Source organism: Somniosus microcephalus, chromosome 6 (genome assembly GCF_052327205.1).
Source record: "Somniosus microcephalus isolate GS21.2 chromosome 6, FLI_Smic_1.0, whole genome shotgun sequence".
Classification (NCBI taxonomy): domain Eukaryota; kingdom Metazoa; phylum Chordata; class Chondrichthyes; order Squaliformes; family Somniosidae; genus Somniosus; species Somniosus microcephalus.
In genome coordinates this window covers 208,600,475-208,744,653 of record NC_140992.1, presented here as the reverse complement: position 1 = coordinate 208,744,653, position 144,179 = coordinate 208,600,475, and the positions used below count along the sequence as shown (strand labels likewise).

The following is a 144,179-nucleotide window of genomic DNA, read 5'->3' as shown; positions in this document are numbered from 1 at the left end:
CACTGCGCGCCGGCAGTTGGAGGAGGCCCAGGATCACAATTCCACGGGGGCCCACAGCTCAACGGCCGGCGTGCAAAGTAAGTGCAGGTTAGAGGCTTGCACCCGCGGGAAGCCTCCAACCCGAATTTCTGGGCCATTATATGTGCTGTTCGTGTTCTGGGCAGAGCGAGAGTTTTTATTTAAAGATTTGAACTCCATCTATTTTCCCCTTTTTCTCCCTGTCCGGCTGTCACTATGAATCTCCTGCATTCAACTGGCTGGTGGATCTATCAATACCAAACCATGCAACAGCAGCCTGCTAATCAGTTTGCCTCAATTTTCTCTTCCAACTTGCGGGGGGAGATGGTGGGGGTGAGGGAACTAAATGAGTCGTGGTCAAGCACCTCCCCATGATGCAGAGACTCAGAGGGCTGGATTTTAATTCAGGGGCGGGTTGGGGTCGTGTAATCCGCATTTCGTGTTATCCACACGAATGTAAATCGATGTGGGAGAATGATGCGAATTTAACTTAATTGTCCAATTGAGTTCCAGCGTGTGGGAACCCATGGCAAATGAGTTTATCCAGTCTGAAAGTCGCCTCCGATAACATCATCATTGCTGCCGCATTTAAGGTCTACAGCAAGCCTTGCATCTTCTGCAGACTGCCAACCTTTTGGCCTTTGGTGTGGGAGGGACCTGGAGGCACCATGAGCAGCGGGAGAGCTAACTCTGCTCCCAGATTCGATGATGTGGCCCTGCAGGCATTAGTTAATGGAGCTAGAGCACATAAGGAGGTGCTCTTCCCTTCTACAGGGAGGAAGAAGCCTCCCCAGCAGACCAAGGCCGTGTGGATACAGGTGGCAGAGGAGGTCAACTCCTTAGCAATGACCCGCAGAACCTGGATACAGTGTAGGAAGAGATTTCATGACCTTCAGCGCACTGGAAAAGTGAGTATGACTTTGCCATCACCCTTAATCTGATCCCCATTGCCTCTCCTCACCAGCACTCAGCTTTAGCAATCTCTTCCTCCATATCCCACTTGACACTGACATCCATGCACCCTTACCCATTCCCTTTCTCTCTATGGTCACATTCACCCAACTATTCGACTATGCAGCCCTCACATTCCCTATCACTGTGATGCTATGCAGACAGCTGACAACACACAGGGAGGGCCCTTGGTCTTGCCACCTCACTCCATCTTTGTCTCCTTCTAAGTATCTATGCTATGGAATCTCTACACTCACTCTTTCATTCTCACTCAGCCTCCACTTGTCTCCCTCATTGCAGGAAAAGAGAGCTCACAATAAAAGAGAAAGAGTGAGGACAGGAGGAGGGACACCCTCACTAGTCCACCTCACCCCCTGGGAGGAGGCAGTCCTGGAAATCATTGGAGTTGAGGAAGATGCGCAAGTGGGGGACGGACAGAGGGGTGCAACACAGCAAGCTGGTGACAGAATAGTTTACCATCTCTCTCATTGACATTGCATGAGTCGCTGATAATGATTCTGAAGCTCTAACAGATGGACTTATGAGCATCTGCAATATGCAATGTGCATGTAACCTTGGCATCACATCTCTGACTCTTTCCTTTACTCGCCCACAGGACCATCGCAAGCAGCCGTCCCCACTAGCCAGGAGGAACAGCCTGAGCAGCCAGGCTCCTAAGAGGAAGCTGCAACCTCTGAGGGCGCAGCGTCAGCAGAATTCAGCGCACCCAGCACCAGCGCAGACACTCACACCTCAGTGGGACCTTCGGGACATAGAGTAGTGTTGTCACCTGGTGTATCACAGCTCACAAGTGAGCATCAGCAGATTGTGGAGACAGGGACAGCAGTGGAGAGTCCTAGTCAAGGGTGCAGGACTCTGCCAGCTCGGCTCAGCTGCATGTCGACCCTCTGCCTCTGGGTCCATCCATAAGATCAGCGGTGCTGGAACTCCAGGAACAGGTGCAGGAGTCTCTGGCAGGTTTTGTCTCCAGGGTCGCTGCGAGTGTGGAGCGAATGGAGGAGTCCATAGCGAACATGAGTAGAGCCTTTGCAGAGTCATTGGTGCATGAACGCATCACCACGGAAAGGATGGCAACCTCCATGCAATTGATGGCAACCTCCGTCGAAAGGATGGCTATAGTAGATGAGAGGATGGCTGCGGCCATGGAGGAGATAAGTCGCCAGAGTGCAGAAAACATGGTGAGTGTTCAGAATAGAATGACATCTCTGGAGGAGCGATGGTCATCTATTGAACAGAGAAACCAGACCTACATGGAAGTCCTTCTGTGTAGGACTGCCAGTGCAGATACGGGTCCCCATGGCCCCCCTGATGTGCAGCAAGGTGCTCTCAAGCCACTTGCAGGCGCTGAGGGGGGCCTGACCCATGAGAGGGACGTTGGTGGCAGACATCAAGGAAGTGGGGGCTCCTCTCCAAGTGCTCACACTTCCATGCCACTGCAGAGCCCTCGGTCAGAGCCCCACCAGAGTCCACACCCAACTGAGATTGGCGTCTCAACCCCTGCACAGCTGCAGGAGCAGCAGACTATTGACGTGCACTCACAGGCTCGCAACCCCAGAGGACGCCCGCCAAAGGTGTCGAGACAGGTGCAGCAGGAAAGTGAGCAAGGGGCCTCCACATCTGCTGAAGCCACAGGGGAAGCACCACGTAGGAGCACGCATAAGAGAAAGATACTGCACAAATAGTCACAAGGGTGGTCACTTGGGTGAAATTTGATGTTTTCTGTGAAAAAGCCATCAGATGAATAATGTAAATAAAAAATCTGATGGCTACTGCTGTAGTTGTGGCGTGTGTCATTTCGCGAATGGGACTTTCACATTGAGGGCTTAGGATTATTTGCAATTGTCAGTATGCTGGTCAAATAGCTAGGAATCCGCAGGGTCTTGGCCATTGTCGATGCTCAGGTAAGAAGCTGCGAGGCAAAAGTGCTTGATCGGCTAGGCTAAGCAAATCTGGCCAAGATAAATGCGTTCCTTGCATCCCGGGCATCAATGTTCTCGCGTTATGCTGCCGCTGGTTGATGGGCCTCTGCAGGATGTTCATTTTTGCTTTCCTCCTCCTCCTCTTCCTCCTCCTCCTCCTCCTCCTCCACCTCCTCCTCCACCTCCTCATCATCTGAGGAGGATATGTGAGGAGCCACTTGGTCCTCAGGAATCTGCAAGCCACGACGCTGTGCCATGTTGTGAAGTGCACAGCAAACCACGACAATTCTGGAGACCCCGGCTGCTGAGTACTGTAGGGCTCCACCGGATCTACCCAGGCATCTGAAGCGCATCTTCAGCAATGGACATGTGGCTGGAGTTGTAGCTCTCCTCTGCTTTGTTGGTTGGGCTCCTCAAAGGTATCATCAACCACGTCCTCAGGGGATAGCCCTTGTCTCCAAGTAGCCATCCGTTAAGTTGGTCTGGTGGACTGAATAGCGGAGGCACACTAGACTGGCGCAGTATGAAGGAGTCATGGCAATTGCCAGGGTACTTGGCACAAACATGCAAAATTTCCTTCTTGTGGTCACACACCAGCTGAACGTTAAGGGAGTGGAAGCCCTTGCGGTTGACAAAAATACCTGGATTGCGATGGGGTGCCTTAAGGGCCACATGTGTGCAGTCAACGACGCCCTGCACCCTTGGAAAGCCTGCCAGATTAGCTAATCCAACCGCACGTGCCGTGACACTTGCTTGATCCTTGGTGAAATGGATGTGATCGTGCGCGATGGCAAAGAGGGCATCGGTTACCTGCATGATGCAAGTGTGTACGGCCACCTGGGAGATGCTGCTGATGTCTGCTGCTGATCCCTGGAATGAGCCTGAGGCAAAAAAGTTGAGTGCAGTGGTGACTTTGACGGCCACTGATAAGGCTTGTCCACTTGGTCCTCTGGGCTGCAGGTATTGTTGCAGCATTGCGCAGATGTCACTCACTACCTCTCGTGAAAGTCGGAGCTGCCTTTGGCACTGCTGCTCACTCATGTTGAGATAGCTGACCCTGTGTCTGTAGACCCTGTTTGGGGGGTATCTCCTGCGCCGTCGGGCTTCCATGCGCTGGCCCCTTCTGGCCTGTGCAGCTTCAGGTGGGTGAGCAGCAGCCTGGCGCTCCTCTTGCTGCTGCTGCTGCTGCTGTTGGTGCTGCTGTTGTTCCTGGTTCTGCTGGTGCCGTGGCTGGTGCTCGAGCTCATCTAATGCCCAGAAAGGAAGGAAATAAATGGCTCCCATGCTTCTGGTATATGCCTCAGTTGAGGAAGCGCTCAGTGAAGGCGGTGAGAGGGTTTTCCCAGGAGGTCACACTGGAGATGGGTGTCAGGCTCCAAATTTCCACAGCTGTGTTTAGCCTTCTAAAAGTTCCCCCAGACCTGAGACAACAAAGTCCTGCCACCTGCAAATGATGGCTGATCAAATCTCCTCTTTAATGGTTGACCTGCAGCTGATAGTCAGCAATCCAATTGTGCTCCCACCAGGTTTCACCGGCGTGTTTCACACCAGCCGTGTTTCATGTGGGAAAAGGGTTAAAATTGCAAAGGCCTTTCAAAATGGCATTATAGAGGCAATTTAGTGCTTGTTAAGGGCCTTAAAGGCCTATCCTGCCTCTTGGAGGCGGGACCATTAGACACGAATGAATTAAAATTGCTCAGAGGCGGGATGGAGGCGGGGATGGTCCCGCCTGCCAGTTTTCGTGATTTTAACCCCCTACACGCCTCCAATCCCGCCTCCACGGCTCAATGAAAATCCTGCCCAGAGTGTCCACACCACCTGGTCTGCACTCAAGGCCCCCATAATCAGCACCTGTGAAGAGACACTCGGTCACTCGACCAGGAAGCACCAAGATGGTTCGACGAGAGCGACCAGGAGATCCAGGAGCTAATAAGCTGCAAGCGCAAGGCATTGCTGATCTGGAAACAGCAACACAACTCGAGAGCAAGAAAGCAGCTCTACAGACGCCTGAAGGCCGAGGTCCAACAAAAAACTCACGACCTAAAGAACAGATGGTGGGTGGAGAAAGCGCAGGAGATCCAGCAGCTAGCCGACAACCACGACATGCGTGGATTCTTTAGCGCAGTCAAGACCATCTACGGCCCAAGCACCCAAGGTCCTACCCCATATGCGGGCCAAGAATGGAGAGGTACTCATCAAGGACAGAGAGGCAGCCAGTGCCCGCTGGAAGGAGCACTTCGAAGATCTCCTTATAGAAACATAGAAGATAGCAGTAGTAGGCCATTTAGCCCCTCGAGCCTGCTCCGCCATTCAGTGCGATCATGGCTGATCATCCAAGTTCAGTACCCGGTTCCTTAACCGAGACTCTGTCTTCGACGCGAGTGTCCTCAACTCCATCCTGCAGCATGCTACCCGCCACCATCTCAGCACAACCCCAGCCCAGTATGAGGTTGAAAAGGCCATCCGACAACTGAAGAACAACAAGGCCTCAGGAGCAGATGGAACCTCTGCCGAGGCACTAATGCATGGCAGAGAAGCACTACTGGCGTGAATTCATGAACTAATTTCTCTTATCTGGAAGGAGGAGAGCATGCCAGGGGATCTCAGAGATACCGTAATTGTGACCATCTTCCAGAAAGGTGACAAGTCCGATTGCGGTAATTACAGAGGAGTTTCTCTGCTGTCTGCCACAGGGAAAGTCATCACAAGAATCCTCCTCAATCACTTTCTCCCAGTGGCCGAAGAGCTCCTCCCAGATTCGCAATGCGGATTCCACCCACTAGGGGGCACAATGGACATGATCTTCACTGCGCGTCAATTACAAGGGAAATGCAGGGAACAGCACCAACTGCTGTATACGGCCTTCTTTGATCACACAAAGGCCTTCGACACTGTCAACCGTGAGGGATCATGGAGTGTCCTCCTCAAATTCGGCTGCCCTCAAAAAGTTTGTCACCATCCTCCGCCTGCTTCACAATGACATACAAGCCATGATCCTGACCAACGGTTCCACCACAGACCCAACACACGTGCGGACCGGGGTCATCGCACCAACGCTCTTCTCGATCTCCCTTGCTGTAATGCTCCATCTCACCTTCAATAAACTCCCCGCTGGAGTGGAGCTAATTTACAGAACAAACGGGAAACTGTTCAACCTTCGTCGCCTCCAGCCCAGATCCAAGGTCGTTCCATCCTCTGTCATCGACTTACAGTGTGCAGATGCGCTCACTCGGAAGTTGAACTCCAAACCATCGTCAACACCTTCACCGAAGCGTACGAGAGCATGGGCCTTTCACTAAAGATCCGTAAGAGAAGGATCCTCTACCAACCTGCACCTGCCACACAATACCGCCCCCAATTACCAAAATCCACGACAAGGCCTTGGACAACGTGGACCACTTTCCATACCTTGGGAGCCTACTGTCAACAAGGGCAGACGTCGATGACGAAGGCCAACACTGCCTTCAGTGTGCCAGTGCAGCCTTCGGTTGCCTGAGGAAGAGAGTGTTTGAAGACCAGGACCTCAAACCCGGCACTAAGCCCATGGTCTACAGAGCAGCAGTGATACCCGCCCTGCTGTATGCCTCAGAGACATGGACCATGTACAGCAGGCACCTCAAAGCACTGGAGAGGTACCACCAACGCTGCCTCCACAGGATCCTGCAAATCCATTGGTAGGATAGGCGCACCAAGGTCAGTGTTCTTGCTCAGGCCAGCATCCCCAGCATCGAAGCTTTGACCACTCTTGATCAGCTCCAATGGACAGGTCACATCGTCCGCATGCCCAATACAAGACTCCCAAAACAAGCACACTACTCGGAGCTCCGACACGGCAAGATAGTCCCAGGTGGGCAGAGGAAACACTTCAAGGACACTCTCAAAGCCTCCTTGAAAAAGTACAACATCCCCACTGACACCTGGGAATCCCTGGCCCAAGACCGTACAAAGTGGAGGAGAAGCATCCGGGAAGGCGCCGAACACCCCGAGTCTCTTCGCCGGGAGCAAGCGGAAGCCAAGCGCAAGCAGCGTAAAGAGCGCACGTCAACCCAAGCACCCCACCCACCCGCCCCTTCAACCACCATCTGCCCCACCTGTGACAGAGACTGTAGGTCCCGCATTGGACTCATCAGTCACCTGAGAACTCATTTTTAGTGTGGAAGCAAGTCATCCTCGGTTCCGAGGGACTGCCTAAGAAGAAGATGCAATGTGAATGAGACCAAAAGCTCAGTGGAATTCAAGGTTCAGTCCTACACTTCCCTATTTTGTGGTAATGTGTGCTGATGCTCCAATGCATTGAGGTACATGTTCCGATATGGGCCTCTCATCAGATATTAGTTGGGTGGTGTGTTATTAGCACCTGCCTGACCATTAGTGTGCTGACCCTTCGTGCGATCAGGTTCATTTACATAATGTGGATGAGCTTCCAGTCCACATTGGGGAGTGCGGCGGGGGTTGGGGGGGTGGGGGGAGGAGTGGGAGCTTTCCAGAGGCGACACGGAATTTTGTGTATGAGCAGTTCTCTTGTGATTTCTTGTCTTTTCAGTTCTCAGTCAGGTGAAGGTGAATGTGCTCTATTTTTAAAGAAAGAATTTGCATTTATATCCCACCTTTCATGACCTCAGGACGTCCCAAAATGTTTTACAGCCAATTAAGTACTTTTGAGGGGTAGTCACTGTTGTACTGTAGGAAACGCGGCAGCTAATTTGTGCACAGCAAGGTCCCACAAACAGCAATAAGATAATGACCAGATAATCTCTTTTCGTGATATTGGCTGAGGGATAAGTATTGGCCAAGACACCAGGGAGAACTCCCGTGATTTTCTTTGAATAGTGCCATGGAATCTTTTACGTCCACCTGAGTGGGCAGCCAGGGTCTCGGTTTAAGATCTCATCTGAAAGGCGGTACCTCCGACTGTGCAGCACTCCCTCAGCACTGCACTGAAGCATCAACTGAAATGATGTGCTGACGTCTCTGGACGTGAACCCACAACCTTCTGATTTGGAGGTGAGCGTGCCACCAACTGAGGCAAGGCTGACACTATTTTTGGAAGGAAGGAAAGATAAATATCACTCAGCTTGTCCCACAGCTCCTGTCAACCAATTCACAGAATCAAATAACAAAATGATTGAACTGTTTGCAGAGAAGTCTGTAGCTCAGATCGTTCAACCTCCAAGTGGAAAATCATAGGGTCAGCAGTCCCTGTAAAGATTTTCCATGCATTGGCTATGTGATCTTCCCTCATTACATCAGGAGGACTGTCCCCTTCTGAGCTGCTCTTCAGTTCTCATTTTACCAGCATCAGCATCAAATGCATTGTGATCTGTTCTACCACATCAACAGATAAACAGTGGAAATACTGCAGCATGATTTGGTTTCAGAAATGATGGTGATTTTACTTTATTTTTAGGGCTGTTTTATACAAGATACTGCATTCAATTTCAACACAAAATATATAAAGCCATATTGCTGAGCAGACACTCAGGCAGAGTGCATCCCTTTTTGCTGCATTTTTAGTCAAAGCATCAACCATGTGACCTACAGTCAATGTATTGACCATATTAAATTTGACATTGGTTTAATCCTCAAACAAAGAAACATTGGCTTTCCAGGCTAACCATATTAATCCATGCAGGAATGACTGCAGGATCAGAAAAAAGCCTCAATATACAAGGTTACACAACATGGCCCAAAGTTAGGTGTGGAGATAGTCCTGGATTACAACACTCTGAAGGGCATTGCTGAGGCCGCAATTACCAAATAATAAAAATAATACTTCTATAACAAGACACTTTGAGGAATGTGCCACCTGACTGAAACTGCATTTGAATTAGTGTATTGGATAAAGCAACGTAAATGTAGTGTGCTATCGCCAAAAATTGCAGGTTTTTTTGTTTCTGACAATGGTTGAGTTGCAGGCTGAGAAATGGGTACAAGTGAGGTAGATGTTTGAATCAGATGGGCATTAAGGTAGAGACTAACTTGGTGTTGATTCCTTTACAAGTCTTGTTTTAATGAGATATAAATACCAGTAGAGTGGCCAGTTATTCAAAATGCTCATCTCAGAAGCAGATTATCACAATACAACATTCCCACCAAGATTATAAAATAGATAAAGAATGTTACTTTCATGAAGTGGAAATTATACAACTGCCTAGTAATGAGATCAACAGGACCTCAAGCACCATGCTGGCAGCACAACTATTTCTGTGCCATGGACCTTGTCCATTCAGTTATGAGAAACTGAGAGAGCAGCGCTGATAGCTCCCTGCCAGCTTAACCCACAACATAAAACCACAATAATCAAGACTCCTGTGTCTCTGTTGCCTTTTTCCTCTCCTAATACTGTTCAGCCACAAAACCTCTTCATTGGCTGTGAAGCACTTTGGGACGTCCTAAAGTCATGAAAAGTGCTAAATACATGCACGTTCGTTCTTTTTCTTTTATGGTACTGGCTTTGGTTTTATTAATGGTAATATGGATACTTGGTAACTCCTTTCTACACTGAAGCTAATCACCACTACTGCTCTGTGACTTTCTGGCAGGAATTACTGATGTCTGACTCGCGTATCATTTGTTGATTTTCAATCTCACCAACTAGCCGCCTCACCTCTATTTGGTACCGTGCAGATGACCTGACAGAAGTTAGCCACCTGTGAAAGAGGCTCAATATGAATGCCAGATGATGTTGTAATTTGAGCCTGAGTCTGCCAGTGCATGGATGGCAGAGAGATAACAGGCTTCCCTACTGGGCCATCAAATGTATTTATTTTTATTGGCATCTTTCCTCAGTATTATCCCTTTTCTACTGCAGGGGCTGACTCTCGATGGGGTTTGGTCCCATGGGTTTCAACAGCCCTCTCTGGTACCTCACTCAGGAAATTATTCATGTTTAAGCCTAGACAGTATTAACTGGCTATTTAACCATGGAGAGCAATACATGCAAGCCCAATCCTATCCTCACTTGATCTCCACATAGGCGCATTTTCTAACAGAGGTCATTGGATAGTGATCAGAAGTAGGAATTCTCTTTCATTGTTCCCCTGTCTGGCCCAAGGGGACTGAGGTCAGTTGCAGGATCCCAACTGCTTTTTGAGGTATATATCAATGATTTGGACTTGAATGTAGGAAGTATGTGTTAGGTCCGTGTATTTTTGATGTTGTGTGTCCTTCAATAACTAGACACGAGACTGCAGGGAACAATCAACAGGTGTTTACTGGATGAGGGTTACTCTAAAACTAAACGTACAGATCCCTACTCAGGGTTTATATACAGGTGTGGTCACTGCCGGTACTACAGTATACAGGAGCTGTAAAAAGTAGTTCTCCCCTTAAAGGTACATACACTACAATTCCTCCCCTTTTAGATTGACAGTACCATAACATTCATTTAACAATTAACACTTTTAACATACACATTAACTGAAAATAGTCCATTTATAAATTCAGTCTTTGGGGCGGCTTCCTGATCCTTTCTGGATAGCGCCTTTCCTGAGTGTCTTGTTCTTGGTGCGGAGGCCCCTTGTCGTCAGTTGGTTCATCAGCTTCCGAAGCTACTGTTTCTGGGGTAGATGCTACCTGTATGTCGGGTTCATCACCAGGTGCGCGAGACATGGGGTTGACTCGTTCCTGTGACTCTAGGATCTGGTCGACATGGCATCTCACAACGTTCTCCCCAACATCCACTGTGTACATTAGTGGCCCCTGCCATGTGCATATCGTTCCTGGTTGCCATTTCTCTGTTCGGTAGTCGCGGGCCAAGACTGGTTGCCCTACATTGAAGCTCCTTGTTGGCTTCTCATTGATGTGCTGGAATTGCTTATACTCAACATCTCTTCGTACATTTGGTCTGAGCAAATCCAGACGAGATCTCAACCTTCGGTTAAAGAACATCATGGCCGGGGTCTGGTTGGTGACTGCATGTGTCGCATTTCTGTAGGCTAACAGGAAATTGTCCACCTTATGCTGCAGTGGAATGTCGTCATCGCACATGGCCCTTACTGCTTTCTTAAAGGTTTGTATGAACCTCTCAGCCAATCCATTTGTGGCTGGATGATACGGGGCGGATGTGTAATGCCTTACCCCATTCCTTTTCATGAATCTTCGAAACTCTTCAGACACAAACTGTGGTCCGTTATCAGAGCAAATCTGCTCTGGCAAGCCGTTCCTGGCAAATATGGTCCGTAGGACTGCAATAGTTTTCTCCGTGGTGGTGGACGACATTTTGATCACCTCAGGCCATTTCGAGCGCATATCCACGGCTATTAGAAACATTGAGTCCATGAATGGACCAGCAAAATCAATATGCACCCGTTGCCATGGAGATGAGGGCCACTCCCATGGGTGTAGAGGGGCATGTGGTGGTGCATTTTGGACCTTCTGGCATCCTGAGCAGCTCTTTGTCAGGTCCTCAATTTGCTGATCGATCCCCGGCCACCACACATAAGCCCTAGCAAGGCTTTTCATTTTCACCCCTCCCAGATGGCCTTCGTGAAGCTCATTTAGCACTCTCTCCCTTGACTTGGGTGGAATTACCACTCGGGATCCACACATCAAGGTCCCCTGGCATACTGACAGCTGTTCTCTTCTGGATGAGAATGCTGGCAACAGTGAGCCGCCATGTGTTGGCCATCCCTTCACTGTCAAGTCATATACCCGAGACAGTGTCGGGTCATTTCGGGTCTCCTTCTCTAAATCAGCGTTAGTTACTGGCAAGCGTTCAATTATAGTCGAATAAAATATTTCGACAGGGTCCACTGCTGGTGCTTCCTCTGCAGTAGGCAGTGGCAGGCGTGATAGCCCATCAGCGTTTCCATGCTGTTTCGTGCCCTTATACTCGATTTCATATTGGTTCGCCCTTAGAAAAAGGGACCATCTTTGTAGCCGTTGCGCAGTCATCACCGGCACGCCCTTCTTTGGATTAAAGATGGAGACAAGTGGTTGGTGGTCAGTCAGCAAGGTGAACTTCTGCCCGTGCAGATAGTGGTTGAACTTTTTCACTCCCCACACTAGGCTGAGGGCCTCCCTGTCAATCTGGGCGTAGTTACGCTCGGCTGAGGTTAGTGGGTTCACTGTCACCTTAAAGTCCCCACAGATGCAAACCTTCTTTGGTTCCCCAGGCGTATTACTCAACGATCTCTTCATTACAGGAACGATGGGTGTAGCCCACTCGCTCCAGTCCACTTTGGACAGTACTCCTGAACGTTCCAAACCTTCCAGCTCTGCTTCGACGGCTGGGCGGATCGCATAAGGCCTTAAAAAACTTTGGGCTTGCATTTTCCTCTATTTTGATCATCGCTGTTATGCCTTTTAGTGTTCCAAGTCCCTCCTGGAACACTTCTTGTGCGTCAGTTAGCATTTTTGACAGTCGTCCAGGTGTGACGTCGTCATCCTTTTTGGCATCTACAGTCAGTGCTTGTATGGAATGCCAATCTAGCTGTATCTTCCGGATCCATTCACATCCTAGTAGTGGTGGTCCTCCATCTGGCAATACATATAGGTCAATTTTTGGTGTTTCCTTGCCGTTATATATAACGTTCACCCTTATTTTTCCTTTGGGGTAGACTTTTTGCCCTGTGTACGTCTTCAAGACAATCTCTGTATCTCTCAAGGGTATATGTGAGAATAGCCACTTGTAGTCCCTTCGGTTTATGACTGTTAGGGCTGATCCTGTGTCCAATTCCATTTTCACTTGGACTCCAGCTATCTTGAGCGTGACCCAGATAGTTTGGTGATCCTCCGTTTGGATCACCTTATGTAGTTTCAGACAACCCAGCTCCTTGCTTCCGGAGTCTGTATCATTTTTCTGTTCGTCTGAACTACTCTCCGTCACCTTATGTACCTTCTTGTACTTCTCCTGTGGAGATTTCTTGCTGCTGGTTTTCTTTCCCGACCTGCAGACTCTTGCTATGTGTCCTATTTTTCCACACTGTCTGCACACTTTGTCCTTGAACCAGCAATCATTATGGTCGTGTGTTGTTCTGCCGCAGCGATAGCACTTCACTGTTCCATATGACATTTCATTTGTGCCATATTCTTGCGGTCTCCGTTGTATCTCTGCAGCGCCCCGTGCAGCTGCTTCATGTGATACTGCCATGCTGAAAGTCTTGTCCAGCGTAAGATCCTTTTCTGGTAGAAGCCGTTTCTGGGTTCCTTCACTTTGAAGCCCACACACAAACTTGTCCCTTAAAGTATCTGCTAGTCCCGTTCCAAACTGGCAGTGTTTCGATAGCTTGCGCAGTTCCGTTAAATACTCAGCATTACTTTCATCTTTATGCTGGTTCCTTTTGTGAAACTTAAATCTTTCTGCTATCAGCAGCAGTGTGGGGTTTAAGTGGTTCTGTAGAATTGACACGATGTTTCCAAAATCCTTTTCCACTGGCTTCTCTGGGGTTACTAGGTTTCACAGTAAGCCATACGTTTTTGCACCCATTGAATTCAACAATACCAGCGCTTTCCTCTCATCTTGCACTTCATTCGCCTTGCAGTACACTTCTATGCGTTCGACAGATGTCGTCCAATCTTCAACTTCATTGTCGAACGCTGTGATACTGCCACTCTTCGTCATCCCTGGGTATGGTTAGACTGGCTCAAAATGGCATTTTCCCGCTCTCTCCCTTCTTCTCGCGGCTCAAAATGGCGTTTTCCCGTGCTCGCCCTTCTTCTCCGCTGCGGCTCAAAATGGCGTTTTCCTGCGCTCTCCCTTCTTTTCTGTTGTGGCTCAAAATGGTGTTTCCTGCGCTCTCCCTTCTTCTCCGCTGCGGCTGCTCGGCCCTTGAACACCGGCTGCGCTCTGCGCGTTTCCCTTTCTTCCCCGCTGATGCTGCTTGTCCCTTGAACACCGGCTGCGCTCTGCGCATTTTCCTTCGCGCCTCTCTCTCTTCTCCCGTCAACGCCGTTCGGTCCTGAACACCGGCTGCGCCCTGTGCGCTCTGCCCTCTCTCTTCTCCCGTCGACGGTGCTCGGCCTTTTCTGTGCCGTCGGTCGGCTCTAGCCGCCACTGTCCAGGAAGGGTCTGCGCCGTACCTGTTGCCAGCCCGTTTCGCTGGACCACCATGACTGGAGAACCAAGCCCAGCTCTCAACAGCCTCCCCTGCGATGCTCAAATCTCCGCTGGATGACTGGGCGGTTGCTCATGGTCGACGCCCGTGCTTCTGAACTCGACCTTCTTGCACTGTTCTCCAGGAGCGAATCCCTGGGAGGTGATGCAGAGTTGCAGGTAGGTTCGAATCTGCCTCGTCGCCAATGTTAGATCCGTGTATTTTTGATGTTGTGTGTCCTTCAATAACTAGACACGAGACTGCAGGGAACAATCAACAGGTATTTACTGGATGAGGGTTACTCTAAAACTAAAGGTACAGATCCCTACTCAGGGTTTATATACAGGTGTGGTCACTGCTGATACTACAGTATACAGGAGCTGTAAAAAGTAGTTCTCCCCTTAAAGGTACGTACACTACAGTATGATTAAGAAGTTTGCAGATGATACAAACATTGGCCATGTGGTTGATAATGAAGAAGAAGGCTGCAGACTGCAGGAAGATATCAATGGACTAGGCAGGTGGGCAGAACAGTGGCAAATGGAATTCAATCTGGAGAAGTGTGAGGTAATGCATTTGGGGAGGGCTAACAAGGCAAGGGAATACACAATAAATGGTAGGACACTGAGAAGTACAGAAGATCAGAGGGCCCTTGGAGTGCATGTCCACAGATCCCTGAAGGTAGCAGGACAGGTAGATAAGGTGGTTAAGAAAGCATACAGGATACTTGCCTTTATTAGCTGAGGCATAGAATATAAGAGCAGGGAGGTTATGCTTGAACTGTATAAAACTCTAGTTAGGCCGCAGCTAGAATATTGCGTGCAGTTCCAGTCACCACATTACAGGAAGGACGTGATTGCACTAGAGAGGGTCCAGAGGAGATTTACGAGGATGTTGCCTGGGCTGGGGAATTTTAGCTATGAGGAAAGATTGGATAGGCTGTGGTTGTTTTCTTTGGAACAGAGGAGGCTGAGGGGAGACCTAATTGAGGTGTATAAAATTATGAGGGGCCTAGATAGAGTGGATAGGAAGGACCTATTTCCCTTAGCAGAAGGGTCAATAACCAGGGGGCATAGATTTAAAGTAATTGGTCGGAGATTGAGAGGGAAGTTGAGGAGAACTTTTTTCACCCAGAGGGTGGTGGGGGTTTGGAACTCCCTGCCTGAAAGGGTGGTCAAGGCAGAGACCCTCATCACATTTAAAAAGTACTTGGATATTCACTTGAAGTGCCATAACCTTCAAGGCTACGGACCAAGCGCTGGAAAGTGGGATTAGGGTGGATAACTCTTTGTCGGCCGACGTGGACAAGATGGACCGAATGGCCTCCTTCTGTGCTGTAAATTTCTATGATTCTATGATCTGCTGCCCTGGCTAACATCAGCGAACTCAGCACAGAGCAGGAATCAAACCTTCTAATCTGTACACCTCAGCATCACATGGTGCATTTATGCTCCAGGCCATCAGGGCGCCGTATATTTCTGTTTTTATTAGTTTTGTTACTTGTTTCCAATGGTTTCTTCAGCATTGCCAAAGAGCACATGTAATAATGTATTGTCACTGCCCAGGAGAGGTGGTGATACCGTATTTGCTGGGGATAAGCCAACTTTAGAGAATCGTTTAATTTGTACAACTTGTTTAATTTGTCCAGTCAGCAACAATATTGAGTCTTTACATAAGATGTCTTTTACACAATTTTATTAAAAATAATATCCATTGATTCCCTGATGACTTAGTGTGTAAATACACTGCCTGATGTAGTACAGAGCCATATAGACCAGGAAGGTCTAAGGTCTAATCCATAGTCTGTGCTGAGTTAGCTATTTTTTAAAATTTGTTTATGGGATGTGGGCGTCATTGGTAAGGCCAGCAATTATTGCCCATCCTTAAATGCCCTTGAGAAGGTGGTGGTGAGCCGCCTTCTTGAACCGCTGCAGTCCGTGTGGTGAAGATACTCCCACAGTGCTGTTAGGTAGAGTGTTCCAGGATTTTGACCCAGTGACGATGAAGGATCGGCGATATACTTCTAAGTCAGGATAGTGTGTGACTTGGAGGGGAACTTGAAGGTGGTGGTGTTCCCATGCACCTGCTGCCCTTGTCCTTCTGGATGGTGTCGAGCTTCTTGAGTGTTGTTGGAGCTGCACTCATCCAGGCAAGTGGAGAATATTCCATCACACTCCTTACTTGAGCCTTGTAGATGGCGGAAAGGCTTTGGGGAGTCAGGAGGTGAGACACTCGTCGCAGAATACCTAGCCTCTGACCTATTCTTGTTGCCACAGTATTTATGTGCCTGGTCTAGTTAAGTTTCTGGTCAATGGTGACCCCCAGGATGTTGATGTTGGGGGATTCAGTGATGGTAATGGCATTGAATGTCAAGTGGCGGTGGTTAGATGCTCACTTGTTGGAGATAGTCATTGCCTGGCACTTCTGTGGCGCAAATGTTACCTGCCACTTATCAGCCCAAGCCTGAACATTGTCCAGGTCTTGTTGCATGCGGGCATGGACTGCTTCATTATCTGAGGAGTTGTGAATGGCACTGAACACTGTGCAGTCATCAGCGAACATCCCTATTTCTGACCTTATGTTGGAGGGAAGGTCATTGATGAAGCAGCTGAAGATGGTTGGGCCTAGGACACTGTCCTGAGGAACTCCTGTTGCTTGTCCTGGGGCTGTGATGATTGACCACCAACCACCACAACCATCTTCCTTTGTGCTAGGTATGACTCCAGCCAGCGGAGAGTTTTCCCCCCGATTCCCACTGACTTCAGTTATACTTGGGCTCCTTGATGCCACATTCGGTCAAATGCTGCCTTGATGTCAAGGGCAGTCACTCTCACCTCACCTCTGGAATTCAGCTCCTTTGTCCATGTTTGGGCCAAGGCTGTAATGAGGTCGGGAACCGAGTGGTCTTGGCAGAACCCAAACTGGGAATCAGTGAGCAGGTTATTGGTGAATAAGTGCTGCTTGATAGCACTGTCGATGGCACCTTCCATCACTTTGCTGATGATTAAGAGTAGACTGATGGGGCGGTAATTGACCAGATTGAATTTGTCCTGCTTTTTGTGGACAGGACATACCTGGACAGTTTTCCACATTGCCAGATAGATGTCAGTGTTGTAGCTGTACTAGAACAGCTTGGCTAGAGGCTCGGCTAGTTCTGAAGCACAAGTCTTCTATACGACAGCCGGGATGTTGTCGGGGCTCATTACCTTTGCTCTATCCAGTGCGCTCAACTGTTTCTTGATATCATGTGGAGTGAATTGAATTGAAGGAAGACTGGCTTCTGTGATGGTGGGGAACTCAGGAGGAGGCTGATATGGATCATCCACTTGACACTTCTGGCTGAAGATGGTTACAAACACTTCACCCTTGACTTTTGCACTCACGTGCTGGGCTCCACCATCATTGAGGATGGGGATATTCATGGAACCTCCTCCTCCTGTTAGTTGTTTAATGGTTCACCACCATTCACGACTGGATGTGACAGGACTGCAGAGCTTTGATCTGATCCGTTGATTGTGGGATCGCTTAGCCCTGTCTATAGCATGCTGTTTCCACTTTTTAGCATGCATGTAGTCCTGTGTTGCAGCTTCCCCAGGTTGACACCTCATTTTTAGGTACGCCTGGTGCTGCTCCTGGCATGATCTTTTACACTCCTTATTGAACCAGGATTGGTCCGCTGACTTGATGTTAATGGTAGAGTGAAGGATATGCCGGGCCATGAGGTTACAGATGTGGTGGAATACAATTCTGCTGCTGCTGAATGGCCCACAGCGCCTCATGGATGCCCAGTTTTGAGCTGCTAGATCTGTTCTGAATCTATCCCATTTAGCACGGTGGTAGTGCCACACAGCATGATGGAGGGTGTCCTCAGTGTGAAGACGGGTCTTTGTCTCCACAATGACTGTGCGGTGGTCACTGCTACCAATACTGTCATGGACAGATGCATCTGCGACAGGTAGATTGGTGAGGACGAGGTCAAGTAGGTTTTTCCTTTTGTGCTGGTTCTCTCACCATCTGTCGCAGGCCCAGACTGGCAGCTATGTCCTTCAGGGCTCGGCCAGCTCGGTCAGTAGTGGTGCTACCGAGCCACGCTTGGTGATGAAGTCCCCCACCCAGTGTACATAAATGCTGGGAACTATGTCTGTATGGGCTATATGCATGGTAGTTGTAGGAGAATTGACCTCTGAATAAAAATAGCACTGAAAAAAAAATCAACTTATGCACAATGATGTTTATTTAATAATGTAATTGTATATAATATGTATACAAACAAAAGAGAGTATATCTTGGAAGACTTTCTTGCATAATGGGCCTGTCTTTTTGCTGTTGACTAACAATAACAATATGAAATGACTGCAATTGGACAAGAAGATGCCTGTGAAACTATGGGGGTGAATTTCCTCACCATTTTCTGAGCATCAACAATGTAGACATGTCACAGGCATTAAGTCACCTCCAACATGTTATCCTATCATTCCCACATGGTCACCTATGTTGTACCACATGGCTTCATTTTGCCTTCAACCCTTTTCATCATTTATACGCTATCCCAAAATGACATCATTTTGAAGTATGGGGTCAGCTTCTAAAGGTACGCCAACAATACTCAGTTCTACCTCACTGTCTCCTTCATTGAACCCAGACATGTAGCCACCTTCTCCAATGGCCTATCCAACAGTAAAACCTGGATGAGCCAAAACTTCCTCCAGCTAAATGTCAACAAAACTGAAGTCATCCTCTTTGGCTCCTGCAAACATCTACACACTACTTGTTTCAGCTCCAACTTCCCCAATTGCTACTGTTGATAAGCCCACAACTGTGGAACCTTGGCATATCATTCAACCTGAGTTCAGCATCCAACCCAACATTTGATCCTCACCAAAATTGCTTTTTTTCACCTCACTAACTGTATCCATCTTTGCCCCTGTCTCTTCCCTCTGCTGCTTCAGCCCTTGTCCTGATCTTTAGCTCAATTTTTCCTTAGTTCTCCTTGCCAGTCTCCCAAACTACAACTAAAATATGGTAGATCACACCCCTGCCACACCTGTCCTCACTAGACTTTACTGGCTTCCCGTGCCCTGTAAATTTACTTTTAGATCCTGTCCTTGCCTTCAAATCCCTCCATGGCCTCACCCCACCCTAATGTATGCCCGCTTCCATTCTGCACTTATTCCCCATTCCCTCTGCTTCACCATGGGTGACCCTCTCCTCTGGAATTCTCTCACCTTACACTTCCCTTTTGTCATTTCCTTCCCTACATTCAAAGGCCTCCTTAAAGTTTTCCTCATCAACCGTACCTTTCCCCCTCCCAACCCATCTTTTTCTGTTTACCCCTCCTACTCAGTGTCTACTTTTTGTCCACCTCCTGTAAAAGATGTTGAGACATCCTTCTGCACATGATGAGTGCTATAGAAATGCAAATTATTATTGTTTACAGTCAGATAGAGACTGAGCCTTTGAAAAAACATTGGGAAGAAGTGTGACTCAGTTGGTAGCACCTCATGCCTCTGAGTCAGAAAAATGTGTTTAAGCATTACTCAAGACTTAAGCATTTAAAGTTGCCGAGCACTCAAATAGTGTACTGAGGGAATCCTGAATTTCTGGAGGTCCTGTCCTATGACTAAGACATTAAAATTAATTTCTGTTTGCTCATTTAGGTAGACATTAAAGATCCCATTGTGCTAATCAAGGAAGTCCTGAGAATTCTCCTGATATCCTGGTCATGCTTTCTCTTTCAACCAACATCATAGAATTACATAAAATCTACAGTACAGAAATAGGCCGTTCGGCCCAACTGGTGTATACCAGCGTATATACGGCACACGAGCCTCCTTCCACTCGAATTGCCTCTTCCCACTCTGTCCCCGTTACCCTCTATTCCCTTTGCCCTCATGTATGCATTAAGCCTTCCCTTAAATGCATTAATGCTAATTACTTCACTAACTCCATGTGGCAGCGAGTTGCACAATCTCACCACTCACTGTGTAAAGAAACTCCTCCTAAATTCTTTATTTTATCTGTTAGTGGCATCTTATAATTCTGCAGCTACCAAACTACTCAATCACACACTCACCTCCACCTTTGATGCCCTGGTCCCCATTAAAACTATTACTCTCGTTCACCCTAGTCATCCCCCCAGTATGGCTTTCATCTCCGCTCCCTTAAGTCCAAGGGATGTAGACTTGAATGTTTATGGTGGACAATTAGTTTAGCCACTCATCGCCAGATTTGGTTGGACAACGTAAAGCACCACTGGGCCCTGCTCTCTTCTGCCAAAACTGCTCACTATTCCAGGATCATCCTGGAATGCAAAGGTAGCCCCCGGCTTCTCTTCCCACTCCTGCACCTGCACCGTTACCTTTGGATTTTCCCCTCGGTGAAATAATCCGAAAACACAATGTCCACATATACGCTGATGACACCAAGCTTTACCTCACCACCATCTCCCTCGACCTCTCCACTGGCTCTAAATAGTCAGACTGCTTGTCTGACATCCAGTACTGGATCAACAGAAATATCCTCCAACTAAATATTGGGAAGACCGAAGCCATTGTCTTCAGTCCCCGCCACAAACTCTATTCCACTCCCTGGCAACTGCCTGAGGCAGAATCAGACTGTTTGCAATTTTGCTGTCATATTTGACCCAAAGGTGAGCTTCCGACCACATTTCCGCGCCATCACCAAGACCGCCTATTTCCACCTCTGTAACATCACCCGACTCTGCCCTGCTTCAGCTCATCCGCTGCTAAAACCCTCATCCATGCCTTTGTTACCTCCAAACTTGACTATTCCAACGCTCCCCTGGCCGGCCTCCCGTCTTCCACATTGCATAAACTTGAGCTCATCTAAATCTCTGCTGCCCACATCCTAACTCGCACCAAGTCCCATTCACCCATCACCACTGTGCTCACTGCCCCCGTATCCTAACTCGCACCAAGTCCCGTTCACCCATCACCACTGTGCTAGCTGACCTACATTGGCTCCCAGTTGAGCAATGCCTCAATTTTTAAATTCTTATCCTTGTTTTCAAATCCCTCCATGGCCTCGCCCCTTCCTATCTCTGTAACTTCCTCCAGCCCTACAATCTCCCAAGACATCTGTGCTCCTCCAATTCTGGCCTCTTGACCATCCCTGATTTTAATCACTCCACCATTGGCGGCCGTGCCTTCAGCTGCCTCGGCTGTAAACACTGGAATTCCTTCCCTCAACCTCGCCACCTCTCTACCTTTAAGACACTCCTTACAACCTATCTCTTTGACCAAGCTTATTGGTCATCTGCTCTAATATCACCTTATGTGGCTTGGTGTCAAATTTTGTTTCATAACACTCCTGTGCTATGTTAAAGGCACTGTATAAATGCAAGTTGTTGTTGTTATTGTTTTACTTTCTTAACTTCCAAGAAATAAGTGGCCTCAATGTTCCTCCTACCAAAATTAACCACCTTTGCTATTTATCCATCCACTCTGCAAGCCTGTTCATGTCTTCCTGTATTTTGGTGCAGTCCACCTCATTATTAGCCTTACCCCTAATTTGGTATCTTCTGCAAATTTCAACACCATACCTCCAATTTTTGGGTCCAAATCATTTATGTATATGGTGAATAACAGTGGTCCCAACACAGATCCCTGTGGGTCACCTTTTCCCACTTTCTGCCAGTCCGATAAACTTCCTTTAACCCCTAACCTTTGTTTTCTGTTTTGTAACCATCTTTCAATCCATTCTTCTACCTAACACTGACTCCACACACCCTGACCTTTGTTGTGTCTCTTATGTGGCACCTTATCAAAGGCCCTCGGAAAGTCTATGTATAGCACATCTACCGCATTGCCCTTGTCTACTCTTTCTGTTACTTCATTAAAGAATTCACTGAGGTAGATTAAACATGGCCTTCCTTTTAGAAATGCATACTGAAGACTTTTTATTATATTCTCAGTCTCAGTCTTATGTTATCTGATCTTTTAGCAACAATTTAGTATCTTTCCTACCATTTATGTTAAGCTAACTGATCTATAGTTCCCTGGATTAGTTATATCTCCCTTTTTGAAGATAGGAATTACATTTGCTGTTTGCCAGTCCTCTGGCGCTCTCTTTTTCTAGTGATTTTTTTAGGTATGAATACTAGTGCCTCTGCTTTCTCCCTCCTAATTTCCTTGAGCATCCATGTGTGCAATCCATCTGGACCCGGAACTTTGTTCTCCTTAGGTTTGGCTAGTATCTCCTTTCTTTCTATCTTAACTGTTATATCTCTCTTGACTTCTTCTACTGTTGTCATTTCCTCTTTGCTGCCTCTTCAGTGAAAACGGAGGCAAAATATCTATTCGGTATCACCATTATTAGATTGTGCGCATTCATTACATTGCTATTTGTGGGATCTTGCTTTGTACAAACATGGCAGGTCACATTTGCCTTCACAATCTCTGCACTTCATGTATAAATCGTTATATGTGAAACGTTGCAAAAAGTCGTGACGAAGTGACATATAAATGCAGGTTCTCTTCTGATGTTTATTTGCATCGTTTCTAAAATGATTTGAACGTGGCAAGCACATCGCTTCATTCTTCACACATACCTACAACTGCGTGGTCTGAAAATCATTCTTTTGAACTGATCGCATCAATTACAATCGCGCGTTCTACTGTTGCCATCGTAACTTGACAGCAACATTCCAGATGGCGTCATAATGATACCTGTCCAGGCCCCGCCCCTGCCACCACAAGCAGCCATTCATGAATTTGAGGAGGCGGGAGCCGTCATCGCGCAGTGACGCTAGAGCCGGGCAGCGGGCAAGTGGTGCTCTTGCAGAAGTCAGTTCTATACGGTAACAGTGCAGCTACCTGCAGCGGAGGCTCAGCAGTGCATGGTTTACAGCTACCGCGGGAAACGCAGTGAGACCATGTCCAAACACCACAGGACACCCGCCAGAACTGTGGACAATATTGTCGAAGTGAAAAGCAAGGTAGAATTTGCTTATTAATTGGTTTCTTATGTAAGTTCAGCATTTCCCTCCATGCGAAACTGGCTTCCTATAGCCAACCCTATATATATCACCGTGAGATTTTTTGTTGTTGCAGTGATGTAAGGTGGTTCCGATTATGTAACAATGCAACAAAACGGGTCTCGGTTCTACCGATCGCTGTCCTCTGGATGTTTACCAGGGACTCTGTGTGTGTGTGTGTGTGTGTGTGTGTGTGATGTTCGCAACTGCGCACGGACCACGGTTGCTTGGGACGTGCTGCTCCCTGGGAGCGAATTGATCCGCTATTCATGTAAACAAACCACCTTCCTGAAAAAAAATCCAAGGCGTCTGCAATGGTTTGAGTCTGCCGGATTATATTGCTGCGGCTCTTTGGTTTTTCTGTCAATTCTCTTGCTTCCTCGGCCGACACTCTTTGAGCGACGGTGCCAGTTTCTCGCCATCATAATTCACACTATTGGATGTTAATATTGGAGCCATGTTTAATGATATTACGTATTGCAAAGAGTTTGACAGGCAGGGGTTCGCTCATAGGAATGGTATTACCCTTTACAAAATACATTATCAGGATTTTTTTAAACCGTATTTTGGAGCATTTGGGTTAGTGTAATTTATATTTTGATGAATTAGAAAGCTGGCTACTAACGTGTGTTGAAACGGGCAGGTGCTGCAAACTCTTCATTTTCCCAATTATTTATTTTCACAGTTCGATGCTGAATTCAGAAGATTTGCTCTAAAACGTTCAAATGTTGGAGGTTTTCAGGAATTTTACCAGCTGATTCAAGCTGTCCATCAGATCCCGTACGTGGACGTGTTGTTGGGATATACCGACATCCACGGGGATCTGCTGCCCATCAACAACGATGACAATTATCACAAAGCAGTGTCCTCTGCCAACCCTCTACTGCGAGTCATCATTCAGAGACGGGGTAAGTCCAAAACCTGGCAAACGGCAACCTTTCATTGCAACGCTGGTCGCCGGAGGTGTTTCGCTTAAAAATAATTTGCTCTTTCAAGATTTTAGGTGAGAGTAACGCGGAATCCGACAGTGGGCTAAATGTTCTAGGTAACGACGTGAAACTGCATTTACAGCGGCGGCTGGTGAGAGTCCGCTATTAATGTAATGTAATGTACCCTAATCACTTCTCACCCCAAATACACAGGGAACCTTGTAACCCAGGTCCGTCCGGGCTCTCAAAGGTCTTAGCTATGCAAGGAATCCGGTTAATCCTGACTGTTTGAAAGAACCAGAAGAACGAATGGCATTAGTGTGCAGTGCTATTTTTAACCAAATATTTCTCCATTATTCACTTTGGCTGTATATCTCTATATTTAGCACAAACAAGACGCAGTGACTCAGTGCTACCGGTGCCAGACTTGGGGATAAAAATGGCTGTGAAGTACAGATTTTATGAGACATGAACTAAGCGCCCAGATCTCTGACACTTATTGATTCGGTTACATGGGTTAAAATTTGTTCTTATTTTGAGGCTGGGGGAGTGACTCCCTGCAGGGTTGCTGGTTCCTGGTAAGATTAAGGAGGGCACTTTAAATCCAAAATGCTCCTCTTTGGCCCATTCTAATCATGATATCTCAAAGGTACCCAAATGCAACTGATCGAATGTTCACCCCATATCGAAAGTTAAATACTAGCCTTCATGGAGGAAGGATTCTTGCCTTTGTAATGTGCTGATATACAACTGCAATTTTCACTCTTCCCTCCTGCTCCTTGTGGAGTCTGTTGAGAGTGGATGAGATGGCTGAGCATACACAAATCAATTTCAGTGTGGACTACAAACTTCAAAACAATAAAATTACCTTTAAAAGATCTCCACTTTTAAATATCAATATAGTTTGGGGGAGAACAGAATTGTGGGGGTCTGCTGCTTTCAAGTGGCTCAGTGGTTGGCAATGTGCTCCAACAGGTGGGGCAGGTTAATGGTGTGGCCAATTATGCCTTAACGATACAACACAAACAGTATCATTTGAGAAGTTATTGCATGCACAGGCATAGTTGGTTTTTGACTACCTACTGTAGTTTGTGTGCAACAATATGTTATGGTGGTTTCAGGGCCCAAGAGCATCCTCCTTGCAACCCATGCATTGAGAATGGCTTTAGATTCAAAGTTGTGTGTGTATTCAACGGGGTTATTTAATCACTTACTTGGATCTTTTGATTGCTTAAGGATAATTGAATGGCATCTTGTTCTGAGGTGTAGCTGCAATTCCATTAGAAACCATGATTTGTATTTTATATCTTTGCCCTCTTGCTGTTGTCACTAACAGATCTCTCAACTGAAGGTAAATTCAGTGAGCAAAATTGTTTTAAATGAAAGTTTGATGTGAGGGAAGTAGAAAATATCCTACTACATAATGATGCTTAATGGCTCGAGCATTAGCTGTTTGGATGGAGGAGATTTTGAATATTTCTCTTGGAGACATTTAATGCTTTATATAACATGAACAAGTAAAATGTGATCCTTTTTTCAGGACCACTGAACCATGTTCTAATGGTATTTAAAGATGCTGCTCTGACTGAATAATAATTTTGTAGTGTTATCAGACTTGGCTTAGTCACTGACGAGTTAAACTGAAGACTCTTAACTTCATATTGGTAATATTTTGATTATAGCTTTATCGATTTAACCTAACACATTACAAGTAGTTTTTCTGTGTTTTTAATGAGACTGTTTATTGTTGCAGTGCTTTTCTGGTAGGTAAGCAAATGGCATGCTGCCAAGATTCAAGAATGCAATGGCAGATATTCAAGAAGCTTAAATGCTTGGATATAGTTGAGCAATGTTGATAAAGATATCAAATCCAGTACAGTATCCACGTATTCAGTGTTGAGTGAGCTAATTTTTGCAGACTGGTTTCTACTATCTGAAGTGGATATATTGCAAGGATTTTCTGGGAAAATGCAGAACAGGCTAGAAGGGGTTAACTTGAAGATCATTGCTTTCTCTGTACTAACATGGTTGTGCTGGCAAGGTGAATGATGAACTTTTCCCCTCTTTCCCCCCGAGATCATGCAATTAGAAAAGTCATAGAGAACAAATGTTTACTTGAACCAGTAAGCCTGAGTTTGATGAGCCTCCACAGCAAATGGTTTTTAAAAAGGTATTATATTAACTTATAAACCAAAAGAAAATGGCAAAAAATAGTGCTCTTACCAGCCCCATCCTGCAGACTGTGTTTACAGTTTAAAATGTGGAGTGTACAGGGCCTCTCGATTCTAACATATTGCCCCTTAAACCTGGGCTTGCAAGTTTATGCCAGGAATACAGAACTGCTGCAGCTGCACCCCAGTATTTTTCATCATTCCAAAACCTCCACATGGAATACCAGTGGCGATGCCAAAATGCTACTTCTGCCTGTGAAAGATTCCGTACCAGGCAGTTATCAACTGGAACCTTCTGTGCCACAATAAATCACCACAGTCAAGTTCATACACCACCCATCTGTGTGAGTTTCCCTCCTCCATGTTCACCTCCTTATGAAACCCTCAGACATTCTCTTTAAATGAATAGTTTTATGTCAATGTTCTAGTTGGCTTCAGCGGTACCTAATTTTACCATCTAATACTGTTTGTGCTATGATGACTAAATCTTGGACCATGTTTAATGACTGTTCCATTAAAATTATTACTTTTACTTTTTAGGAAAGTATATTTATACATTATTGGGCAAATTTAGCAAGAGCTAAAGTGTAACATTTACAAGATGCTTGGCACAATTTGGTAAATCATAGCAAATTGGAAAACTCAGGAATAACTAAAAAAAAATTATGGATCTAGGTTCATTCGTGTAGCTTGCTGATTGTGTGTCGTGCTTTGGGATGGTTTTTCTATTTTAATGTGTTAAAAGATGCTATATAAATGCAAGATGTTCTAGTTCTGGGATCAGGAAGTAATTGCATAAAGTGTAGCAGTGAGCCACAGTCATGAAGCAATTGTCTTTTAGCTTTTAGGAAATGTAGGTGATCCAAATTGAATGCTTGCTGATGCAAAGTGCCACAAGCTTGGTAACCTCTGACCTTTTAAAAGTGGATAGGACTCTGTCTTACAGTACGTCAGTTAGCTAGCTGGTAGCAATTCTGTATACATAAAATTCTGGTCAGCAAAAATGCTTTAATGTGTGCAGCTGACTTTGTTGATGTCTGCAGGATTAAATGTAGCTGTGTTCTCCTCCTCCTTCCCCCTCACTGCCCCATCACCCCATGCCAATTTACAATCTAGATGAATTACTGACTTGGAACAGTCCAATGTATGGACAGGTCCACAGACCTGGTCAATGTCGCCCCTTTGTTCTTGCAACAAGAGACCATGTCCACTAGTTTGTCTCACCCTTTTGTACAATTGTTTGGCCAAGAATGACACTTTTCCTTCAGGAGAAAATAGAGTATGAATGTAAATCATGACTTGCATTCTGAGTCTGGTCTTTGAGTCATGGTGTTATAGGAATGAAGCTGCTGGTCTACTAATTAATCAGTAATCTTTTTTAAATTAGCAGATTTGGTGGTTATCAATGAAAGCATTTAGTTAACCCTTCTATTTGTGAGGTACATTTGGAAGTGGGAAGGAAAAAATCTGCTTACATGGAGGTTTTAATGGAGTACAGTGTGAATTTTGACATTCGAATATGGGAAATTGCTGTGCAAGTAGTGAGTCTCTTGCTGGATTTAGAGGTTTATTTGGATTTGTTGACCTGTCAATGAGGGTTAGTGTTCCAAAATGTGATTCCTTTGTGTCCACGGGCAGATTTCTCAACCCTTCCTGACAATGCTTTGTACATAAAACTGTGACTGTGTGGAGTATGTTTTAAATATACTGCCATTGTTGTAAAACTGTCCATGTCGATGCTACCCAATATATACTACATATACAGAAAGATGCCCAGACTTCAAGGGTTAAGGTACGAGGTGAGATTACACAAATTAGGGTTGTATTCCCTAGAATTTAGAAGGTAAAGTGGGGATCTGATCGAAGTTTTCAGGATATTAAGGGGAACAGATAGGGTAGATAGAGAGAAACTATTTCCGCTGGTTGTGGATTCTAGGACTAGGGAGCATAGTCTATAAATTAGAGCCAGACCTTTCAGGAGTGAAATTAGGAAACACTTCTACTCACGAGTGGTAGAAGTTTGGAACTCTCTTCTGCAAATGGCAATTGATGCTAGATCAATTGTTAATTTTAAATCGGAGATTGATAGCTTTTTGTTAATCAAAGGTATTAAAGCCATGGTGTGGAGATGCAGGTGTTGGACTGGGGTGGACAAATGCAAGAAATCACAACACCAGGTTGTAGTCCAACAGCTTTATTTGAAATCACAAGCTTTCGGAGCGCTGCTCCTTCGTCAGGTGAAGTGGAGAGATGCATAAAAACACAGCTTATATAGTCAGAGAATAATGTCAGATGTTTACAGGTAATCTTTCTAACTGCCATTTATCACACCTCGGCAGAGAGATAATCACAGCAATCAAAGGTGTAAATGGTGTCCATTTACACCTTTGATTGCTGTGATTATCTCTCTGCCGAGGTGTGATAAATGGCAGTTAGAAAGATTACCTGTAAACATCTGACATTATTCTCTGACTATATAAGCTGTGTTTCTATGCATCTCTCCACTTCACCTGACGAAGGAGCAGCGCTCCGAAAGCTTGTGATTTCAAATAAAGCTGTTGGACTATAACCTGGTGTTGTGTGATTTCTTGCAAAGGTATTAAAGGATATGGGCCAAAGGCAGGTATATGGAGTTGGATCACAGATCAGCCATGATCTCGTCAAATGGCGGAACAGGCTCGAGGGGCTGAATGGCCTACTCCTGTTCCTATGTTTCTATCATGAGAAGCTTGTAAATTTATATCACTTACCCACACTGAAGTGAAAGGACTTGTTTTAGTTGATCTAATGGGCAGGAAGTCCAGTGAAACTGGTGTATATTAGAGACTTGGGGCTGGATTTTTCCAACCTCAGTGGGTCTGGGGCGGGTGACGTCCATGGTGTGTGTGGGGACCTGGCATCTGTCTTGATCCCGGCCTCCAACAAGATGTTACGATGATGGGTGCTTGTTAAGCCCGCTCTGCGAGGTTCCCGGCCAATTAATAGGAAGTGGGTCTGATGACGTCTTCTGATGATGCATCAGCAGCTGGTTTCCTTAAAGGGGCACAGAGCGGATTAAAACAGTGTTCTTAAACGGAGTATTTGGAAATTTGGAAAAAGTGGGAATTTCTGGTAAGTAGTAGATGTAAAAAGTGAAATTTAGTTTAACATTTAGATTTTAACCTAGAACTTTAAAAACTGTAGTTAACTGAAGCTGCCTGCCAGTGGCAGTTAACTGTCAGTCAGCGGTAAGTGTTTATCTTGAATAGGTGCTAATCCCCACCAGCAGAAAGGCAGAGTCAACACTGGGTGAGGCTCCTAGAGTATAAGAGTAAGCAGCTATATCTATATCTGATGCTGATGGAATAGATGGCAGGTGAGGTTGAGATGACAGAAGTAATGTCAATGTGGAGAGGTTGTTCCAAGGAGCTGACAGTGGATAGAGATTGCTCCAAACACTTCAAAAGTGCATAAAGCTCAAAAGTGGGTACCAAATACTGAAAGCTGAAGGTTCTGACATTGGAAAGTGACCATCTGTAAAATGGTAGGTTTTATACCACTTTTACAGCTGTCACCTAATGAAAGAAGTGGAGAGTTGTTCAGAACCCGACATACTTACCTGGCATGATCCCCGAGTGCCGGGAGCCTTGTGGAAAACTTGGGGGAAAAATGCTTTGTACCTGGTTAAAATGGTGATTTAAATTGCTTTAAACACCCTCTTTACCAGCACAATTGCATGACCCGCCGCTTAGTGCCGTGTCTGCAAAGCGCAGGCAGAGCCGGCACTAGGGAAACTCACAAAGGAAGTGGGTTTAGAGCGGGATACTGCCCCGCTGTCACTCTTGGATTTTGACAGCGGACCCGCCACCAAACCTGACCTGAGTGCTGGCAAAATTCAGCCCAATATATGCAATAAGCTATTTGAATAATATTAATGCTATTGTAAAGCTCTTAACAGGGTTTTATTTTAGATTTCCAGCATCTGGTATTTTGCTTTTGGTTCAGTTGAACGTGGGACTTTCCTGGTTTCTATGGTTCAGTTACTGAATAAACACTTTGAGCCATCTATTGATATCTTAATGTAGCACCCCTACTTTGCATTTCCCACAATATGCTGGCATTTCTAGGGTAGATGTCAATTTGTGTGTCTTTACTTCTCTTGGAGAATAGATGGACAAATATTGACTTGTCTAACTTCAGCATGTCTGTTGCACTTAACTCTTCCTGTGGATTTATATCCTACTGTCTAAGTGAGACCTGGCGGGCAGGGGAAGGCCAGCTCAAGGAGCAAGGTGGTGGCTACACCTTCTTCTGGAAAGGCAAACCTGAAGAAGAACGCTGCCTCCATGGGGTAGGCTTCGCCATAAAAAATGAACTGGTTGGGCGTCTCACAGACTCTCCTAGCAGTATAAATGAGCGCCTCATGACTCTTCGACTCACCCTAGCCCGGAACCAGTGCGCTACAGTCATCAGTGTGTACACCCCAACACTGGAAGCCAAAGAGGAATTCTACTCCAGCCTCGAACAATCCCTGTCCCGAGTCCCAACGGGTGACAAGCTGATCCTCCTTGGCAATTTTAACACCAGTGTTGGAAAGGACATAGACCTCTGGGGAGGTGTGATTGGCAGAGAGAGGGTAGGGAAAGCCAACTCCAATGGTACCCACCTCCTGTCAAAATGCTCAGAACATGGCCTTGTCATAACCAACACCTTGTTCTGTCAGAGACAAGTACAAGGCTTCATGGCAGCACCCTCGCTCCAAGCACTGGCATCTGCTGGACTACATCATCCGAGCGAGGGACCGCAAGGATGTCCGCATCACCCGCGCCATGATAGGAGCTGATGACTGCTGGACAGACCGCCGCCTAATCCGCTCTGTCATCTCCATCAATGTAGCCCCAAAACAGCGGTGGCAACAGAAACAATGCTGCAGGAAAATTTATGCTGGAGCACTCAAAGACCCTGCCAAGAAAGCCCTATTCAGCCTGCGCCTCACAAACAACCTGACGACTCCCAGTGATGCAGAGACAGAGTGTCCACAGCGCCTGGTCTGCACTCAAGGCCTCCATAATCAGCACCTGTGAAGAGACACTCGGTCACTCGACCAGGAAACACCAAGACTGGTTCGATGAGAACGACCAGGAGATCCAGGAGCTAATAAGCCGCAAGCGCAAGGCATTCCTGATCTAGAAACAGCAACAGAACTCGAGAGCAAGAAAGCAGCTCTACAGACGCCTGAAGGCAGAGGTCCAACAAAAAACTCGCGACCTAAAGAACAGATGGTGGGTGGAGAAGGCGCAGGAGATCCAGCAGCTAGCCGACAATCATGGCGTGCGTGGATTCTTTAGCGCAGTCAAGACCATCTACGGCCCAAGGCCCTACCCCACTGCGTGCCAAGAACGGAGAGGTACTCATCAAGGACAGAGGCGGTCAGTGCCCGCTGGAAGGAGTACTTCGAAGATCTCCTTAACCGCGACTCTCTTCGACGCGAGTGTCCTCAATTCCATCCCACAGCATGCTACCCACCACCATCTCTGCACAACCCAATTCAATTCAATTCCATTTTATTTGCCATATGTAACCAGTACTAGTACAAGTACAATGGAATGCTTACTCCCTGTAGGGACACGCCAGCTATTCTTACAGCGCCGTGTTCAGAAAGTCAGTTCAATGGCTTCCAGTGGGAGCACGATGTCCCTCAGCCGCTCCGTCCTCCTCGTCACAGTGGCTGCCTCCTCACTGTTGCTGGCTCCACGTGTGGTGGCCTGCTTCTCCTGCTCATGATCTGACCTCTGGCCACCATGCCCGGCTCCACTCCTCCCAGTCGCACTGCGAGCTTCCTGCCATGGAGCTGCCGGCCGATGTGCTGCAGCGGGTCGTCGTGGCTGCTGCTCGTTGCGCTGCGCTGCTTCCACCCGACTCGCCGAACACCTCATCTGGATGTGACTGCTCCAGTCGCCGCGGCCGCCTCGTCGCCGGCTCCACGGTCCGATGGCCCGGGGCCTGCTTCTCCCGCTCACGGTCCGGCCTCTGGCCGCCATGCTCGGCTCCCCTCCTCCCAGTCGGAATGCCTTCCCGCCGAGGAGCTGCCGGCCGACGTGCTCCAGCGGGTCGTCGTGGCTGCTGCTGCTGCTCGCCACGCTGCGCTGCCTCCGCCCGACTCGCCGAACACTTCGCTCCGGTTGCGGGAGCGAGCGGCGAGAGTGGGCCACCCGAAGCAGGGAGAGCGCGCTAGCACCGGACCGTCTCGGCCGCCATCTTGACTCGCCACTACCCCCAGCCTGGCATGAGGTTGAAAAGGCCATCCGACAACTGAAGAACAACAAGGCCTCGAGTAGATGGAATCGCTGCCGAGGCACTAAAGTATGGCGGCGAAGCACTACTGGTGTGAATTCATGAACTCATTTCTCTTATCTGGAAGGAGGAGAGCATGCCAGGGGATCTGAGATGCCGTAATTGTGACCATCTTCAAGAAAGGTGACAAGTCTGATTGTGGTAATTAGAGGAGTTTCCCTGCTGTCTGCCACAGGGAAAGTCATTATAAGAATCCTCCTTAATCGCCTTCTCCCAGTGGTCGAAGAGCTCCTCCCAGTGTTGCAATGCTGATTCCACCCACTAAAGGGCACAATGGACATGATCTTCACCGCACGTCAATTACAAGAGAAATGCAGGGAACAGCACCAACCGCTGTACATGGCCTTCTTTGATCTCACAAAGGCCTTCGACACTCAACCGTGGGGGATTATGGAGTGCCCTCCTCAAATTCGGCTGCTCTCGAGTTTGACACCATCCCCCACCTGTTTCACGACGACATGCAAGCTGTGATCCTGACCAACGGTTCCACCACAGGCCCAATTCACGTATGAACCGGGGTCGAACAAGGCTATGTCATCGCACCAATGCTCTTCTCGATCTTCCTTGCTGCAATGCTCCATCTCGCCCTCAGTAAACTTCCCACTGGAGTGGAGCTAATTTACAGAACAAACAGGAAACTGTTCAACCTCTGTTGCCTCCAGCCCAGATCCAAGGTCGTCCCATCCTCTGTCGTCGAATTACAGTATGCAGACGCGCTTGCGTCTGCGCTCACTCGGAGATCGAACTCCAAACCATCGTCAACACCTTCACCGAAGCGTACAAGAGCATAGGCCTTACACTAAACATCCATAAGACAAAGGTCCTCTACCAACCTGCCCCTGCCACACAGTACTGCTCCTCCCCGATTATCAAAATCCACGACAAGGTCTTGGACAACGTGGACCACTTTCCATACCTCGGGAGCCTACTGTCAACAAGGACAGACGTCTGCGACAAAGTCCAACACCGCCTTCAGTGTGCCAGTGCAGCCTTCGGTCGCCTGTGGAAGAGAGTGTTTGAAGACCAGGACCTCAAACCCGGCACTAAGCTCATGGTCTACAGAGCAGCAGTGATACCCGCCCTGCTGCATGCCTCAGACATGGACCATGTACAGCAGGCACCTCAAAGCACTGGAGGGGTACCACCAGCGCTGCCTCTGCAAGATCCTGCAAATCCATTGGCAGGATAGGCGCACTAACGTCAGTGTTCTTGCTCAGGCCAACATCCCCAGCATCAAAGCTTTGACCACGCTCAATCAGCTCCGATGGACGGGTCACATTGTCCGCATGCCCGATACGAGATTCCCAAAACAAGCGCTCTACTCGGAGCTCTGACATGGCAAGAGAGCCCCAGGTGGGCAGAGGAAACGCTTCAAGAACACCCTCAAAGCCTCCTTGAAAAAGTGTAACATCCCCATCGACAGCTGGGAATCCCTGGCCCAAGACTCCACCAAGTGGAGGAGAAGCATCTGGGAAGGCGCCGAACACCTAGAGTCCTTTCGGGAGCAAGTGGAAGCCAAGTGCAAGGAGTGCACGTTAACCCAAGCACCCCACCCACCGTCTGCCCCACCTGTGACAGACAGTAGGTCCCGCATTCGACTCATCAGTCACCTGCAAACTCATTCATTCTTAATGTGGAAGCAAGCCATCCTCGGTTCCGAGGGAATGCCTAAGAGATATCCTACTGTCTTCAAATTAGAAGATTCAAATTATTTATTTTTACTCATTTGTGTGCTGTTGTTGGTATTGAGCACTGCAACATTATGTAAGATCAGTTTAGTGTAAACTACCTTCTGAGCTATTGTGTAAGGGTTGCATTGTTAAATTGTGACTTGAGAAGTGGTCTGAGGTAAAAACAGAAAATGCTGGAAATACTCAGCAGGCCAGGCAGCATCTGTGGACAGTGAAACACTTAACGTTTCAGGTCGATGACCTTTCTTCAGAACTGGAAAAAGTTAGAGATGTAACCGATTTATAAGCAAGTGTAGGTGGGGGGAGGAAAGAACAAAAGTGAAGGTCTGTGATTGGGTGGAAGTCAGGAGTGATTAAATGACAAAAGTTAGGATCATACAAAGCAAAAGGAGATGGTAATGGGACAAGTAAAGAAACAAAAGATGAGTCTAAAGAGGTTTAATGGGAATGGCAGACTCATCAACAGCTACCATGTGAAAAAATAGGGGCAGAGGTTATAGTCTGAAATTGTTGAACTGAGTCTAGAAGGCTGTAAAGTGCCGAATCGAAAGATGAGGTGCTGTTCCCTGAGCTTACGTTGAGCTTTGTTGGAACAGTGTACGAGACCGAAAGAGTGGGAGTGGAGCGGAGAATTAAAGTGACAGGCAACCGGAAGGTCGGGGTCATGCTTATGCACTGAATGGAGGTGTTCCGCAAAGCGGTCACCCAATCTACGTTTGGTCTCCCCAATGTAGAGGAGACAGCATTGTGAGCAGTGAATACAGTATACTAAATTGTAAGGTGTTGCATCTCCTGCGCTTGCACAGGAAGGTGCCGTGGGAAGGGGAGGGGGTGTTGGGGGTGATTGAGGAGTGGACCAGGGTGTCAGAGAGCAGTCCCTTTTGGAATGCTGAAAGGGGATGGGAAGATGTGTTTGGTGGTGGGAGCATGCTGGAGGGCGATCTGTTGAATGTGGACACCGGTGGGGTGAAAGGTGAGTACAAGGGGAACCCTATTGTGGATCTGGGAGGGAGGAGAAGGGGTGAGAGCAGAAGTGCGGGAAATTGAATGGACATGGTCGAGGGCCATATCAGCTACAGTAGAGGGGAAATCCTTGGTTGAGGGGGGGAAAAGGAAGACATAGCTAAAGGACTAGTATGGAAGGTGGCAGCATCAGAACAGATGCGACGGAGAAACTGGGAGAATGGATTATAGTCCTTGCAGGAAGTGGGCTGGGAGGGAGTGTAGTCCAAGTAGCTGTGGGAGTCAGTGGGCTTATAGTGGATGTTTGTCGATGGCCTATCCTCAGAAATGGAGACAGAAGTCGAGGAAGGGAAGAGTTGGAGACATGGGAAGGGTGGGAATTGGAAGCAAAATGAATGAAATTTTCTAATTCAGGGTGAGAGCAGGAAACCACACCGATAGTCATCAATGTACAAGGGAAAAGAAGTGTGAGGACACCTGAGTAGGACTGGAACAAAGAATGTTCCACATATCCCACAAAAAGGCAGACCTAACTAGGACCCATGTGGGGTCCCATAGCAACACCTAATTTGGAGGAAGTGAGTGGAGTCAAAGAAGTTGTTGTTCAATGTGCGAACAAGTTCAGCCAGGTGGAGGAGGGTGGTGGTGGATGGGGACTGTTTGGGCCTCTGTTCAAGGAAGAAGTGGAGCGCCCTCAGGCCATCCTGGTGGGGGATGGAGGTGTAGAGTGATTGGATGTCCATAGTGAAAAGGAGACAGTTGGGGCTAGGAAACTGGGATAACAACAGAAAATGCTGGAAAAACTCAGCAAGTCAGGCAACATCCGTGGAGAGAAATTTGAGTTGACGTTTCGGGCTTGACCCTTCTTCAAAACTGGAGAGAAAAGGAACTAGATCGAAGGCAGGGCTGCGATCGGACAAAAGAATAAAAGAACCAAGAGAAGTAAAAGAGATTAGAAGCTAGACGAGATGGTAATAGGCTGTGATTAGGTGTAAAGTGTGCTGGCAGGGCAAAAGATAGCTGCCAGGTGTGAGAGAGAAACAAAAGGAAAGGGGGGGGGGGGGGAAAGGAAAGGAGTGGAAAAATATAAGTGAAAATGAAATAGGGGCCGAGGTTATGATCTGAAATTGTTGAACTCGATATTGAGACCGGAAGGCTGCAGACTGCCTAATCGGAAGATGAGGTGCTGTTCCTCGAGTTTACGTTGAGCTTCCGTGGAACAGTACAAGAGGCCAAGGACGGTGAGGTCCGAGTGGGAATGGAGCGGTGAATTGAAATGACAGGCGACCGGAAGCTCGGGGTCACCCTTACGGACTGAACGGAGGTGTTCCGCAAAGGAAACTGGGAACTGTTAGTGGCGGAGGGTGTCTGAAGAGTCACGGATGTATGTGGGAAGAGATTGGACAAGGCGGGAAAAAATAGTTGAGCGAGGAAGAAATCAGTTCTGTGAGGGAAGAACAGGCTGAAACAATGGGTCTACCAGGGCAGTCCTGGTTGTGGATCTTGGGAAGGAGTTAAAAGTGGGCAGTGCGGGGTTGGGGAACTGAGGTTGGCGGCTGTGGAGGAAAGATCTCCAGAGGAGATGAGGTCAGTGACAGTCTTTGAAACGATGGCTTGATGTTTGGTAGTGGGTCATGGTCCGGGGATGGTAGGAGGAGGTGTCGGAGAGTTGGCGTTCAGCTTCTGCAAGGTAGAGGTTGGCTCGCCAAACAGTGCCACCCTTGTCAGCAGGTTTAATGGTGATGGGGTTGGATCTGAGATAACGGAGTGCTGCAAGTTCAGAGGGAGGTAGGTTGAAATGAGTGAGGGATGCAGAGAAATTGAGACTGCTGATGTCACGTCAGCAGTTCGCAATGAAAAGATCTAGAGGGTAAGAGGCCAGAAGGAGGGGTCCAGGTAGAATGAGAATTCTGAAAGCGGGAGAAAGGGTCCGCTGTGCGGGGGAAGACTCCTGGCCAAAGAAGTGGGCACGGAGACGAAGGCGACAGAAAAAGATCTCCACGTCGTGCCGCGCTCTCAATTCATTGAGGATGGGGCATAAGGGGATGAAGCTCAGGCCATTGCGGAGGACTGATCGTTTGGGGTTAGAGGAGATGGTGAAAACGTGACGGGGGTGAGATTGGAAGAAGGGATGGTGTCGGAGGAAAGTGAAGGGGAAGAAGGTTCTGGAGGGGCGTTGGTGTCCAAGAGTTGTTGAAGCTTGCGATCCTTGACACCTGAAAGAGAGAATTTTTTGTTAAAGCAAAGGATGAAATGGCACTGTGGACAAGGACCGTTTTGAGATAGTCAGTGCTGCTGAAGAAAGAGGTAGAGAGCGTGCATGTGGCGGCACATGGCGTTGAGCGTGGATCTCGGGATGCGGCAAGAGCAGTGGTTCAAGGAACACTGAATATCTTGGATATCTGTAATCCTGGATGGATCAAAACATGAAGGGTGGAATTTCAGTTGGAATCCACATGGAATAAGTCTGAGCTGGAGACAGTTGCTGAGGAAAGAGATGTGTCTGTGAAAGCGAGTTTTGTTAGATACCTGATCAAACACGAGAAGGGAAACGGAAAGCCATGAAGATGAACAAGGTAAAAGAGACCAACGGAAATCCCGTCTGAGAGAAGAGCAGAACTTCTCTTCTAGGAATACCCACCTTGAAGTGGCAGTGACCCAAACACTAATACAAACGCAAAATACTGCGGATGCTGGAAATCTGAAATAACAATAGAAAATGCTGGAAATACAGCAGGTCAAACAGCATCTGTGGAGGGAGAGAAACAGTTAATGTTTCAGATCGATGACCTTTCGTCCAAACTAGAAAAAGTGATCTGAGGTGTCCAATTCCTATTGTATGGGCAAATATTTCATCTGAGCTGTAAAACCGGTTCCATTTGGCTTATAAATAAACTGACATTTTAGCTAATTCAGTATGAGGGGGGAAAAACACCCGTATCAGTGATAATTGTCCAGTTAGTCTTGATGAGATCTTGTAAAGTTCCTTGCTAAGCGAAGGGATGTCTGTGCTGTACGCACAATTGCTTCAAAACCGCGTGCAAAAAATCTGTTTATGTTTGGGAGTGCAAGTCTCCTTGTAAAATTTCTCTACTTGATTGCTTGATGCTGATCAGCTGTAATCTCTTGGGGAGGGTTTCTTTTCATGGTTAGGAGTGGGGGTGGTTAGTGACAGACCAGAACTGCTTTTATACTGAGCTGTGTTGGTGCTACTGGGTCCAATGCAGACATTGGCAGACCCAAACATCAAAGTAAACTTGTCAACTTTGCTAAGACTGGCTGCTAGCAAGACTTTTAAAGAAAAAAGCTAGTCTTTCTAAGATGCTAGTCTTGGCAAACCTGACTAGATTGCTTTGGGGTTGCTGACTGCATTAGCATGGCACTTAACCCAATATAAAAGCAGCTTCTAGTTACACTACACCTTTAGTACACCTTGAGATTTGTGAAGGGTAGGTCATGTCTGACTAATTATAGTTGAATTTTTTCAGGCAGTCATTGATAGGGGAGTATCAATGGATGTTGTCTATATGGACTTTCCAGAAGACATTTGATGAGGTTCCACAGTAGGTTATGAGCAAACATTGGAAGTTGCCTTGTGACGTGGGTTGGGAGGCCAAAGTAGGGATAAAGATATTGTTTTCTGGCGGGATGTGACGCGTGGTGTTCCCCAGGGATCTGTACTGCGGCCTAGCTTTTCATCATATATATTAATGAGTTGTATATCCAGGTTTACAGATGACACCAAGTTGGAAGGCACAGTAAGTTGTGTGGATGGGAGCAGGAAGTTACAATGGGACATAAACAGACTAAGTAGGCAAAACTATGGTAGACTGAGGTCAATGTGCAGTCATCCACTTTGAATCTGACAAATCGGAATATTTCTTAATGGTGGTAGACTAGGAGCTGTAAAGGAGCAAAGGATACATCGACAAAGGGATGTCCATGTACATATCACTAAAAGCTGGAATACAGGTACAAAAAGTAATAAAAGTCTAATGGAGTTTGGCCGATATCAAGGGGGTTGGAATTCAAAAATGAGGATTAATGAGTTGGATGAAGCAATAGAGAGTTAGAAATCCAAGTTTGCAGATGACAGTAAGTTATGAGGTTGGAATACAAAAGTGAGGCATTATGCTTCAGTTGTACAGAGCCTTTGTCAGACCCCATCTAGAGTACTGCCTTCTGTTTTGGGCACCGCACCTCTGAGAAAGATGTATTGGAGAAGGTGCAGCGCATAATCACCAGGGCTGATTGAGGACAGATTGTGTAAAACTTGGTTTGTATTCCCTTGAGTTTAGAAGGTTGAAGAGTGATCTCATTGAAGTGTTTAAAATGATAAATAAATTTGAAAGGGTAGATAGATACAGAGAAACTGTTTCCTTTGATGGGGGAATCTCGGAACATGAGGGCATAATCTTAAAATTAGAGCTCGGTCATTTAGAAATGAAATCAGGAAGCACTTTTCCACTTGAATGGTAGTGGAAATTTGGAACTCGCTCCCCCAAAAGACTGTGGATGCTGGGTTAGTTGAAATTTTCGAGGGATATGAAGCAGTCGAGTAAATGAAATTGAGGTTTGAATCAGCCATGATCTGACTGGCCGAACAGGCGCAAAACTGGAGTATTTTAAACCCCAAGTGAATTTTGCTTTTGCATTCAAACCAATTACAATTAAACATAAAATAGCTCTCCTCAGTGAAGCATTGTTTTGAATAGTTGACCCATTTCTAAGCTAGATGAATCCTGTGTAAATACAGAAGGTAAATGAATGTGAATTTACTGTTAACATCAGGAACTTTTACTGTGGAGCTTGGGTTTCAGGAGATGAGTGACCTACATGCTATACTCTCCCCAATTTACTTTGTCATCTGCAACCACTCTTGCTGTAGGCCTAGTTGGAAGCTGGTTACTGACTCCGAGACCCACAAGATTGTTTTCTGGTTTCCACAACTGCATATGCATGAACTGGGGAGCTTAGCAAGAATCCCAGTCATCATATTTAACATCAACAGTAGTCTTTCATATCCTATTTTCTCACATCCTATTTTTTTAAGATAACATCCCCATGATAATATAGGGCAGGCCTGGGAATCAACAGTGTGGCATCCACAGCCCATTGACTTGTGGAGCCAATTCTGTACGATTTAGCAGGTAAATACAAATGGCATCAAATCTGATTTGGCTAGTGATAGCCACAAAAATATAAGTCTTTACCTAATGAGATGAGACTATTAGTCCTTTGTGGTACTATCATACCTTTGTTGTATAATTTGAGGATAAGTGCCACGCTGAAATCTTCTGTAAGTGTAGTTATATGGTTCCTATCACTGTCACACAAAATTCATGCTGGTATGAATGAGTGAGTCATCTCTGGTTTCTACATTCATATATTTTGTGTTCAGTTACTGTACAGTACAGTCAAAATGTCGAGTGGTTTCACTGGTAAAATTTGTATTATTTCTAACTAATTTACATAAATCAAATCAAAATGTTTCAACTAGAACCAATCTTGGCACAGATTTGACTGCATGCTTTTTAGACTGTAAGCACATACATTGTACCAGTAGTGTGAAATTGCCAAAGAATCAAACAGCTGGTATAATTGAACTGCCTTTGAGAGGTTTTTGTTATGGGCATTGGAGGCCAGTATTACTGTCATTGTGGTATATAATGTCATTCACTATGTCTTGGTGAGATGGTGAAACCTTTGGTAGTGGAACTGTAGGGTTTTGGTTGAGTGAAATAATAATGGAACATATCCCTCTTTTAAATGATGGTGATGGGTAAAATTCATTTGTCATCTCTGGATGATTCCTGATGAGATTCTGATTGTCTTTAATCAGAGTATATTAATTAACAAGATGATGTGGATTTATGTGGGATATCTATACTTTTCCCCCAACTGGTGGTGATGTTGAAATATATCAAAGGAAAGAGGGTGCCAGTTCTTGCCAGGATATAGGTTTTGGCGCATTTATGTGAAATGGATTTCAGCCGATGAACCTTCATTGTCAGCCTACCGAAAGCCTGGCTTGTACTGACACACATAGTATGAATTGAATCCAGGAATCAATATGGGCAGCTGGCAATCAACAAATCCTGACCTGCTGTTTCAAATTGCTAGCTGCAAAATTCAGATGGTTAATTTTTGCTGGTTACAGATATATCGGAGAAGCAGAAGGAACAATTATAGTGGAACAAGTTTGGATTTAATTGCTTTTTTTAAACCCATCACTGCTCAAGCGAGGGGGAGGGGGATGGGGAAGTACCTGACTGGCAGGCTATATGAAAATTGGGAATAAAATTCAATTTTGCTTCCAGGAAAATAAGCCCCTCCCCCCAAATGAAAATGGATATTTAGATTGTCACATTGACCATGTAACTGCACAGGCCAGTTCGCCACTGCTGCAAAAACAGTATAGTCCAAAAAGTGGATAAATCCCCAGGCCCGGACGAGATGTATCCCAGGCTGCTGTGGGAGGCAAAGGAGGAGATTGCAGGGGCTCTGACACAAATTTTCAGAACCTCTCTGGCCACAGGGGATGTACCAGAGGACTGGAGAACAGCTAATGTAGTACCATTATACAAGAAGGGTAGCAGGGATAAACCAGGGAATTACAGGCCAGTGAGCCTAACATCTGTGGTAGGGAAATTATTGGAAAAAATTCTGAGGGACAAAATTAGTCTCCACTTGGAGAGGCAAGGATTAATCGGGGATAGTCAGCATGGTTTTGTCAAGGGTAAATCATGTCTGACAAATCTGATTGAATTTTTCGAGGGGGTGACTAGGGGGGGTGGATGAGGGAAATGCTGTGGATGTGGTTTACATGGACTTCAGTAAAGCTTTTGACAAAGTCCCGCATAGGAGACTGGTCAAGAAGGTAAGAGCCCATGGGATCCAGGGTGCCTTGGCGCGTTGGATCCTAAACTGGCTGAGTGGCAGGAGGCAGAGGGTGATGGTCGAAGGTTGCTTTTGTGACTGGAAGCCTGTGTCCAGTGGGGTGCCTCAGGGATCGGTGCTGGGTCCCTTGTTGTTTGTGATCTACATAGATGATTTGGATGAGAATGTAAAAGGTATGATCAGTAAGTTCGCAGATGACACAAAAATTGGTGGGGTGGTAAATTGCGAGGAGGAAAGCCTCGGGCTACAGGACGATATAAACGGGTTGGTCAGATGGGCGGAAAAGTGGCAAATGGAATTTAACCCTGAAAAGTGCGAGGTGATGCATTTTGGACGGACAAATAAGGCAAGGGAATACACTGAGTGGTAGGACCCTAGGAAGTACAGAGGGTCAGAGGGACCTTGGTGTACATGTACATAGATCCCTGAAGGCAGCGGAACAGGTAGATAAGGTGGCTAAAAAGGCATATGGGATACTTGCCTTCATTAGCCGAGGCATAGAATATAAGAGCAGGGAGGTTATGATGGAGCTGTACAAAACGCTGGTGAGGCCACAGCTGGAGTACTGTGCGCAGTTCTGGTCACCTCACTATAGGAAAGATGTGATTGCTTTGGAGAGGGTGCAGAGAAGATTCACCAGGATGTTACCTGGGATGGAGCGCCTCCGCTATGAAGAAAGACTAAACAGGCTGGGGTTGTTTTCCTTGGAGCAAAGAAGGCTGAGGGGGGACCTGATTGAGGTGTACAAAATGATGAGGGGCATAGATAGGGTAGACAAAGAGGAACTTTTCCCCTTAGTAGGGGGGTCAATAACAAGGGGGCATAGATTCAGGGTAAGGGGCAGGAGATTTAGAGGGGATTTGAGGAGGAACTTTTTCACCTAGAGGGTGGTTGGAATGTGGAACTCAATGCCTAAAAGGGTGGTCGAGGCAGGAACCCTCAACATTCAAGAAGCATTTGGATGAGCACTTGAAATGCCATTGCATACAAGGCTATGGACCAAATGCTGGAAAATGGGATTAGACTGGACAGGGATGGATGGGCGGCGCAGACACGATGGGCCGAAGGGCCTCTTTCTGTGCTGTAAAACTCTATGACTCTATGAGTATGCTACTCTTTGAAGTAACTTTAGCATTAAAACTGTTAAAAGCTGTTTTGATTTAGGACACTGTGGTCTAATACTTTTTCACTGTGTATACACTTTTTAAAAAAGTTTTATTTGAACTAAAATTGGTTACACCTCTACATCCTGTATATTGGTAATCTTGCATATTTCATATTTGTATATTGTGGGAAATATTAATACCTACTACTAAACCCCCTCCCCCCCCCCCCCCCCCCCCCCCACCAACCCTCTCCAAAAAAAAAACCAAAAAAAAAACCATGGCAGCATTCATGCTGGCAATAAGTCCTGTATGAAAGGTGTCTGGTATAGAGTGGTAGTCAGTTAGTAAAATTACTTGCTTCATGGGCCAGAGGTTGGAAATATGAGTCACAAGATTGTCCCCAGTGTCCATGTGATGAGATTTTCATGAATGGCTGATTGGCCAGCTCCTTAGTGGTTTATTTTTCAGTCAGATCTTGGTGGGAGGGGAAGGGGAGAGAAACTAACACTTAACAGACCTAAACCGAAAAATGCTGGAGATGCACAGCAGGTCAGTCAGCATGTGGAGAGAACAGAATATTTTTGCAACAAGAGTTGTACAATTTGTTTTAAGTTTGAGCAACGCTAGGTGGGAGATCTATTTATCTGTAGATGTATTTCCTTTCATTTAAACACCACTGCCTATTTACTGCTTGTATCACTCCCTAGTCATTAATTTAGATGTACTCCGACACTGCACTAGCTTGCAGTTCAACCCCAGCCTTTGCAAGCTAATATACTTTTGTGTATTTAGAATTCATACTGTGTTCTCCCCCAACCCCCTCAAATCTCATCCCATCCACTCTAATAGGGGAGGAAAGCAAACTAGTTTCTTTTTTAATTTGATCCAATTTCCCCTTGTGAATACAGCTATATAATTCCTGCCAGGTATCTGATCTTGACTTCCATCAGCATTAGTTTTTCCTTTTAATTGTTAAGCAATAAGGGCAGACGTCGATGACTAAGTCCAACACTGCCTTCAGTGTGCCAGTGCACCCTTCGGGTCGCCTGAGGAAGAGTGTTTGAAGACCAGGACATGTAGAGCAGGCACCTCAAAGCACTGGAGAGGTACCACCAACGCTGCCTCCGCAAGATCCTGCAAATCCATTGGCAGGATAGGCGCACCAACGTCTGTTTCTCGCTCAGGCCAGCATCGAAGCTTTGACCATGCTCGATCAGCTCTACTCTGAGCTCCGACACGGCAAAAGGGCTCCAGGTGGGGCTGAGGAAACGCTTCAAGGACACCCTCAAAGCCTCCTTGAAAAAAGTGTAAACACCCCCACGGGACACCTGGGAATCCCTGGCCCAAGACCGCACAAAGTGGAGGAGAAGCATCCGGGAAGGCACCGAACACCTCGAGTCTCTTCGCCGGGAGCCAACGGAAGCCAAGCGCAGGCAGTGCACATAAACCCAAGCACTCCACCCTTCCGCCCCTTCAACCACCGTCTGCCCCACCTGTGATAGACTGTAGGTCCCACATTGGACTAGTCAGCCACTGCGAACTCATTTTTAATGTGGAAGCAAGTCATCCACGGTTCCGAGGGGACCACCCGAAGAGAAGATTAGTTTTCCTTTTAATTGTTAAGCAGCTTACTGAGGCAATAGACTCATGATTGCCCTTGTGTAAAATTCTGTTGGGTTGGGAGTCACCTTGGTACAGAAAATGCAATTTTCCAGCAATGGCTCTCTTCAGTATGACTTCACAGTTTGGTAGTATCTATCACTATTTAGAATGTAAATACTTGCCCTTGTGTGTCACGCATATAATCCTTTTGCAGGAGAATTGTTGCCCTGTAGCCAGTGGCTAAACTACATTCCATTAAACCGGAAATGGAAAGATGTTAAAATAAGGTTGCATGCAAGGTGTGCACTTAGAAATGTCACTGATTTGCTGCACCTGTGCCAGTGTTTTCCAAAGTTATATGTGGGCCAAAGGTATGCTGTTGGCTAGTGGCGAATGTAGGAAATCTTAACTGGTATTTGTAAGAAGAGCTGCACCAAATATATGCATCATGATTTAATCCAATTTTTATAGACCGGATTGCTCCCTTGAGCAACATCCATTTCCATTCTCTTTTTTTAAAAAAACACTGGCTGGTATGCATTCAGCAACTTGCATTTATATAGTGCCTTTTTAAAATTAGAAAAGCATTAAAGATGCTATGCAAGTTGTTCACTCCTCATGTTAACCAACAAAGCTCTTGAGTTATAAATAAAACTTGTGTATGAAGCTTATGCAGAATTTGAAAGGGGCAAGACTTGTAAATACTTCATCTTAAAACAGCCAATCCATATCAAAAATGATTTTATTTCCAGTCATGAAGACTGTTTATTTAGCTAAAAATTTATATAAATTTAGCTAGCTTTTCTTGGGTTTGTTTAACAGCTGCCAAACCTAGTATTAATGTTACCAGTCTTTTCTAAATTTTAAAAAGAACTGACAAATTCTAGGAGCCACCAAACACTGAACGTATCCACTTCCACATCTAATGCAATCTCTGATCAGTGTTTGACTCTCCAAGCAGAGGGTGATCATTTCCTGTTAAGTAGCAATCCTGCCATCATGACAAGATTAATTATGCTTTCCAAAATGATATCCTAACTATTGAGCACTTAGTGCACATGATGGGTTAGTCCAGAGTTCTTGAACAATAATTTAACCCTGACTCTGCAGGGTGCACGCAGTTTCATTTATAATCATTATTAATGTTTATGCTTCACCTAATAGCAAATCCTCACAGCAAGTCAATATTTCCAAATGGATTTGGACTCATGCAATGTTACTCAGTCTCTAAGGGCAGGCAAGCTGTTTCAGGTGATTATTGTCCATTGCTAAATGAAGAGAAGGCACATGACTTCATCTCATCTACACTTGACCTGTCTAAGTATTTACATTTGATAGCTTCCTCAATGAGAACAATAGCTGATACATTATACCACCTCCAGGAAAGTGCACCAGAGACCCAGCAGCTCTGTGTAGAATTGAGGCTGCAGGTAGTGTTGGTGTACAGAGCTGGGGTTGACTATTAATCCCTGGGTGGGGGGAAACAAATCAAACACAAAATTGCTTTATTGACTGTTCTCTTGTCAAAGTTTACACTTTTACCTGATGCAATAAAATTAAATGTCGAGGAAATAATTTTAACCGAGATGTACAGTACCATCAGTTGCTGTGCATGCATAACTGCACTGACAGTTTTGCACATTCCATTTTCTTGTCCTGCACAAGATTTGCATTTAACTGAAATCACTCAAACCCCCTGAGTGCTGAACAATTGTCATTTTTAGTGATCTGCTAAACATGACCCTAGGATATAGATGCAGCCAACTCTCGAGTCACTCGCTCAACTGTCTGCACCCTTCTCTGATACTAACGTATGCTTCCGGTAGGGGATCGTGAACCAGGATGAGTATCTCCGCATTTTTCACCCTGTACCTCTTAGCCTGGTGATATTAAGGCCAACTGTAGTACTTTGCTGTCTTGTTTGCAGTCAGCTAACTTGGCACCTGGAACGAAATCTACTCAATTCAGAGTTGCTTAATGCAAGTGATTTTTTTGCACTATTATTTTCATTGCTTAGTTCAATGTATTAGCTCAGAAACTGACTGGATTATTAGGAGTACACCGTATGGCATTGCTGTACCACTTGGAGCTATAATTGTGTGTTTTTTATTTTCTTCAGCACAAAATGCTGTCCGATTTTTTTTTTTTTTTTTTTTTTTGAAGATACCGACCGGAATCACTGAATTGCTTAAACTATCCTAATTTGATTTCAAGTTTATCGAAGTTTTTGCCAGTCTGACTTGTGCTGCAATTATATTGCAGCATTATTGCCAACAGTCCCTAATCCAGCTACCTTGTATTCTAAATGTGCTGGCACAAGTCTTCGGTGGTATGGAGTGCCAAGAGGTGCTTTCTCCTCCAATGTAAACCGATCGCACCGGTTTTATTTGAAGAAAATGTTAAGATATTCCATTATATTTTTCTTTAGTCACATTTTCCAGCTTTAGCATAAGACACCGGCCATTTTCATATACACCAGTTAGCCACGAAACCACATTAATGTCTGACAAATAATAATGTAATGTAGATATAAAAACACTGGCTGTAATTTACAATAAAAACTATATGTAAACACTAACTAATGCTAATCCAATTTACAAAACAAAGGCAACTAATTCCTGTGAACTATAGAGATTTTCTTAAACTATGCTCGGGAAGGATAGTGTGCTTTTTTTTGAACATGGCAGCTAATCTTGGAGGGTTGTGGGGCTGGAGGTATAGTGAGGGGCAAGGCCATGGAGGGATTTGAATCGAGGTCAGGGAGCAGAGGTGATGGGTGAAAGGGACTTGTGTGAGTTAGGATGCGGGAAGCAGAGTCTTGGATGAGCTCAAGCTTACAGAGGGTGCAAGATGGGATGCTGGCCACGAGAGCATTGGAATTGGAGTCTTGAGGTAACGAAAGCACAACACTTGTATTGTAAATTCAGCCTGAACTAAATTGAGTTTGAGTACCTGGAGGCGAGCGTCTCTGTTTGCCTTTACATTCAATTTGGACCGTAACATCTTTTATATTATACAAGTTTAGTATTGGCGCTAAGCCGACCTGCTTTGCACCAGCACTGACCTTGTAGTGTAAGTGCACCCTTTATTAAGCGCAAGTGTGCTCTTGTTCTATTGCCAAATTTTGGTTAAGAATGCTAGTATTAAATAATAGATTTTGTTTCGAGTTACTTCACCTCGTGACAGCCAGCAACAGTCACCACAGAAAGAAAGCAATCCTTTTTATTTAAATTGCTTGTGACGTTTAGAGATTTGAAAACTTTTTGGATAGGGCCTAAAACTGTGACTCACATTGCCATCAACTCTGTTTAACTATTGTAACAAATGTCATCGAATGTGATGACCTACTCCCATTACTGACACTTCTCAGGAAGCCCATCTGTACATTGTGATCTTCTGCGTCACAAATTGTATAGCAGTCATGTTTCTGTAACAGGAGAGTCAATGACGGCGACACAAGAGGGTGTGGTGAGCTCCTTAAATCCAGTTGGCAAAGCAATGTTTATTTATATCTTTATTGTGCAAGGCCACGATTGTTACAGATGTTGCTAGTGCGTTTCATACTGTAGCTTTTTGATAAATTAAAATTAACAGGGAAGTTAATTCTGGGGTAAGTTCTTAAATCCAGCAAGTGGGCTGGGTGGATGTGCAGGGAGAAGAAGACTGGCAACTTCACTGCTGCAAAGGCAGTGTGCAAGCTAATGGCGAGAAAAGGGATTAAGTGGAGAAAATTACCTGAATCCAAAAAACATTGTGTGGTCTAAGCATTAGAGCGCTGTGATTTTACAGTCCATTGTAAAATGTTGTGTCTCAAAATCAGTCAAGTCATCATTCCGATATAAATGGTGGTAACATGAAAGGGGATTCCTTCATTATTGGCTGATGAAATTATGTTGACTTAAAGGGAAAAGTCTCTAATTATACATAACTGCAAATTACTCTCCAAACTACTTTGTTTCAGGTGACTGGAAGTGAGTTGTGGTTTTTATGGACAATGTGAATATTTAGTTTCTGATGGGCAATCTGATGATGGTCCTGATAATAACAGGTAGACTGGAAAGGTGGTGGTGGGTTTCTTGGAAGTCCTGCTGAATTTAACGGTGGGACCTGATTTTTCTTTTTAATTTTGGTTTCCTGGCTCCAGCCAGCCAGCCAGGTTTGGCTGGGTTTGTCTGGCTGTCAGGCAGGTAGACCTGTGGCTCCAGGCCCCATCCAGGGATCTGTCGGGTTGTCCAGGGGAGGGGGGCAGTCAGAAAATTACCCCATAAATGTTTAAACTCAATTGGGCTCATTTTATTAATGATCCTTCAAGTTGGTTAAAATCTATATTAATTTCTCACAAATGCCATTCATAGGATTCCTAATCTTCAGAAATATCTCAATTTAAGGTGTAGGAGAAGATTTGTTTGTTCCTTGTGGAGTTTAAGACTGATTTTATTCACTGGACTGCATTTTCTCGCTCTTTCCAAATGTTTTGGGTTGGCTGTATTTTGCTCTATATATGCTAAATCACTGTTCCCCACTCAAATTAAATAGCATGAAAGCACCATGCATTTTCAGTGCCTTTTCAGTGAAAAGTACAAAATGTTAAAGGAGCAGAACCAGAAGGAAAATGGTATTGACTTTTTGAAGTAAGATATTGGCAGTAAATAGGGGTACTTGTAATGCATCTCAGGAACCATTTATTTGGCCTTCAGCAGATCTGCTCTAATTAACAAAAGGGAAGAGCTACTGTTTTTCTTCAACTTTTTTAATTCAAAAGATCTATGAAGTTGCTTTGTGGCAGTCCTGTGATAGTCACCTCCCACTATGTAGCTTGAGCATCAGGTATCTACGTGTAGCCTGAAAACACATCTTTTCCAGTGAAAGTTAATGGAGGGAAAGTGCCCACTTCCTACATGCAGTAATATCTGTAGGGCGAGAGGAAGAGCTATGAACCTTTTCTGTAAACTGTGATAACTACCTCCCCCCCCCCCCCCCCCCTTGTAAATTTAAAAATTCCAGTCTGCCTGACCCTCGCCCCTCTGCTGCTGAGAGTGTGGTGTATGTAACCTGTTCCACCTTAAGAGAACTTAAGCCTGTTCCACCTTAAGAGATGTACTACTTTCTCTGGCTGCTGTATACGTAATACCGGTGGTGACCACCGGTATATAAGCACTGTGTAGTAAGATTGTATTTAGTATAGTCCTGACCTCCAACCAGTAAAGACCTGTTGAACTTTAATCTTGTAGCCTGTGTGTTATTAATTACAACTAGAACACACAGACTTTACAGAGAGGATAGACCTTTGACTTCCTGGGTGGTTCAGTGCTGCTGTAGCTGAGTGTTGAAAGCTGATTGGGTACAACCCAGATGTCACTCTTTGTTATGATACTTTGTTTTCCATTTCCCTCTCGCCCCCACCAGGTAGATGTAGTATTCTCCACTTGGATTCCCCCCCCCCCCCCCCCCCCCCTCAAAAACTGCTGTGGTTTCTAAATAATGCGGGGCATTGTTACTTTAAAAAAAAACAATATGCTGCTCTTCTAGGAAGTGTAGCTTTTTTTGGCAGGTTTAGTTCCTGGAATGGCAATGCTGTGGAAACTTAACAATGAAGTTCTGTCATTGAAAAAGTTCAGATGTAGCTGATAACGCAAACTATTGTGGCAGTTTCATGGGCTGTTTTATTTCCCCCTTTTTGGAGCAGGGTACGATTTGACATGATGCAATTTTGTATTCCTTTATAAATATCTAGTAAATTGATCATTTTACCAGAATGCAGGTTCCATATTTCCTTTTGCCATCTATTTCCCGTGTCTGTGCGTGCGCTCTCTCGCTCTCACTCTCTGCAGGAAGAGAAAACGAGCAAGTAACATAATATCGAGGCAGAAGTGCACATAATCTGTTACCATTGTGCATTTAAACTTTTTTTCTTCAGAAAGCAATTGTGCAACTCTTCAAAATGCTACCCAACCCTTGAATTGCAAAATAAAAATGAAAGATTTAATGCACAGATATCTCAGACCTGGCCAAATTTGAAATATATCTACAATAGATGGTGTACAGTACCTTTTTTGCTAAAAGATAAACTTTATGGACCAAAAAGGACTGCACATTCCTACAGTGCTTGTCTGAGGATTTCTGCTTCATTGATCCGCCTGCAATGGGATGAAAGAAATTCACTTGGGCAACCCAAAATGAACTACTAGCCACATTGGGTGGTGAGTTTTTCCTCAATTACTGCTTACTGTTTGGATAAAGCAAGGGAGTTCAATCCATCCATCAAAAAAAAGGAATTTCTTGCAGGCTGAAATATATTGGAAACCATTAGCACCATTTCCTCTAGGTTTTGGAGATGTGCTGAATCCTCCCATGGGTGCCGTTTATTGATTTGAAATGCACTTGCATTAGACTAATTTAATAGTCCAGGCTATACACAAAGCATGATTTCAACAGCCCATGTTGTCAAGGGCCTCCAAACAAATATAAGAGCAGTGGGTCTAGACAATAAATAGATGTTGTCTATTTCAACAAGGCCACAAATTTTGGGAAGTACTACTTTAAATTTGCCTTCCACTAAGTGCAGTATTTATGATTTAAAGAAATGCTTTGCTCTTTGTTGCTCACAAATTTAAATGTACACTATATCTTTAACAATACCGCAGCCTTCCCAAAAGGTTCAGTACTATTTCAAAATAATACTTTGTGATTGTATAACACCTTTTTTAAATGTAGAAAAATGGCCCAAGGAGCTTCAGTGCCACGAGGGGATTAAAAATGGACACTGAGCCAAAGAAGGGTGACCAAAAGCTTGGTCAAAGAGATGGGTTTTAAGGAGGAGGAGGGGGAAATGAAGGGGCATAGGAAAGGAAGGGAATTAGTGTTGCAGCTGAAGGCAAGGCTGCCAACGTTGGGGCAAAAAGAGAGATATACACGAGTCCTGAGTTGGTGGAACAGAGATTTGGGTTGTAGCACTGGAGAAGGCTGAAGATAGGGAGGTGTGAGGCCATGGAGAATTTTAAATTTGAGATGTAGGAGAATCGGGAACTTATTTGGATCCGCAAGAACAAGGGAGATGGGCAAGCGGGACAATGCAGGGAAGAACTTTATGGAACGTGAAGGATGGAAGGCCGGCCAATAAATCATTGGAATAAGTAGTTTGGATGTGACAAAAGGCATATAAGATGGTTTTACCAGCTGTTAGGTTGAGGCAGGCACGCAATCTTACATGGTCTTTGTGATGAAGAGAATATGGGATCAGAAACTTGGCTCTGGGTCGAATAGATTTCTCTTGGCCAGCCTCCCACCCGCCACAAACTTCAGTTCTAAAGTTCAGAAAGATAAGGGTGGATGATGCACCCCGGTCACATTTGCATAAAATATTTGTGGCTTTGGTTAGGTTTATTTTGGTGCTCTAAGAGGGGTGGATACCTGATCGGAGGGATTCAAACAGGGTATGTATGTGACTGGTGACAAAAGGTCACAGGAGTGCCTAATCTTTTTAACATTTTGTTTGTATGTGAACCAGAATGGCATTCACTTTGAGCCACATTAATGTTGCATTCCTTGATTTTAAATGATCATTTTTTCTTAATCAGATTGGATAAAAGACATTTGTACACAAGTTTTGATTCAAAAGCAGCCATTGGAAATTGATTGAAAGGACCTCTTCTGATCATGGTGACCTGATCTTTTCAACTTTATTTTCTTCCTCCCCCTGAAGACTGATTGATTCTTTCCTGGAGCTTGGTTGCTCCTTGATGGTGTATGGTGCACAGCTAAGCTAGATCCTGTCCTGTCCTCCCCCTTTGTACTTGTTCTCGTGATCCTTTAGTTTCTGGATAGTGATTAGGAACTGAAAATTTTGACCAATTTTCCTCTCCCTAAACTGGGAACATTAAAGCCAGTTGTAGCACCCTACTATTCTCACGGCTGAGTCCAGCTAACTCAGCATACTGTATGTTCAAACCTGGCACCTTGTTGGTCTATGTAGCTTAGCTACTCACTGGACAAGCTCTGATCTATGAAGGGAGCTCCTTATCATCTTTAACAACTTTTGGGATCATTGTGCATTTTCAGCACATCTGATAGTGGAAATAAACAGTTAGAATAATCGCTCCCATGTATGACAAATGATTAAGCTTTGAGTAAATGTATTTGATTGAATTATGGTCCCTTGTGAAAGTTGCAGATTTATAGGGCAATAATAAAATTGGCCATTTATAACACTTGAGTGTTAAATGTAAAGTCTAACTCTTTATGGGCAAACAGCCAAAATTGTATTCAAAGAACCGGACTTGGTATTTATTTTTTATTATTTCACACAACCAGCAATTTATCAAGTTGATCATTAAGTTCAATTATACAAGCCATTACAATTCAAGATTGTCATATGAATTATAATAAATTTTTAAATAGTAAGCTTGCCAAATTGGCATAGTATATTTTTGGTTCTTATTATGTAATAGTGATAGGATAAAGATTTGAGCCCATAATTCCTCCTCTTCCTACATTTTAATAATTGGGGAAATGACACGTTTGATTTTTGGTGTAATTGAAAAAACTTTTTAAGTGGAATGAAGAACAGCAGTGCCAAAGTGTTCCCCTAGAGTCTGGCAGACATTAAGGGAATGAAATGCTTTTTGATTTGGAAGGAAACTCAATTATTTTTTAGTTAAGTACAAATGCTGCCACCACTTCCATCTGGTAAACAAGTAAAAGAGGATTGTTTTGGAGGTGTAATGCTTTCGGCACTCTGTTAGGTGAAACTTTGTCATGACGCATGATGTAATCCACATTTATGAAACATCTTGTTTTCATACTGCTGACAAACTGCTCAGCACCTAAACAGTACAGCTGTATTATAAATGCAAACAGCATTATTCTTGGTGTCAATGCTTTTTAGATTGTCTATCCTTTCCAGGCATTAATAGCGTGCTGAAGCTTTTTCCTGAGTGCAGGCCTAGGTTACAAGGCAGCCTGACATGCCTCCCAAAAACCTGAGCATCTGACTTCATCTGGTGTACAGCTGTTGCTCATCACTGAACGATTGAAGTATTTGCCTGGTGTTTCTTCAGTGTTGGCTCCAGCTGTTGACTACTGAACAGTCCTGGTTAATGGGTGAAGTGAGGGAACACGGCTCTATGCCAGGGCCCTGGCAGCAGCAGCACTGTGTTTAACTTTGTAATCTGGGAAAAAGCTCTTGCACTCCTGCTGTTTGGGTACCTAACTTGGAAAACATGTACAGTATTTGGAATTCCTTCAAAAGAAAGTGGAAGGCTCCAGGTGGGAGGGGGTGAGAAACTATACTGTGTGTATTGCAGTACCATTTTAAAAGATGCCAAGGATCTAGGTTACATTTGGATGCTACGATGTACTAAAATTTAAAATCTTGCTGCTTCATTTTACACGTTTGAAGTATGTGTGTTGTAGGCATGACACAGAAAATGGGATAACAAAAGGAGACAAATGCTTAACAATTGGTTAAAAATGAATAAACTTACCCTGCAAAAAGTAATATATTATGATAAAGCATGATCCTTTTAAGACAACAGTGCGCTTTGGTGAGTAGCAGGACACTGGTTTTTAACATATAGCTGTTCAAGCTGCCATCAAGTAAGGGGAGCTGCTTCCACTGAGGGCAAGACGACTGTGGGCAAGTCAACTCCTCATTACTCTTGAGCACCTTGGGTAAAGGCCTTGTTCATCTAATCTGATTTTTTTGCAACAATGGGGGTCGAAGCTGTTGTGTATGTACCTTAAGGGAATAACTGGTCTCAGACTGCAGTACCGGCAGTGACCACCCCTGTATAAAAGGCCCAAGCAGGCTTCTGTAGTTTGTTTCCAGGTTGTCTCCATTCAGTAAAGACTTGTTATAGTCAATTCCTGCAGTCCGTGCCTCAATTACACACGGACATAATACTGGCGACGAGTAAGAAACTAACTTACCTGCAACTCGGCTGCACCTCAGACGACGTTATTGAAGGTCGAAGCCAGAAGAAAGAAAAAAATAATCCAAAGAAACTCGAGAAACGGGCGTCGACCGTGGGCAACCGCCCTCCAAATCATCGAATTGAAAAGTGCAGGAGAGACTGTCGAGAGCCAGGCTTGGTCTCCAGTCTGGTTTCCCAGCTAATCGGGCTGGTGGCAGGTAGTGCACTGATCCTTCCTGGGCTGCGGCGGGCTAGAGCTCGATCGGGTGGCGCTGCCCGGCCCCGCTGCAGAGAGTCGGGAAGCAGAGAGAGAGAGAGAGGGTGGAGCACACGGCGCAGCCGGTGCTTCGCAGCCGGGTAGCGTTCAGACCTAAGAAGGAGGGAAGTGTCCCAGAGGGGTCCGCTCCACGACGGACGGTTTTTCAATGAACAGAGCAAATATTGAAGCGCGATAGAAAAATAAAAATACCGCGGAGAGCGGCGTTGGCAGCAGCGATCGGGGAGGCACGAAGATCATAGGGCGTCGTCATTACAGGATAGTAAAATAAATATAATCGCCAGCAACAGCGTTGGCAGCGGCGGGAAAGCGCGGGAGGCGCCATCTTAACTCGCCGGGGAAGAAGGAAAAGCGCGGGAGGCGCCATTTTGATCCATCGGGGACGAAGGCAAAGCGCGGGAGGCGCCATCTTAGATTTTCAAGATGCCAAAGACTGGCGATATCACTGCCTTCGATAATGCAATAGAAGACTGGACCATGTATGTGGAAAGAGTCGAGGTATATTGCGAGGCAAACGAAATAGCCGATGAGAAAAAGGCATCGGTATTGCTAAATTTAATGGGTGTAAGAATGTACGGCCTATTGCGGGACCTGATTACTCCAGCCAAACCGAAGGTGAAGAGTTTTAACGAAATTGTTGCTATCCTACAGGAACACCTAAATCCTACACCGCTGCTGATAGCAGAAAGATTTAAATTCCACAGGAGAAATCAGCATAAAAATGAGAGCAATGCTGATTACGGAACTACGCAAGCTATCAAAGCACTGCCAGTTCGGAGCAGGACTGGCAGATACCCTACGGGACAAATTTGTCTGTGGACTCCTGAGTGAAGGAACCCAGAAGAGGTTACTCTCACAGAGAGCTGACGCTGGATAAGGCTTTCAGCGTGGCAGTATCGTACGAAGCAGCAGCAAGGGGAGCTGCGGAAATACAACAAAAGTCACAGGAATACGGCACCCACGAAATGACACGGGGATTTGCAAAATGTTATCACTGTGGTAGAACAAACCATGACCAGAAGGACTGCTGGTCCAAGGACAAAATATGCAGGCAATGCGGAAAGATGGGACACATTGCGCGAGTTTGCAGGTCTGGGAAGAAGACCAACGACAACAAAAAGGCTACTAAGGAACCGTACAGGAAAGTACAAAAGATGACGGACAGTTCCAAAGACCAGATGAGCAATAGTGAATCCGGGAACAAGAGACTAAGCTGTCTCAAACTTCACAACGTAATCGCAAAAGAGGATCACCGAACCATTTGGGTCACCCTCACGATAGCAGGGTCCCAAGTCAAAATGGAATTGGATACAGGATCGGCTCTAACCGTCATGAATCGACGAGACTACGAGTGGCTATTCTCACACATACCCTTGAGAGAGACATCCATCGTCTTGAGGACGTATACGGGCCAAAAAGTATACCCCAGAGGAAAAATAAGGGTGCCTGTCGAATACAACGGCAAGAAAATACGGAAATTGTATCTCTACATACTGCAAGATGGTGGACCACCGTTATTGGGACGTGAATGGATCAGAAAGATAAGCTTAGACTGGCACTCCATTCAGGCAATGACGGTGGCTGGTAAAAAGGATGACGACGTCACTCCTGGATGATTGTCAACAAGCTTAGCTAATGCCAAAGAGGTATTTCAACAAGAACTGGGCACTCTTAAATGCGTAACCGCCTCGATAAAAATAGAGGAGAATACAATTCCCGAGTTTTTCAAAGCAAGACCGGTACCATATGCAATTCGCCCAGCCGTCGAGGCCGAGCTGGAGAATGCAGGCGTGTTATAAGGTAGATTGGAGCGAGTGGGTGATACCCATCGTTCCTGTCATGAAGAAAACGTTAAACAATAAGTCTGAGGAGCCAAGGAAAGTTCGCATCTGTGGGGACTGCAAGATGACGGTGAACCCAGTCCTTCACACAGTACAATATCCTCTTCCAAGGATAGAAGATATCTTCGTCTCACTATCTGGAGGGAAGCGTTTTACAAAAATTGACCTAGCACAAGCATATTTGCAGATGGAGGTTGAAGAATCCTCTAGGAAGTATCTCATGATAAACACTCACAAAGGTCTTTACCAGTATAATCGACTGGTATTCGGAGTAGCATCAGCTCCGGCGATATGGCAAAGAGCGATGGAACAAGTCCTGCAAGGGATTCCGAGGACTCGGTGTTACTTGGACGACATCCTAGTGACCGGTGAAGATGACAGTGAACACCTTGACAACCTAGAACAGGTGCTCACTAGACTACGTGAACATGGGCTACGAGCCAATCGCCCCAAGTGCGAGTTTTTTAAGAAACAGATATCGTATTGTGGCCACGTGATTGATGAAGAGGGGTTACATAAGTCCCCTGACAAAATTGAAGCGGTAGTTAAGGCTCCAGCGCCTGAAAATGTGTCGCAACTGAGGTCCTTCCTCGGATTGGTGAATTACTACCATAAGTTTTTGCCGAATTTGTCCACAATTCTGCATCCACCGAACGCCCTACTACGAACGGGAGTAGCATGGAAATGGAGCAATGAATGTAAGCGGGCCTTTCAGAAGAGTAAGGACTTAATCACTTCAAGAGAAGTATTGGCTCACTACAACCCATCACTACCGATAAGACTGGCGTGTGATGCGTCTCCCTACGGCATTGGGGCGGTACTGTCACTTAAATTCCTTGATGGTTCAGAGAGGCCGATAGCTTTTGCATCACGCTCGTTAACTTCAGCCGAGCGTAACTACACCCAGATTGACAGAGAGGCCCTCAGCCTGGTGTGGGGGGTGAAGAAGTTCAATCACTACCTGCACGGTCAGAAATTTACTCTACTAACTGATCATCAACCTCTCGTCTCCATTTTCAACCCTCAGAAGGGCGTACCGATAATGACGGCACAACGGCTACAGAAGTGGTCCCTTTTCCTAGGGGCACACCAATATGACATCGAGTACAAAGGAACTAAACAGCATGGGAATGCTGATTGATTGTCACGCCTACTGTTGCCGACGGTGTAAGAAGAACTGGCAGTGGATCCAGTGGAGTTATTCCACTCGACTATCGTCGAATGTCTCCCTGTGACTAATGCAAACATAGAAAAGGAAACACGAAATGACCCGACACACTCCTGGGTCTATAATTTAACGGTGAAGGGATGGCCAGCACATGGCGAACCACTGCTGCCAGCATTCTCTCCGAGAAGAGAACAGCTGTCAGTGTGCAGAGGAACCTTGATGTGTGGATCCAGAGTAGTAATTCCACCCAAATTGAAGGATAGAGTGCTCAATGAGCTTCATGAGGGTCATCTGGGAGGGGTAAAAATGAAGAACTTAGCCAGAGCGTTTGTGTGGTGGCCAGGAATCGATAGAGAAATCGAAGAGATGGCCAAGAGCTGCACAGGATGCCAGAAGGTCCAAAACGCCCCACCACAAGCCCCTCTACATCCATGGGAGTGGCCCTCGTCTCCATGGCAAAGGGTGCACATTGATTTTGCTGGTCCCTTTATGGACTCGATGTTTTTAATTGCGGTGGATGCACATTCAAAGTGGCCAGAGGTAATAAAAATGTCCTCAACCACCACAGAAAAAACTATCACAGTCTTACAAACCATATTCGCCAGGAATGGGCTGCCTGAACAGATTTGCTCTGACAATGGACCACAGTTTGTGTCTGAAGAGTTCCGGAAGTTCTTAAAGAACAATGGTGTTAAGCATTACGCACCCACCCCATATCATCCAGCCGCTAATGGATTGGCCGAGAGGTTTGTTCAAACATTCAAGGCTATCAAGGCAATGTGTAATGAAGACATACCCCTACAACACAAGGTGGACAACTTCTTGTTTGCCTACCGGAATGCGACACATGCGGTTACCAACCAAACTCCAGCCATGATGTTCATTCAATCGAAGACTACGATGCCGCTTGGATTTGGTTAAGCCAAACATCAGAAGAGATGTGGAGAACAGGCAGTTTCGGAATATGAATGAAAGGCCGACCAGGAGTTTAAAGATAGGTCAACCAGTTTTGGCCCGGGACTACGCACAGAGAAATGGCAGCCAGGAACGATCTGTACACGGCAAGGACCTCGTGTATACCGTGGACGTTGGAGAGAGCATTGTAAGACACCATGCTGACCAGATTCTAGAGTCACTGGAAAACGTCAACTCCACACCACGATCTGATACACCTGGCGATGAAACCGAAGTACCAATTGCATCTACCGCAGAATCGGTGATATTGGAAGCAGACAAACCAAACAACGACATTGATCCCGACGCAACCTTGCCAGAAGCACCTGATATCCCAAAGAGGCGTTATCCAGACAGAATCAGGAAGCCTCCTCAAAGACTGAACTTATTGCTTAACTTCAACCAATGTATCTAGCAACCGTAATTGTAATTAGTTATTATTTAGTTGTTAAATGAATGTTATGTACTGTTTATCTAAAAGGGGAGGAATTGTTGTGTATGTCCCTTTAAGGGAATAACTGGTCTCAGACTGCAACACCAGCAGTGACCACCCCTGTATAAAAGGCCCTAGCAGGCTTCTGTAGTTTGTTTCCAGGTTGTCTCCGTTCAGTCAAGACTTGTTATCAACTCCTGCAGTCCGTGTCTCAATTATACACGGACATAATAGAAGCAACATAGAAAACAGAACGGAGGAAGAAAGAATAAAACTCAACTACTGTACTTTGCTGTATATTTTCTAAGTGAACCTAGCAAGGTTGACTTGGCTCTGGGTGTAACTCAAATGACCAAATGTTTTTTCTGACTGCATAGACTCCAGAGTTAACTGAGTTTGAGGCTGCTCAGTATATGTCCTCAGTACAAAGAAACATGAACTGCAAACATGTGCTCTCATTTTACAAATTCATAAATAATGCTGTTTTGATCTTCAATTGTTTGGCTGTACAGCCTATAATGATTTTAGAAGTAAGCTATCATGTTGCAGCTTAACTAATGGTTGCTTATCCGAGAAGTAATTGGGAAGAGATGATGGTTATTTGGTGTAAATTGGCACATTATGTACTTTTCAGCTTTTTGGACTTGTGTCCTACTAATCTAGAAATTTCAATAACACAATGTGATTTTTGTAACAATTTAGTATGATTTTGAGGGTTCTTGGGATTTGAAATTAATATTTAGAATTTTTGGTTCATTAGGTCCAGTAATTCCTAGGAACAAGAGCAAGCCAGTCAGCCCCTCTAACCTGTTTTGCCATTCAATTAGATCATGGCTGATCTGTAACTCAACTCCATTTACCCACCTTTGTTCCATATCCATTGATACTCTTACCTAACAAAAATCTATTGATCTCAGTTTTGAAATTTTCAATTGCCTTATGGAGGAGCCAGATCCAGATTTCCACCACCCTGCCCATTGGGGGAAAAATGCTTACCAATTTCACTGATAAATGGCCTCGCTCTAATTTTAAGGTTGTCTTGTTCTGGTTTCTCCCACCAGAGGAAATAGCTTTTCTACCAGCACTATTGGATCCTTTTATCATTTTAAATACCTCGATTTTAGATTATCCCATAACCGACTAAATTTAAGGGAATACAAGCAAGTTTTAGCAACCTGTCCTAATTTAACCCTTTAAGTTCTGGTATAATTCTAGTGATTCTGTGTAACACCTCTTCTAAGGCCAATACATCTTTCCTGAGGTTCGGTGTCCAAAACTGAATGCAGTACTCCAGATGGGGTCTGACCAAGGCACTGTACAACTGAAGCATTACTTCCTAATTTTTAAATTTGCACTCCCTTGAGATAAAGGCAAACATTCCATTAGCCGCCTTGATTACTTTGTATATGTATGCACTAGCTTTTAGTGATTTGTGTGCAGTGTCAGCCATGGCACAGTGGGTAATACTCTGAGTCACAAGATTGTGGGTTCAAGTCCCGCTCTAGAGACTTGAGCATAAAATTCTAGGCTGACACTCCAGTGTGGCACTGTCGGAGGCGCTGTCTTTTGGGTGAGATGTTTAAACCGAGGCCCCGTCTGCTCTCAGGTGGATGTAAAAGATCCCGTGACACACTTTCGAAGATTTCCCTGGTGTCCTGACCAATATTATCCCTCAATCAACATCACTAAAGCAGATTACTTGGTCATTATCACATTGCTGTTTGTGGGAGCTTGCTGTGTGCAAATTGGCTGCCATGCTTCCTATATTACAATAGTGACTACACTTCAGTACTTCACTGGATGTAAAGCACTTTGGGACGTCCTGATGTTGTGAAAATGTGACAATTTGCCACAAGGAGATATTGGGACAGATGACCAAAAGTTTGGTCAGTGAGGTAATTCCAGAGCTTGGAGCTGAGGCAGCAAAAGCCATGGCCACCAATGGTGGAGCGATTAAAATCGGGGAGGCTCAAGAATCCAGAATTGGAGGGAGGCTCAAGAATCCGGAATTGGAGGAATGCAGACATCTCCTGAGGGTTGTAGAGCTGGAGGAGGTTAGAGATTGGGAGAGGCGAAGCCATGGAGGGATTTGAAAACTAGGATGAGAATTTTAAAATTAAGGCGTTGCTAGACCGGGAGTCAATGTAGGTCAGCGAGCACAGGGATGATGGTGAACAGGACTTGGTGAGAGTTAGGATACGGGCAGCAGAGTTTTTGATGAGCTCAAGTTTATGGAGGGTGGAAGATGGGAACCAGCCAGGATAACACTGGAAGTATCCTGTCTAGAGGTAACTAAGGTAATGAATGTTTCAGCAGCAGATGAGCTGAGGCTGGGGCAGGGGCAGAGGTGAGATCTCCCATCTAGTGTACATGGATATCTAAATCCCTTTGCTCCTTCACCGCTCCTAGACACTTGCCATTAAGAAACTATTCTGATTTGTCTTTCTTGGATCTGAAGTGGATGACTTCACATTCTCTCGCATTGAACTCCATCTGCTATAGTTTTGGCCACTCACTTAGTCTGTCTATGTCCCTTTTGTCTCTTACTATACCTAACTTAGTGTCATCTACAAACATGGATATACAAACTCTGCAGTCCTTCATCCAAGTCATTAATATATTTGGTAAAAAGCTGAGGCCCCAGTACAAATCTCTGAGGAACACTGCTTGTTTTCTACCTCAACCAATTGCTGACCCATGTCACAAAGGTTACTTCCAATTTTGGATGCTCTTATTTTTGCTAATAATCTCTTATGGATCTTTATCAAATACCTTCTGGGTCCATATAGACCAAATGCATAGACACCTTCCTGTCCACCATGCTAGTGACCTCCTCAAAAAAAATTGAACCAGATTAGACATGACCGACGCTTCACAACTTCATGCTGACTCTTTCTGGTCAGCTGATGCTTCTCAAGTGCTCAGTCACTTTCTCTGGTAGATGCCAGTAACTTCCCCACAATTGATATTAAACTGACTGGTCTGGTTATCTGGATTTTCCCTCCCTCCCTTAAACAATGGAGTGGCATTTGCAATTTTCCAATCCAATGGCACAATTCCTGAATCTAGAGAAACTTTGAAAAATTATGACTACTGCATCTACAAATTCCTAACTTATTTCTTTAAGTACCTTGGTCCTGGAGATTTGTCTATCTTAAGTCCCATTGTTCTTTCCATTGATTTAAAAAAAAAACTTGTATTAAATCCACTAAGTACCTCCCCTTGACTTATTGTTGGGTTCCCTTCTGGTATTTGTCCTCTTCCTCCACTCGGGGTGGGGGGGGGGGCGGAAATGGGGGAAATGGATACAAACGAATCTACCATTTCCTTATTATCCATGACAGTCTTGCCCGCATCTGTCTTTAATGGCTCCACATTCCCTGTTGCCACTTTCTCAATATATTCATAAAAACTTTGCAGTTAGCCTTGATGTAAAAACTTTTGCTGTTAGCCTTAATAGCCCTTGCAAGTTTTTTTTCATGTTCCCTTTTTTTAATCTCATTACTTCCTTTGTATCTCTTTGTTGCTTTTTATAGCTCTCCCAGTTCGCTGCTTTTCTACTTGTATTTGTGTAAGCCTTCTTCTTTTCAGCATGATACGGTCTCTTGCCTCATTTGCTGCCCATGGTTGCTTAACTGCACGTTGTACCTTTTTGCCTTTTAGGGGCCTGTACTGGTTTTGTATTGTACCAAATACTTTGAATAACTCCTGTTGTTCGTTTGTAGGTTCACCCATTAACAGTTCAGCCCAGCTTTTTTTTTAAATTCATTTTTATGGGATGTGGGTGTCGCTGGCAAGGCCAGCATTTATTGCCCATCCCTAATTGCCCTTGAGAAGGTGGTGGTGAGCTGCCTTCTTGAACCGCTGCAGTCCATGTAGTGAAGGTATTCCCACAGTGCTGTTAGGTAGGGAGTTCCAGGAGTTTGACCCAGCGACGATGACAGATCGGCGATATACTTCTAAGTCAGGATGATGTGTGACTTGGAGGGGAACTTGAGGTGGTGGTGTTCCCATGCACCTGCTGCCCTTGTCCTTCTAGGTGGAAGAGGTCGCGGGTTTGGAAGGTGCTGCTGAAGAAGCCTTGGCGAGTTGCTGCAGTGCATTTTGTAGACGGTACACACTGCAGCCATGGTATGCCGGTGGTGGAGGGAGTGAATGTTTAAGGTGGTGGATGGGGTGCCAATCAAGCGGGCTGCTTTGTTCTGGATGGTGCTGAGCTTCTTGAGTGTTGTTGGAGCTGCACTCATCCAGGCAAGTGGAGAGTATTCCAGCGCACTCCTTACTTGTGCCTTGTAGATGGTGGAAAGGCTTTGGGGAGTCAGGAGGTGAGACACTCGCCGCAGAATACCTAGCATCTGACCTGCTCTTGTTGCCACAGTATTTGTGTGGCTGGTCCAGATAAGTTACTGGTCAATGGTGACCCTCAGGATGTTGATGGTGGGGGATTCGGCAATTGTAATGCCATTGAATGTTGGGCAGTGGTTAGACTCTCTCTTGTTGGAGATAGTCATTGCCTGGCACTTCTGTGGCGTGAATGTTACCTGCCAATTATCAGCCCAAGCCTGAATGTCGTCCAGGTCTTGTTGCATGGACTGCTTCATTATCTGAGGAGTTGTGAATGGCGCTGAACACTGTGCAGTCATCAGCTAACATCCCCATTTCTGGCCTTATGTTGGAGGGAAGGTCATTGATGAAGCAGCTGAAGATGGTTGGGCCTAGGACACTGCCCTGAGGAAATCCTGCAGCGATATTCTGGGGCTGTGATGATTGACCTTCAACCACCACAATCATCTTCCTTTGTGCCAGGTATGACTTCAGCCAGTGGAGCATTTTCCCTCGATTCCCATTGACTTCAGTTTTACTAGGCCTCCTTGATGCCACACTGTCAAATGCTGCCTTGATGTCCACTCCTTTGTCCATGTTTGGACCAAGGCTGTAATGAGGTCAGGAACCAAGTGGTCTTGGCGGAACCCAAACTGGGCATCAGTGAGCAGGTTATTTGTGAGTAAGTGCCACTTGATAGCACTGTCAATGACACCTTCCATCACTTTGCTGATGATTGAGAGTAGACTGATGGGGTGGTAATTGGCTGAGCTGGATTTGTCCTTTTTGTGGACCGGACATACCTGGGCCGTTTTCCACATTGTCAGATAACAGATGCCAGTGTTGTAGCTTGGCTAGAGGCGCAGCTAGTTCTGGAGCACAAGTCTTCAGCACAATAGCCGGGATGTTGTTGGGACCCATAGCCTTTGCTGTATCCAGTGCACTCAGCTGTTTCTTGATATCACATGGAGTGAATCAAATTGGCTGAAGACTGGCTTCTGTGATGGTGGGGACTTCAGGAGTAGGCCGATATGGATCATCCACTCGGCACTTCTGGCGGAAGATGGTTGTAAATGCTTCAGCCTTGTCTTTTGCACTCGTGCTGGGTTCCACCATCGTTGAGGATGGGGGTATTCATGGAGCCTCCTTCTTCTGTTAGTTGTTTAATGGTCCACCACCGTTCACGACTGGATGTGACAGGACTGCAGAGCTTTGATCTGATCCGTTGATTGTGGGATCGCCTAGCCCTGCTTCCACTTTTTAGCATGCATGTAGTCCTGTGCTGCAGCTTCCCCAGGTTGGCACCTCATTTTTAGGTACGCCTGGTGCTGCTCCTGGCATGCTCTTCTACACTCCTTATTGAACCAGGGTTGGTCCCCTGGCTTGATGGTAAAGGTAGAGTGAGGGATATGCTGGGCCATGAAGTTACAGATTGTGGTGGAATACAATGCTGCTGCTGATGGCCCACAGCGCCTCATGGATGCCCAGTTTTGAGCTGGTAGATCTGTTCTGAATCTATCCCATTTAGCATGGTGGTAGTGCCACACAACATGCTGGAGGGTGTCCTCTGAAGAAGGGACTTCGTCTCCACAATGACTGTGTGGTGGTCACTGCTACCAATACTGTCATGGACAGATGCATCTGAGACGGGTAGATTGGTGAGCATGAGGTCAAGTAGGTTTTTCCCCTCGTGTTGGTTCTCTAACCACCTGTCGCAGGCCCAGATTGGCAGTTATGTCCTTCAGGACTTGGTCAGTAGTGGTGCTACTGAGCCACTCTTGGTGATAGACAGGACATACCCAGGGATGGTGATGGAGTTTGGGATATTTGCTGAAAGGCATGATTCTGTGAGTATGACTGTGTCAGGCTGTTGCTTGACTAGCCTGTGGGACAGCTCTCCCAATTTTGGCACAAGTCCCCAGATGTTGGTGAGGAGGACTTTGCAGGGTTGACTGGGCTGGGTGTGCTATTGCCGTGTCTGTAACTGGTGCGGAGGTCGATGCCGCATGATCCGTCCGGTTTCATTCTCCTTATTTCGTAGCGGTTTGTTACAACTGAGTGGCCTGCTAGGCCATTTCAGAGAGCAGTTAAGTGTCAACTACATTGCTGTGGGTGTGGAGTCACATATAGGCCAGACTAGGTAAGGACGGCAGATTTCCTTCGCTAAAGGACATTAGTGAACCAGATGGGTTTTTATGACAATCTGATCGTTTCATGGTTACCATTACTGATAATTAGCTTTTTATTCCAGATTTATTTAATTAGCTGAATTTAAATTCCCCAGCTGCTACCTCTGGATCATTAGTCCAGGCCTCTGGATTACTAGCCCAGTGACATTACCACTACACTACTGTTCCCTAACGCTTACTTGGTTAATTCATTCTCATCCCTTCAAAGTTTGCCTCAATTAAATTTTAAAACTGTGATTTGTGACTCTCTCTCTTCTCCTTCTCAAACCTAATACCAAATTTGATCATTATGATTTGCAAGATGATCTCTTCAGATTGTTAACTAATTCGTGTCCCTATGGGGAGTAAGCATTCCATTGTACTTGTACTGGTTACATATGGCAAATAAAATTGAATTGAATTCTGGTTTGTTACACATCACTAAATCCAGTATGGCCTGTTCCATTGTCAGTATTACAAAACATATTGGCCTGGATTTTGGGGTGGTAATGATGGCAAAACTGTCGGCGTTCACTATTACCCCTCTGAAACTGACACAACTTCAGGATTTAGCACACGTGTCGATAAACATGGAAACCCAGTCATTCCCTGCTCTGCCACAGGCTGCACTGTAGAACTCCCCAGAGCTGGCAATCAATGAAATCAGTTGAACTGACAAACTTCCCCTTTTCTGCTGTAATACTGTTGTTAAGCACCTCATTAAAAAGTTATGCCGTGTTGGAATAGGTATTACTGGGGTTTTAATTGTGTGTTGACTACTGAATAACTGTTCTGGCCATCAAAAAAAAAAAAAAAAAAAACTTTTATATTTGTGAAATGTCAAATTTCTCCATTATTTTAAAGTTTTTGATATTTCAGCTTCTACCTTAACTCCACATGTATCCCCAATCTTTATTTCACTTTCAGTAAAAAAAAAAAAAAAAAAAAAAAAAATTAAAAAGTGAATTGGTAATCAATGCTTTCTATTTCATGGTTTGGGGGTCTTAAAAATTCTTCAATGTGATTGGTTGCTTCGATAGCTTGATGACATCACTGCTGCCCTATGCTGAAGATCCCCATTTGACAGCACTACAATCAAATTGAGGTTGAGAAAGCTAAAGTTTTTGCCACAGAGATCGTGAGATCTTTGTGGGTAGCTGTCTTCGAGATCAGCGGCGATTGCCGTTGCTTCGCTGCTGACTGCAAATTCCGGGCCAGTGTTCTAGAAAACTGTCCTGAATACATTCTAGAAATTCATTGCCTTTACTATTTGCACTGTTCTGCTTCTCTGTCTGAAAAGTAATATGTACCATTTTAACACATTGTTTTTGCTACATGCATTCCTGAACTCCATATTTATTCTTTCTTCACCTCCTCCTTCCCCCCAGCCCCCCAACTGCATCACTACTATCAGAAGTAAGAAGTCACACAACACCAGGTTATAGTCCAACAGCTTTATTTGAAATCACAAGCTTTCGGAGCGCTGCTCCTTCGTCAGGTGAAGTGGAGAAATGCATAAAGACACAGCTTATATAGTCAGAGAATCATGTCAGATGTTTACAGGTAATGTTTCTGTGGTGTATGTAACCTGTTCCACCTTAAGAGAACTACCTTAAGAGATGTACTACTTTCTCTTGGCTGCTGTATACTGTAATACCGGTGGTGACCACACCGGTATACAAGTGTGTAGGGATTTGCTGGACAGTTCAGCCCTGACCTCCGAATAGTAAAGACCTGTTAAAAGTTATTCTTGTCTGTGTCCAGTGATTGATCATAAGCATAACTGGGACACACAGACTCAACAGTTTCCAACTGCCATTTATCACACCTTGGCAGAGAGATAATCACAGCAATCAAAGGTGTGAATGGTGTCTAAACAGGTCAGTCAGGAAAACATTACATCAAAGAACAATGAGGTGGGGTCACAAGGGGTCAAATATTGCAGATGCTGGGGTCTGTATGAAAAACAAAAAGACAAAAAAACTTTTTTTTGCTGGAAATCACAGCAGGTCCGGCCGCATCTGTGTAGAGAGCAAGCCAATGTCGACTCGAGTCTGGATGACCCTGCGTCAGGTGGGGTTACATGTAGCGTGACATGAACCCAAGATCTCGGTTGAGGCCGTCCTCATGAGTGCGGAACTTGGCTATCAGTTTCTGCTCCACGATTTTGCGTTGTGTGTCTCGAAGGCCGCCTTGGAGAATGCTTACCCGAAGATCGGAGGCTGAATGTCCTTGACTGCTGAAGTGTTCCCCGACTGGGAGGGAACACTCCTGCCTGGTGATTGTTGCGCGGTGTCCGTTCATCCGTTGTCGCAGCCTCCGATCTTCGGGTAAGCATTCTCCAAGGCGGCCTTCGAGACACACGACAACGCAAAATCGTCAAGCAGAAACTGATAGCCAAGTTCCGCACCCATGAGGACGGCCTCAACCGAGATCTTGGGTTCATGTCACGCTACATGTAACCCCACCTGATGCAGGGTCATCCAGACTCGAGTCGACATTGGCTTGCTCTCTCTACACAGATGCGGCTGGACCTGCTGTGATTTCCAGCAAAAAGAAAAATGTTTTTTGTTTTTCATACAGACCCCAGCATCTGCAATATTTGACCCCTTGTGACCCACCTCATTGTTCTTTGATGTAATGTTTTCCTGACTGACCTGTTTGGACACCATTCACACCTTTGATTGCTGTGATTATCTCTCTGCTGAGGTGTGATAAATGGCAGTTGGAAACATTACCTGTAAACATCTGACATGATTCTCTGACTATATAAGCTGTGTCTTTATGCATTTCTCCACTTCACCTGACGAAGAAGCAGCGCTCCAAAAGCTTGTGATTTCAAATAAAACTGTTGGACTATAACCTGGTGTTGTGTGACTTCTTACATTTGTCCACCCCAGTCCAACTCCAGCATCTCCACACCATGGCTACTATCAGAAGGTCTGTAGACAACTCTTTCCAGAGTTTTGCATCCTTTGTTCTTTAATTCTACCCATAGTGTTTCCATTGCCTGGCCACGCTTGCTAAAAGATACAATTACAATAGAAAGGGATTTTAGTAATATTGCTACTGCTCCTCTCTCAATTTCCCTGTCCTTTCTAAAGATCCTACAGCCTGGAATATTTAGCTCCCAAACTTGCTTGGGTTGTAGCAAGGTTGCTGTAATGGCTATTACATTTTAAAAGCTGAATTTGTGCTTGTAACTCACTTGTGTTTCTTATTAATGTAGTTGCATCTTGGAATCTGAGAACCAAAAAAACTGCTAACTTTTTATGTAATGTGACCTTCCAATAAGTGTGAATTTAAAATATATTAAAATAACTTGTTATTGAGCAAGGTTTACAGGAAACAAAAAATATCTGATTCTTGGATTGCCTCAAGCACATTGGGTTAAGTGGTTTTTAAATCAGTAATCTGTCTCCCTTAAATGGCTTTTGCCCAGGATCTGCCTCTGCCAATCCAGGACAACGTTGCTGGATTTCTGTGCTGGCCAAATCCCTATTCATGTATTGCCACAAATACTTTGAATGTAATTTTTAAAAAGTCATCATATAAGCCTTGACCCTGCATACATGTTAATGCATCAAACTACTGTAGCAAACACTGACCAACAGCTCCAAGAAGCGAACACATTTCTCTCCCACCGCCCCCCCACCCCCAAAAAACTGCTTTCTCAAAAACTGCCCTGACTCTGAAAACCAATAGTTACATGAGCTTTGTGATTTAAACTTGTAGGTATACCCAATATTCCTTCAGCCATATTGGAGGAAAAAAATAAGTACAAGAAAGCCCGAAGGGACAAAATGCAAATATTGAAGGCACAATTTGGTGTATTTCTAGGGAATCTTTGGGTATGCTCCCTGGAAAAGTTTGAATTTTTACATCAAGAATGTTGAATTCTAGTTCACCTTTAAGCACTTTCATGCTTCACAGTTTGAATTTTAAACCCAGGAGGGGGGAAAAAAGAAAGACACTTGGCTTTTGGACAGAACAACCGGAGCATTAATTACCCAAGGTTTCTTTGTGCATACAAAAGATTTCACCCCACACACACTGTTCCTGCTAGCACTCTTTTCAAGATCACAAGATACTTGGAGATGAGGAAGGCCATTCGATCTGTCTTGATTCATCCATTGAGAACAAAACTACACATCCACTTCTCTGCACCCTCCACCCAATCACTGCATCTAGTTGAATGATTCCAGGGTTTTCATCTCCATGACTCTGCTCAGAGGTACATTCCAAGTGTTAAGCATTCTGGAAAAAGAACCTCCTGCTATCGGTTTCAAAGTTACCTTTTGCCTTTTTGTACATTACATGATTTTAAAAAGACACCCTCTCCAGATAAAAAATAAAGTGTGCTTGTATATCAACAAACTGTTAGTATTTTGACTTATTTGTAACTTTGTTTCTTACCCAACTAGTTTCTGGTAGCTGGCATAAACTGTAGTACAAACCACCTTTTTTTAGAATGTTTTGTGACACATAACTTTCTACTGCTTGTGCCTAACCTGGTTTGAAGATGCTTGGAAGAAATAAATCAATAAAATTTTGGGGTGCAAGATTTTTGTACAAAAGTGTGCTGTTGAGAGTAGTTCATTGGCACCAATCGCCTTGATCTTGGTGGCTGAGAAGTGGAAGTGAGGTACTCTTTCCTCTTCCCTCTCCCTCCCAAAAATCAGGAAAGGGAGGGAAAATCGGGAATAAGTTGCCTTGTGTTACTCTTGGAAACCTTTTGGTAGCACACTCAAGTGGTCCTTTGGCACAGGCGCATGAATGTGCCACCTCTTTTTTCCTCCCCCTGCCCCCCATTCAGCTACAAAATGGTTCATGATATTGGAGGAGAGGACAGCAGCAGGGGGTAATGAGGAACCAAAAAGGGAGAGAATATTTAGAACACTTTAGTTCCAGCTATTGGTGAAGGGATTTAAAAAAAAAACTTGTCTTGTGGTAATGTCACTCAAATGGTAATGTCACTCAAGTAATTGACACTTGATAGGATTGGACTTGCTGAAAGGAGGATTGTATCACAAGAGAATCAGTTTTCTATTTCTCCCTAATGATGTGAGTCCCAACTCTACTGAACATTGTCCCTAAGTTGCATCAGCAATACTATATATTTTGTTGCTCTGGCTTCCTCTGCAATTTGCCTAAGCAAAATGTGAGGAGGCTCATGGTGGAGTCAGCACATTTTGTCTGGAACATTACCTGTTGCCTGTGGCTCATCTGCCCACCCAAGGATTTTGTCTGAGTGATTAGTAAGTTGGTATAAATGGATGTATTTAAATACTTGTAAAAATATTACTTGAATTTATATAGCACTTTTTATTATGTCAACAATGTCTCCAAATGCATCCCATAACTATGATAACTTCCAAGTGTATGGACATGCCTGTATTCTAATGACGCATTAGATTATGGTGTATTGTGTGGATCACTGGTATGACACCATGTTGGGAAGGGCTCTATAAAGAGGTCTGTGGTAGTTTGGATTCTTCAGTGTGTTTGGAGTTTTAATTTACACCAATGCTACAACAATCTGGCTTGAAAATCCCAGTACTGTAACAAGGGCATGAATGTACAAGTGTGAGGGTGCCAGTCAGTTCCTTTTTGTAACCTCTAGATGGCACCTTCACTTGTTAGTCTCCTGTGTTAATTGTTCCTAGTCCTTAACGGCTTGTTAGCTGTTTATGGGTGGCACCTGGTTTTCTTGGTATATAAGTTCTGTTGTTGTTTCACTCAGTGCTCAGTCCTCACTAGGGTGAACCAGGGAGTTAGTCTTGACAATGTTCCTTGTCTTGACTAGGTGCTCTGTGTGACTAGCCTTTGCTCTATGACAGCTTGCCTTCACAAGCTGGCTGCCATAGTTTTCTCGAGCTATGTATTTAAGTCTGTTCGAGTTCTCTTGAGCTATGTATCTAAGTCTGTGTTCTAGTTCTCTCGAGTTATGTATCTAAGTCTGTGCCATAGTTCTCTCGAGTTATGTACCTAAGTCTGTGTTCTAGTTCTCTCGAGCTATGTACCTAAGTTTGTGTTCTAGTTCTCTCGAGCTATGTATCTAAGTCTGTGTTCTTGTCTCTGGATTTAAGATGTATTTGAGTCTTGTTCTGTTGAGCTGCTTGTCTTGGTAAGGTGCTGTTTGGACTAGCGTGTTGCTATGTGGGAGCTGTTGGGATCTTGTCTTGAGCTTTGCATTGATAAGCCGATTACCCTTGGGGTAGCTTGTCTGGAGCTAAGCCTCGGCAAGCCGGTTGCCCCTTGTGGTAGCTTGTCGCAAGCTCAGTATAGACAAGTGGGCTTCCTCATGGAAGCTGTCCTGAGTTCCTGTCTTGACTAGCTGTCTTGTAACTTGTCTCTAGTTCTTATGTTTCTGTCTCTAGTTCTCTTGTCTCTAGTTCTTATGTATATTGCGGTGTCCCTTGTGTTAATCTGGTTATGTGTAAATCTAGTAAAGTTCAAACAAAGTACTGTATATTTGTCTCTCTTGTCTGGTTTCTGCACTTGGGTCCAGATCCTACCTCGCCCGGAGAGCACGGCCTCATATTTAGACGGCCCCGTGGCTCCCCAACCCTGACAACAAGGTGTTGGTTTCATTCAAACTGATCGCTATATTTACAAATAGCACTGTGCTGGTAGTCAAAACTGATGCATTTAAATGGTTAAATTATCCTACTAATGGGATCCTATAAAACTAAGGATTTTTTGTGTTCAGTAAATGCAATATCATTAATTTTACATATCCAATTAAAATGTAAATGCTCCTATTGTACTGCAGTTATTGCAACCTGATCTTGTAGACTGGCAGTGCTATGCTGTGGCAGCTCTTTTTCTTTCTCTTAATTATCATCATTGACACGTGCCGCAAGGATAGCAGGAGAACAGCATTAATGAGGTACAGTACTTGGATAAGAGGCCTTCGTACAATGCTGTTTATAAGGTTATGCATTTAAATGGGCAAGATTTGAAAGTAAAAACTTCAGATATTTCAGTTATGTGATCTTCATGTCGTGGAACAAATGGAGTGATTCACGTCATTGTTTTGTAACCGTTTTCCACGTGAATATAGGACATCAAAATTTCCCTCTTCTTTCAAAAGTAGGATTTCCATACCAAATACAAACTTAAACAACAAATAGATATTTTCCCACCAGACAATTGTACTTAATTTAATTGACATCATTTAGCATTAAATCTGCCTTTGCCAATATTGGAATATGGCAAGTGAAAAGGAAAATTGGTGCATTAGTACACCATTTATATATTTTTTTAAATTCCTGTCTCAACAGCACGGTGGCATAGTGATTAGCACTGTTGCCTCACAGCGCCAGGGACCCGGGTTCGAATCCGGCCTCGGGTGACTGTCTGTGTGGAGTTTGCACATTCTCCCCGTGTTTACGTGGGTTTCCTCCGGTTGCTCCGGTTTCCTCTCAGTCCAAAGATGTGCGGGTTAGGTTGATTGGCTATGATAAAATTGACCCTTAGTGCTAGGGGGATTAAATACGTGGGGTTACGGGGATCGGGTGGGATATGTGTCGGTGCAGGCTCGATGGGCCGAAAATGGCCTCTATCTGCACTGTGGGGTTTCTGTGAATCTGTGAATACCAAGTTTCTAATCACCTCCTGGGATAGCTGCTAAACCAAGAAGAAAGGGAAAAAAAACTTGCATTTAAATAGTGCCTTTTCATGACCTTGATGTCCAAAAGCACTTTTACAGCTAATGTAGTACTTTTGAAGTGTATTCACAGTCATAATGTAGGGAAACGCAGTAGGCAATTTATGCACAGCAAGGTCCCACAAACAGCAGTGAGATAATGACCAGATAATCGGTGATGTTGGTTGAGGGATCAATATTGGCCAGGACACGGGGATCTACTCCGCTCTTCGAATAGTGCATTGTTTATACAATAGCAAAATACTGCGGATGCTGGAAATCTGAAACAACAGAAAATGCGGGAAACACTCAACAGGTCAGGCAGCATGTGGAGAGAGAAACAGAGTTGACGTTTCAGGTCGATGACCCTTCGTCAGTGCATTGTTTATGTCCACCTAAGGGGGCAGACAGGTTTAATGTCTCATCTAAAAGATGGTACCTCTGACCGTGCCGTACTCCACTGAAGTGTCCGCTTGGATTTTGTGCTCCAGTCTCTGGAGTGGAACTTTAGCCCACAATCTTCTGACTCCGAGGTGCGAGTGCTACCACTGAGCCAATGCTGACACACGATGTCCTTCAGCCTCTTCAAATTACTATTTCTGTTTCGTCCTTGGGACACACAAGTGTTTAACAGCTAATGTATTTCTTTTTGAAGTGAGGTCACTTGCTGTGCACAAATTAGCTGCCAGAACAAGGTGCCACAAATGGTAAACTAACAAATGACCGGACAATCTGTTTTTGGTGGTTTTGATTGAAGAAGGAATTGTGGCCAGGACACCAGGAGATTTCCCTGCTCCTCTTCAAATAGTGCCGTGGAATGTTTGTCTGCCTGAGCAGGACGATGTTAATGGAACGTTAAACTGAGGTCCCAAGATGGCACCTCTGACAATGCAACACTCCATACAGCACTGAAGTGGTAGCCTAGATTATATGTTCAAGTCCATAATAGGGCTTGAGCCCACAATCCTCTGACTTCGATGACCATAATTACCAACTGAGCCAAGCTGACATGGTATTTTCTGGGATAGACACACAAATTCAATACATGGGTGAGATATTAAGCAATCCAATACAGTAGAGGTTATCTGAAAACTATTCACATGGTTAATCAGGCAAATTGGTCAGACAAGGCCCTTTGATTTCTTCTTCTCAGAATTTATGAAGCACGTCTCTGAAGTGAGCAATCTTGCCCTTCAGCAAAAACAGAATAGTCTTTTGATAAATTGTCTAAGTGCCAGTTTACAGTTTTAATTCAACTCCATAAACTTTTTTAAAATTCCTCTGAAGGGCAGGCACTTGCTTTTGAAAGTCTATCTTGCAGATAAAGTTGATTTGTCTGAACAATGCTAACAGTCTGTACAATTTATAGCCACACAAGCATGAGGGTGATTGCGTGGGGTGGGGTGGGGTGTTGCTGAGGACTGCAAATATATACAGTTTGAATATACAAGTTTAACTCAATACATTTTAGTCACATTCCATTCATGTTGGGTTCAATCCACTTTTAACTGAATAGATTTTTTTCTAATTAGAAAAATCAGCCTTCGCACAGCTTGTCCTGATAAAATTGTAGGAAGTGCTGTTGTGATGCAGCAAAACAATAGCATACTTTTGTGTGTCTTTTTTTTGTGGCAGCAACTTGGACGTCTGGCAGTAGATTTTTGACTTTGCTGCCTGGATGTAAAAAAAAAAAATTACCTGGTCAGATTGCACCGAGGAAAATCAGGTGGAGAGCACTGTTTCATCTATTTTTTTTCCCTGCGAGGGCCCTTTAAATTTGCGGTGTGGTATCTCTTCCAGCCGCTGGTGAGTGGCCTGCGCAAAATCTCGCGATTGATACATGGCCGTGCCCCTTGGGGGGGAACATTGGTGGAACTGATTTATCCATCTATTGAGTGGAAGGAAAATTGAGTGAGCTCTGCTATGGGTGTTCTCGTGTCTGAGCAAAAATGTGGACTTTGTAAGCAAAACCAGAAAAATCATGGACAAAATTGCATTTTTGTCACAAAGTTGTCTGCCCATACTTTTAAACAGGTAGAAGAACAGAAGCGAGGGAAATAGAAGAAAAAACCCTGAAAATGAAAAGAACTAACACCTGAACATGTATGTTCATAAGCTGTGCAAACATTCCATACTTCTGGTTTTACTCCTGGTGGAGCTTTTGGAGCAGTGTGTTCTTTTTGTGTGCACTACTCTGATAATTTTATATACCCATAATCCTGTGCCTGTGAAAATGAATTAGTCATCCTTATGCTGTTTTTAATTTGGATCCTGGGAGAGCTGAGGTGGCTCCCTGCATTTATACAGCTAAACCTGTCTTCCCTTATCCTGGCAACAGAATTGTGGACCCATGAAAACCAGGTCCACTAGTTTGCTGCCAGGTATAGCAGCATAAATGGCAGGAGCCAGCAAACTGATGCTGGTCTCCTAGAGTCTGAATTAAAATAATGGCAAAATAAGAGAGAACTTGGCTTTATGTAGTGCTTTTTGCTACCTCGGGACATCCCAAAGTGCTTTACAGCAAATCAAGTACTTTTTGAAATGTCGTCACTCTACCAGTGCAGTTTATGGACTGAAGTCTCTGGAGTGGTGCATGAACCCAAATCCTTCTGGGGGATAGCTGACTTTCGCCAGTGAGCGGATCACGAATTGGCGCTAGGAAAAAACCCCATAGGAGGTCTGTAGTCAACTATCCAAGAGTCTGAAGACAAACATTTATTTGGGGGGTGGTGGTGGTTTGGGGAGAGAAGAGGGAAGGCGAGAGAGAATGAGGCATCTTGTAGAAAAACAAGTCCTAATAATTGTGCGGCTTAACTAGTAATTTAACAATTTTGCATGTAGACACACAACGTTTTGCTAAGTTACTTGAAATGCAAGTTCAGTTTATAATTCCTAGTTACTTTGGGATATTGGCATTGGTGGATAGACTAGAGATACTGCAATTGAGAACTTTTATTTAGTTCATTGATTACCTACTGAATAATGAGATGTAGCTTGGGTATTTAACATCAAGACTGACAAAGGGAATCATCTGTAGACCCAATGGCTACCCACGCCACTGTCTAGAATCCATACCAAAATGTATCTCATTGAACAGATGTGTAATTAACTAATTTTGTTGGTTCTTCTGGTCAATAGGATGGATGGTTACTCTTCTCATGGACCTCTGCCTTGACCAATCTTATTCTGCCGGTTAAGTTTCAGTGGGCAATGCTAACTCCCTTCCATTTCCTTTTTTTTGTGAAGTAATGTCTGACCTCCACATTATTTGTATTTGACAACATGACTGAGGTCAGACCCTTCCACTATGAATTGTAAGGGTGAACCAGTGTTGTACTGCCCTGTTGCTGCATTGGAGCACCAACACACCAATGTGTTGGCCTAATTAGAAATTATACTAAACTCTAAGGGGTTGATTTTCCCGAAGCTGTCGGGAAGAAGGCGGGACTACAACTTTCGGGTTTTAGACCCACCTACTTCGACGTCCGGCCAATCCGCACTATTTTCCCTTGATTGACCTTGTTGAGCCCGCCCAGCGGGCTCAGCAGGCCAATTAAGGGCCACCCGGCAACAGGTGACGTCACAGACTGACATTTCATCTGTCAAGAGCTTTTGACAGATGAAATATCAGTGTTTCACAGCTGTTTGAAGCTATGAAACACTGACAGTCCGAGTTCTAACATGAGTCCTTCTGCACAGACTCAGTTAGAACTCACACCGGCACTCAAAGCTGAAGGCTGTCACTTTTCACAGATCGCAGCCGTTCGTCTTTAAGTTCCGGCTGAGTGATGGGCTCCCGACGGCTACATGAAGAAAGGCTGTGAAGGTAAGTACAAGTAAGTAAAAGTTCTTTACACACTTTAGACACACCAAACACACTTGCCTTTGCACTCATGCACCCATCACTCACCTGAGCACCGACATCGCGACCCCTCCAACTCCTTCAACCCGACGGCCCGCCTGCTCTAACCTGGCGTGGTTTGGAGCAATCGGGAATCCCACACGAAACCCCTCAAAATAGGGATTAGGCTAAAAACTGCCTGTTAACTATCTGTTAACAAGCAGTTAATTGGCACTAATCCCTTCCCGCTTGGTTTCGGTGGGTCCCAGTGCGGGGTGGGTCCCCGCCGCCTCAAAGTTGCGTGGAGCGGGGTTTTGGGCGGGATGGTGTCGGGACCCCCGAATTCGTGATTTCCACACCCCCCCCCCCCCCCCCCCCACCACATGCCTGAAACCCCGCCTGACGGCTCCACGAAAATCGACCCCTAAGTCGATGAAATAATGTTGCTTTAAAGGGCTGGTGGCATGGTATGAGTGTCTGAAGTGTGTGACCTTGTTCTAAATTGGCAGACACAATGCTGGTTGTTGGCAATAATGGTTTTGCACCTTCTGCATCTATGGAACCAGGGGAAAAAAAAACTCCACGCTGCATACCCTTCCACAAGCTGATATATATATTGATTTGAAATTAGTGCATCAACAGTGCACCCAGGAAATATGCAGTCATTGCTGGATGTGGGCAGAATGTGATCTTGAGTGACCTTGTCTCTGCATTAAACTACCTGGAGCAGCTAGTGTGATCCTCATGTTTATACATTCCAAGGTTTGTTGATCAGATTAATATGGCTTTGTTCTGGTCAAACTTGAGTTTTATCAGCCTGGTATGTTTAGGCATTGCTATGTCTTTAATATGATGGGGTAATTGGCAACAATTCAGGTCATGTTTTGAGTTGTGCTTGACCTTTTTACGTGTGGGCTGAGGAGGGAAGTAGGGTGGGTTGATTACAGTGAGCCACATTCCACAAGTAAACTTAAACTTACTCAACTGGTCTGAATGGTTTAACTGGGTGTATTTCCAAAAATGCAGGCTGTTTTTAGACTGGTTTTAAGGGTGACTGGTTGTTTTACATTTCTCAAGCTTATCAGGTAGTTAATATTTCTCTGCCCAGTATTTTGAATACCAGTGATACTTATTCAATTAATACCAGTTCAGAGTTGGTGAGTGACTCACCAGTTCTCCTATAAATTATGAATGCCATGGAGAAGTGAACTATTGCGATCTTTCAATATCCCTGGTTGGGTTAAGTAGCTTTACAAATTTTAAATGCAACTGCCACTGTTATTTTGTGCGAATTATTGTAGATTTTCACATGTCTGAAAAATAGAAGCTGTGGGTAATATTGACCTAGCTGGAGAATAAATTGCATTACATTGTGCTGCACAACTTGGTTGACCCCAGGGGCTGGAATATAGTGTTCTGAGCATGGAGATCATTCTTTCATTTTTTAATCTAAAATATATGATTCATCAATAACCACTTTGGATTTTCTTTCATTATTTAATTCATTAAAGTATATCTAACCTTTTGGTAGGGCAACTGCCATCAGACTGAGATTAATTTGCTTTTTTTTTGAAAGATTGGATTCTCGTACCTTTTTCTTTTAATGGATTGTGGGAAAACAGTAGGTCAGTTATTCATAATGCTTGCTTGTTTTCAAATGGCTCATGAGCTGGGTGAAACTTGCAATATAATATGGCCTGTGCACAGTGGAGTATGTCAGGCATTATAGCATGACCTACAGAATAATGAGACCTCCTCCCAGATCCATTATAAAGAAAAACATTTGAAGAAACTGTCTTCAGCGAGCAGTTCAGTAGTCCTTAGTGCTAGAATGATGGATGTTTGTTGTCTGAAAATTTATTTTTGAAATCTCTCATCCATTATTTGTTTCCAGGGGTAAAAGGCCTTCTGATTTGTACTTGTACTGATAATTGATCACTAGTAGCAGGAGTTCAATACTCTGGTTCTGAGCATGAACTGGTTCTGAGATCCTAAGTTCATACAATCCTAGAATAGTACAGCACAGAAGGAGGCCAATCCACCCAACAAGTCTGCACGGGCTCTTTCGAAGAGCAATCCAGTTAGTCCCACTTCCCTGCTCTTTCCCCATATTCCTGCAATTTTCTCCTTCAAATATTTATCCAATTCCCTTTTTTATAAGGCTACAATTGAATTTGTATCCACCACCCGATCAGGCAGTGCATTCCAAATCCTAACCACTCGTTGTGTAAAGTTTTTCCTGATGTCACCTGGTTCTTTTACCAATCAACTTAAATCTGTGCCCTCTGGTTGAGATCCTTCAGCCTTTGGAAACTGTTTCTCTTTATTTACTTTATCTAAACCCTTCATGATTTTAAACACTTCTATCAAATCTCTTCTTGGCCTTCTCTGTTATAAGGAGAACAACCCCATCTTCTCCCTCATTCCTGAAACCATTCTAGTAAATCTCTTCTCTGCCCTCTCCAAAGCCTTCACCTTCTTCCTAAAATGTGGTGCCCAGCATTGGACACAGTACTCCAGCTGGGCCACACTAGTGCTTTATACAAGTTTAGTTATGGGGATGTTGATTTTGATATTGTTCCTAATTAACATTCTTCTTCAACTGTCATTTTGGCTGTAACTATATTGTGAATATTGCCCCATTGTGTATCTTGAAACTTGATCCTATTAAATACACTGACATTTACACATCAATGTCTCCAAGCACTTCGCACAAATTACTTGGCAGCAACACAAACATGGAGATAAATGACCTATTCTGTTTTATTTTGATATTTTTTTGAGGAATGAATGTTGTGCAGGACACTGGGGATAACTCCCTGTTCTTTGCTATGGGACCTTTTACATCCACCTGAAATACCAATAGAGAGACAGAACCTCAGTGTAATATCTTGCCTGAAGGACAGCGTCTCAACCAATGGAGTACTCTTTAGTTTCTGCCTATATTGAGCTCAAGCTGCAGGTGCTTAAACTGTGACCTGAGCTGTCAAGTGAGAGTATCACCAACTAAGTGAAGCTGCAATTCTCTATTGGTTCATTGTTTCACTATCATTGATCAAATGATTCTCCTAGTAATGCTCTTTACAATGCAAAGTTTTCAAATTTCAGGTAGTTAAAATATTTTTAAAGCAAGCAAACCTGAAAAGGTGGTGAAAACTGATTCCATAAATAATTTTAAAAAGATGGAGAGGTACTTGAGGATGAGGAACCTACAGGGTTATGGACAAAAAGCAAAGGTGTAGGACTAAGCATGACAGGCTGAATGGCCTCCTTCTGTGCTGTAGGTTTCTATGATTCTAAATTGATGCTTTGTATCTATACAATGTTTGGTATTGGTGATTTTTTTTCATTACCTTTTTGATTAAAGTAGCTTTTAAAGTTTTTTTTAAAAAAAAAACTTGGGACAAATACCCAAAGACCATTCTTGGGAGCTATATGCTAAAGAGGTTATAAGTGCTCTTTCAGAGGACTGTAATGGAGCTGTAAACTGTAGTTATATAGCACATGTAATACATTGGCTTTTGTGGTAAGGCAGCAATATACTTCAAAAACAGTATTGTGGGTCAGAGCAAATGATGCCTCTTCATATCTGACAAAGCGACTGCCAATAGCTGGCAGCATCTCTCAGAAAAGGTCCTCTGCTCTCCTAAGTCATCAAGCTCATACGGTGAAGGTATATCAATAATTAAAGTTGTGGTGGTAGCTGCCCAGTATACTGTCCTTCATGATTTGGTACTGAATGATAAAACTAGAAGGTTTCTAAATTGAATTCAGTCTACACCAAGTTAAGCCATTTTTATTGCGCTATAGTTGCTGGTTTCTATAGGGTGGACCTCCTGCAACTAGTGGCCCCAACAAAGTGAGCCAACCATATTTTCTTTTTTGGTCTGGTCTCGGTTGTTGCAAATTGCTACCCCATCTCTAACCTCCCTGTCCTCAAGCCCTTGAACTTGTTGTCACCTAAATCCATGCCTATCCTTCCCATAACTCTGTCTGAGCCCCTCCAATCAGGTTGCTGCCTCTGCCACAGCACTGAAACAGCCCTCGTCAAAGTCACAAATAACATCTGTGACTGGCTCACTATTCTTCCTCTACCTTCTCGACCTGTGCAGCTTTTGGTTAATAAGTGAACACTGAGTGGGAGAAAGAAGAGATTAGAAGCTTCTTTAGTATACGGGGAGGTGACTAGGTGGGGTTCTGAGTGTTCTAGAAAGGGGTCTGAAGGTTTGGTCATAGATGGTGGTGTGGGGAGCAAGGAGATCAGCGTTGAAGATTAGAGGGTACAGAAAGGGACATGGGGCTGGAGGAGATTGTGGTAGGAAATGGTGGTGATGTGGAGGGGTTTGAAAGCATTGATGAGGATCTTGAGTCAAAATCTGGATAAGGATGGGAATGCTGAGTGCAAGGTGATTAAGTTGAGGATGGAGCTACATATGTGATTGCAGGGGTCAAAACAAAAGGCTTTGATTTTGATGTTTAATTGGATGAAGTTTTGGTTTTTTTGATCTTTAATAGTGAGAATGGCAACAGATTCACAGAATTAATTACTTTTTTTGGAAGTGCAACGACTGGTATAGCAGCCTTTCTACACTAGTGAGCAACCATGAGATGCATGATCAGACATCAGATGATTTGGTTATGGAGTTGGTTAAAATGAAAGAGCACTATTGTAGGGCTTTCGAGCATTATAGTTTCTTGAGCAATTGAAATCTGTCTTGAAATCCATTATGCTTTCCCCTGCTTAAGACAGCACTTGTATCGATTCAATACTCGCACATTTCCCATCACATTGCTCATGATGAGTCTGAGAGTCTGTGCAGAGAGGTTAAGGGGTGTAGAGGTGGAGGTGGGAGTTTACAAGATGTTTACAAGCAGCAACTCTTGGTATATTCTGTGAATGACCTCTGTCTTGCTGTCAATCAAAGCTATTCTGGGAGTTGTAGACACCGGTGTATGCTCAAACTCTAATTTCTAGTCTCCCTAGCAGTAGCTCTCTGAGCCCCCTTTAACTCGAGCCTAGGCTTGTCACAAAGGCAAGACCAAAAGTGGAAAACCTTTCTTAGACATTTTAAACACATGCTGCTGTATAAGTAAAATCATGTGGCTTTTTTTGGGAAGAAATTTTGTAACTTTATAATTCTTTATTACATTAGTAATAAACTTAATATTGCATAGCAGAAGCGAGCGCCCTGGGGCTAAAAAAAACCTGCCAGTGGATGTGATACACAAAAGGGACACGAGGGCCCACAGAGTTCAAGACGAATACGCCTTACGAATGCAGATGGTGCGGTTATAAACACGTGGCCAGACGGTGTCCTGCTTATGGGAAGAACTGCGCAAAATGTAAAGGCAGGAATCACTTTGCCAAGATGTGTTTTTTAGAAGAGAAAACTGAAGGTAAAAAGACAGTGCATGCTATTGCGACTGAAGAGACAGGAGCAGAGACTTTGTTTGTAGGAATGGTGCAAAATGAGTCAAAACAGGGCAACAATGCTAATGAAGTGCACTCTGTAGGACCACAGACTGAAGTTTGGATAGCTCCCTTGCTAGTAAATGGCACCATTGTTCCCTTTTAAGCTAGATACAGGTGCTAAGGCAAACCTCATAAGTTGGAGTGATGCACGGAATCTCAAAGTGCGACCTAAAATACTGAACAAGACAGTGTCTTTGAAGGCATACAATGGACAAAGCATTGAAACAAAAGGAACGTGTAGGCTGAATGTTAAGGTAAAAAAATCACATTCACCCTTTGACCTTTGTTATAGTGCCTGAAGGACATGAGTCACTGTTGGGGGATAAGGCCTGTGTGGATTTGGGCTTGGTAAAACAAATCTATACTACCAATGAACTGAACTGTGCAGAGTGCCCCCCAAGATACTACAAATCTGACTCATGAGACTATAGCACACAAATATGCAGATATCTTTCAGGGTTTCGGAGCACTGCCCTTTACATACTCCATCAAACTGAGCGAGGATGCACAACCTGTGATTCATGCAACCAGGAGAGTTCCAGTGGCTCTCCGTGAAAAACTGAGGGAAGAGCTAGACCGCATCAAATCAAATCAAATCAACTTTTATTGTCATTGTTAGTGCACAAGTGCAGTACAACGAAATGTAGGCTTGCGGCTCCCGAGAGTGTACAATTTGGATTAGGACACTTAAACATTCAACATACATTTATACATTTGGCTTGCAGTATATTAGCATAAATATGACCATAATAAAGTGTATTGGCAGATGTGCAGGCTTTAGTGTTTATTTGTGGAGTTCAGTAGGATGACAGCCCTGGGAAAGAAGCTGTCATAAAGAAGATTGAGGAACCGACTGACTGGGTAAATTCCATGGTCTGCGTCAATTCAAAGAAAACTGATAAATTGCGTGTCTGCATGGATCCCAAGGACCTTAACGCCAACATCAAAAGAGAGCACTACTAAATTCCAGAGAGGAAATAGTCAGCGAAATGACAGAAGCGAAAGTGGACGCCTCACATGGTTTCTGGCAGTTGAAACTTGATGAAAGTGCTAAGCTGTGCACTTTTAACACCCCGTTTGGTCGATACTCCTACCAACGTCTGCCCTTTGGTATTAGCTCCGCCCCAGAAATCTTTCACAGAGCAATGGAGCAAATCATCGAGGGCCTGGAGGGAGTGCGGGTGTACGTGGATGATCTGGTAGTATGGGGCTCCACTCAAGGGGAGCACGACGCCAGACTGGAGAAAACACTTCAGAGAATACAGCAGTATGGACTCAAACTAAATAAAGACAAATGTCAGTTCGGTGTCAATGAAATCACATTCCTCGGAGACAAGATCTCTGCAGAGGGGATTCAGCCAAACAAGTCAAAGGTAAAAGCTATACATGACACGGAGAAACCAAAGGACAAGAAAGGGGTTCAGCGGGCCCTTGGCATGGTTAACTACCTAGGAAAATTCATTCCAAATCTAGCAGAGAAAACTGTTCATCTGAGAAAACTGCTGCACCAAGAGACAGAGTTCCAATGGGGACATGAACATGAGAGAGAATGGAAGGGGCTGCTACACATTCTAGCAAGTGAACCCTTACTGAAGTTCTTCTGCCCTAAAAAGAGGACAAAAGTGTCCACAGATGCCGCTAAGAATGGATTAGGGGCTGTCCTTCTACAGGAAGATGAAGGAGAATGGCGACCAGTGGCGTATGCGTCACGCTCCATGACTGCTCCATTATGGCTACAGAGTGCCGGTACACACAGATCAAGGAGTGCCTTGGCTTGGCATTTGGGTGTGAGAAATTTCATACCTACATCTATGGTCTTCCCAAGGTTATCCTAGAAACGGACCAGAAGCTACTGCTAGGGATCGCAAAGAAGAATCTGTGACATGTCACCACGGATACAACGCCTGATGATGAGACTTCAACGTTACGATTTCGAGCTAACGTACGTGCCAGGGACACACATGTTCATTGCAGACACACTATCCAGGGCTGCGCCGTATGCCACACAACGGTGAAACAGAAGAGGATGTGGCTCTTCATGTGGATATGGTCTACGCAGCATTGCCTGCCACACAGGAACAACTATCAGTGATAGTCACAGAGACATCAAAGGACCCAGTCCTGAATAAAGTAATGAGAAATCTTCAAGAGGGCTGGAAGAAAGGGTCATGTAAACAATATTATCACATTCAGTCTGAGCTCTCTGGTCAATGGATTACTGCTGAAGTGTGACAGGATAGTAGTGCCCACCTCTATGCGATGAGAAATGCTCAACAGGATACACGAAGGGCATCTGGGTGCAGAAAAGTTGAAAAGGAGAGCACGTGAGGCACTCTACTGGCCAAACATGAACTCTGATATTGACCAGTTGATCAGCGAGTGTGCTACATGTCAGGAGTATCACTACAAGCAAGCAAAAGAGCCCCTCATTACCACAGAGCTCCCATCACAACCTTGGGAAAAGGTCGGAACTGATATATTTCACTATGAAGGAAAAGACTATTTGTTATTGACTATATTCCAATTATCCGGAGATTGCTCTCTTGTCCAGTACTACATCAAGAGCTGTGATAACTCACCTGAAGTCAATCTTTGCCAGGCAGGGCATCCCTCCTAACCTTGGTCTCTGATAATGGCCCTCCCTATGCCAGTCATGAGTTTGTCATTTGCTTCAGAGTATGAGTTTAATCATGTAACCTCCAGCCCGCTCTATCCTTGGGCTAACGGAAAGGCGGAGAAGGGGGTACAGATTGTGAAAAGACTATTAAAGAAAGCAGCACACAGCAACACTGACCCATATCTGGCCCTGATGTCGTACAGGACGGGCCCGCTAGCAAGTGGCAAGTCTCCAGCTGAGCTCTTACTGGGTCGGAAAATCCGTACACGACTTCCCAGTTATGTCACACCTGACCACAGAGATGAAGTGTGGGCAGACGAGGCTCGTAAGCTACAACAGAAACAAAAAACACTTCATGACCGCACAGCCACTACACTAGTGCCACTACAGGAGAAGGATATAGTCCGCATTGAAGGGCCTGAGTCATGGCCTACAAGAGCCACAGTTCTACAACAGGTCGCCCCCAGGTCATACAGTGTCATGACCGAGAACGGCAATGTGCTTCGCAGAAACGGGAGGCACCTACTGAAAACCACAGAGACCTTTCAGCCTCAGGAGGACGGAGAGGATGACGAGATGAGGGAAATGCCACAGAGACGAAGGACACAATAGTAATGTGGATACAACTGGGGTGGTTCAGCAAACACCCATCCAGCCACGCAGGTCACAGCGCACCAGAAAGCCTGTAGTTAAACTTGACCTGTAGACAGGGATTGATAAGACTGTAAACAGGTTAATGGACTCATGGGTGTGGGTAAGGTTTATACCTACCTGCAATTAGTTACACTGACTGGTTCTATGTGTTATGTTATGTTGTTACTGTGTTATGTCTTCATTGATGGGGGAAGATGTAAGGATAACCGTAGCTGTTGTAAGGACAGCAGGGGTTTGATTGACGGCTGATGTCATATCCGGGAGCGGGATCAGACGCCATCTTGGCCATGCTTTCAGACTGTACTGGGAGACACAGAAGCAGGACTGAATAAAATGGTTCTCCTCAACAACTGCTTGTGAGACTCGTAATTACGTTACTAAGATAACATTACACTGAGATCAATACATTTTTGGGCATCAAGGGATATGGGGATAGGGTGGGAAAGTGGAGTTGATTTAGAAGTTCAGCCATGATTTTATTGAATGGCGGAGCAGGCTCGAAGGGTCCATTTGGCCGTATCCTGCTCCTATTTCTTTAAGTTCTAATGTTTCAGGTGTAGACCCTTTCTCAGAACTGAGGGGTTTCTTTTTGGATGGAGAGTCCTTTTCCCATTGCATAAAGCTACAACGTCTTGAGGAATTTAGCAGCAATATTTGGAAGTTGGGAAATTACATTAAAAAATAATTTCAAGGATTTGGTGTTGTCTTGATTTAATGATAATTGTCCAGTGAGTGGCGTTAAAATAGTCAGATTCAATCTGGACCATTGAAGTAAGAAGTCGGTTCAGTTTTCCTGTGTCAAGGGGTTATGCCTGCATACAATTAACTGCAATTGTAGTGCTCTTTGATTTGTGGCTGCCACTTTTGTCTGCTGCCAATTGGCTCTGGAAAATGTTGCATTCATTTTTGCCATTGTGCATAAAAGTAGCACCAACAAGATAGGAACTACTAACTTATCACCACTGGGGAAAATCATGGTTATGGTCATCCTTGAGTGGCTGGTGTGAGGATTTACAACTTTTTTGTCCAATCCCCTAAGACTTGAATAAAATCTCTTCAATTCAGGACATCTTGGCAGGCTAATTGCATTAAATTAGTTCTGTGCTACTAGAATACAAATTACATGCCTGTATAGTATTCCAACAGAGAGAACTGACCATAAATATTTACTCAAAGGGATTCAATTATAAGTAGCAAACACACAAATCTTGTGCTTTACACCCTTTAATAAAAGGGTCTTTGACTTGCATTAACAAGCATTTTGGAAAACAGTCTGTTTTCATAACTTTTATTTACTCAAGTGTTGTAATCTATTTTACTACATTATTCCCTCCAAGTCTCTCAGCTCCTGTCCTAAGGCACTGGTTTGAGCTGGGTATGCATCCCTCAGTGCTGACTCCTCATTTCACCCAAATCATCATTCGTTGTGTGATTTATAGGTGATAAACGTCAGCAGGTTATTTGATCGGGGGGAGCGGACACTATTAACAACTGAGCTGATTTTTGCCCTCATATATGCACTTTACCAGCAGCTAGATCGCTAATAGGAGCAAGACCTGTTTTTGCTCCCTCAGTAGAGACGGAAGGAAAGATGGGATTGAAAGTTTAAAAAAAAAAAAAAAAAAAAAATTATTTTAAATCTCCAACAATTAAATTCTGAAGGAATGAGACTCCACACTTGCAAAATTACATTTTCAGGGCCATAGAGGTTGTTTGGCAGTAGTGACTTGCCACACCATTTAAAAATTCACTTGCACCTGAATGCACCAGCCTAACCTTTTCTGGCATGTTTAGTGAGTAACTAGTGGGTAAGTACAGCAATTTCACATCCTTGCATAGATTTCAATGTCGAGTCTATCTGTGAGATACCAGTATAACGCAGCTTGTGTCGGAGCAGGACAACTCGGACTGCAAGTTCCAGATTTCCACATTTAACTGTGCATGTGCGGACTCCAGAAGTTGCTGTCTATTTACTCCATAATAACGGTGAGCACTGTTGGCCTCACTGTTACTCTTAATGTAAAATCTGGGTCAATATCTACCCCCCTGAATCTATTCCCTTTTCCCCCTTCCACCTTCCATTTTCTCCCTCCTATTGGAGTTGATGACTTGTCCTGATATACTTCTAAAAGCGTCTGCTCACATATCTTGCCCTTGATTCTGTTCATGCACAGTGTGATACTGTAGTAAATCACCAGCTTTGCAGCAAAAAGCAGGAGTTTTATAGATAGCTTAATTATATATTTTAACTGACTTTATGGTTTGAATTAAATAATGTAACTTTTATATTGGCACATTCTGAGAATCAATTACAAATGCAAAACTGTAAAGTAAATTGGGATTGAGACTTTCTTAATTGGACTATTGAATCAGCATTAAGGGGAACATTTCTCTAGCTAAATACCTGCAGTAGCAAAAAAAAATCTGGATTGTAATTGTTGAATTAAATATACTGGTCGCCCTGATACCACCTTTTCCTACCAGAAAATGTTGACTGTTGAAATGAAAGATAATGCCCTTATTTACATTTCATTCTATTAGTAATGCATAACCATAGATCTTTATAACCTTTAGTGACTGCAGTATTTGTATTGCTGCAATTACATTGTTGGTTTACCATGGACAACAGTTCTGCTGATTGATTGCAGTGAATAGACATTGTAGATGAGGTGGCCACTGAAGGTTATGTATGCACAAAATATAGTTTTCACAAGTAGCTCCCTCTCCCACTGACAACATAAGTAGAATATGGTCTTGCTGATTAGATGTTTTTGGTCTCGGTTGACTGATTGCCGATCAGGGAAAGCAAAGAAGTTCATATCTGCTACCCTATATGTAGCTTCACCAGTAAATTGGGGAAGGTACACCACCAACCATGTACCTGTAGTTGCAAACTGCAAGTTTTAAAACCAAGATTCTACAGATGCAAAGTTTTCAAGTGGAATTTCTGTTGCAGAAGCCATTCTGCAGTGTTGCCGATATACTGGGGTCATTTCTGCAGCATGCCTGAGTCAATATTCCAAACTACTTCCTGAAGCAATTCCATAAATGTAAGTGGGTGTTCTTGTGCACCAGTCGCTGAAGGTAAGCATGCCGGTGCAGCAGGCGGTTAAGAAGGCAAATGGTATGTTGGCCTTCGTAGCAAGAAGGTTCGAGTACAGGAACAAGGATGTCTTGCTGCAGTTGTACAGGGCCTTGGTGAGACCACATCTTGAGTATTGTGTGCAGTTTTGGCTGCCTTATCTGAGGAAGGACGTTCTTGCCATGGAAGGAGTGCAGCGAAGATTCACCAGGCTGATTCCTGGGATGGCAGGAATGACGTATGAGGAGAGACTGTGTCGATTTGGGCTTATACTCACTGGAGTTTAGAAGATTGAGAGGGGATCTCATCGAAACCTATAAAATTCTGTCAGGCCTGGGCAGACTAGATGCAGGAAGGATGTTTCTGATGGCCGGGCAGTCCAGAACCAGGGGTCATAGTCTAAGGATAAGGGGTAAGCCATTTAGGACTGAAATGAGGAGGAATTTCTTCACCCAGAGAGTGGTGAACCTGTGGAATTCTCTGCCACAGAGGGTGGTGGAGGCCAGTTCATTAAATATATTCAAGAAGGAGTTGGATATGTTTCTTAAGGCTAAAGGGATATGGGGAGAAGGCAGGGACAGGGTACTGAATTTGGATGCTCAGCCATGATCTCATTGCATGGCGGAGCAGGCTCGAGGGGCTGAATGGCCTACTCCTGCTCCGTTTCTACGTTTCTATGTAAGAAGCTTTCCCAAATTGTTCCAATTTTCTCCCTCTTCCTGAAGGTACTGGCCCTTGCTGGAGTATAGTTGCCAGCTACACACCTGTACCTCGCCCAGTTGGCATTCTTTGCATGTTGGCGAGCTGTAGTGCTGTGTGTAATAGACAAGCCCAGCCTTATCCTTATGACATTCACGCATGCATACTTTCTAACTGAGGTCATGAATAACAATCAGGAGGGTAGAATGGAATAGAATTACAATGTGATTCTGCTGCAGATGTTTAAATGCCACTTGATCCACCTGTTTTATCCAGCCTGAGAGGTAGGGCATGCACAGCCACAGCACAGGAATGAATAATAACTTGTGAATGTTTACTCACCTGCGTTACCATTGTTTGCAGTGAACACTGTTGTATACAGAATTACTGTTTAACTACTACCTTTTGCCTTGTTACTAACAATGCTGCCAGATACATGTTTCACTATCCTGGGCGCTATGACTGCTAATATTTTTTTAAATGAGCATATTTTTGACTAAACAGCTTCCTCTTTCCCCACCACCCCACATATTAACAAAATTGCAAGTTTTTGTGTTGTACTAGAACACTTTTTTGTGATTCTAGAACAGTCCCTGTGGATTAGAATGTAGCAAATGGTATTCATGTTCAAGAAAGGAGGAAGAGAGAAAACCACGAACTATAGTCCAGTTAGCCTGACATCAGTAGTAGGGAAAATGCTAGAATGCATTATTAAGAACATGGCTACAGGGCACTTGGAAAATCACTGATTAGGCAGAGTCAACGTGGTTTTATGAAAGGGAAATCTTGTTTGACAAGTCTTGGTTTTTTGAGGGTATAACTACCAGGGTCGATGAGGGGAACCAGTGGATGTAGTATAATTGGATTTTCAGAAGGCATTCGATAAGGTGCCATACAAGAGTTTGTTACAGATTTGAGCACATGGGATTGGGGGTAATCTATTAGCATGGATTGAGGCCCAAGCACTGATTCATGTGGCACTCCACTAGTTACACCTCGCCATCCTGAAACTGAGCCATTTATTCCTACTCTCTCTGGTTTTTCTGAGCATCCACAGCCCTCTGGAGAAGAGAATGCCAAAGGTTCACAACCCTCCGAGTTGTATAGGGCTTTCGTGAGACCACACCTGGAGTGCTGTATACAGTTTTAGTCTCCTTACCAAAGGAAGGATATACTTGCCTTGGGTTCACTTGCAATGCAGGTTCACTGGACTGATTCCTGGGTTGAGAGGATGTCCTAATGAGGAGAGATCGAGTAAAATGGGCCTATATTCTCTGGGGTTTAGAAGAGTGAGAGGTGATCTCATTGAAACGTGTAAAATTGAGGGTTTGACAGGGTTGGCGCTGAGAGGCTGTTTTCCCTGACTGGAGAGTCTAGAACTGGGGGCATAATCTCCGGATAAGGGGTCGGCCATTTACAACTGAGATGACGAGAAATCTTAATCTTTGGAACTCTCTACCCCAGTGAGCTGTAGCTACTCAGTTGTTGAGTATATTCAAGACTGAGATCAATAGATTTTTGGGCACTAAGGGAATCCAGGGATGTGGGGATAGGGCGGGAAAGTGGAGTTATGTAGAAGATCAGCCATGATCTTATTGAATAGCACAGCAGGCTCAAGGGGCCGTATGGCCACCTCCTTCTCCTATTTCTTAGGTTATGTTCTTCCAAATGTTCAGCAGTGTCTAAGTTGTAGTTGGATTTGAAATTTTGGAGCAAGTTTGAGCCAGGAACTGGGTCTAGTTTAAAATCTTGCATTTGAGTTAAAAAGCCCTTTTTAATTATATTGATGGTCTGTCACATTTGGCACGCCTTTTTATTCTTTTGTTCAAAAAACTCTGGATTTGTCTTGATCAGTATGAGTGCAATGATTATTTCTGGAGCCTACCTTACAGCATAGTAGATAATACAACGTGGTGCCAAACTGAGCTTTGAATAACTATTCCTGGGTTGGTCATTACATTTTAAAATTTTGTTAATTTGACTTGATTACATGATCATTCCTGACTTCTTTATCTGGGATGATTTGACCCTTAATGCCAAGTTAAGATTTTTTCTTGCTCTGTGCAAAACAAATATGTAAAGTATAAAGCTGTGTATATTTGGAGACCATAGGAAAGTGACAACAAATGATCGCATTGTGGCAATCTATTGCTATTTGAAACAATTGCTCAACTGAGCATTGCATAACTATTCCTGCCATGAATTTGATTGTCCATTACTAGTCAAAATATGTTAATTAACTTTTTTATGAGGTATGTGCAAATATATTTAAAGGATTTTAAGCTTGGCAAGGTGGGGGAAATGGAGCATTTCAAAGGTTAATCTAATTGAAACAAAATTAATGTATTGGTGAAGATGGGTTAGTGAAAAGTAAATGTCCATTTTCTGCTGAAACTATTCCAACACATGAAGTGGCTGATGCTAAGTGCACCTTCTATGGAAATCTTATGCATTATATTACAATTAAAACAAGCCTGTCCTCTGTCTAGACCATGTTGTTCTGCAATACAGTAGAGCATTTATTGTCTTGGACACGCTTGGAATAGAGGCAGTGCCATTCTCTTGCTAAATCGACCCAAGTGAATTACCCAGTTACTGTATATGGGCCAGATGTACTTGCACCTATTAATCCTAAATAGATGGTTTGAACCTGTGTACACACTTAAATCTATGGAATTTTAAATATGATTTTTTGTGAAATAAAGATTTGGCTTTGTTTAATTGAACATCAGTATATTAGTTACACAAATAAAATGCATTCTTCTGTGACCTACCATTATGCCATGTCTCTTTATGTAAGGAAAACATTGTACACCGCTTTCATTTTGTACTATTTGTTTTGGGTAGTGCAGAAATGTTACTGCAGTCACTGGGCTCAACCAATGACGAGCGGTCAGTTAGCTACACTGGAGTCTGCATGAAGTGGAATAAATCTTGGAGATGGCCTTATTTTATACTAGAACACATGTGATATCCAGTTAGTGCTGCACTCGTGGAACTGGATTTCTTAAAGCTGTAAAGTGCCAGTCTGAAAAGTTATAATATAATGAAGGATATTGCCTAACGTAACAATAATAAACTGGGAGGCACTGGACTAGAGGCACAGCGCCTGCTCTTAAAATCTAAAAATTGAGGTTTATGTCAAAGGTGGGATAAAGGGGTGCCACTGGGGACACATGCCTCCTACAAATCGACACAAACACTGGTAGTTTCTAAAAGTATAAAGCTCTGCAGAGTTCGTACTGGAGAGCAAACTGGCAAGTTCACATTTTTCCATGAACCCCACTGCTTGCTCCAAGCCTTTCTTTCAATGGTAATTAAGTCTGCATTATTTGTTTGCCCAAAACAAGTGCCTAAATATTCTGATCATGGTTTGTAAAAATCTCCTTTTATGTATTCATATTGAATTGCAAAACTTTGCTCTGCAAAACCAATAAATGCTTGTAAAATATGACACTTCTCCAAGTGTCTCTTTCTTTCTACTCCGCAAGAACTTGGGAATCTACTTGTTCTGAAGCATATTACTTTGATCTATCCTATTCCACTGGATCGGGTAACCTCTGTAGCGTTCGCTTCGATTTCACGCACATCTGAGGGGGAATAATGTTATTATTTAAGAATCCTAACATGATAGTGATGGACTTTAGCTGCTGTTTCTGCCATGACTTTTTACTGGTCCTCAAATACTATTTTTTTTTAAAAAGGCGGGGGGGGTAACTGAGGGAGGAGAAAGGTGTGAATTGATCTTGCACCAACTACAGCAGATCATATTGTACAGTCTCTTTTACTTGCACTTAAATACAACTGTGACTAATTGGCACAATTTTAATGTACAGCTTTGTTGGAACAGGAATGACTGAGTCTGTCATTTGAAGGTGGTGTTCTTTGAACCGGTCCCATTTTAGTCTATTTTGAGGATTTGTTTGCTACCTAGCACATTTTTAATAACTAATACTAAGCTATCTGATAAATTTCTGTTATGTTTTTCAAAAAGGCACTCCCAATTTTTGCACCCATTCTCTAAGCACATTTTTAAGGATTTGTCTGCTGTCCTTTTTGGTAATTGTTATTGAGCACTTTGGCTGTAAGGTGCATTTGTGACTGTTGCAGAACACACACCACAGGCTGTTGACCTGTGGGAAAGGTTGAACAAGGTACATTGGCTGTTGAGACTAAGCAAAATGTCATATGAAAGGTCTTGGTAGTGTAAATTTGTGAGGAACTGAAGACATTTTCTTTCTGAAAATCCCTATAGCATAGTCTTGGCTTTTTTGCTTTGTTTAGTTGTCAGATTTGTAAATGGTTAGTTTGTGCATCTTTTAGGATGGGGAAATGGGTTAAGCATTGAGAATAATCGCAAGTATTAATGAAAGGAAATGCAGTCAAATAATTGCTCTATTTATCATACTGAGCTGCAGTCAAACTTAAAAAAGCCAGGAGAAGTTCTCAAGTTACTGGTTCTCGAGGAACAGCACCTCATCTTTCGATTAGGCACTTTACAGCCCTCGACTCAACATAGAGTTCAACAATTTCAGATAATAACCTCGGCCCCTATCATTCATATGTTTTTTATCCACACTTTGTTTGCCCCTTTTTTTCTTCCCTCCCACGTGGCAGCTGTCTTTCATTCTGCCAGCGCAATTCACACTTCATCGAGAGCCATCCTTTGTTTCTTAACCTGTCCCATTACCATCTCCTCTTGCCTTGAATATCTCTTAATGCCTCTTTACTTCTCCTGCCTTCCATCCTCTTTACTTCTCCTGCCTTCCATCCTATCACAGACCTTCCCTTTTGTTCTTTCATCCCCTCCCCCATTTCCCAGCCCCTAAACTTGCTTTCAAATCTGTTCCATTTCCTGCTTTTTTCCAGTACTGACAAAAGGTCTTCGACCTGAGATGTTGGCTGTTTCTCTCCCCATGGATGCAGCCTGGCCTGCTGAGTTTTTCCAGCGTTTTCTGTTATTTTAAAAAATCCAGTTACTCATTGTGCAGCTGTTCAAAACTTCTTACCTGCAGTAAACATTTGAGCATTCAGCCTATATTTCACATCTCAAATCAGCGGCCCATAACATTCCTGCAACTTAATAATAAATGATTGGCATTCATGAACCTACTGGTAGTGAGCGAAGCATTAAAACCACATTAGAACCAGTAACTTGAGAACTTCTCCTTGTAGTATTGTACTAGTAATGACATTTGGTGATGTTTTTGTATCAACAGTGGTTGAATGTTTATCAACCACTTGGCCAGAGAATTTTTCAGGCATCAGGACTAATTGTGCTTGTGGCCATTGGCTGTGAAGTTCATTTAAAAACAAATGTAGTATGTCACTGACAAATAACATTTCATTTGATTTATGAAATGATGACAGCTTTGTAACTTATAAATAGTGGATGCGGTAGCTTAGTTGTAGTACTGGACTAGCAACCCAAAGGTCATGTCATGTGTTAAAATTCTACCATGACAAATTCTGAAAATAAATTTGTTGTGTATGTCCCTTTAAGGGAATAACTGGTCTCAGACTGCAGTACCGGCAGTGACCACCCCTGTATAAAAGGCACTAGCAGCCTTCTGTAGTTTCAGTTTCCAGGTTGTCTCCATTCAGTAAAGACTTGTTATAATCAACTCCTGCCGTCCGTGTCTCAATTATACACGGACATGATATTGGCGACGAGCAGATACGAACTTACCTACAGTCTGCACCACCTCATGGGATCCATCCCTGAAGCGAAGTGAGCAGAGGTCGAGGCCAGAAAGAAGAAAGAAACAGTGGAAACGGGCGTCGACCGTGGGCATCCGCCTCTGAGTCAGCGGAGTTGAAGATTTGCAGGAGAGGCTGTCGAGAGTGGGGCTTGGTTCCTGTCGACGGTGCTTCAGCTAATCAGGCTGGTGGCAGGTAGTACACTGATCCTTCCTGGGCTGCGGCAGTCTAGAACTCGAGCGGGTGGCTTGCAACGGGGCCGAGCAGCGTTGTCGGGAAGAGGAGAGGGTGGCGCACACAGGGCGCGGCCGGTGCTACGAAGCCGGGCAGCGTACAGACCCGAGAAGAGGAGGCAAGAGTCCCGCAGGGTTGTTCCGACGACGGGAAAATAATAAAATTAAAAAAATTAAACGCGCAGAAAGCCGCGAGGAGCTGCAGTTTACAACGGAAACCATGGGAAGCAGCGCTAGCAACAGCGGGGAAGAAGGCAAAGCGCGGGAGGCGCCATTTTAGATTTCCAAGATGCCGAAGACTGGCTATTATCACTGCCTTTGATAATGCAATAGAAGACTGGACCACGTATGTGGAAAGAGTCGAGGTATATTGCGAGGCAAATGAAATATCCGATGAGAAAAAGGCATCGGTACTGCTAAACTTAATGGGCACAAGAACGTACGGCCTATTGCGGGACCTGATTACCCCAGCCAAACCGAAGGCGAAGAGTTTTAACGAAATTGTTGCTATTCTACAGGAACACCTAAACCCTGCACCGCTGCTGATAGCAGAAAGATTTAAATTCCACAGGAGAACTCAGCATAAAGATGAGAGCAATGCTGATTACCTTACGGAACTACGCAAGCTATCAAAGCACTGCCAGTTCGGAGCAGGACTGACAGATACCCTACGGGACAAATTTGTCTGTGGACTTCTGAGTGAAGGAACCCAGAAGAAGTTACTCTGAGAAAGAGCTGACGCTAGATAAGGCTTTCAGCGTGGCAGTATCGTACGAAGCAGCAGTCAGGGGAGCTGCGGAAATACAACAAAAGCCACAGGAATACAGCACCCACGAAATGACACGGGGATTTGCAAAATGTTATCGCTGCGGCAGAACAACCCATGACCAGAAGGACTGCTGGTCCAAGGACAAAATATGCAGGCAATGTGGAAAGATGGGACACATTGCACGAGTTTGCAGCTCTGGGAAGAAGACCAACGACAACAAAAAGGCTACTAAGGAACCGTACAAGAAAGTACAAAAGATGACGGACAGTAGTTCCGAAGACCAGATGAGCGATAGTGAATCCGGGAACAAGAGACTAAGCTGTCTCAAACTTCACAATGTAATCGCAAAAGAGGATCACCGAACCATTTGGGTCACCCTCACGATAGCAGGGTCCCAAGTCAAAATGGAATTGGATACAGGATAGGATCGGCTCTAACCGTCATGAATCGACGAGACTGCGAGCAGCTATTCTCACACATACCCTTGAGAGAGACATCCATCGTCTTGAGGACGTATACGGGCCAAAAAGTATACCCCAGAGGAAAAATAAGGGTGCCTGTCGAATACAACGGCAAGAAAATACGGAAATTGTATCTCTACATACCGCAAGATGGTGGACCACCGTTATTGGGACGTGAATGGATCAGAAAGATAAGCTTAGACTGGCACTCCATTCAGGCAATGACGGTGGCTGGTAAAAAGGATGACGACGTCACTCCTGGACGATTGTCAACAAGCTTAGCTAATGCCAAAGAGGTATTTCAACAAGAACTGGGCACTCTTAAATGCGTAACCACCTCGATAAAAATAGAGGAGAATACAATTCCCGAGTTTTTCAAAGCAAGACCGATACCATATGCAATTCGCCCAGCCGTCGAGGCAGAGCTGGAGAATGCAGGCGTGTTATCTAAGGTAGACTGGAGCGAGTGGGTGACACCCATCGTTCCTGTCATGAAGAAAACGTTAAACAATAAGTCTGAGGAGCCAAGGAAGGTTCGCATCTGTGGGGACTTCAAGATGACGGTGAACCCAGTCCTTCACACAGTACAATATCCTCTTCCAAGGATCGAAGATATCTTCGCCTCACTATCTGGAGGGAAGCGTTTTACAAAAATTGACCTAGCACAAGCATATTTGCAGATGGAGGTTGAAGAATCCTCTAGGAAGTATCTCATGATAAACACTCACAAAGGTCTTTACCAGTATAATCGACTGGTATTCGGAGTAGCATCAGCTCCGGCGATATGGCAAAGAGCGATGGAACAAGTCCTGCAAGGGATTCCGAGGACTCGGTGTTACTTGGACGACATCCTAGTGACCGGTGAAGATGACAGTGAACACCTTGACAACCTAGAACAGGTGCTCACTAGACTACGTGAACATGGGCTACGAGCCAATCGCCCCAAGTGCGAGTTTTTTAAGAAACAGATATCGTATTGTGGCCACGTGATTGATGAAGAGGGGTTACATAAGTCCCCTGACAAAATTGAAGCGGTAGTTAAGGCTCCAGCGCCTGAAAATGTGTCGCAACTGAGGTCATTCCTCTGGTGAATTATTACCATACGTTTTTACCGAATTTGTCCACAATTCTGCACCCACTGAACGCCCTACTACGAACGGGAGTAGCATGGAAATGGAGCAATGAATGTAAGCGGGCCTTTCAGAAGAGTAAGGACTTAATCACTTCAAGAGAAGTATTGGCTCACTACAACCCATCAGTACCGATAAGACTGGCGTGTGATGCGTCTCCCTATGGCATTGGGGCGGTACTGTCACACAAATTCTTTGATGGGTTAGAGAGGCCGATAGCTTTTGCGTCACGCTCGTTAACTTCAGCCGAGCGTAACTATGCCCAGATTGACACAGGCCCTCAGCCTGGTGTGGGGGGTGAAGAAGTTCAATCACTACCTGCACGGTCAAAAATTTACTCTACTAACTGACCATCAACCTCTTGTCTCCATTTTCAACCCTCAGAAGGGCATACCGATAATGACAGCACAACGGCTACAGAAGTGGTCCCTTTTCCTCGGGGCACACCAATATGACATCGAGTACAAAGGAACTAAACAGCATGGGAATGCTGATGGATTGTCGCGCCTACCGTTGCCGATGGTGGAAGAAGAACTTGCAGTGCATCCAGTGGAGATATTCCACTCGACCATAGTCGAATGTCTCCCTGTGACGAATGCAAACATAGAAAAGGAAACACGAAATGACCCGACACTATCCTGGGTCTATGATTTAACGGTGAAGGGATGGCCAGCGCATGGCGAACCACTGCTGCCAGCATTCTCGCCGAGAAAAGAACAGCTGTCAGTGTGCCGAGGAACCTTGATGTGTGGATCCAGAGCAGTAATTCCACCCAAATTGAAGGATAGAGTGCTCAATGAGCTTCATGAGGGTCATCTGGGAGGGGTAAAAATGAAGAACTTAGCCAGAGCGTTTGTGTGGTGGCTGGGAATCGATAGAGAAATCGAAGAGATGACCAAGAGCTGTACAGGATGCCAGAAGGTCCAAAACGCCCCACCACAAGCCCCTCTGCATCCATGGGAGTGGCCCTCATCTCCATGGCAAAGGGTGCACATTGATTTTGCTGGTCCCTTTATGGACTCGATGTTTTTAATTGCGGTGGATGCACATTCAAAGTAGCCAGAGGTAATAAAAATGTCCTCAACCACCACAGAAAAAACTATCAGTCTTACGAACCATATTCGCCAGGAATGGGCTGCCTGAACAGATTTGCTCTGACAATGGACCACAGTTTGTGTCTGAAGAGTTCCGGAGGTTCTTAAAGAACAATGGTGTTAAGCATTACACATCTGCCCCATATCATCGAGCCACTAATGGATTGGCCGAGAGGTTTGTCCAAACATTCAAGAAGGCTATCAAGGCAATGTGTAATGAAGATATACCCCTACAACACAAGGTGGACAACTTCTTGTTTGCCTACCGGAATGCGACACATGCGGTTACCAACCAAACTCCAGCCATGATGTTCTTCAATCGAAGACTACGATGCCGCTTGGATTTGGTTAAGCCAAACATCAGAAGAGATGTGGAGAACAGGCAGTTTCGGAATATGAATGAAAGGCCGACCAGGAGTTTTAAGATAGGTCAATCAGTTTTGGCCCGGGACTACGCACAGAGAAATGGCAGCCAGGAACGATCTGTACACGGCAAGGACCTCTCGTGTATACCGTGGACGTTGGAGAGAGCATTGTAAGACACCATGCTGACCAGATTCTAGAGTCACTGGAAAACGTCAACTCCACACCACGATCTGATACACCTGGCGATGAAACCAAAGTACCAATTGCATCTACCGCAGAATCGGTGATATTGGAAGCAGACGAACCAAACAACGACATTGATCCTGACTCAACTTTACCAGAAGAACCTGATACCCCAAGAGGCGTTATCCAGACAGAATCAGGAAGCCTCCTCAAAGACTGAACTTATAATTGCTTAACCTCAACCAATGTATCTAGCAACCGTAATTGTAATTAGTTATCATTTAGTTGTTAAATGAATGTTATGTACTGTTTATCTAAAAGGGGAGGAATTGTTGTGTATGTCCCTTTAAGGGAATAACTGGTCTCAGACTGCAGTACCGGCAGTGACCACCCCTGTATAAAAGGCACTAGCAGCCTTCTGTAGTTTCAGTTTCCAGGTTGTCTCCATTCAGTAAAGACTTGTTATAATCAACTCCTGCCGTCCGTGTCTCAATTATACACGGACATGATAAAATTCAATGAAGCTGGTAATTTGTGAGCTGGCACCAAGAAAAACAATGACCATGAAAGGTGCTGGATTGTTGTAAAACCCCAACTGATTCACTAATCCCCTTGAGAGAAGGGAACCTGCCTCCCCCTACCTGATCTGACCTAATGTGGGACCAGAGTCACACTGGTTGACTCTTGATGCCATTGGGGCAATTGAGGATGAGTGCGTTTTGCCAACATTCCAAGAATTAAAAAAAAAAAGCAAAAGAACAGAAATCTGAAATGAAAACAATGTTTTTCTTTCTAATTTTTCCTTCCTGGTTTTCATTTTTGATTTTTCTTACTCTCCCTTCACTCCCTTTCTAGCCTTTATTAGGAATGTAGCATGTTTTTGCTTTGGCCTTTCATTTTTTTCTTATTAATGCCTTTTTTTGTTGTCTGCTTCTCACTTCTGTACTTTAAGAACTTCTCCCAAGTGAACTTGTTTTTGAAACAAATACAGAAAACGAAATCCCATTTACTAAATTATTAACTTTTAGAAAAAAAGTAATGTGGTACATTTATGGAAAAATTGTAATCATTTTATGTATATTCATTCTAGAGGCAAATTTTTCCCAATGTAACATTTTTTCTAAAAGTCACCACCTGTAGCCCTCTCCCTGTAGTCCTATCAAAAAATGTAAGGAAACTTCAGGTTATCCTTTAGTGCCAGAACAGGTCAATATTTTCTTTGGAGCATAACCAGCGACAACCTGAAAGTAGATTTGTAGAACAAATCTATGACTGTACAAGAGGTCAGTGTGTACCGCAAATACCGCAAATGCAACAATAATGTGTGAAATATCACTCTAATTTCCATGGAGCTTTAAATTTAAATCCATCTTGATGGGTTATAGTGTGTGTTAAGACATTGTAAAAATTATTAATCTGGCCTTCTGGCCTACTGAACCCTCATTCACCACACTAGTTTAGCAGTGTGAGAACTAGTAATCTCAAGCGCCTGACTACCCCTGTAACTGGGAAGATGTTTAAAGTCAGGTGGTCTAGTCACATTGCTGTCATTCTTGCATACCACTTGATTCAAAAGAGGATTTCTTAAATATCTTCAGTGGTCGCACACTCTCCTCCGAGTCAGGAGGTCATGGGTTCAAGCCCAAGTCCACAGACTTGAGTACATAATTTAGGGCGGGGTGTCGAACTCCATTTATTTGGTAGGCATGTTCTGACATCCTGGTACTTGGCATAGGCCACATTCAGCAAAAGGTTATTTTGGTACACTTGTGTAGAGATAGACATGTATTTTTGGCTGTGTTTTGGCGTAAAACAGGCACAATGAATACCAATTTCTGGGTGCAGGGTCCTGCACTGCTGCCATATTGGTCCTCACTGTTTTAGCTACACCTGGCAGCTGTCTGAAATAAGTGTTGGATCAATTTAGATATGCAAAAATTGGTCCTGTGCCTGTTTTGGGAACTTTCTGCAAGATGCGCGGAAAAACTAGGTGAAGCATGTGCTGTAGAAGCACCGACTAGCTTTTCCAATTCTGCAGCAGGCTAAGCAGTGGTCCTTAATGGGACTGCTGAAGAAATGGTAGAGTTTTTTTTTAGTACTTCTTCTGTGGAGAGGAGGAGTGCTCCTCCCAGCTCTGCAGGACTATTGTGGGCTGCTGCTGGCCCTCCTGTATATCACTCCTCCATGTATTGGCACTTGTGATGTAAAATCAGAGCATGCAGCTCCCTGCGCGCAGGGAGAATACTCGGTCTCCATACCCTTGCTCCCCATTTGCCCACCAGCAGAAACATCTTCCACTATTTATCTACAGGTAGAGTCCCCAGGTTTCACACTCTCTACCCTTTACTGGCTGCCCCTCTCTCTCTCTCTCTCTCTCAGCACCGCGCCCACTCACCATGTTGCTGCTGATGCTCCTGGCTCTGCATGAAATGCTGGGCCCCAGCCCATTCCCCAGTCCTCTTTCCCACTCCAACTTCCAGTTTTCCATCCCCCCCCCCCCGGCCAATCTCCTGACCCACAATCCTCTTCCACACACTCCCTGCTTGCCCTCTTCAGCCCAACCCCTCTCTCCCTTGCACCAGCTGGTTCTGTTTCCTGTTACTCCGAAGTGTGTGCCGGAGCAGCTGCGAGACACCACTTTAAAAGGCACAGTTCTCCCGGGCTGTTAGAAGCCGTGCCCGGGAGACTCGGCTATGTGAGTTTCAACAAGACTCAGCACACTGGACCGGATGAAACTGTTATGCAGACCGTACATTCAACACCCCTGATCTAGGCTGACACTTGTCAGAGGTGTCTTGCCCTTAGTGGATGGAAATGTTCCCATGGCCAAATTTGAAGACACGCAGGCTGACCAACATTTATCCCTCAACAAACATCGCTTCTTTTATTTAAAAAAAAAAAAAAATTATCTGGTCATTTCTGACTTCCTGGTTGTAGGACCTGCTGTGTGCAAATTTGCTGTTGCGGTTCCTTTCATTAAAGCAGTGACGACAGTTCAAAATGAATTCATTGACTGTGAAGTACTTTAGGATGTCCTGAAATTATGAAAGGCATTATATAAATACAAATTATTCTAGCTAAAAGAGGCTACTGCAGTAGTGAGATGGTGGTTCCAACTGGAAAAGGATTAGATGTTGGCAATTTACTTTAAAAAATTAAATTCTAGTAGAGTTGCATTTCTTTGCAATCCATTTAGCTCAGGCGCCAATCGTTATCTACACTGTGTTTATCAGCTCAGCATTCGAATGCTATGCAGGAACTTTATCTGCCCCTGTTGCTGTGGAATACAGCCAGTACAACCAATACTAGTTTGTACTGGAATAGTGAGTGATCTGCGAAATGGTTGAGGAATTTTACTGAAATTTAGGCCAACAGAACTTCTACATACCTGGAAAAATGTGTTTGAAATAATACAAAATATCACACAGGAACATATAAAAGACTCCTGTAAAGAGTTTTAATATATAAAACAGCAATAGCTCATACAAGGTTGAGGGCTTTATCGCTTTATTGGAATCCATCTTTTAGAATAACTATAGAATATCTGTTGTAAAATGTTCTAACCAAGATTGTGTTGGTGCTTTTTTTTTTTTGCATGCACGACTGAGGTTTCAGAGAATAATTTGTAACCAAACATATTGATCACCTTTGTTTAATCTCATTTGGATTAAACTTTATTTTTTGGAGAGTGATGAAACGATCAACTTTCTCAGTGATAATCTGGTTCTAGTTCTTTTGTCTTTTTTCCTGTCCCAGAATTGGGGTTTTCTTGTCGACACGCTTTTTCCCCAGGCGATTGCCTTCCGAGGTTAAGCGACGGTGCTTGGGCGTGGGGAAAGCAGCAGGAGAGGAGGAGGAGGAGGAGTTCCTAATTCATTTTTTCCCCTTGTATTAAATCAGGAAGCCATGTTGCCTCTATTTGGTGCCTATACTCGAGCCTATTCAAGATTGATTGTCTGTGTGTAGCATGGTGTAGTTAAACTAATGTGATTAACCCTTGAGTATGTTTGATGTTTCCATCATAACTATTATTTGGGACAAGCCCTTGCGATCTGGGCTGTTTTACAAATATACCATGTCATACAAGCACTTAATGCTTTCTTGCCCTTCAGCTCTTAAAGTGTAAAAAAAATGAACTTGTTTAAATATTTTTTTAAATAACTGGACTTTGGAGTTGGTTAATTTGATAATTCTGAAAGAAATGGAACGCAAACCCTAAGCGAATGTTTGGTTAACTTTCATAAAGTTGGCAAAAGATTCTCAGTATTAATTAGTTTGGCACTTGCATTTACTTGATTTATAATGAACTCAATATTTAAAATGTTATCAAACTTTCTTCTGGAATTCATGTTTATTTCTAAGGCCGCGATTTTTGCCAACCGGGGCGGCCGGGGTTGGCGTCGTGGTCCCAGCCCACTGCAGCCTGCACTCCAAGTGATTTTTCATTAATAGGGCTTGTTAAGCCCACCCTGCGAGGTTCCCAGCCAATTAATAGGAAACCGATCTGGTGAGGTCATTTGATGATGCGTCATCAGCCAGTTTCCTTAAGGAGCCATGTCCAAATTGAAATAAAAACAGAAAATGCTGGAGAAACTCAGCAGGTCAGGCAGCATCTGTGAAGAGAGAAAGAGTTGACCTTTCGTCAGAACTGGCCTTTCATCAGAACAAAAGGTCATCGACCTGAAATGATTTCCAGCATCTGCATTATTTTCTTTTTGTATTGGTGTCCAAATTGATCTTGACAGTTCTGGTAGTGTTCTACAGCATTGAGGTGCTGCAAACACTGACAATCACTGCACAAGGTGTACGGCTGCACCCAGACTCTCCCATTACTCCCTCCATATCCTTATAGAGGGAGTCACAGCACGCAGGGAGGTTCTCTTCCCTTCCTGTGGGTGGAAGAGACCTTCCCAGGAGAGTCAGAAGCAGGGATGTCGTCGGGAGGACCTGGCTGCAGTGGCGCAAACCTTTCAATGATCTCAGTAGATCATAAAACTGCCAAGCCACACTCTAAATCATCCTGCTGTGCCACTCATCTCATCCCCATCACTCTGCCTTCCCTACCCCTGCACATCCTTACTCACACCAACTTACCTTGCACCTCCACCCATCCCTCTCTATCTACATTATCACTTCCCCATCTCACTAGCCACTCGACCTCAACCTACTGCAAGCATGCAAACTAACAACACAAGGTGTAGGCACCTGGGTGGTTTCGCCAATTTCATCTGAAGTTTCTGTTGATGTGTTTGTCAGACATTGAAATCTATATTTTCAACGCTTTACCTTATTGGGCAGATCTGTGCTCACCTTTGGAAGTGTCTTAGTGAGTTCCAGTGAATGTTGAGACATAACTTCCCCTCCCCCAATTGTGATGAGTGTGAAAGGAATGGCTTGGACATTGTAGAGATGCTGGTGTGGGGTGGTGTCAACCTGGCACATGTGGCAGCCAGGGTGTACAGCGTCAAGTGAAGCAAGTCTGGCCATGGTGATGCTATCGCTGGCCTCCAGGACAGCAATGTTGTCGGGTGCTGATGTCCTGTGCAGCATCAGGTGATTGCGGAGAAGGTTGTTGATGTTGGTGTGCCTGGTGATGTTGGTGTTGGGGCTGATCATGGAGGGATTCAGAGGGCCAAGGTGAGTTTTTTTTTTTTTTTTTTAAGGGCACCGATGTTGCTGGAATAGATGGCAGGTGAAGTCGAGATGACAGAAGCGATCTGTCAATGGTGACGGAGCTTGCTCCAAGGAGGTGACAGTGGATAGAGAGTTTACTCTATACATTTCCAAACTGCATAAAGCTCAAAAGTGTCTTGCAAGTCCTGAAGGCTCAAGCTTCTGATATTGGAAAGTGAACAGCTGTGAAATGGTAGCTTTCATACCACTTTTGCAGCAGTCACCTATTCACAGCAATGGGGAGATAGAGAATCCGACATGAAGCCTGTTTTATTTTTTAAAAAGTGAGAAAATAGAAATAGGCTGGCAAAATGGTAGTTAACAAGCATTTAACTATCTTAAATGCCTCCCCTGCCGCTTGGTGTCGGGTCTGTTCTGAAATCGCAGACCCGACACTTTGGAAACTTACATGGAGGCAGGTTTGGAGCGGGCTCCTAACTCGCTGTCTATCATTTCGATTTTGACCGGACCTGCCTCCAAACCCGCCCTCTGAACGCCGGCAAAATCACGGCCCAAGTGTCTCGAGTTTGTTTGAGGAAGAAGCCTGGTGCAATATGTCGTTCTTTGTTTCTGCTCCTTTTTAACCCCTTGAGTAATTTCCTCTTGCTGTTGCTCAATACTAAACTAAATTGGTATATTTTCTAAATTTTCCAGTGCCATAAAGTGCTCAATTCCCAATAGTCTGCTTGTGGGATCAACCCTGTTGGAGAACAGAACTAATAACCTGTTTCCCAAGGCCTGGTTGAGACAGAACATCCCATTTTAGCACTTTATTGGATCTTGGCATTTTTTTGAAATCAAATTGACCACTGATTGTGTAAACTTGCACCAACATTTATAGACATTTTTACTTGAAATGTTGACTTGGGGGGTGGGAAGTCTCATTTTGTAAACTGGTTCACATGTTTGGCACAGTACTGTAGAATTTGGACTAAAGCTACAAGAGATGGTCTGTTGTGCACCATGTACTTTTTAAACCATAGGTTTTACCATTCTGTAAAGCATGGTTTGCTTAATATTAAATGGCCATTTATATGCCGAGGGTTTTTTGAGGGCATGTTGTTGGAAGAGAGAGAGACTGGGGGGAGAAGAGAGAGACTGGGGGGAGAAGAGAGATACGGGGGGGGAAGAGAGAGAGAGAGAGACTGCTGGATTTAGTTTGGGATTAGCCTGGAGAGAGAGGAGGGGGGGGGGGGGGGGGTGGGGAGAGGAGGAGAGAGGGGGGGAAGGACGGCCTCGGGCCTGGCCCGATCGACCCCTGCGAAGGAAGGAAGAAGGCGAGCTCTCCCTCCCTGTCCCACCCCCTCACTTCGTTCGTTCTTTCATCCTTCCCTCCCCTCCCCTCCCCTCCCCTCTCTCCCTCTCTCTCTGCCTTTCCTCAGAGCCCGGACGCGGTGAGCCGAAGCCCCCGTGTGTGGATCAGGGCCGGCCGAGTGCGCGGCCTAGCGCGTGAGGCCCAGCCGGACTCACCTTGGCTCAGGTCGCGCTCCGGGCCGCCACCGATGTTGACGCACGACTGACTCCCGCCCTGCCAGCCTTAACTGTAAAGATGGCTACGCTCGGCTCAGTCCTGCGCCGCCAGCCTTTACCAAGATGGTGGCGATCGCGGGGCGGGCGGTGCCTAGCTCAGGCATGGCTGGCAAGGAGAGGCCAAGGCTTCGAGGCCTGCAGGTGGGGTAACTCTCCAAGGTTGCGGCAGAGGCAGCGAGTCAAGAGGGAAAAAAAAGGGTGAAAGGTAGGAAAATTAATCAGCTTAGAAAAAATATTTAGAAATGAATTTACTTTTTTTAAAACAATTTCCCCTCCACACAGAGTGGGAAAAAGAAACACACACAGTGGGGAAAAATAAATCAATAGTCAGAAATCAAGATGGCGGCCACTCACCTCGGCTCAGAAGGATTAGGCCCGCCCACACACACGATGAATCCCCCCCCCCCCCCCCCCCCCCCCCGGTGATGCACCGATTGGTCAACCATCACATCACTCAACGCTAATGAGTGGAATTTTGCTGTTTTTTGATCCTTTTTTGTATACTGTCGGAACAATTTTTGTCTGACCAAAAAGTAAATACGCCTATTAGACTCCCCTAATAAGCTTTCTTTTGATATAACGTGTGTAGGTACGCTGTATAACTTTTGAGTGTATAGCGGACAGACAAACAGAGACAACCGCTTTATACAAGTGATTTTTTTTTTTAGGAACTATTATCTTGCCTGCATGTAGTGATCCATGTTACTGACATTTGACATTGTTCAGTGCACCCACACTATGCCGTGATCTTGTTCTGTTATCCCTGTAACTGCTGTATAATTTCCAGTGTCACAGCACCCGTGCACACACAAGGGACTGATCCTTGGACAATCCTGATCTGTATGGCTCAGCACCGCACAGTTGCATTGAGGCCCTTTTTAATTCAGTTTATATTTTAAAATTGTAAAAGTTGACTCCCAAGTATTACCCTCGGTGATGGAAGGGGGAGGGGTAAGACTGTGATTATGAAAGATAAGCTACATATTTATTAGCAAACATTCCAGCTACTGCAAGATAGCTACATATGTGTGCCTGTGCACCCTGGTTACAGAGTGATGTGCTACTTGTGGTATTCGGCACCACATTCCATTCAGTTCAGAGTGATGGATCACCTGATTCTATTATCAGTAAATCAGTTGTTGTGAGCAGTCAGATATGCACACTGCCCAGTAATACATGAAAAGAATACATTTAAAAAGCCATTCAGGTAAAAGAATGAGGAATGACTGGTTGGTTGGAATTATTCATTCCAGCAGTATCTTTCAAGCAGTGATTCATAGATTGAATAGTTGGAATAGATGCACTCCCTGCCTCGAAGTACAAATAAATCAGTCATGTACTACTTTTGGTGTATTTATTCAGCTTAGGCTCTTGCCCCGGACTTGCATTCTGCTCGGGCTCCAATCTATGCATTTGCTGCTTTACTTATTTATTATTTTTGCGGATTCAATGCTAAATACAGTAATACATTAAGGACATGAAGTCTGGGGTTCCAAACCCCTATTGTACATTATGGCAATAAAAAAATCCAATAAGTCTAAACAATTCTGTTTATTACAAAATGTTCTTCCCCTCGTATCAGCTTATCTCCTATCACTTTTGAAAGAAGTTTCAAAATGAATCCTTCAAGGAGAAGGAAGCTTTGGAGTACATTCTTTCAGGTTTACACATTCTCCCCTTTCCCCATAATTTTTTGATTTTTTTTTTCTCCACCTCATTCTTCCTGCCTGACCCTTTTTTTCTTCCTTTCCCCACCCACTCCAGTGAGAAGGGTGGAATGTGACTTGCTCCTGGGTCACGGCTATTCATCCTCTTGAAAGCCAATGGAAGCTGCAAAAGAGAAACAGGACTGCAGCACACAGATCCATTATACCTTTGCTTTTGGTGGTTTTTACAGTACAATGGTTGAGATTTTTCTTGTCACCCAACACTACCTAATTCAGGTAAATTTGATAGTGCAAGTAGTTATGCTTAAGCTCTACTGCTGGTGCTGTGAATTGAGGTGTGTATTTTGCTCTTGTGTTTAATGTAATATGATTTGGGGTTGGACTGTGTTCTTCCTTGCACAAGACTCCTTGAACATGATCATAACAAACAACAGTTTGAGAAAATCAATATTCAGTTACGTGACCTAATTATCTATTCCTTCTTTGAGTCCCAATAATAGCTTGCCACCAGAAACTCTGGAAGCAGAATCCATAACCACTTTTTTTAAAAGGGAAATTAATAAATATTATTAGAAAAAGAAAAATTTTAAAGAATATGGAGAGGGGGCAAGAAAATGGGACTAAGTGGTTAGAAAACCAGCACAGAAACAGTGGGACAAATGGCCTCCTTCTGTGCTGTAAGCTTATTTGATTTTATGACCCTGGATAAGGGAGGAAAATAAAGATTGATAGTAGCTGCGCCACCATCAGGACAAGAAGCACTACTGCTGTAGCTCAGGAGTACCATGAGGAATCTCTTGTCTATTAAAATGGAAATGATAAATTTGTGTACTTCTCAATCTCAGTTGGTCAGAATATGAATGTACGGGTTTTTAAAAAAAAAAAAAAAAAAAAAAAAAAAAAAAATTTGTGAAGACTTACCTTAGTTTGTATATTTACACTTTAGGAATATATACACCGAAGAAACTTTAGAGTTAGATTTTGGTCTGGGGCTGTCTTCAGGCCCAGACTCGGCACTGCAACACCAGCGTATACCTAGACTGAGAGGCTCGTGAATTGATGGAAATTGGTCCACGGGCTTCAACAGCATAAGAAATGGGAGCTGGAGTAGGCCATTTGACCCTTCAAGCCTGCTCCACCATTCAAGATCATTTCTGATCTTCTACCTCAACTCCACCTTCCCGCACTATCCCCATATCCCTTAATTCCCTTCGTTCCCAAAAATTTATCGACCTCTGTCTTGAATATACTCAACGACTGAGCATCCACTGCTCTTTGGGGTAGAGAATTCCAAAGATTCACAATCCTTTGAGTGAAGAAATTTCTCCTCATCTCAGTCCTAAATGGCCTACGCCTTGTTCTGTGACTGACTCCGTGTTCTAGATTCCCCAGTCAGGGGAAACATTTTCTCAGCATTAACCTGTCAAGCCCCTTAAGAATTTTATATGTTTCAATTAGATCACCTCTCATTCTTCTAAACTCTAAGGAATATAGGTCTAGTCTACTCAATGCTCTGGCTAGGCTATGATTGGATATTTAATAGTGGAACCAAGGAAGAGCAGTCCCACTGAGCTGGACAATGAAGGAAAGATGTCGGAGGAAGATGGTGTGGTTGATTGTCAAAAACTGCAGAGAGGTCGAGGAGGAGGGATAATGCACCACAGTCACAGAGGATGTCATTTGAGACTTTGGTTAGCACTGTTTCAATTCAAACATGGAGGTACGATCAACATGAGTTTGGGAGGCAACAACATGTTTGAGAAAGTGAAAGAAATGAGTTTGGAGATGAAGCAGTTGTTTGCAAGGGCATAGGGATTGCAGGTGGGTTTGAGAGAGGGATGATGGCTATGATTTTGAAAGGGAGGGAAACCGTCACAATGCCAGCTAGCTTGGGGACCAGGAAGGTAAGTTGCATGGTCAGCAGTTTAGTGGGAATTGGTCAAAGAGCAGGGGATGGATTTTATGGACAAGATGAGCTCGGAGAGACTGAAGGGAGATGGGGGTAACTCGAGAAAGCTGCGGGTTCAGGGTGAGGGCAGGGAAACCGGGGGTGGGGGAACGTTTTGGTTTGAGGGGCAAGGGGAGGACACAGCAGAACAGATGGTTGCCATCTTAGTGACAAAATAGTCCATGAGCTCCTTGCACTTGTTGGAGGTGTAGGAGAGGTGTTTAAGGAGATGGTAGTGAAGAAAGGCTGCTGAAGGTTTTTGCACACTGCTCTGCCAAAAACACTCACTACCGCAGGATGATACTGTAGCAATGGGCAGTTTTGGTAGAGGAGAGTGAATTGTGAGGACTGCACAAAATCCATATGAAAGCAGCTTATGACTAAATCAGTTAGAATTAGACTTGTCTCACAAATACCTTTTTTATATTTTGGCAAGCTATAGGACCCGTCTTGCAAGCAGCTATACTACAGAAACAGGATACAGAAACTATAGTTACCCAAGAAGGAGAAAATCTTGCTGAGGTACTTCATAGGTTCTGACAAAGGGTCATCGACCTGAAACGTTAACTCTGTTTCTCTCTCCACAGATGCTGCCTGACCTGCTGAGTATTTCCAGCATTTTCTGTTTTTGTTTCAGATTTCCAGCATCTGCAGTATTTTGCTTTTGTATTAGTCAAACTAAAATGCTTTGGTTTCCAAAATGTAGTACATAAAACATGTTTAATTGCACGAACTGAAAAAACAGTATGGAGTGACTTTCCCAATCCTCCTCCTCATGGGTTGATGTGGTATCAGTGATGAAATGCCACCTGACTAACACATTGATAACCTGGGGCTACCGGATTACTAAATTCTAACTCCCTTGTTGTACATTTCTTAAACATTCTCTATTTGTATTCGCTGCACAAAGCTGCTCTTATTGGATTTCAAATGCAGGCTAAATTTTATCTGGTAAAATTGTTGCTTGTTGAGTCTTCACCACAACTGCCCCTTTGTGACTAGAGAATTTGACATCTTGAAACAGATTATAAAATGGCCATGCTGTGCAAACAGATTACATGGGAGTGTAATTTTTAAAATGCCATCTCTGCTGGTGCAGCAGTTTGTGACCTGGTATCCAGGCAACATTGCCTCAATTAATTTGAACACAACCTTGTGTAGTAACCTATAACCAAAATTATATGACTATGGAAAATAAAAGCATAATTGGCTTGATCAGCCAAGAGTACAACATCGAAGCCACAGCAGTTTATTTGTAAGGTACCATTTAAAATTGATTTTGGCTGGCTTTACACATGCAGCTGTGTATAATTTGTTTTTTAACCAGAAGGGCAGAAATTAGTTTTAAGCATGGGCTAACTACCTGGACTACCAAATTTTGGCCATATTACATGGGATTTTTATTGAGTCCAGTCATTGATTCTGTTCTCACTTGGCTATGCAAAGTACTGCTAAAGTGGTAGACATTTCACTGACTCTTTCTATAGGTGTAACCAAACTGTCCAGCCTAAAGGCATTGTTCATAATCTTGGGGCTCAAGCTTCCATCCCAATCTAATTTTTACTTATGATATTTCCCCCTTCTGATTCCTCTATCCATACCATCAACTTCTAGATGCTATGATCCCACCTTTTATAGTCCTGACTTACTTTGGCATGTGTTTAAACCACATGGAAAAATTCTTCCATTGGATATGTTTGATAGCTAACTAGGTTCTTGATGCATGAAATGTAGCCATGGGTTACCAGATGATTGAATTTTGACCCCGTGCATTTCTTTAGGGTATAAAAATACATAATACCAGAACAGAAGTGTTGCAACAAGTTCAAGACCATTAAGTTGTTCTATTGATTAGCAGTTTGCTTGGCACAGTGGCAGCACTCACACCTGAGTCAAAAGGTCATGGATTCAAGCCCCATTTGAAGACCTGAGACAGTGCAGCATTGTTTGAGGTGCAGTCTTCAGACGAGATGTTAAACCAAGTCGCTTGTCTGCTTGTTCGGGTGGATGTGAAAGATCCTAGGGGACTATTTGGAGAGCAGAACAATTTTCCCAATGTTCTGGCCAACATTTAACCCTCAATCAGCACCACCAAACAACAGGTTATCTGTTCAGTTATCTACCTGTTGTATGCAAATTGGCTGCAGCATTTCCCTATCTATTTACTGCTTAAATTAATTTATTGGCTGTGAAGTACCTACTGAGAATGTAAAAAACTATATGTAAATGCAAAATCTATTTTCATTTCTAAGCTTTGTACGGATATAAATTGAAGTTAAAAACAGGTGCCAGAAAATACTATTGTAGGATATAGAATTTGTAGGCAATTTTTCGGAAATGTACCTTGCTCTACAATTTATCTAACGGACAGTGGACTTTCAAGTGGCAAGTTTTAAAAGTTCAGGGAAAAATCATTAAAGCTGATCAGTGGATTAGTGCATGTATCTCAGGTGGAGAATGTCACATGAGCATGTCAACACCACAAATGCCCCTCTCCTCAAGAAGTAGCCCGCACACACATGCCACAGTATTGATTCCTGTTCTAGTCTCCATTGGCGTGCAAAACAAAGATTTATGTACAGTAGTGCCTTTTAACATAGTAAAAGGTACCAAAGCGCTTCACAGGATCGCTATCAAACAAAATTTGACACCAAGCCACATTAGCAGATATTAGGACAGAACTTTATCAAAGAGGTAGGTTTTAAGGAGCATCTTAAAGATAGAGGTGGGAGAGGTTTAGGGAGGGAATTCCAGAGCTTGGGGCCTAGGCAGCTGAAAGCACAGCTGCCAGTGGTGGAGCGATTTAAAATCGGGGATGCGCAAGAGGCCAGAATTGGAGGAGCGCAGAAATCTTGGAGGGTTGTAGGGCTGGAGGAGGTTACAGAGATGGGATGGTGTGAGGCCATGGAGGGATTTGGGGAAAAAAGAATTTTAAAATTGAGGCATTGCCAGACTGGGAGCCAATGTCTGTCAGCAAGCAGAGGTGATGGGTGAACAGAACTTTGTGCGCATTAGGATATGGGCAAAGAGTTTTGAATGAGCTTAAGTTTATGGAGGGTGGAAGATGGGAGGCCGGCCAGGAGAGCTTTGGAATAGTCTGTCTAGAGGTAACAAAGGCATGGATGAGGGTTTCGGCAGCAGATGAGCTGAGGCAGGGGTGGAGTCGGGCAATGTTAGAGGTGGAAGTAGGCAGTCTTGGTGACTGAGCAGATATGTGGTCGGAAGCTCCCCTCCGGGTCAAATATGACACCAAGGTTGCGAACGGTCTGGTTCCATCTCAGACAGTTGCCAGGGAGAGGGATGGAGTCAGTGGCTAGGGAATGGAGTTTGTGGCAGGGACCGAAGTCAATGGCTTCTGTCTTCCCAATATTTAGTTGAAGGAAAGTTCTGCTCATCCAGTTCTGAATGTCAAACGGGCAGCGAGACAAATTAGACTGTGGAGGAGTCGAGAGATGTGGTGGTGAGGTAGAGCTGGGTGTCGGCAGCGTGCATGTGGAACCTGATGATGTATTTTTGGATGATGTCGCCGAGAGGCAGCATGTAGATGAGAAATAGGAGGGGGCCAAGGATAGATCCTTTGGGGACTCCAGAGGTAACGGTGCGGGAGCGCGAAGAGAAGCCATTGCAGGTGATTCTCTGGCTACGACTGGATAGATGAGAATGGAACAGGAGAATAGTGCGGTCAACCGTGTCAAAGGCTGTAGACAGGCCAAGAAGGAAGAGGAAGAATAGTTTACCACGGTCACATAGGATGTCATTTGTGACTTTGATGAGGGCCGTTTTGTTACTGTGGCAGGGGCAGAAACCTGATTGGAGGGATTCAAACAGAGTTCCAGGAAAGATGGGCACAGATTTGGAAGACGATAGCACATTCAAGGACTTGAAAGGAAAAGGAGGTTGGGGATGGGGCGGTAGTTTGCAAGGGCGGGGCCAAGGGTGTTTTTTTTTCTGAGGAGGTGTGGTGATGGCAGATTTGAAGGGGAGGGGAACAGTACCTGAGGAGAGAGGACCAGTAACATTATCAGCTAACATGGCAGCCAGGGAGGGAAGTAAGGTGGTCATGGGGTTGAGGAAGCAGGAGGTGGGTCTCGTGGGCAAGTTGCACTCAGAGGGCATGAGAGGAGATAGAAGAGAAATGAAAGAAAGATGAGAGTTCAGGGCTGAGGGGAACCTCGAAGTTTGGCCTGGTGGGCTAAAGGAAGGGAGGCAAGCGGCAGAATGTTTGGTCTCCATCTTGGTGACAAAAGTCCATGAGCTCCTCGAACTGTTTTTTGGAGGTGAGGATGGAGGAGGCAGGGCAGAGGCGTGTAAGAAGACAGTTTGCAGTGAAGAGAAGCCGGGGGCTTAACTTTGCATTCCAGGATGATCCTGGAATAGTGAGCAGTTTTGGCCGAGGAGAGCAAGACCCAGTAGTGCTTGATGTGGTCCAGCCAGATCTAGTGATGAGAGGCTAAACCAGTTGTTTGCCATATCTGTTCTTGTCTGGGTCCCTTGGACTTGAGGGAGCATAGATGAGGGCCGGACCAGGGTGTGAGAGAGTAACTATTTTAATGGGGACTAGGGCATAAAAGGTGGAGGTGAGGTTATGAATGAGCAGATTACTACAGGAAACTCTCCTTTTTAAATGGCACCTAAATATCCAGAATTCTCTCTTAACCGGCAACATTCATACTCCGAAAACAACACCTCAATAACCGGAAATGTTGCCAAGTCCGAGTCTCCCGTGGTGGCTGAGTTAGTCAGTGGGGGTAGTTCTCCAAACTGCCACTACTCGGCTTCTTGGCGCTGTCTGAAGTCCAAACACCTCTAACAGGAGTCTGACTCTCCCGCGCTGCCGGTAGTCTCTTCCGATCCTCCATTTTTCTGTGTGTCTCTCCATCTTTATCACGAATTATCTGCCCCATTTTGCATTATGGAATTCCTAATCAAGCATCTTCCACCATCCATTTAACACAACATTCTGTGGGTGAGTACCCAATTACTGTATACTGCGAGAGGATTAGAGTACAGGAGCAAGGATGTCTTGCTGCAGTTGTACAGGGCCTTGGTGAGACCACACCTTGAGTATTGTGTGCAGTTTTGGTCGCCTTATCTGAGGAAGGATGTTCTTGCCATGGAGGGAGTGCAGTGAAGATTCACCAGACTGATACCTGGGATGGCAGTAATGAGATTGGGTCGATTAGGCTTATATTCGCTGGAGTTTAGAAGAATGAGAGGGGATCTCATTGAAACTTATAAAATTCTAACGGGACTAGACAGACTAGATGCAGAAAGGCTGTTCCCGATGGCGGGGGAGTCCAGAACCAGGGGTCACAGTCTAAGGATAAGGGGTAAGCCATTTAGGACTGATGAGGAGGAATTTCTTCACCCAGAGAGTGGTGAACCTGTGGATTTCTCTACCACAGAAGACAGTTGAGGTCAATTTGTTAAATATATTCAAGAAGGAGTTGGATATATTTCTTAAGGCTAAGGGGATCAAGGGATATGGGGAGAAAGCAGGGACAGGGTACTGAATTTGGATGATCAGCCATGATCGCATTGAATGGCAGAGCAGGCTCGAGGGGCCGAATGGCCTACTCCTGCTGCTATCTTCTATGTTTCTATTTCTTGATTTTTTGTTTATTTAAAAATAACCTCGGTAGATGACCCTCTCCGTCACCCAGAATTTTTAATCAACCGGCACCATCCCCATCCTGTCGGTGCCGGATACCAAAGAGTTTCCTGTACAGAAATGCTGTAGTGAATGGCGGGCCATATGCTGGACAGTTGGTAATTTGAAAGTGCAGTTGTAAGTGACTTGGGAAAGTTTATTTTTTACAGGGGTGGACAGAAGGAAGTGGGGTTGGAAGGGGGATGTGGGTGGAGAGCGATGGAAAGAAGTGATCAGAGATGGTCTTATCTGTGATTGACACGATGGGAGTAGCGAGACCACGTAAAATGGCAAGGTCAAGGGGATGGCTGCGAATATATGGATAGGGGAGTTTATATGGAGGGAGAGATTAATGGAAGATACGAGGGCAGTGAACTCGGAGAGAGCATGATAAGTTGAGATGGAGGTTGAAATCAGAGTATGAAAAGTCACTCGGTGCAGAGGCTGAGGGAGGAAAGCAGTGAAGTTATCTCGGTGAGAAATTTGGCATGGTACTTGGGTGGACGGTAGAGAAAGATGGTTTTAAATGAGGGGCGAGAGGGGTGGAACAAGGTGAGCTGTTCAAAGGAGGCAAATGTACCAGAGGAGTAGGGGGACAGGAGTAGGGGGACAGACCAAGGTGTGATTTGGTGAGAGCCACACTGCCAACAGTGTTTTGGGCGGGGCAAGTGGTGGAAGGTATAGTCAAATGGGGCGGCTTCATGTTGGGGGGAAGGTGTCGTCTCCACTCAGGCAGGTTTCTGTCAAGACTATGATGTCAGTGCAGTCATCCACAACAAGCTCATGGATGGCAAGGGCCTTGTTCATGTGAACGGACCTGCTGGAGAGGGGGGCGGTGATAGCTTATAGCTGAGAGGCCACAGGGGTCAGCTTTGGAAGGGGTGAGTGGAACGGGAAGGAGGTAGGAAAGATTATCTCCCAGCGGGCATGCTGAGTGGGAAGATCGCTGAGAGAGTAGGATGGGGCAGTTAGGGTTGTTGCTCGGAAGGAGGCAGCAACAAGTGCCTTGACAGGCTCTCCAGAGGATGCCAAGAGAGGCACAGAAGGAAGCTGTAGGCTTATCTAAGAGGGAGTTGAGCCTGGGGTGTCAGCAGGAGAGTAGGAAGGTTGCAGTAGGCATGTGGAAGGGTAGAGTACCCGAGAGGAGAGAAATGAAAGGAGGCATGACGACAGGAGCGGGGTCTAGGAGGGGTAAGGGGAAATGGGAGTGATACTCAGACTCCGGTCCGGAGCAGCAGGCAAAACATGCCGTGAATAGACACTGGGAAATTCAAGTTACATAAGCCTGATTACATAGAAATATTGGGATAGATATGTCCTGGTAATAAACAGGGAATAGAGGTGACAATAGGAAGGAGTCCTGAGTTGAAGTCCGAGGTCCTGTGGTAGGATAAGTTGACTTTGGTAGGATGGAGTCAGCTTGGAGCATTGATGAACAGATGTCCAGGTTCAGAGACGGGTGTGGAGGCCAAGGTGAGCTATTTTGAAGGGTAGATGCACTGCTGGAGCTATTTCAGTGGGAATGAAGATCCAGGAGGTGTGCAGAATTGATCACGGGACAGAAAAACTGTGGCTACATTGGAGGTCACCACAAGATCGAGGCGGCAGAGAAATCGACTTTGGCCCAGGAGAGTGAATTTCTGGCCAGGAACCAAACTGAAGCTGAAGCTGGAAAACCAGTAGGACTGTCCTAAGCTCAGCAGGTAACAGCAATGGTGGGGGATGGGCTGTGGGCTAGACAAAGTTACTTTCAAATTTAAGCAACTGAATAGCCGATCAGAGACACAGCAGCTGAGTCCTGCGGGGTAGTCCAGTGGGAAAGCATGGTCTTGACGTCCAGGAATTTGGAAGCCAAATTTGAGCAAGGATCCAGTGCTCACTGAGGAAAACAGAGATTTTTGGGGGATCGGCAGTGGTTAGTTGGCCCCAGTAACTCTAAACTACTAGTTAACTTGTTGGGGCTAAAATGCACCCACTATTGGAGCCAAGGGAAGTTAAACAATGATTGGGGGAGAAAGGGAAATGGATGGCCAAGGATAGAGTTGCCAGCCCAGGAGCCATCTTGGTGGGAGGTGGGGGGGGGGGGCGGTGATGGCACTGTGGCCAGCTGCTGTTTGTTTAATCAGATGTTCATTCACAATACTACACAGCTCAAATCTGTGTAATAAAAGAAAATATGAAGTGGACCCAAAGTCAGGAACTTCAAATAGTACTTTTTTTGTTGAGAAGGAAAATGTTTTCAGAGAAATGGAAAATTCCTCCCTCAATTGTTAATGCACATGCAGGAGCATTCCTGTTTGAGAATGCTGTCTGTCTTTGATGTTTTTAAGGTATTTACGGGTCACATTATACAGCCACCAGATGGATTTGGTTACGTTTTGGCACATCGATGCCTGTGGTGCTTGTTGCTAAGGGAAGATCTGCAGGAACAGTGCTAGAACTAATAGTACAAATGTCTAGCAATACACAGATTAGTTATTTGATTGTTGCATCGCAGCGTCTATAGATTGCTAGTGCAGAGTATAATGGGCTTGTACTTATTCAACTAATCTTGATATAAACCAATATATACTGACTGCGTTATAACCTAATCAGCTGTTATCATTTGATAAGCTTGCATTGATTGTTACACAGTTAATGCTTCAGTGTGTGATATATTGCATCCTGGCCATCAATGTCTGAAATGACACCACAGCAGGCCCCTAATAAAGACTGAAAACAAACAAAGCTATCATTTCCTTTTGGATTCAGATGAGCACTTCATTCTTGTGGTTTATGACCTCCTAACACAGATGAGATTACTGCCTTGTAATAAGTTCTTAATATCCACTGTTTGGTTATCTTACTGCAGTACAATACAACTGTGACTAGAATTATTACTGCTGTGAATCTGTTGGAAGGCCGTTTGCAGTGGTGGTATGACATTTGGAGTCTTGTAAAAGGAATAGCCAAGCAGCATTTGTTTCTTTCTGTACAAAAGCCAGCAGCGCCCAACATGACTCTCACTGGCACAATTCCCCAACATCAACAGCCCACTGGTACCATACCCAAATGGCCAGTCTTCAGGTCTGAGTCTAGACTGTGAATTCTGACAGTTTTGTCTGTGGACGACATCACAGCTGAGCCTGATCATGTCCTCACTCATGTGAACTCGCTAGCAGGAGTCATTGTGCAGCAATGAGGAGGGGGTAACATTGGTACTGTTTTCCATCTCTTGTAGCACAGGGGCATTAAAGCCAATTGTAGCAGCCCAATTACTGTCCTGGCTGGGAGCAGCTAATTCAGCAGACTTCAGGAATTGATTCTGGAACCTTGTTCTTTAATTTCATCTGTATGACTAGTAGTGTACTGGCTGGTGCCTTTACCTACAAGTTAGGCCAACCTCATAGAATCCTGGAGCTAACTAGACACATCAACTCACTGCCTTGCTCACTTAAAGCAGTAATCTTTAGGTCAGATGTAGCTATGTGAATTTAACACTTCACCCTTGTACTAAATTGCTGACCAACAGTATCTGGAGAGAATGGTGAAGCCTAGTTATCTCCACTAGATGGAAGTTGTTGCCATAAAAATAATTAAGATAGTAACGTAGCTACGTAAGATTGAAATACCTGTTGTACTATGAAAATACACAATCTGGGCAGAAGGTAGAATAGCAATCTAGTCCACGTGACAATTTTGGACTATTCTTCCTGATTATCCGACAAATCATGTTTGACTAACTTGATTGAGTTCTTTGAAGTAATTGAGATGGTTGATGAGGGTAGTGTGTTTGTGCAATTGGAATTTCAAAAGGCATTTAATAAAGCACCATGTAATAGACTTGTTAGCAAAATTGAAGCCTGTGGGATTAAAGGGGCAGTGGTAGCATGGATACAAAATTGGTTAAGGGACAGAAAGCAGAGAATACTGGTGAGTGGTTGCTTTTTTAGACTGGAGGGAAGTATACAGTGGTGTTCCCCAGGGGTCAGTATTGGGACCATTGCTCTTTTTGATTATATATACATGACCTGGACTTTGGTATACAGGGTATAATTTCTAAGTTTGCAAATGTCACGAAACTCAGAACAGTAGTAAACAGTGAGGAGGATAGTAGGAGACTTCAGGAGGACATCCAGATCGGTGAAATGGGCAGACACATGGCAGATTAAATTTAATGTAGAGAAATGTGAAGTGATGCATTTTGGAAGGAAGAATGAGGAGAGATAATATGAACTAAATAGTACAATATTAAAGGGGCTGCAGGAACAGACACCAGCTGGTTTACATACTGAAATCTTTGGTGGCCGGACAAGTTGATACGGCTGTTTAAAAATGCATTCGGGATCCATGGCTTTATAAATAGAGGCAGAGTACAAAAGCAAGGAAGTTATGCCAAACCTTTTATAAATCACTGGTTAGGCCTCAACTGGGATATTGTGTCCAATTCTGGGCAGGATGTCAGGGCCTTGGAGCGAGGGTGCAGTGGAGATTTACTAAAATGGTACCAAGGATGAGGGACTTTAGTTATGTGGAGAGACTAGAGACGCTAGGCTTGTTCTCCAGAGAGCAGAGAAAGTGAAGGGGAGATTTAATAGAGGTGTTCACAATCATGAACGGTTTTGAAGGAGTAAATACGGAGAAACTGTTTCCAGTGGCAGAAGGGTCAGTAACCAGAGAACACCGATTTAAGGTCATTGGCAAAAGAGGTGAGATGAGGAGACAATTTTTATGCAGCAAGTTATGATCTGGAATGTACTGCCTGAAATGGTAATGGAAGCAGATTCAATAGTAACTTTTTAAAAGGGAATTGGATAAATACTTGAAGGGGAGAATTGTAGGGCTATGGGGATAGAGCAGGGGAGTGGGCAATGTTCCCCTTAATTATTTTTTGGGTGTGCGACCCCTTTAAGTGGCTGCACGGCCCATTCACAGTTTCACGCATGTGCAGAATTTAACATTAGGAAAGCTGGTCCCGAGCTGTGCATGGCTTCAAGGGAACGTTGAGTGGGACTAATTGAACAGCTTTCAAAAGGTCGGCACAGGCACAATGGGCCAAATGGCCACATTCTGTGCTGTAAGGTTCTATGAACTCTGTCATTGTGTATGTATGACCACAATTTTTCCACTTGCTGTTTTCTTATTGGCTTCAATGTTGAACTGTTATTTACCTCGGGACGTTTCTGTCTGTTCTTTTGGAACGACATTAACTCTACATACAAAGATAAAGGGCATAGAGTTCTTGAAGCAACTATGTGTGACCTTATCAGCTATGTTATCCAACCAATTAATGCCAGAAAGCACTTCCTGCACCATGGTAAGGGGTTAAACATTAACAACATACCTTGGCAGCTCAATTGTATCAAGCTAGACAATTCTACTGAATAAAGAAAACATTGGAGGAAATGGGCAGCAAAATTATTTTAAAATGTTATCCACATGAACATCATTTTGGAAAAATGGCACAATAACCTATTTGTCATTGAAGGTTTATATCTATTGGTATAACTGAATTATTCATTGGCCCTGCTGTGGTAAATCTGGGTTTAGTTCTACTTTTGGACACATTTTCAAGCACCCTGTCAAATGACTCTTACTTCCTTCTCTGTCATATTTATTTCCACATATTCCATGTTGACATGCATGCAGATATTCCAACTCCTAGAGGAAGATTCCATATTCTTTAATGTGTAATTGGAAAAGCATCTTGTGGTTTCTCTGCAGGTCGAATGCTTTCAGTGCTATTTTAAAAGTGCAGTGGGCTTTAGTTGTAATTGATTTGGGCAGGTCCACTTGAGTCCTCTGATCTCAAAGTATTTCAATACAGACATGTAACTGTCAGTCAGCAGAGACATTGTTGAACAAAATACCAGCTGGTGACTACATTGAACAACGCACGCTGCCTTCAATGGAGACCAAAGGACCAATTTCTGAACTTCCTTACGGACATACGGGGAGAGGAAGAGCACTGGAACACTGGCTTCAAGCAACTCCAAGCTTCAACTGGAAGACGTCAGTCTTTGCTTTGTAAATGCATATCAATTTGCATTGATCTAGAGCCTTTCACATGAAGAAACATCCCAAGGCACTTCATAAAAATAGTCATGAGATAGATGTTGAGCCAAGAGATTAGGAAAAATGACTGGAGCTTGGTTAAAGAGAGAGGCTTTAAAAATGTGTTTTTTGAGGTATGAAGGGGTTTAGGAAGGGAGTCCTTGGGAGTAGAACTGAGGCAGGTGAAGGCTCTGCCACCAATGGAGTGATGGGAGGTAGAGATGCACCGAATCTGAAGTCTGGTTTGAGGGGATTTGGTGCTGGAAGAGTGGGTAAGGCAAGGCAATGGATTTACAGATGAGGATTTTAATGAATTGAGTGACTGAGCATCGACTCCCTATCAAGAAGATAGGTGATGGGTGTGCAGTACAAGTTAGCTGTGGCAGAGTTTTGGCCCAATTGGAGTTTGAGGAGGATGGGAGGTCAGCAAGGAGTGTTAAAGCAGTCAAATCTGGAGGTGAAGTGGGTATGTATAAGTTTTTGCAGCCTGGGCAGAACCAATCAATGTTGTAACTGGAAGTAAGCAGTTTTGGTAAATATGTGGATTTAAAGCTCAACTCTAATTGAAAAACAATGCCATGGTTGTGAGCAATCTGGTTTAACCAGAGAAAGTGACTAGGAAGTAGGATGAATTCTAGTAAGGGAACATGTTTGTGGTGGGAGCTCAAGATAGTTTTTGTCTTTTCAATATTGAGCCGGAGAAAGTTGTAACTTGATGTCAAACAAGCATTTGACAACACCAAGGCAGTCATGGGCTAGAGAGATATCAGCATACATGTAAAAGTTCACCTCCATGCCTGTGGAGGATGATGATGATGCCAGGAGGCAGTACGTACATAAAAGGAGGCAGCCAAGGGTAGATCCCTTGGCAGCCTCAGAAATGATTGGGGAGATTGGAAGCCATTGCTGGAGCTGCACTGGGTACTTTCAGATAAGTAGGATTGGAAGTATGCTAAGGTAGTTTCATGGGGCTGGACAACTGAGGGGAGGCATTGGAGAATGTCCTGGTCAACCATATTGAATGCTACAGAGATGATTAAGTATTATGTACCAGAGAGACACAGGATGTCATTTGTAGCTTTTGGCTAGGGATGTTTTGGTTGTGAGAAAGTGGAAGCCAGACTGGAGGGATTTAAATGGTGTTTTGGGAGAGATGGGCATAGAGCTGGGAAGTAATGACACATTTGAGGATCTTGGGAGTTTGGAGATGGGGTAGTAATCGGAAAGGATGGATGGATTAAGGGTGGCTTTTTTGAGTACAGTCTTTTAAATAAAATGAATCATAGTTTGTTTCAGTATGTGAAAATATTTCCGCCCCTATTTTAGTACCACTAATTTGATGAAACTAGAAAACCTCATTTTTCACTTACAAAGAAGCCACACGGATCCATACAGCAAAATACCACAGATGCTGGAAATCTGAAATAAAAGCAGAAAATGCTAACACTCTGCAGATCACGTAGAATCTGTGGAGACAAAAACACAGGGTAACATTTCAGGTCGATTTACTTTTTGTCAGATCCATACCGGTTGCAGTTTTGACCAGGACAGATCAATTGTTACAGCCAAGTGATCACTAAGTGATAGCTAAAACTGAATTCCACTGTACCTTTTGTTAATAATTCAACTTTATTATCATTGTACAACGAAATGTGATCTTGCAAGCTCCCATGAGTCCAGTACAAATAACATTAAACGTAAATAGCACCGTCCTGGGAGAAGCAAAGCCGCTGCATCTGTGCGCGCCGCCATTCCATTTCCACCATTCTTCCTGTCCGACAATCTTCAGCCCAACGCCTGGGCCTGCTCACCAACCGCCCCTTCTCGGGGCTCCTTCCGTGACCACCTGCACCTGGTCTTCCCTGATGGTCACCCCTCCAGGTACTAACCAGGCCTGGCTCTGCTTAGCTTCCAAGCCTTGCCAGTGACCATGTCCCTAGTCCCAGGAACAGGGCTTTTACGCTAATGCTACATGATTCTGGTAGACCAGCATCTCTAATTGGTTTTGTGACACTACTGCTAGGGTAAGAGTTGGATTTAGCAAAGTAAACTCAGCAAAGCAGAGCACATAAATCAGTCTTCTGGAATCCAAATGAAATCCACTCCCTGAAGGATTCTGTCTGAAACATCAGCCTGTCTTTTATCTCTACAGATGTTGACTGACTGTCTCAAAGATCTGCTATCCACACTACTTTGTCACGATTGTTGGGCTGCAGGGAGGTATCCTGTAAAAATTGTTTACCGTGGACATCCAATACATTGTGATATTTCATGTACACCTGACTTAAAGCCAGCTAATCTAGTTGCAACATTTAATGACCATTTTGAAACCATGTGAACAGCGAGCGTGCTACTGTTTTTGTTTGAGTGAACTGTTGGACAATTGTTGCATATCACTACTTTAATAATTGCCACCTGGAGTGTTCAAAATAGTTTGTTTACACTTGTTGCTGAGGATACAGCTGGAGATGCTGGAAGGAATATACCACAATCTTCTGTTAAATGCATAATGTGATTGTCAAGTCCATTGTTAAACAAACTGACTAGGGAGTGATCTTTGTGCAGTGCATCTGAGCAAGATTGTAGATCTGATCATTGCCAAATAGCTTACACTTATATAACAGCGACCAATGCTGTATGAAATACAAACCACCTATTCCATGTTATTCAGCAGAATAGTATGCTTCATCGTGGCCCAGTGGTAGTACTCTCGTATGCGTCAGAAGATTGTGGGTTCAAGTGCCACTCCAGCACATAATCCAGGCTGGCATTCCAGTGCTGCACTGTCTGAGGTGCAACATTTTGGATGAGACATTAAACCAAGGCCCCTTCTGTACTCTCAGGTGAACGTAAAAGATCCCATGGTACTGTTTGAAGAGCAGAGGCGTTCTCCCTGGTGTCTTGGCCAACATTTATCCCTCAACCAACATCACTAAAACAGATTACCTGGTCATTATCACATTGTTTGTGGGACCTTAATGTATGCAAAATGGCTGCCACGTTTCATACATTACAACAGTGACTACACTTCAAAGAATACTTAATTACCTGTAAAACGTCTTGGGACGTCCTGAGGTCGTGAAAGGCGCTATATAAAAGTTTTTTATTTTATGTCCTGTCTCCCCAATTGCTGAAATTGTCATTTTGTCTGGGCTGCTGAGGACACAAAATCTCCTTTTTTTGTTAAGCAAACCTATTTTACGGGGTGTTTCCTAGTCTTTTGTTGTCCTATGATAACTCAGTGTATTGCTATTTCCTGCTGCGTTTTGGGGTGCAAGTGAACAAATGCCCAATCTTGTATGAACTAGATTCCTGACACTGCAAATAATAATTCCTGTGAAACTTGTGGTAACTATGATTACACATGTATATTCTGAGCAGGTTCCTGTGGTTCACTTGGAGCCTGTCAAGATAGGAGATGCTAGTCTGCAGACACTTGTGCCAAGACTGACGGTGGGTGATTGGGAAGCAATAGAATGATGTTTCACTATTTGGGCGTTCACTGCTGTGCCCGAAGCAAGCTTCCCGCAAAGACCATGTGATCTCTGTGGCGAGCAGTTCGGCTTTTTCGACGTTCAGATGCGATCAGTGCAGTATACTAGGAAGTCCATAGCTGCTGTGAAGTCAACAAGCTGCCTAAGCAGCCAATCACAATGCAAAATTCTCACACGGGGAGCCAGGAAGTGAACAAGCTCCTTTTTATTCTGACTTTTTAAAAATGTTAGAGAAAAACAGATTGGAGATCTCATGGTTTTGTGGGGGGAGGGAGGAAGGTAAACCTGAAATAAATATGAACAAACTTTTTTTTAAAGTTTCTTATTGTAATTTTTATTGAAATGGGAAAATTAGACACGCCACAAAATTAAAATTAGCCTTTCAGGGCCATAATGTTTGGTGTTTTAACACCGTATTGACTGCTAGTTACACCTAATCCAGCAAGGTCTAACTTTTAATGGGGTAATTAACAGTGATATTACTGCAGAACAGCCAAAGTTTTCGTCCGTTTCCTGATTACACTGATTGTCGGCTATGGAGTGGGGGCCACAGCACAGCCTGTGTCGGAGCAGTGAATGGCTGACCGCAACTTAAGGATTTCCACGTTTGGATGCACTAAATCCTGAAGTTGCAGTCAGTTTCAAAGGCGGAATGATGGAGAATGCCATTTGTTCGCTGTTATTACCCACTGCAAAATCTGGGCCAATGAATGTTTTCCTTAATGAAAAGGACAGCTACTACATTGAGTAGATGGCTGAAATTGAATTTGACTGTACCTGGTCTTAAGCTCTGAATCCATAGATTCTTTCTTAATGTGGTCTGAGCTGTGTATTTTACAGTCTCAGCATAACCTTAATAGACTTCTATTCCACTGTTCTATCTTTAGATCCCAGCATTCTGTTGGCTTTTTTTACTTGCCTTGCCATGTTGTCTAAACATTGACAAGATTAGTTCCTTCCAGGTCTGAGTCGATGTACTAATTCTGTTCCATTCATTTGGTACTTGCGCTGCACATAATTTCATCCAAAATGCATTTCAGGTATTTCATTTCACCTGCCATCTGTGTGCCTATTTGCATAAATTATCCAAACTCTTCTGCAAGGCTGCACCTTCTGTTTTTTTTTACTTTGCTGCCTACTTTGTGTCATCCACAAATTTGCAGCTAGTATCAATCAATTTTTTTTGCAATTAGTAATAGCAGAGTTCAAACACTGACCCCTGAGGAATACTGTTCAGTTTCATCTTGCCCCCCCCCCCCCCCGCCCCCTCTTTCAATTTAAATCATTGTTTACTTAAATCTGTAGCCAACTCCCATACTCTACCTTGGATTCTCATGACTTTCAGCCTATTTAAAAGTCTCCCATGTGGAAGCTTAGCAAAAGCTTTCTGAAAGCCCAGGTAAACTCGATCATGGAGAATTTCACTATCAGTAATATCCTCAAAGAAGTCTCGATTTGTCTAGTATGACCTTCCCTCTCCAAAACAATGTTGCCTATTTGAGGTGATTTCTGTACAAGTACTCCTCCAGCCTGCTCCTTGGGATGGTTTCCATTACTTTGCCTGGTATTGAAGTAAGGCCTCTAGTTTCCCGAATAAGATTTGTCTCCCTGGTATGTATTGCATTTATCTTCTTTATAAATGTCATCCTTGATTTTCCTTAACATTCTACCATTGGGCCCAGGGGTTTTATTTTCCTTCAGTCCCTTTCTCCAATATCTGTCACACTGACCTCTATATTTGATATACTATATACCAACTGTACAACAGATTGGTGCTATCCTCTTCAGTTACTGTAGAAAATATTCATTTTGGTGTTTTGACTATCCTTTCTACTTCCTCAGCCTTGCCTCCATTTTTACCTGCCTTTTATGCTATTCTAACTTCTTAACCATCATGGTAAGAAGAGTAGATCGATATCGTTGTGCACCTATGAACAACTTCTTCCTCGGTAGCTTTACACGCAGATGATACTGGCATGTCACACACTGGTATCCCTAATCTCCAAGTTTGGCATTTATGCAATATATCTATGGAATTCCAAGAACATTCTAAACCCTTCACTCACTGGTGAAGAGACGATAGTTTCTGCAGCACTCCACAATTTCACCATTACTTTGCTCTTAAATGTGTGGCTTGACAGGTATTAAGGATGCATGCCTCACAGGATATGAACTACATCCATTTCTCTTACAGTAGTCCACTGCATGTTCAGTCTCAATAAAGTTCATTTTTAATCTTCAGCATTATTTTAAGAGTTTGTCCAATGTTAATAAATTATATCTGCACATTGGCTTTATATTTTCAGTTGTGGCGTAAGCTTCGTTGATTTCTTGGCTTCTGGCAGTGCAGAAAGATGAGGCATTGAAATTCAAGATAAATTGCTCAACCCGGCAAGGCTAATCCTTAGCAAGTGGCCACTTTATATTAAAAAATAATCTTGTTTGAAGAAATTCTCCAGGGAAGACTCTCAGAAATCCATATTGTGTCTGCCTTCCTTAAGAACTGGCTTATGAAACTACATTTGATCTTGGTGTTTTTAGTCCCATATAGCAGAATAATTGCAGCAATTGCCACATGTCACTTCTAATTTTCAGAGTGCCAATAGCCCCTGATGTGGGGAAGGGGGGGGGGGGGGGGTCTGGATGTAGGTTTAGCACTCTGAATTTTACTGAGGGAACATGCATCCTACTGGGAGGACAGTAATTTGCTGTAATAAACTGTTGCTGTTAATCAGCGCTGAAAACTTGTCGTCATCCTCTGCTCCCTTGTCATCCTGTATGATGGTTCTGTAACCTGTTCCTGTGCTTATTCTGGGGGACAAACTTCGCAAGAGGGGGCACAGGAGCAGGTACTGGAACCCACCCAATACATGAGCTGGCCAATTGATTTATTAAAAAGTAAAATGCTCCCTTGGTACCTTCCATTCCTAAGCAAAGGTTCACAAATATTATTGATGTGAACCTTCCCTAGTGCAAAGCTCAGAACTGCTGAACAGTATGCATCACAGGTGGACAATTTTTTTTATATAAACTACTGTTTGCCAATGTTTAACTGATGCATGTGGTATAGAATATACAAAGTTTTTCCTCTTAATGAATGCTGAATTCATCTGAATTGTGACCAGCCAGATTTCTATTCCACTAGTAGTTATTTATTAGCCACAGAACAAAAATCTTTTATTCCATGGAGCTGAAGACCACACAAGTGGTGTAAATAATCTTGTGCTGAATTTTCTTTTAGTGGTTTTAAACACATCAGGCACTCCGTGGGTAAGAGCCCTAGTTTATTGTACAGCAAGACTTTTCATGATGCCAGATAGTTTGTAATCTCTGGCTATGTCTCCCTAATTATCTGGGATGCCCTGCCTTCAGTTGTTCTGAGTTCAGGTGTTACATCAACACTACTCTGAACAGCTTACCTCTTCCCTAGTTGGCATTACATCACTGGCATGCTCACGTAATTACAATTCCAAAATGTTCCTTAAACACTGTAATGAAATCTGTTTGTCTTGATCCTGTATTCGTTTTGCACTCATGTATATTACCCTCCCCCACTGTGTATAGTTTCACTTCCTCTTTCCCGACTAACCTGGGAGGTTCCAGGTCTTGGCTCTTGGCTCCGCCCCTGACTTCTTACATAAAGATCCCAGGATCTGTATGACTCATTCCTGTGAACCAGTCGGCGTGTTGAGATGTTAGCTCTGATCTTAGTGATTAAAAGCCAACTTGTTTAAGGCTATAACTTCTAGTTTTGTGGTTATTGAAGGCCCATCAAACACCTTTTTAATTGACCATTGTAAGCTGGCATGTTGCTCTGGTGTGGTGGTTTGAGACGGTTGACTGAATAATAGGATGTTTCCTGCTCTATGCTCTTCATTCCGTACATCTTTTAAAATTGGGTGAGGATATGTTTTTTTGCTTAAAGCTGCAACTTGTGTTCATCTGTAAATAAAAACAGTCGCCTTCACTAAATTCAAAAATCCTCGTTTGAAAGGATTGCCTTAATATACATTTTTTAATTCTCTCGCGCACTCTGAAAATAGACAGGGAATAAAAAGAACTGGATCACTAAAGCTACTACTTTTATACTCCAAAGGCAGTAGTATCCTAAAGGATGCCTGACCACAGCTAAGAGCGTCATCTTCATGTCAATTTTAGATTGGATAAGTGCTGTGCAAGTTACTACATTTGAAGATGGAAAGGAACAAAATGTGTTTTGATTTTCTAGAACAACACAGCAAGCAGGTTATTATGGGAAAAATCAGAGGCAAGATGTAATCTGGTTCATGTATATTGCTGACAATCTGCAAATTGAATTTGTGGGATGGGAGTGCAGGGAGAAATGGACAAAATACTGCACATGACTGGTATGGCAATATTTTCTGTGGTAAGGTTAGTGCAATTCTTCTGCAAGGCCACAGGGAACCAATTGCTGCGGAGAGTTTCCTGGCAAGGAGGTGATTGGTTTTTATGTCTACAGCAAAGTTTATTTTCAATGACAAACCTCAGACTACAAATGACAACTCTTTGCCCAGTACAGGTAGACTATCCTTTATCCGAAAACCTCGGGACCAGCCGTGTTTCGGTTTTCGGAGAATTTCGGATTTTGGAAGGTGGGTCGGCGGGGGGTCGTGCGCACGACTTACGCTGACGCTCAGCGTAAGTCGGTGGGGGTCGGGGTCGGCGGGGGGTCGTGCGCATGACTTACCCTTTATCCGAACTTCCGAAACCGGAACCCTCTAAAAACCGAAGGTTTTTTCGTTCAGCGTAAGTCGTGCGCACGACTTACGCTGAACGAAAAAACCTTCGGTTTTTAGAGGGTTTCGGTTTTAGGAAGTTCGGATAAAGGGTAGTCTACCTGTAGTACATTTCTGATGGAAAAATTTGTCTGTAGCAACAGGCTCTTTTTTTAAAGTAACCTGAAGCTCTGGCCAGTCCCCAGCTGCCAGTTTAAGACAGTGTTGTGTGACCTGCTAAAGAATTATAGTTTGAATCTCTAACCTGTGTATTGTATGGGAGCTTTTTTTCTTCCTGTCATATTATTAGCAAATGGACAAAGTTAATAAGATTACTAATAACTTTGCTCTGCTCTAGGCAGACAAATTAAGAAATCTGGTTCTTCCTCCTTCCATGTAAGAAAGGGAGTATGAAATTCAGAGGTTTTTTATAATTAAATTTAAGTGCTTGCCCAGTGGCAGGCCACGTTTTTTTTAAAGGAAACCATCCTTGGCCATGGAACAAAACCATTTTCTTAAAGTGCTTCAATGTACATTTATTATTTTTAAATTGGTACTAAAGCTGCTTTTATACTGTGCTACACCGTATGCTAGCAGTATCGGCATTCAATGCACAAGTCTGCTGCAGCCAGAAAGTAAATTTGCTGGAATTTGCCAAGGCCCAGCAGCCAGGAAGACACCAGAATCCTGGTAAGATTCAAGGTGGCTGCACTAGAACCACGTGTCTGGAACCAGTGCTACGAGAATAGACTTTTAGTGCAATATAAAAACCGCGCTCAATTTGTGTATTTGGTGCTTTTTGAATAACAAAAAAGGTAGCTGAATTGACGAACAAGTAACTACAGTCTCTCTTTTGCAGCATGATTCTCCCTCTCTCTAGCATATTTGTCTTACAAGTTAGATTCCTTTTTGAGTATGTAACAGTAGGAATTTTAAACGCCAGTGGTCAACAATTACAATTGTTGTTCCTACTATATAACTTCTATCAATGTGCATTCACACCAACTGCCCTAGACCGCAATATTATAAAAGCGAGATTCCATATGGTTGCCTCACCTCGAGTGTGTGTATATAGTCTTGCCCTAACAACTCATCTGATCAATCTGGGATGAGTTTGGCTGTTGGAATTGCCCGTGGAGCAGCCCATACTGATTTTTATTTCACTTGGGCTAATGAAATAATACTACAGGTTGGACCCCGGTAATCCGACACCCTCGGGACAAGGCCAGTGCTGGACCATTGAAAATTCCGAACCACTGAAGGTTAGGTAAATAACACCTAAAATAACAATATTAGGTACAATATTATGTTTGTTTATATCGCGGGAAACGGTGGCGCCGCCAAGCAGCTGCTCCGCAAACTAAAGACTGCCGGTTTCAATTCGTGCCGGACCACTGAAGGTGCCGGACCGTCGGGTGCCGGATTACCGGGGTTCAACCTGTGCAATAAAAACAGAAAATGCTGGAAATACTCAGCAGGTCAGACAGCATCTGTGGAGAGAGAAAGAGTTAATGTTTCAGGTCGATTACCTTTTATCATTGACTGCTGAGTATTTCCAGCACTTTCTGTTTTTAAGTTCAGATTTCCAGCATCTTGCTTTTGTAATTATTATTACAAAGTGTGCTGTCAGAAGTTGTTAATTATATATTGCGTTCACAATAGTTGTTTTGGAAGAAATTAATGAAATCTAGTGTTTCTCTCAAATTTGACTGGAAAAGTTGTGACTTGCCCATTGGTACCCCAGTGTTCAACAAGTGATAGTTCACTTCCAATTAAATAGGTTAGGGAGGATCAGGCTTCACAATTTTAAGTTGTGTAAGACCAGATCCAAGTTAGATGTCAGGAGGTGGTTCTTTTCCCAGAGAATACTGGACCTCTGGAACAGGCTGCTGTCTTGTGCGGTGGATGCCGATTTGTTGAATTACTTCAAGCGAGAGTGGGACCTGTTTCTGGTTGGAGTGGACATCACTTCTTGCAAGAAATAAGTACTTGAGAATTTGTGACCAGACTGATCGCCTGGACTAGTTTTGGTTGCTTAGATGGGTCTGAAAAATTTCCCAGATTTTCTTTCTGCAAATTGACCTGGATTTTTATCTTTTTTTTGCCTCTCCCAGGAGATCCCATGGTTTTGGGTGAGGTGGGGAGTGTATATATTGTGATATACACAAGGTCTCTCAATTGTATGGGACAGGCTGGATGGACCAGAGGGTCTTTTTCCTGTCTGTTATTGTTCATAGTTTCCTATGTATCTCTGCATTTGAACCTCTGCGTACAAAAGTCCAGGTCCCAATAGATGGAGCCAATAGCAATCTGTTAACCTTCCTCTTAGTGAGCACTCTTCATGTATGATCTTAATGTATCGGTGGGCTGTACAGCTGAGTCTTGTACTGTTCCATCGCGCATACACCCAGCCAGCAAGGGTCATGAAATAGTATCTGTGAGCTGGGGTCCTGCCTGGTTTGTTTATTCCCTTCTCTGATACAAGGATATTGAAAGGAATTGTTGTCTCCAGTGTTATAACTGAGATTAGCTAACTCAGCACAGACGGGGGATTGAACCCGAGACCTCCCGTTCTGCATAATTCTACATTCTGCATCGAATGTAGCTCCTGTATTACTAACTCTCAAATGAATACTTATAACTTAATCTAGTGTAGATCTAACTGTTCTGCTTTAAAACCAATTACAGTGCTAGAGAAAGCTGCCAGATATGTTGAAATGCTTGCATCTCGCGTATTTCTGAATTGTATGATATGCATTATTGACTACCTACTGCAGTTTAGTGGAGCATCGCTCAGGAATGCTTTTTCATAAGCGTAGAATAACCTGTCTGGCAAAGCTTTCCAAGACACTAAATCCATGTACGTGATAGAAGAGGAGTTATGTGGTAAATACCTTAATTCCTATCAACTGAAATTACGTGATTTGCTATTATGCCTATATCTGCTGGAATAGTCTCAGTTCTGCAAAGGACCATCTCCAGTTTCAAGTTTATTAATATAACTTTATTTGCTAAACACTCTTTTTAAACTTTCCCTTTAGTGTATGTTTGCAATTGTGCTCCCTGTAATCTTGTTACAATACAAAGATTATAGTCTCTGCTATGTGCATCCTGCTTATAGATTTCAAATTTGAGAACCAGGATCAGATCTAATCAAGTGGAGTGGGACTAATTGGATAGCTCTTTCAAAGAGCCGGCATGATGGGCCAAATTGCTTCCTTCTGTGCTATATCATTCTATGATTCTATTAGTTGGGGCTAATTTTGACCCAGTCAGTAGTAATCTGAACACAGAACTGTAAACCTATAATGATGAACGATATATTTTTTTAAATCAAATGTCGTTGTATTTTGTTTTTAAGGTGTTGTAGAAGGGCAAAAGTAAAGGGTTTAATTTGCACTTCACTATTTATTGATCCAGTTTTTTCAAACTGACAATGAAGTATCTTTAGCTAAGATTTAACTTGGTATTGGCGGTTTTGATTGTCATGGTACATAAGGGGTTAAAACCAGCTTCACGCAGAAATCATGTCTCATCTTAACGTGGCATAGTAGGGGTAACTTTACAAGTTTGCTGCCTGGGCAGTGACCTGGCGAAGTGGATGACCTGCCTGTTGTAGAATCCACTTAACTTTCATTCCATGGATTTTAATGGGCAGGTTCTACAATGGGTGGGCAATCCACTCCCCGAGGTCACTGACCAGGCAACAAATTTGGAAATAGTACAACCATTGTTGTGGTGATGAGTCTGTTGGTTACTGGGCGATTGGTTTGAGGGATGCACTAAGCCTCTCAATTGGAACACAAACATGCTATGTAATTTCAAATGTCTCTGATTGGCGGCTCTTTGAAATAGTCAATTGTTTAAATTCACAAAGCCATGGGGGGGGGGCGGGGGGGGAAACTTTCCCAGCCCTATGGAGGTGGGACTGCCAGGCAAATGGCAGAAACTGGGAGCGGGTACCGACCCCGCTCCCAACCCACCTCTGTGCCATCTTTCCGGGAGGCAGGTCCCCGAGTCGCGCAGGGACCTGTCTCCTTGAGGCGGGAAGGGGATTCGAGCCAATTAACTGCCTGCTAACCGGTAGTTAACAGGCAGTTTTGAGGCTTTTCCCCATTTTATGTCTGCAATTGCGGGCTTCCCGACGGCTGCGAACCTCACCAGGGTCAGCAAGGCGAGCAGTGGGTCTGTGGGGTTGAAATTTCAGCTGTAGAGGTGAGTGATGGATGCAAGTGTGGACAGGTAAGTATGAGGTGAGTGTAAAGTGTTGGAAAATGTTTCCTTACCTTTGCTTCTTTCTGCAGGTTTCAACCGTTGAGGATCCAGAGATGCTTCATCTCAACGGCAGAGATGACTGGCTGCTGCATTCTCAGATGCAGCAGCCATCTGCTTTCTGCTGAGGAGAGAGGTCTTGGTGAGCCTTTGTGCAAGAGTTCACCTTAGAACAGAGATTGTCAGTATTTGACAGCTTCTCAAAGCTGTCAAACGCTGACAATTATCTGTCACAATTTTTTCGACAGAAGAAGCATCATACACTGACGTCATCTGTCACCGGCTTTCCCTTAATTGGCCGGTACAGGCCAATCAAGGGAAAATAGCGTGAGTTGGTCAGACGTCGCTGGGGGCGGGACTGAAACCCGGAAACCAGAAGTCCCGCCTCCAGCACGTCTCCATTGACAAAATCCAGCCCCTGGTTACTGTTTTGAATGGCGTTGCCAAAACAGATCATTAAGGCAATGAAGCTAAGCTCATCTTTTTGGTTTGAATTTTTTCTCGTCTTTGGAGATCTGAAGGCTTCCTGCAACAAAGCCATGTATAATGGCTGAAAAATTACCACAATTCCATTTATTGCATATTATTTTGAATTTTGTACAATGATTTCTAACTTGCATCACAATAATATGCATTTGGGTTAATGGGAAGATTTTTGAGATCTTTCCTTAAGCTTTATGGAAATGTTGCGTTTTCATCATCTAGTACAGACAGAAAAACAACAGACGAAAGGTCATCAACCTGAAATGTTAACTCTCTGCGGCCTCACCTGCTGAGTATTTCCAGTACTTTGTTTATTTCAGAAAAATAACAGATTTGAAATCCAAGAAAATTGGACTCTGCATAGAATGGGGGGGGGGATGCATCTGGGGTTTTAATCCGTTTTGTAATGCTTTAAATAGAAGTTTTAATATTGCCTTCAAATACTTGAACATTTTTGTTTTACTGTCCTGCAGTGTATCAAATCTGAAGGACAGTAATGTGGCCACTATGTAAATGTTACAGTTGCTCTCATATTATTGAGGTTTAAATAATCATCCATTACATCACTGTAAATAAGCAACATATCCAGTTATACCGTTGGTGAGCTGTACCACTGGGAGAAGTGACTTCTCTCATTTCAAGTACTGAATCTGATATAACGTGCATTTTAATATTCAATTTGAAATGTATTTTTGTATGCATGTTTGAACAAGAGGAGGGAAAAACTATTTTCAAATGTCTTTGGAATTGCATCTTAGAAGGAATGCTAAATCTAAACGTTTACAAATGCTTCATTTAGCTAATCAGTCCAAATTAAGTACATCATTGATGTAACATTAACAATTTAATGCTTCGATCAGAAACCAATTAACCTAATTTTTTTTGCCCTTTCTTCCCCCCCCCCCCCCCCCCCCCCAAAAAAAAACTTTTCCCATATTGATATATTTTTCTTCCATTTTTTTCCAATTTACCATCCAAATTTTAATTGGATTGGTCCTACATGAGAATGTATTGCTTCAAGTTGCTAGGCATTACATTAACATAAACTGACCATAAAGTAATTCCACTTTGTCACAAGGAAAAGTTAATCTCTTGAAGTGGTCTGGTGGACTAGCAATTGCAGCAATGGTTTATCCGCTCAGACAGTCATGGGTTGAAGTCCCTGGGGTTGTCAATCACTTGAATCCAGTTAGAATGGATTTTCAGGTCTGTCAAAGGGCCACCAGAACAATGTAGTGTGATACTCTCTCTCATTCTGAGGATGGATTAGCTGCAGTGTACAATTTTATAACCTTTTCACCATTGTGAATCCCATAAGAGGGGGGTGTGAAGAGAGAAAACAACAGTGGAAAAGTTTTTTTACTCTCATCCCTAATGTAATTTTTATAATGGCTTGAAGTGGTACCTTCAGTGCACAACCTAAATTGCAGTTCTTAATCCAAAAGAGTTGCATGAGCGAATACTTTCTGTATAAAGTATTTTATAAGTTCTTCTGTGGGGGGAGGGGAGAAGGAACCTACAAATGATTAAGCATTGTATCTACCTTTTGTGTCCATGGCATATTGTCTGCCATGGAGATTTGTCATTGTTTCCTTTCCTGAGTTATTTCGGTGTGTTATTGGGAGGGGAGGAGATTAGTGCCTCTTGGAATGGTCACTTTCATTTTAATGGGAGCAGGTGCTTCTGACTGCCCTGGAGTCTAATTTGTGGAGACAGAAAAAAGGTTTGTAGAGTGAATTTTGTCTTCATTCCTTTCCCTCTAGTTTTTGATTCTCCTGTGTATTTATCAAGGTGATAAATGATTGTAAGGAATGAATCTCACCTAGTGATCATTCCATACATCTCAATGAAAAGTGTATTTGCCTAAAGGCCAAATTCAAACTGTAACATTAGTCGACTCAGTATGACTTGCATTTCCCATATAATTTATCCTAAGACCTACTATTACTGTAACTGAGAGTGTGGTTGATGTAACTGCCAGATTTAAGGGTACTTTTGACACTGCCTACTTCAAACTTTTTGCTTTGGAAATATTGACTGATTTAAACAGTGGAGATATTCATTCTGTCTGGAACAGATCTACAACCTGAAAAAAAAACTGCTGAATCCTTTGGACTTAAATTTGCTCTGTTTTGTGTAAGCTCAAATGTTCTTTCTGATGCAGAAAACTAACCAAATGTTTTCATCTTTCTGCAGCTGAAGGTGACTGTGGAGCATTTGGAACCAATTCTCTCCTGCGCAAGAAGAAAGGTCTTCACGTCCTGCGCCCTGTCCATCACAAGTCAAAGCCTCATATCTTGATTGGAATGCCTCAGGATTTCCGACAAATCTCTTCTATTATTGATGTTGACATCCTTCCAGAAACTCATCGTAGAGTTCGTCTTCACAAACACGGCTCTGACAAACCACTTGGATTTTATATTCGTGATGGGGTGAGTGTGCGGGTAGCCCCTCAAGGGGTGGAGAAGGTACCAGGAATCTTCATCTCGCGGCTTGTCCGAGGTGGCTTAGCAGAGAGCACAGGTCTGCTCGCAGTGAATGATGAAATACTAGAGGTAAATGGAATTGACGTCGCTGGGAAGTCACTGGACCAGGTGACTGACATGATGGTGGCAAACAGTCACAATCTGATCATCACAGTGAAGCCAGCAAATCAACGAAATAATGTCATCCGCAGCAGCAGGGTCTCTGGTAGCTCTGGCATGTCAACAGACAGTACTCCAAGCCAGCACACCGTAACAGCTACTTCACACTACGCTAACCACTACAGCACAGCAGAAGGAGAGAGTGAAGATGAAGGCGATATAATAATCGAAAATGATATGCCGTCATACATTCCAAAAACAGTATTCCCCAATTATGTGAATGGAGACCTAACCAAAAAGCTGCAGCATAACATCTCTCTGAACAGCCCGTTGTTGGACAGCAAAGGAAGCAAATACAAAGGCTCATTAAACTCTTTAAACACACACAATGACAGTCCCAGCAAAATAAGTTCAAGCCATGGAAACATGCGAGAAGATGGAACAATGATAACGCTATAGACTCTCTCTTTCCTGTTTTATCACTTTTTTAATACACAGAGCATTCAGAATAACACTTTTTATATTTCTCAGTCAATTCATTGTTGAGCTTGTTAAGGAGGTTGGAATCCAATTAATTTCCACCCAGAAATATTTTGACACTGGTGAATCAAAAGATATAGGTAAACCTGAAAGCAGGAGAATTAAAATTGCAATCACTTTTTTTACATTAATGCTTATCACATTTATTTTGGAAATGAGACCTTATGTATATTTGGTAATGACCAAGGTTCTGTTAGCTAGACATCACTTTAGGAGCCAACCTCCTGAACTGGTTCCACTTTTTTATAAAACTGGAATGCATCACTTCACAAAGTTACAGTTGAACAGATGTTGCCTGCAATTGGAGACAAATAAATGTATCTTGTGAAATTGCAAAACAAGTGTTTAAAATTTAAGTTCAATAACCTCATACCACAAGAACTTGCACAACTCATCAGTGACCTCATTACTACTAATCAATTTTTAAAAAAACTTACTCAGCAATTTCCAATTATTTCCATTTCCTAGTTGAGAGCAGACGGCCCCTTTTTTCCTATGGAAAACTTAATTATAAAACTGATTAAATGTGAACAAATTTCTGTGCAACAGTAGCAAAACCTTTCACAATGTAGCTGTTCTGCTCCCTGAGAAGGAAAGAATCTTTGAGTGAGTGCTTTGAAATTTTAAACTCGTAGATTTGCAGCTGTAAAGCAAGTTTCCTCTTTTTGGTGGTATGAGGGTGTCCTGTATGGCGATCTTTTTAACACTACCTGTATCTTAAAATTAAGAGACCCTGCTGGCTCCAGTGCCCTTGATCATGCTGCTTGACATGTTCTTTTTGTGTTGTAAATGTTTCTTACAGCCTATACTCCACTTTTTTTCAAAGCAATATTCAACATTGAGATAAGTGAGACTGTAGACCTGAAGGGGTCTTGAGCCCAAACTTACTCTTGGTGACAAAATTTAAAATGCACTTTTTAAATTAGGGTATAAAAATGTGTACAATTTTTTTACTCCTTTTCATGGTTAATATTTTACAGTTGCGTAAAGTCAAAAATTAATAGCTCAACCAGTTGATCTCGAGAGTTTCTCTGACCTTGACCTCAATAATAAACAAAGTCAGTAAAATGGAAGCTCTAGTTGACTGGCAAACCTTGATTCATGCATTAAACAAAGCAGCACTGTCATTTGGAGAACAGTTGCATTGACTGTAAATGGTTTTTACTTTCTACATTTTAATTCTTTATCGGTACTAGAGTTGGAGTGAATTCAGAGAGTGCCAAACTATGATTTTTTAAAAAAAAATTTAAAAGTAGTGTCCCACACTGGGAAGTTTTTGGGCAGCCTAAATTCCCAGAACAACCTGCTATAATACCACCATACTGACTGTTACAGCTTTTGCAGCAGAACAGACTCCAGTCTGTTTCAATATAAACTTTTACAGCGTGACTAATCTTCCTTCATTAAAAATGATAGAAATGTTAAATCAATTGTGATTAAGTCATGAGCTGCTTTCCACATGCAAAACCTTGCAGACCCTCGACCTTAGTAACAAGGGGCCATTAACAATAAAAATGGGGATTATTTCTTCCCCTTATTGGAAAAGCACATAATCGAGAAATACCAGCTAAATTTTTATTGTAGTCCCAGCCGGCTAGTTACGTAGCCTAATATGTTTAAATTTAAATCTAGAGTCCATTCACTGTTGGCCACTGGATTAAGAGCAATAATCAAAGTATTTGCATCTCTGCACACTTCAAAAGCATTTCACTGGTCTGAAGCACAATGACTGCAGTTTTAATAAGCTTCCTGTGGAATGAGCACAGTGTTTTTTGGATCTATTCTCCCAAAAACCAAACTGATTGCCAAAACCTTTTCATTGAAGACAATATTTCCTTAATACTGAAAAAGGCTCTTGCATTCAGGGAAAAACCACAAATTGAAGTGAAAATGCTTTCAGGAATTCTAAGCTTTAAATTGCCATTTAAATATAAATGATGACTACTACCATCCAACCACATTAATACATAGCTTCAAACAAGTTGTATGCCGAATTTGGTTGCCCAGTTATTTTGACCATTATTTTTATTTTAATTACATTTTAACGGACATTGTTTCCACCCTCTTCCCTGCCCGCCCCCCCCCCCCCCCCCCCCAATATTAGTGGTAATTCTGAGCCAGCAGGGTTCAATGGTGGGGTATGACTTTTCTGAATTTTTTTAGACCACGTATGTATTTTTGTCAGTTATGCATCTAATCTGTTTAGTAAAGAGCTAGGGGCAATTTTATCTAACTGGGAATATTTTGTATATGAATTTTTTATGAAATGAGGGCAGTATTTTTCTTACTTTTTGTATTTGACCCCACTCATGTCCTTAGCCTTTACCTGATTTCCCTTAAACTGTACAAACCTTGTATTTATAATATTTAACAGATAAGCAGTCTTAAAGGTTTAGGCTGTAGAATATTGTGAATGTTATAGATGTATGCTGATTATTCAAATAAAAGTTCTAACAAGTACTGAATTGTGTTTTCTTTAAGCTTTGTGAATCACCAGTAATCTTCTACAACTTGCATTTATATAGCACCTGCGACATACAAAAAATTCCCAAGGTACTTCACAGATTGGCATGTGGAAAACTACTGAGCCAGGAACGAGATCAAGAGGGTTGGTCAAAAGGTTGGTGTAAGAGCTGGGTTTTGGGGAGGTTTTTAAGAGGGGAATGAGAAAGATGGAGAGGCAAAGGAGTTTAGGGAAGAAGTTCTAGAGAGTAGCACCCAGGTGGCTGAAGGCTCTGCTGTCAATGTTTGATCGAAGGAAAGAGTTGTGCATAAGAGCTCTGAGTTTTAGGAATGGAATTTGGAGAGGATATAGGAGGAAGTTGTGCAGATAAGGAGGTGAGGCCATGGAGAAATTTAAAGACCAGGATGAGGATTTTAAATTGGAGGTATTGTGGGATGGGGAACCGCTGTAGGTCAGCAAGGATTTTTGGATGAGTTGGTGGAGGGTTTGGAGTGTGGAGGACGGGAGGCCAGTCAGGAGTGTGTTAAAGTAGTAAATCTGGAGATGTTGAAGGCAAGTGTAAGCAGTAGATGGGCTGGGGAGGTGGAAGTAAGTGGTCTTAATGCTGGAGAAGCTTTGAAATTTCAAGCCCAGCTCTGGATTGGACAGGGACACCAGGGTTGCAGACAGAGTAGGAAGGAAGCACAGTTTGTGAGAGGGGACCAAGTACGATTGCTTTGATTTTTCCAGTGTTGAGCTGGAGGAAGTTAAGACTCTAAGACTGGTAGGCCAAGGTCAGCCTGACCCTAAATGCCAGCACCAGCAGCAACCATTTAGCTTCGCTGTTCGACATAACCGTGTCAATGGAGTTGGGAGTCCTCTGTCTACCAGTCACCGAGCTACTATTTTACTTCAGTTTGTTACATTTAACCCACTGGCCAGACCGCTAACAAACTGCGATAATAAGGTGTGTGGTTTTTATTTGGGGTAAGGGAGGAACAAAAGTGGGTTAAAATGCAAGCTACACCCATGGGTGGAAAAAAATTCCCTGGTACTTAGTGAATATTAACCATCACTGTTCTTTCTCATGGGAAAAATTCTAATTAACTGACCCCTTGTATATAGACACAAACAGAAGTGCTGATGATCTCATCAGGGAACTGACGGGAATTAAGACTGGAGCGAGGGAGTTGAATTAATAGCAGAAAAGATAAAATAATTATCTCAATTTTCTGGCTTCTGAGAGCTTCATGTCATTTCAATTGTTTACATGTGTTGATTCAGCTGCCTTTCAATGTTAAGTTCAGTAACTTCTCTGACACAATTTGCCCAATGTTAATACTTGCTTTAAAGTAATTATGGAAAGAGACCAGAAATAAAATGCTCAACTAGGGAAAAGCTCATTTCAGTGATTTAAGGAGGGATCTAGCACAGGTAGATTGGAAAAGGTGATTGCAGGGTAAAGTCGTAATGGAGCAATGAAAGGCATTTGGGGAAGAAGTAAGAGTTCGGGTACAAACTAGGCATATTCCTTTTGAAGGGAAAAGGTAGAGCATCTGAAGCTAATGCAGCCTGGATGACAAAGGAAATAAAAGTTAAAATAAGACAGAAAAAGGAAGCTTATGAAAAATCTCAGGAGCAACATTCAATTAATAACCAGAAAGATTATGGAAAGTAAAGGAGGGAATTCAAAATGTTAATACAGGAGGCAGAGAGGTTATGAGAAGATTAGCAGGCAACATTAAATTGAACCATAAACCATTTTATAAATATATAAAGTGTTTTTTGTTCCTGGGATGTGGATGTCGCTGGCAAGGCCAGCATTTATTGCCCATTACTAATTGCCCTTGAGAAGGTGATGGTGAGCCACCGCCTTGAACCGCTGCAGTCCTTATGGTGAAGGTACTCCCACAGTGCTATTAGGGAGGGAATTCCAGGATTTTGACCTGTTGTGTCGGTACCTTTCAACCTAGACACAATTAGGACTCAGAACTCCGAGATTCAAACATGAAGTGCTTTATTCAGGGAAGAAGGAAAGTTCTGGAGGGTTCTGAACAAAGAGAGCTAAACTTAACCAAGAGAACACCCAACTATTTATCTGCTGTGACAGCGCCACCACAGGTGGGAGGAGAACACGCAATACATAACCTATTCCTCCCCTCTTAAATGAAAGGTCCACATTATTCCTCAGGTAAGTTACTTTCAATGCACTCAACTAACCTAGGGCAGAGGTAGACTGCCTCAAACCCTGACTTTACCCTGGGGTTTATTCTGCCCCAGTCTTGTGGGTAAGTCACTAAGCCGACAGACCCAAGCGTCTTGGAGGCCGCCGCTCTCTGACAGGATACTGGCGGTCATTGCTGGCTTCCACAGCAGTAGGCATTGACACAGGCCTGGATGGAGAAGGTGCCTGTGTCAGTCGAAAGTCAGGAGTTTGCACAGGTGGAACAGTCTCTTTGACTTCCTGTGTTGGAGAAGAGCACGGTGGCAAAGGATGTTGGTTTGCGGTATCATCCGGAAACAGTTCGAGCCAACCAGCCGTTGGAGCTTCTGTGGCTGTCTCTGCTCCTAGCAACAGTTGATCTGTGTGTCTTCTCCAGACGACGTCCTCAGCTGTCTCAACCGTGTAAGACACAGGGCCCGTCTGCGCGATCACCGTAGCAGGAACCCATTTCGGTCCAGTGTTGTAGTTTCGAGCTAGGACGTGCTCTCCCGGATGAAACCGTCTCTCCTTGGCTCTTTTCTCTCTTCAACTTGAGCTTGTTGTTGACGATGGACAACCTGCTCTGCCCTTGGAGGTTTGAGTAAGTCAAAACTTGTCCGCAACTGCCTCTTCATCATGAGCGAAGCGGGGGAAGTTTTGGTTGTGGCATGCGGCTCGTTCCTGTAGGACAACAGGAAGCTGTTCAGACGTTGGTGGATTGAGCCCTAACCTTGTGATGCCTTCAAGGCGCGCTTCAAAGTTTGCACGAACCTTTCTGCCTGGCCGTTAGTAGAGGGATGAGAGGGCGCAGACTTGATGTGTTGGACACCATTCACATGCAGGAAGGTTGCAAACTCCTGTGATACAAATTGTGGACCGTTGTCACTTACGAGTTGTTCCGGTGAGCCATAACGGCTGAACATCTCACCAAGTTTCTCAATTGTTTTCTCTGCCATGGTAGACCTCGTCACAGCGACCTCCGGCCACTTGCTACGAGCATCTACAACCACCATCAACATCTTTTCTTCGAAAGGACCGGCGAAGTCCACATGTACTCGCTGCCACACTTTTCTGCAGGCCAATCCCAGGGGTGTAGGGTTGCCAGCTGTGGAACATTCCGGACCCTTTGACATGGGGAACATGTTTTGGCTTTCTCCTCAATATTCCCATCGAGACCTGGCCACCAGAAGTAGCTTCTTGCCATTTCCTTCATCCGAACCATCCCACTGTGGCCTGTATGAAGTTGTTGCAGTATAGGT

The 144,179-nt window shown here is 44.0% G+C and overlaps 1 protein-coding gene across 1 annotated transcript; it reads left to right on the top strand.

The window, feature by feature from the left end:
- The first annotated feature begins 22,667 nt into the window (after positions 1-22,667).
- pard6a (par-6 family cell polarity regulator alpha) lies at positions 22,668-140,734 on the top strand. The gene is made up of 3 exons (XM_085991322.1): positions 22,668-22,901; positions 23,626-23,848; positions 137,346-140,734. Exons 1-3 carry the CDS (start codon positions 22,803-22,805, stop codon positions 138,191-138,193), a joined length of 1,170 nt encoding a protein of 389 aa, XP_085847448.1. The 5' UTR covers positions 22,668-22,802; the 3' UTR covers positions 138,194-140,734.
- Positions 140,735-144,179: the final 3,445 nt, after the last annotated feature.

Excerpts from the sequence above, each read along its gene's own strand:
- pard6a (XM_085991322.1), top strand. The coding sequence starts at position 22,803 with ATGGTTTACAGCTACCGCGGGAAACGCAGTGAGACCATGTCCAAACAC. Across the intron at positions 22,902-23,625 it reads TTGTCGAAGTGAAAAGCAAG|TTCGATGCTGAATTCAGAAG; the intron begins GTAGAATTTGCT and ends TTATTTTCACAG. Across the intron at positions 23,849-137,345 it reads AGTCATCATTCAGAGACGGG|CTGAAGGTGACTGTGGAGCA; the intron begins GTAAGTCCAAAA and ends ATCTTTCTGCAG.